Source organism: Anguilla anguilla, chromosome 9 (assembly GCF_013347855.1).
Source record: "Anguilla anguilla isolate fAngAng1 chromosome 9, fAngAng1.pri, whole genome shotgun sequence".
In the NCBI taxonomy this organism is placed as follows: Eukaryota; Metazoa; Chordata; class Actinopteri; order Anguilliformes; family Anguillidae; genus Anguilla; species Anguilla anguilla.
Window position 1 is genome coordinate 3,897,105 of NC_049209.1, and position 144,179 is coordinate 4,041,283.

At 44.7% G+C, this 144,179-nt stretch overlaps 3 protein-coding genes across 11 annotated transcripts in view; all 3 read left to right on the plus strand.

The window, feature by feature from the left end:
* The first annotated feature begins 7,355 nt into the window (after positions 1 to 7,355).
* Positions 7,356 to 32,814, plus strand: gabra6b (gamma-aminobutyric acid type A receptor subunit alpha6b). Its single transcript, XM_035433766.1, has 10 exons — positions 7,356 to 8,103; positions 8,333 to 8,451; positions 8,881 to 8,948; positions 9,762 to 9,982; positions 10,360 to 10,442; positions 10,538 to 10,681; positions 11,100 to 11,252; positions 18,234 to 18,490; positions 21,774 to 22,039; positions 32,684 to 32,814. The coding sequence occupies exons 1-10, from the start codon at positions 7,937 to 7,939 to the stop codon at positions 32,694 to 32,696; spliced, it is 1,491 nt and encodes a 496-aa protein (XP_035289657.1). The 5' UTR covers positions 7,356 to 7,936; the 3' UTR covers positions 32,697 to 32,814.
* A 21,150-nt stretch (positions 32,815 to 53,964) lies between these two features.
* Positions 53,965 to 86,329, plus strand: gabra1 (gamma-aminobutyric acid type A receptor subunit alpha1). 6 transcript variants are annotated; one of them, XM_035431685.1, is made up of 10 exons: positions 53,965 to 53,983; positions 61,184 to 61,284; positions 64,866 to 64,978; positions 67,530 to 67,597; positions 69,296 to 69,516; positions 71,122 to 71,204; positions 72,322 to 72,465; positions 73,713 to 73,865; positions 83,397 to 83,599; positions 84,424 to 86,329. In XM_035431685.1, exons 2-10 carry the CDS (start codon positions 61,208 to 61,210, stop codon positions 84,739 to 84,741), a joined length of 1,380 nt encoding a protein of 459 aa, XP_035287576.1. In that variant the 5' UTR covers positions 53,965 to 53,983; positions 61,184 to 61,207; the 3' UTR covers positions 84,742 to 86,329. The 6 variants fall into 6 exon arrangements, with proteins under 6 accessions (XP_035287576.1, XP_035287574.1, XP_035287571.1 ...); XM_035431683.1 differs by lacking the exon at positions 53,965 to 53,983 and adding an exon at positions 58,133 to 58,312; XM_035431680.1 differs by lacking the exon at positions 53,965 to 53,983 and adding an exon at positions 58,319 to 59,434.
* Positions 86,330 to 138,344: 52,015 nt separating this feature from the next.
* The window catches only part of gabrg2 (gamma-aminobutyric acid type A receptor subunit gamma2), a 43,007-nt gene continuing 37,172 nt past the window's right edge, over positions 138,345 to 144,179 (plus strand). For 2 of the 4 annotated variants that reach the window (XM_035434833.1, XM_035434835.1), the window contains exon 1: positions 138,346 to 139,111. In XM_035434833.1, the coding sequence (XP_035290724.1) occupies positions 139,005 to 139,111 (107 nt within the window). In that variant the 5' untranslated portion in view covers positions 138,346 to 139,004. Of the gene's footprint in view, positions 139,112 to 144,179 lie in introns of all 4 variants that reach the window. The other 2 variants (XM_035434834.1, XM_035434832.1) reach the window with 2 other exon arrangements.

Genomic DNA, 144,179 nt, shown 5'->3' on the forward strand with positions numbered 1-144,179 from the left:
AACAGCTGATCTGATTACCAAAGCACTTTGTACGATTTTGATATCATACCACAGTGTAACTATGTTTTTTTTTTTTTTCCTGAGATATCATTTCTAACCAGAAATAATTCCCTTTAATTTGATCATAGCCTGCAGTTACAAACTTGTACTTATTCCCTTACAGATTGAATGGACAATAATTAAATGTATATTTTATATCACTGTGTGGCTGTCCATGGTGCTGAAATTGGCAAACGCCCAATCACAGTTTAGCACCTGACTTATCATTATAATATTCTTTGTCCATTAAGGAGGGCACATGCTTATACTAGCATGTATATTAAATCTCTCCCTCACGGGGCGACACAATCACCAATTATACCCAGGGGATTATGGGCATAATTACCACTGGCCTGCTATACTGTTTGGACATTTTTTATGGTGTGTGTGAGTTTGTGTATGTGCGTGTGTATGTGTGTGTGTGTGTGCGTGCGTGTGTATGCCTGTGTGTGTGTGTGTGTGAGTGTGTGTGTGTGTGTGTGTGCGTGGTAAACTGTTTGAAAGTGAGATTATAGGTTGCCTCTATGAAGTGAAATATTTCTGAAATTAATTACATTGTAGGGATATTGACTGTTCCTTCAGTGATGAAAAATTTTTCTGCTGAATTTCCTTTGTTTAAAGGTAATCCAGACAGCTTCACTGCAAACAGAGTGAAAGAAAATAAAGACACGCGTGGCGCTTTCCTAATGAGATTAAAGTTGACAGAGGCAAACAAATGAAACCACCTCTTTTCCCTTAGCTGACTCTTCTTTGCATTGAGGACTAAATCCATCTGTTGGCAATTCTGTTGGTTATTTACACCAAAGCACAATGTATCAATCAGCAAAAGGCAGGGATGTATGTGTGTTTGAACAGGAGGTCCTTCGGAGAGCCAAAATGGCTATCCTGAAAGCCTCCAGATGCCTACTGAGGCTTACGGTGGGGTGTATTTAACTGCTTGTGCATAAGTAGCCATACGCGTTGGGCTACTGCACTATCGCAGTGTGATTTTTGCATTGCTTCCTCTAAAAAACACATCAACTAACTCCAACAATGCCTCTTTACTAACATCCATCCATCCATCCATTGTCTATACCTGCTTATCCTGCTCAGGGTCGCGGGGGTGCATGCATTAGGCAAGAGGGCGGAATTCACCCTGAACAGGTTGCCTATCTATCACAGACTAGCTTGCATGGTTCTTTCAATGAAATTACATTTTATTTGTATAGTGCTGTTTTACAGAGAGCTGTCATAATGATGCTTTACAGGGTAGCAAGGGAAGAGACAGGGCAAAAAGTGTAAACAGAGAAAACACCAGGCCTGAACCTCCAAATAGCAAGTACATGAGTTAAAAAAAAATAATAAAAAAAACTCTCCAATGAGAAGAAATCTCGAGAGGAACCTGTAATCTATGGGAATCTGTAACGGGGGAGGCCGTCCTCCATTGGCCAGCCTGGTGTAAAGCAGCAGTAGAATGGAATGTGGTGGAAATGCTACAGTGCTACATCTATCACAGTAAATGAAATGGGTTCGGCGGGTTGCAGCTGAGGTGAGTTGAGGTCACTCCCTTTTTAAGTTGTTACCTTTTTTTCCCTCATTAAGCACCCTTTTGATTCTCCTTTCTTCGGTGTTCAGTCAATACAAGGTGGATATGGATTCTGTTTGAACTTTACATACTCATTATAGTGACCCTCTTGGTCTCAGAGCCCAGCTAACACAAAGTGTTCTCACAATGTCACTACCATGTCGTGGCAATGTAATAACGTTGGCAAAACATTACAGTAACATTGTGAGAACATTTTTGTGTTGGCTGGTTGTATAATTTATCTGGTTGATTAACCTAGGGGCGACATAGCTCAGGAGGTAAGAGCGGTTGTCTGGCAGTCAGAGGGTTGCCAGTTCAATCCCCTGCCCTGCGGCGCGTTGAATTGTAAAGCGCTTTGGATAAAAGCGCTATATAAATGCAGTCCATTTACCATTTACCATTTAGTTGGTCTTAGTAGACAAGCTTTTCTGGGGGGTGTGATGTTTCACCTGAATGTAATAATTAGCCAGATATAAAAGAGAAACCTCATACTGCTGGCTACCTGCATGGCTACCTGTAACATGTGATAAGTACGTTACAATCGACTGTAATGAAAAATGCGGTTGGCATTCAGGCTTCTATCCATTATCATACTCTCTCTCTACTGCTAAAAGTTAAGTACTAGGCTCCAGTAAGTTTGAACCAATGGTTGTACAGTTACTGAACAATCAAGTATGCTTATTGGGTAATATATAAAATAATGTGTCTCTAATGAGTCGATAAGATGATTTTGCCTCTGTGAGCAAATCAAGGTACAGACCAATTAAACTGGTTCATCGGTGCATGAAAACCAAAAGGACACATGAATTTCCAGGACAGGAAATGAGCAAAAGTAGTTCACTCTGTCAGAAAAGTATGCATATGAGCTACCTTTAATGAAAACGAATAAAGAGCGTGCAAGCATAAAAAAAACAAAACAAATGTGTTTACCATTAATATTGCAGGGGTCATATCTACAGGCATTTAATGCCTCATTATTGAAGCATTATTCAAATGAGTTTGGTTTGCAATTCCAGGGAAGGAAAATTCTCACATCGCTGGGTTCATTTTCCAACAGTTTAGGTGAGCGTCTCCATTTTCGATGTAGAAACGAACCAAATCACTCATGATGCATTTGTGCACAAAGTGCCTGTTAAGTTTAGCTTTCCGGTTCAGCGGGCGGTGATGTGCACACCCCGGCACCAGAAGGTCATGGGGTCAATCCCGAGCCGAACCAATGCCTTTGAGACAACACCAGAGAATGTCAGCGACAGAACAACAGAAGCGGGGCGGGGTGGGAAGCCGTCGACTATAAAAAACAGATTGTCACAGCCAACCCGAAAAATGACCCACCTGCTGTTGATCTGAAGGTCACGTCCTGCTCCTCCCCTTCTGCCTGGCTCATTGTCATGGAAACAGTTCCGTGCCAAACGGACTGCCTCCTGGCCTGGAAGGCGTCATGGCCGCCGCTGCCAAAAAAAAAAAAAGAGGGCCTCGCAGGGTCCTGGCCGGTTGTCTCCAGGTGGAGAGGTACCTCCCTCCCGAAGCTCCTCGCCATCTGTCCGAGAGCACGGTTCATCCCCGCCGCGGAGAGCCGCCGTCACATCTGGCCCTGCGCTCGCCGTCATCCGCCTCCGTTTGGGGACTCAGGGGCGACGGGTTGCCAGATTGGAGACAGTGCACACTGGGGGGATATGGGTTGCCAGATTGGAGACAGTGCACACAGGGGAAACGGGTTGCCAGGTTGGAGACAGTGCGCATGCTTGGCATCCATCCTGGAACCCTCTATTCAATTCATGGATCGGCAGCCTCCCCAGATCCTGTCCACGGATGCTACAGTGGCCGGTGCTCCTAATTGGTCTTAATTGTGTGCTCTCCCTGTCCGCTTGGCAGCGTTCGGCGCCCAGGAGAAAGTCCAGTTCTCCGTGCCTGTCTCTGTAATTTTGGAACAACCCCCAGTACTTTCTGGTCTCTTACTTCCCTGCTCCTGAAAAAAGAGATGTTTGTTGTCTTAATGAACCCATCCTTCCTCAAAATCCCCTTTCCCAAAGCCTTCCCCCCCACTACGTGCATGTTGAAAGGCCACCAACATGCATGTGGTGTTCAAGCATGTTGGTGGCCTTTCCTAGTGTGGGCGCTCAACATTTTTTTTAAAAGTTACACTCACAGACCAGAAAAAAAGGTAATGATTTCTTTAATGCTTGGGCCCTGGTATTTCAGAAACAGATTCAGGTGATGAACTTTTGTCCTTATTACAGCATACCTCGAGCGGTGTCCAGCTGCGAAATCCAATTAAGCCCCGGCCTGCAGTGCAAGACAGCAGGTTTTAAACATGCCTTAGGTTAGATACATAATCCTGCATGTCTAATGATACTAATACTAACACTACTAATAAATTATTTGTTTAATTTGAAACCATTCTTAGTTAAAACAAGAGTTATGTCCAGGAACAGCAGGCTGTGAGATTTTTTTTTCCCAGTAATTTCCCTGTGGCTTAAAATTGGGCATGGAGCACGTCCGCGCAGCTCGATCTCAGACCATCTGTTTTGCCACAGTGCAGCGCTGGTGTTGTGTCAACAAGGCCCCCTAAACATCTGATATGGTGAAAAAAATGGCTGCCAAAAAGCCGTCGTTTGCACAGTGACTCTGTGGGGTGACGGCGAGAGCCAAGCGGAGGCAGTTTGAGAAGGCAATTAGGAAGAGGGTCAGGACAGATATTTTTGTCTTCGTGAAATGTCGATATGCCATACAGCTTCCATTTTTTTTTAACTTACATACGATCTAACCTTTGGCGATATACTGTACACAAAAATCATTTAATCTAGAATCCATCTTCAGATCTCATAAAGCTGCAAGCGAGGTGCTGAATGACCAAACAGCCTTTATTATCTAACTTTGGTGAATGAAGTTAAAAGCATTGCAAAGGTGTTAGGTCGCATCAAGACACATAATTCCTTCAGATTAACACAATATGGGACGAAGCCCAATTTTCATAAACCACAAACGACTTAAAGATAAGCACAGGCTTAGTGATGCAAATTTACATTGATATAAATAAATAGATGAAAGTAAACTGGTTTTCGCAGGATTTACGCATTACTCTCAGATACATTTTACAACAAGAGGATTGAACGAGGAGTGATGGAAATAGGTCCACGTCATACCACAGCGCCAAAACAACACGTAGCATAGCAGCAACACGTGGTACACATGCAGTTGACATACAAACTGGGGAGCAGACCTGGGTCAAATACGTATTTGTTTTGGATTAAAATACTTTTCTATTCTTTACTGATGTTGTCTTGTGCACTGAAACCAGTGAAATACTCTCAAAAAGTGCAAACCCCGCCTTCTGGTCATATTGGCGGGCTCAGTTACACCAGGCAAGATCAATAGAGCACAGAAAAGTATTTGAATCCAAAACAAACGTATTTGACCCAGGTCTGCCGGTGACTATCTGAGTAACAGGAAGTTACTACCGCAGATGTGAGGCTTCTGAGAGACACTTGCGGGGTGGATGCAAACACAGGGAGGACCCCAAATGGACTTGGCTTTTCCTGTCATTTTCTGATTGTGACAGGGAGTTTGCAGTAGACAGCCATAACTTGTTGGGGGGGGGTCGGTGGGTTGGGGTTTCCCTGGTTACCACCGCATTAGTTTCCCCAGTGATGCTCCAGGCACCCTCGGCCTGTCAGTTATGATCAGTTAGAGACGCACCTCTTCTCCAGTACGTACCAACTCGCTACCATAATACTGTGTGGTCTGTTGGGGTTATAAAAAGGCCATTGCTTGTCTTGTAAATCATTACTACACATGAGAGACTTGTGTGCTTTCCAGCTACAGTGCTTCTCATGCAGGTGTTGGTGGCATGGCGGCAATTTGAAAGTATAAGTGGCAATCCTAATTTTGGGAAATAATGGGGAAAAATAGGGAAGAAAATGTAAAAAAAAAAAAAAAACATATGTACAGTACATGGACATGCATTTCTCAATGAACAAGATAAACTACATTTCCCATGGGCACGTGGCTGTTTTCCAAATTGTAAACCATATTTGTACATTTACCAAAGATCTTGGACTATTAGGCCGGCCGTGCATCCCTCATTGATGGCAGCTGGTGGCCTGCAGTTACCTGATCATCAGCCAGGGGGCGCATGTGCAGCTGTAGCCCAGGAAGCGGTACCTGAGATTAACCCCATCCAATGCCGAAGGGATGAGGCTACAGTAACGCTGGTGCATTCCGCCCTGTCTCGGTCTTCTAAAGACATAAATTCAACCTAGCAGGGTCCAGATTATAGGGCTTAGCCCGCACTTAGGAGTGCCACTGTCTTTGATTACATTATGTTGAGTTGTAATCACCCAGTGGGTGATCTCATGCAGAGTATAGGAGCGCAGAACATCACTGTTACTCCCTGGAATACACTACCAAAATGCAACTGAATCAGTTACAAGTCCAGCTATCAGCATCATGAGAATGCAACAATATTTCAGCAAAACATTACAATGAAACAACACAGAGACTGAATACCACCGATCCTTTAATGAAGTCAGGTTGGGTCCTGCATGTACAATGTGATGCTAAATGCGAGATACCGGCCCATTGGGACAATTACTCAATTAAAGTAAAAACGGTAGAAGTAGTACATTAAAATTTTAAATGGAGAAAGCTATGAACAAATTGACACATGAATGGAGAAAAACGGTCAAAGGACGAATTATGTGAATTACCGCTAAAAAAATAAGGACCGTAATCTAAATAAAAAGCGTTGTATTGAAACACGTGAGTCACGCACTCTCAGAAGAAAGGGTTCTAGCAGGCGCCCCTGTGTCGCCGTCCAGGAACCCTGTCTGGTGCGAGTGTTCTTTATCGGGCAAAGTGGCTCAGTCTGGGAGCATTCACGCTTCTCACACCGAACATAGAGGGCCTAATAAAGAACGAGAAAGGGTTTCCCTGCTGAGACGAGCCAAAGCACGCTTTACATCAAGAGTGAGGACAGGACTTTTCTGGTGCTTGTACTGTGGATGTCTCAGAAACAACAGGTTGTAGTTCCTCTTTTCCATACCGTACTTACTGACTTACTATTTACTTACATATTTTACTGGCTAACTGTACTTTTACCAATTTACTAATTTGTCTTAAGTTCACTTACTTAGATACATACTTATGTGCTTACGTACTAACATACTTACAAGTATCAAACTGATGCACCGAGATGAGTAAAAGTTTCAAGATTTCAAAATAATGTAACCGACGCTGACATAACCAAATCACCATTGTTTGAATGACACTTATTTTATTTTTTTCCAATTATGAGAAGGAAACTTCAGTGTTCAACTTCCTTTGGTGTCAAGCTCATTAATACTGAAATAAAATGTTTTCATTTTTATATCCAATGCTCAGGGTGATGTTGAAAAAAGAGTTTTTTTGCATACTTGTGGGAATGGAATAATACAAAAAAGATACAAACACATATAATTTGAATTCAGTAATTAAGCAATGAGCCCCATTCGTTAAGCATGAATAAATTATTAAAAACGTTTTTTTTAATCATTTTAATTTGCTGCCAAGAATATCAGGGGCCTGGGCAAACATCTGCAATAAATTTAGTCTAACTGCATTTAATCATTTCCCCACACGTGTATGAATACCTGTGCAGTAGCCTACCAACCATACATTCAAAATAGGCAACACGTGCATGTCTGTCGTCGCATTTTCCCATGAGACGAAAAAAAAAACCTCCGTTTTTATGAGATTAAACACCACCGCCTATAAACCTAATCCACGCAGGTGTCTCAGGATGGGATGTTTTGGTGAAAAATACACATGGCTCCTCCTTCCTCTGCTTCGCATCTTTGTGACTTCTCTTTACAGTGTCAGTGTGGTTCGGTTGCTTTCTTTTTGAAAATACAAATTTAAAAACAAAATAGATAACAAAAATATGAAAACAAACTAGTGTAGACACAATCTGACTGTGAATGAAAAAGGGAAATCCCCGGCGGATATGCGCAAGGTCACTGCACAATATGGAGCTTTAGACTCTTTTGAACTTTATTATGAATTAACATCTGTAGAGTGCGCGCGCTCGCTCTCTCTCTCTCTCTCTTTCTCTCGGAGAAACTGAAACCATCTCTGGCGTAATCTCCGGCAGCGGGACATTTGAGTCTTCTCCAAATCTCCAAACGGGTCCTTGCTAATTCCCTGCCAAAACTATCCGTGGATTTCTTCCTTCTAATCTCCCATAATGCCCTATTCGATTATTGTCAATGCTGTCCGTCCCCGCGCTTCCGTCTCTTAAAACTCTTTAGTTTTTCTACTGAGCTGGTCAGATGAGGCACTGTCGCGCTAGGCAAGTCGATGAGGATAGCTTCAAATAGCTTCTCGATTTACGCAAGGACTTGGGATCTGAATTTTATCAGCACTGAAATATGGACTATGCAAATTATGACAGTTGACAAGGGCTTTTTGGCTGTAGACTGTTCGCCGGGCATGGCTTTCCTCTTCGCTTGCATTTTCCTGTCTTGGTGAGTAGCTAATGGTGTGCGTTTAACATATAGCAGCAGCCTCTTCCTTCACTTAATGCGTTTTTTTGAAGCAATGGATATTTGTTTTTATATCTTTGTTTATTCTTCACAGTAATTGACGGTTATGCCAGGCTTTGTGATTTGTACAGTAATTGAACAAGGTGTGAGACAGTTTTTTTGAGTTTGGAAAGAGCCAACAAAGACTACAAATAGTATGTTATTTTTGTAGTGCTGGCAATGTTTGGGGAAACCAGCGGACTGAAGCGAGTGTCTATTTGGATAACATCACGCGTGTGTTGGACAGGCTTCTAGATGGCTATGACAACAGACTTCGACCGGGATTTGGAGGTAAAGCACTTGCTTTGTGGTAACAGGTGAATAGTAATGGAGTTTAAGAGATCGAAACATTGAATGCAGAAAAAGTTTACTTTCAGTGAGTAGGTATTTTTGATAACCGCCATTTGTTTGACGTTGACTGGTGCTTAATGCTCAGCCATTTACATTTTACGCTGACAATTAAGTTTCACTCTAGACAAACGAAACATTAAAAAGCAGAAACATGAATTAATTCATCGATTGACGTTCTGAACAGTTGCCAGACTTATTGCAAAATGACAGCATTAAAATCACTGCATTTCAAGCAACCTGTTGTATCTTTAACGAGGCACACCGAGATATTGGATACTTAGTCATTTTTATTTATTTATTTTTTGCTTAGATAGATTCTTGGTAAAGGTTTATAAGAAATACCATTCCTTAACAATGCATTCTTTATAGGTCCTGTTACTGAAGTAAAAACTGACATCTTTGTCACAAGCTTTGGTCCCGTTTCAGATGTTGAAATGGTATGTTTATTTTTTAAATATTTTTTTTATGCATATGTATGTTCTTGCATGCAAAGTTGGCGGGAGAGAAATTTCCTGACAAGGGTTAATAATGCCCCAAACGCAAATTTATACGTTCATGTGTATGTTTGTGTTCCTGTGGACCAGCTAACAGAACTGCTGGACGCTCCATGCTCCAAAGCGTGTCCAGTGCCTCAAGTCATGTCCACCCTGTCTTCACCATTCTGGCCTTTGAGCAGAATGTCATTAGAGAAGATTAGGGATTTTAATCTGACAATCCCCTGTCAGTGGAGAGCTCTCGGTCGAGTGCTTCATTTCCAACGCGCTCTTTACTTTCACCACTGCATCTAAAGCCATTTCAGCCCCCATGTGATACTGCTGTATATCTTTAAGCAGTATATATACATGTATATATATATATACACACACACACACACACACACGCACATATATATACACATATGCAGACTTACTCAATTTCAGAGTCGGAAGTGATCTATATTTAACTGCCATTAACAGCATTCTGGATTTGAATCCATCACACGTCACATTTATGATGTTGCATGGATTTATTTATTTTAAAAAAAAGGCTTAGCCTTAATATCAGCTGCAAGATGCGCACAAGCGTTTCTGTATTTGCCATAAAAAAGTTTTTTGAGAGAGGCACAGTGTAATGCGTTTGAAAACAAACGCCATTTTGTAGAGTAATGTATGGACACATGGTGTTATTTAAATACGAGCATATGGACACGTTTATTGTTTTAGATAAGACGTAATCATAGTAACCACTGGTTGTGAACCGCCGCGTTGTAGGAGTACACGATAGACGTGTTCTTCCGGCAAACGTGGGTGGACGAGCGGTTGCGGTTCGAGGGCCCCATCGAGATCCTCCGGCTGAACAACCTCATGGTCAGCAAGATCTGGACGCCGGACACCTTCTTCCGGAACGGCAAGAGGTCCATCTCTCACAACATGACCACTCCCAACAAGCTGTTCCGCATCATGCAGAACGGAACTGTCCTGTACACCATGAGGTAGCGGAACGCGCGGTCCCCCCCCCTCCCCAACCCCTCCCGCTTTCCAAAATAGATCTGTCTCACGGTGAGGCCGTATGCTCTGTTCTTTAAAAGTCTGTCGCCAGGATTTCAGAGCACACGACAGCTTTCTGCTTTTTCCACAACGCCACCGATTAACTAGTTGTTCCTCCTCTTTCAGTGGAAATTGGTTGAGTCGATTATTTGCTGTCGTTTGCGCAAAAAACTTAGCAGAAACCCTATCATGCTCTCATTCGTTGCTGTGACATTTTAGTTGTGAATACGTAACGACCGGTAGAGTCTGTATAATGTCCTTTATCTCTTCAGAATACAATGGATTCGAATGTTTAAATTTTTATTTTTTACTTCGATTACAGACTAACTATTAATGCAGAATGCCCAATGAGGTTGATGAACTTTCCCATGGATGGACACGCCTGTCCCCTCAAGTTTGGTAGCTGTAAGTCACCTTTCATTGAGCAGAGAGAATCTTGATCAAGACAGTTGTGTTCCCAACCATGATTGTTGACCATGTCTTGTTTACTCAAAATGTAGACGCCTATCCCATCAGTGAAATCGTTTATACCTGGAAGAAAGGCCCCTTGTTATCAGTAGAGGTGCCAGAGGAGTCGTCGAGCTTGCTCCAGTATGATCTTATAGGGCAGACAGTGTCCACTGAGAGATTAAAATCCAACACAGGTAAGGAGCACCTGCATGCAATGAGCGGAATTATGTGTAGACCATTGCTAAAATACATTGGATTTAGCAGAAAAGTTCAAATCATTCTTACTACCATGCTCTATACCAGATCTTTACTCTAAGTTATTAGACATAGATATAACTAAGAAACACGTTTGTAGAATTAGTGTTCAGTGCTATTTCAGTGTTCTTTTATATGCCTTGCATTGGGTTTTTATTGCAGTGTACAGCCTGGTGCTTGCTGTGGTCAGTGCTCATGTTTACTGTTTACTTCAGAGTACAACCAGCTGTTACATAATTCAACATTTAAGTTGAAGTGCTGATAATATTTATTTTGTCATGTTTTTATTTTCATTTTTTTTTTTTTAACTCTACATGTCGAAATGCTACATGCCAAATTCCGTTTGTTTTCTGACAGGTGAATACATAATTATGACAGTTTACTTCCACCTCCAGAGGAAGATGGGCTTCTTCTTGATTCAGACATACATTCCGTGCATAATGACCGTAATACTTTCTCAGGTCTCATTTTGGATCAATAAGGAATCGGTTCCCGCTCGAACTGTGTTTGGTAGGCCCCCGAAATTAAATTTCTGTCCGAGGTCCGCCCGTGTGTCATGGTGCGTCACCGTCTCGTGTGTTGTGTTTACATCTAACAGGGTTACCCAGAATTCCTCAGGGTTCATTGCATTCAAAAAAAAAAACTTTGTAATATTTTCTGTTTAAAAAAGGGCCATTCAAAAGTTTGGTTTACTAAAACAGTTTATGTTTATTCCATAATTGTGATGTATTTATTATGATTATTATTATTATTATTATGATTATTATTATTATTATTATTTTCTTTTTGCATTTTTCTTGAACCAGACTTGAAGGATATGATCAGATTTGCACGTGCGATCATTGTAATTTCCTCTCTATTGGAAAAACAAGCTTCAGTAAAGGATTCCAATACTGAAGTAGGCTTGTTCAGAGAGAGAGAGCTTTGTTTACCAGCTAGCTTCTCTTGTTGGCGTTACATCATGCTAGATTGCGTCAGGTCCGACCTTAAAGTTTTCCTCTAAGTTTTCACTTCGGTCCTGTTCGATTTCTTTAGATTTTAATTTGCCGCATTAGAGCACGTCCGCTGGCCTTTGTAGATTTCGCCGGTCTTTGTGCCTTTTCTCTGTGGTTCGTCAGCAGTTCCACCGGGCCCCTCCACAGAAAGATACAAATCATTAGCATGGATTGAAGTTTACATCTGTTGGAATCCGTGAATCTACAGAAAACTCATTAACCGCAAGCGTCCTGCTGTGTATTTTTTTTTTTAGAAGAAGAAGAGAGATAACGCTGAGGTTTTATTTGAGGAGTTTTTTTTTACATTTTTATTTTTGTTATTTTATGTAGTTTGTCCTTCCATAACTCTATAAACCAAACAGGGCCTCTCCAAAAAGCAAGGATAATTGCTTTATTTACCTTTATTAATGTTTCCTTTGGCATTTGAAATTTGGGATAAATGCACCTTTGCAAGACAGTGGGAGTGACATTTCAAAATTCTGCAAATGTACTTAATTCATTAGAAGGCTGCTTTAGATAAAACACACAATGGATAATGGAGGACCCACGGAAGCCGTGGGTAGCGAGAGAGCACGCTGTTGTTGACTGGCGAGGGAGGAGTGTGGCAGGAGAGGGAGAAGTGCCTCATCAGGGCGCCGCACGCAGTGCATTGTGGTCGTGTGACGTCGCAGGACCCTTCCCTGAACTCGGCAGCACTACCGGCTTCCCTTAGCATCCGTCTAAGAGGCTTAGCTGAGTGAAGCTAATTTGTACCTTGCATTTTGCCTTCAAAAGCACACCGATGCCTCAAGCCTATTTAACCCCTCTGTGGCTTACTGACTTGTACACTCCAAGCTCTCTCTCTCTCTCTCTCTCTCTCTCTCTCTCTCTCTCTCTCTCCCTCTCCCCCCCTCACTCTTCATCTCCCTCTCTCTCTCTCTCTCTCTCTCTCTCTCTCTATCTCCCCCTCTCTCACTCTCTCCCTCACTCTGTCTCTCCCTCCTTCCCTCCCTCTCTCCCTTTCTCTCACACACACACACACACACACACACTCCCTCTGTATGTGGTTGCTTAACGAGGGCGATGGGGCTCTGCTGGGTAGCCCATGCATGAACTGTGTGGCGTGTTGTCAGCTTTCTGCACTGAAGCTAGGTTCAAACATCACTGTGCTGGTGTACTGGTGGTGTAGGTATTGTGGTTGAAGAACATTAGGTTGTAGGTTCTATGAAACTTGTCCCGAAATTCACCTGTTTTTTTTTTTTTAATGTACTTTAATATTTTAGACAATAGCAAGGTTGCATAAGACAAGAGGAATCACACTGAGACATTGTTTGAGTTTGGTCTGTTGTGCTCACAGGTTTTGGGATCTAGTTCCAGCTGTACCAATGTCTCAGTGATTATTAGGGTTCAGTATTTTCCCAAAAATGTTTTAACTACTAAGTAAATGTACTTTTTAAAGGAGTTTTGAGTTTTTTGGGGTTTTCCCAAATACGTTTAAAAATCAGTTGTGATATTAAACATGTAGCAAAGTGAACCATGCAATTTTGTAAGTTGAGTGGCTGTGCACCCAAGCCATTTAGAATAATTAATTGGCTTTCAAGTCTATAAGGCTAGCGAGCCATATGGCAACGTTTATAAGTTAGCATGTGCGCAGTTAGGCTACTGTTCGTCCAAAATATGAACTGATTATGAAGTCACGTTTCTGCCTTTGTGACATCATAGGAGGCCAGTTGTGGGGGTGTGGTCCTTTACAAGGATTAACCTAGAATGAACACTCTGGGCAACAGTAGCAACAGAAAACATGTCTCCTGTAGTCAGCTCGGGTGGGATTATTTCAGGTGATTTTGTAGGAGCGCTTTTTTTTTTGGTTCGTTTTTTGTTTGTGTCTTCCTCTGGGTTATTTCTGTTTCCTCTGGCTGTTGTTGTAAGACTTAATACACGGCGGCTTGTAAGCAGCCTGCGCAGTCTTTGTCTGGAGCCACCGGCACCCTCTGTTTCCCCAACGTAGCCAGTTCCTTTGTTGTCGGAAGTTAAGCGAGGAGTTGGGAGATATCCCAGAAACTTTGCGTTGGGGAAGGAACTTGTGGAAGACAATTAAATTTAAAATATGCATTTGGAAAAAAAAAAATGTTTTAAGTATTTTAGTTTTTCCACAGAATACAAGATGTCTTGGACCACAAAAATGTGTTGGCAGTGAATATATTTTCAAAAATCTTATTTATTTTCTTTTTATTGAACATCCTTTGTAGTGTAGGTTTCATCATAGTAGAATGAATGCTTCCTGAGAATAAGACCAGAAACTCATGTCCTCTGCAGGGGATAGAAATGAGTTGCCAGTTCATAGGTGGGCAGGCAGATATTGTGTTGATTGCAATGTAGCACAGCCTCGTATTTGCAAGCATGACCTCCCAGAGCAGTGGGGAGCAGAAGCTAAACAGACGCCCTATATCTGGGTAGGCTATTGAATGTGTCGAACCCTCATATAGCCGGTTCCCATTTTAGCATTTTATTTTGTCTCCCATCACTGATTTTGACGGACTGTGTATAAAGTCTTCTTCGTGCAGATACGTTTCCATCTAGTGTGCATCTAAGATGTCTTCAGTGTAACCGAACTGTACTTGCTGCTTAAAAGTCCAGTGTTGTTGTTCACATACTTTATTCCGTGCCCCATAACTGGTGGGTAGATTGTTATTCTGTAAGTAGTCTGTAATTTACTGCAGTGGGAGGTTTATTAGTATACAGTGAGGGAAGAGGAGGAACTGAGCTTCTGTGCCTGGCGGGGGTGTGTTTAGCCTTGGTTAGCTTTTAACAATTAAGCTTTCTTTCTTTCACCATACTGAAACGAGAGGGCTCTACTTCACTGTGAATCAGTAACTACAGCCAATCAGAGTCTCAGACGTGCAGTGTGAATTGGTAACGACAGCCAATCAGAGTCTCAGACGTGCAGTGTGAATTGGTAACGACAGCCAATCAGAGTCTCAGACGAGCAGAGTGAATTAGTAACGACAGCCAATCAGAGTCTCAGACAAGCAGAGTGAATTAGTAACGACAACCAATCAGAGTCTCAGACGAGCAGAGTGAATTAGTAACGACAGCCAATCAGAGCCTCAGACATGCAGTGCCAGATTTGAGACTAAGAATGGCAGTACATTGCTTATTCATGTATTTACTGATTGATTTTTGAATTCCTGCAGAAAGTCAAAGCTGAGGTTGGGTGGGGTGGGGGTGGGGGTGGTAACAGTCATGATACAAAGCAAGGCAATAGCACATTAAGTTTGTTAACTGATGTTAATAAATTTAACGTTTTAGCGTTTTTATTTGACCCTTCCCGTGAGCGTTATCAGAACCTTAGTTTGCAGAATACGAAATTACAGCCAGGATAAGGAGTTAGGATCTCATATTATTAATCATGAACTTGTTAATAAAATGGCGACGTAACTTTCCCGCTCCAGAATATTTTTCAGGCAGGGAAGTGCGTCGTAAAAGGTGTATTGAATTAGCCCGTGCTCTCCTGATGCCGTTATGCAGAGTAATGTCCTGTTGTTAATTTGTACAGCTCAAATCTCATCTGTATTCATTCCTGTACATTCCGCTGCAGCTACAGATTCTCTCTTGTGCATTAATGAGAGATGCTAACTTAAATGCAAAATAAAAATGAAAAAGTGATCTTGCTTAGGAGAAGGAACACGATCCTGTATCCTTCACTCATCTTGTCCCCAGTATTAATAGTATAAAATCAGTGAAAATAACAGTTAATTGGAGTATTAAATAGTAGCCCAGCTATATCAAGCATCCCAGAACCAAATATTTGGAACCTACTTTGATGATAATATTTTCCTATTAATTTAGCTACTTTTGGTTAGTATGGGAAACCTGTTTCATGTAAGTCTCCATCTTTTCACCTGTGCTGATCCATGTCCTCTGTCTTCATCCTGTCTTCATTTCAGGAGAGTACTCTGTGCAGGTCATCTATTTTTTCCTGGAAAGGAAAATAGGTTTCTATCTCATTCAGACATACATCCCCATGTTCATGACCGTTATGATGTCGCAAGTTGTGTTCTGGATAAACAAAGAGTCCATCCCCGCACGAACCATGGCTGGTAGGGTCCATCGTCCGTCACCGACGTCTATGTTCCTCTGTGTCTGGTTGTCTCGGTTACTTAAAAAAATAAGCCCGAGATTCTAAATGGATCGTGTCCAAAAGCTTCAAAGACCTTCTATTTTATAATGTCTTTTGAGCCTTTTCTGAGTTTGATGGTTTTGGCTTTGTCTTCAGGCTCAAGCTTGAAAGCGTCCCGTTGAGGACTCCCAGATTCTGATTCGTTTGTTTGGCTATAGCTGGAAATAAAGTTTGACGTACTCTAAAAATGAAAATAAAAAATCAGCCTACATTACATTTTTTGACTATGTAGTAAACTCAGCTTGAACAGCCTCTCAAATTGCAAGTAGAGCTCAGTACCTGATGAAGGTTTTGGACATTGGTGCATTTCTGAATTAAAGGCCTTAAAGCCCTTGATTTTCTGAAATCAAGGGCTCTTGTAGATTTAAAAAAAAAAAAAAAGTAAAAATGTATAAATTTGTAATATTAAAATATACCAGATGCCTTTTCAAGGGTGTTCTAAATTCAGCATGACCTGTTGACAGCTCTTTAGCTGAACCACAATTGTCAAGTGGTTATAAAGTGAAGGAGAAGTTCTGGGTGGAGCTATTATGTGTTTTTCACAAATCAAAGTGACAGCAAAGCCTTAGATGTGAGTTAACCTTTCGGAACAACGCGGTTTGAATCCGTCATAATGTTGGACCGCTGTCACGCAGCGTTCCCTAATATCGGATTCCTCTGAGCAGGAGGTCTTGGATTGATCTGTGTAAGTAGCACATCGTAGCTCCACCAATTATCTGGTTCAGGAAGCATCGCTCTGTCTTAACTACTGTTGAAAGTTTGTGAATGAGGCATTTGTCTTCTCCCGCTAGGATTTTAATAGTGGAACTCAGGGGTTATATGGGGCTGGGTGATATAAGATCTCTCTGCCATCATTATTAGTGGAAATGTTTTTATTTATTTATTTATTTATTTATTTATTTATTTTAAGTTAATGTAATGCATGCATTACATGCATTTGACTTGTTAAGTCTAGTGCTTTACGAAAATAGGAAGTTTTTTTTCATGGTGGAAGAGGAGCCACAACACTCATCTGATTTTGCTTTCCCATAGCTTACATTGAGCCTCATTCACAAAACCTTTACTTAAATTATTCTTAAAAATGTTCCCTGTGAGGGTATGGTCTTCACCACCCCTCCCGGTGAGGGTATGGTAAAAAAAAAAACAAAAAAAAAACAATCAATATTTCAGAATGTTTAATATAGACCAGGCACAAGCCTTGTAACAGTTGCAGCAGTTAGAATTATTAGACAATGTAATATTCATGTAACATTTACATTATATTTATCAGTAACAATTTGTGTATTTTAGTTCATTGTTATTGCAAGTTCACCTACTTTAGAATATTTTGGATTTTCCTTTGTTGTGGATGAGCAGTGAGAATTAACTGCTTGTGGGATGTTAATAATTCCCTGCCATACCCTAAAATTGTATATATTACAAGCTAATTATGGCACAACAATAACCATGTGGCAGGAGTTAAAACCACACCAAAAACCCCAAACCCCATATAACCCATAAATTTCATTATACTTTCAGTTCACATTCAGCGAAACATGATTGTGAAAATGATTGTGTGATTGTAATGATTTGATGAATTTAATTTATGCCCTGAAAGTCCCCTTTGAAACCCGTGCCAGTTCGAGTCCTGTCGCACTGTGGAATGCTCCTGCACATGCAGGGATTATCTTTATCTTATGGAAGGGGGACTGGCCTGAACCGACAGTGAATTGCTTCCCCTTAATCCGTTCCTCTGCACGCAAGTTCATGTGTGTTCAGATTACGGGCTGTGCGGTAGCGCTGACGCGGGCTTCAATGGCGGCTTTCTGTGGGGAGTTATCGCCTCTGACAGCCAGTAAGCGAGGAAATGATGGGTCAGTTATTCCACTGCGACTGTTAGGGGAGGAGGGAGGAGGGAGGAGGTCACTGTAATCACCGCGTAGCTCTGTGCTTAACTTTGAGCAACACTTTGTTCAGCAACGTCAACACCTTAGTTGAGTCATGCTGAAAAAATGAGTAAATGAGTAAAAAAAAAGAAACCAGCCCATGGTTGTTTGTACCCTGTTAACTGGTGTACGATCACAAATATGTGATTAGAATGTTCTTCCCTGAACATTCCTAGCTGAACATTCTAATGCTGATGTCACAATCGCTGCTGGTAACTGAGAGCAGTGGAGTTCTAGAACACTGACTTGGAATTTTGGAAAAAAATAAAAAAAAAACTCCAAAAAAGCTGTTCTTCAAAGGGTTAAGGACACTGTTCCGTGTGGATTAGAGTGAAAGCCTTCCCTTGGTCCCTGATGCCCTTTTCCACACCACTCTCCGTGCCTAAACTACCCCTCTCTGGCATTTTCCCAGGTATCACTACGGTCCTCACCATGACTACCCTTAGCATAAGTGCCAGGCACTCGCTGCCCAAGGTCTCCTACGCCACGGCCATGGACTGGTTCATCGCCGTCTGCTTCGCCTTCGTCTTCTCCGCCCTCATCGAGTTCGCCGCCGTCAACTACTTCTCCACGCTGCAGGCCAACCGGGCGCTGCGCAAGGCCGCCGCCCAGAAAGCCGCCGCGATGGAGGCCGCCGCCGCTGCCAACGAGGAGGAGCAGGTCGTCACGGTAACGCTCCCCGAACCCCATAACCCCACACCCACCGTTACCGTACAGGTGTTCAGCAGACGCTCTTATCCAGAGCGATTTAAACGGAGCATTTGCATTTTTACATATTCATTTATACAGCTGGGTAATGCAATGCAGTCAATAATGTTTGGGACACAACGTTTTGTTTTTCTTGATTTGGCTCTGTACTCGACGGCTGTAGACTTGTAAGCAGACAGTTCACGTGGTTCGAGTGCAGATTCTAAGCTTGTATTTAAAGATAATTTTTAATACATTTTAGTTTCACCATGTAGAAAATTACAGAACTTTTTATGCACTATTTCTGGGCACCTTATGGTTATGCATACTGAAGCAATTTAGTCTAAGTACCTTTACTGAAGTGTACAAAGGCATTGTTCTACCTGGGAATCGAGCCTGCAACCTTTAGGCCCAGTTCCCTAACCCATTGTGCTACACTTCCGCCCAACTTCCGCTCCCTCCGATAACTGGATTGACATGTCAGACGAGGGCGGACAGGCAGTGGTTTTGCCGAGCGGCGTTGCGCTAACGTTTTCGCAGCGCGCCAGTGGCGGATTATATAACGGAGGGAATTTAAATAAACCGGGCAGTTTGGCGGGGGGGGGGGGGGGGGGGGGGGGGGTCAGGCGGGCTGTGGGGGAGGTCAGGCGGGCCGTGTGAGGGATGCGGTTACGTGCAGGAGCAGCGGGTTAGGAGACAAAGGGAAGGAGCGAGAGAACAACTGGAGAAGAAGAAACACTAATTTATATTACAGCCCCTCGGTCACGTGTTTTGTGAAGAGCGGGAAGTGACTGGGAGATATGAATAATGTAAGCGCATCACGACAAGGTAACAAAAAAAAAAAGAGGCAGTGTATTACGTAAAAGGAACAATTTGCATCGTTTACCATCTTTTCTTCCCGTGTGTCAGAGAGCTGTGCTTTTAACGCAACCCTGTTTTATGCAGCCCGCAAACGGGTGAGTTACGTAACCGAGGCGGGAGTTGCTTGGAGACAAAAAATATAAAATTACCCTGCGAATGCTAAAGGCTAAAACACAGACCTCTTTCTTAACGGTCCCTTTTTCATGCATCACTCACCTGTTCGGATTCCACGAGACAAACGTTCTTCACACGTTTCTGTGTGTTCGCTAGGGGAGAGATCAGCGGGGCCTGCTAGTGGAACCCAACGTATTTCGCTCACGCAAATCCAGAAGGGACGGGGGGGGGGGGGTGGGGGGGGGGGGGGGCGGGGGGGGGGGGGGGGGGGGGGGGGGGGGGGGGGGGGCGGGGGGGGGGGGGGGGGCTGAGGCCTTTTTCTTTTCACCAAACAATCTCCCACTGCAGTCATGAATAAGAAGCAGCGCTGTACAGTTACTTCATTTCCATGGTAACAAGTTTCTCCTCCGTGCTGATGGCGGTAAAGAGTATGTTAGCGCGGCGCGGGGAGCGGAGTGCGTAGCTATGCGCAGAGCCTTCTGGGACGATTCCCACGTGAACCCGCGGCTGTTGTCATTTTAAAAATAGCAGCGGCGTGAAGGCGGAAAAAAAAACTGCGAGTTTTCACAGCGGAGTCTCACTCCGCAACGGGGGCTGGGGGGGTGGGGGTGGGGGGGTGCGCTGTGTTCAACAGCTAACATTACCAGCTTTAACCTGGTCTGTCATGGAAGTCATTCACCCCCCACCCACTCCCACCCCACAAAAAAAAGATAAAAAGAAAAAGAAAACCTATTCACATCACCTTTAACGGGGGAAGGAGATTGTCGTGACATTGATCTGATTGAATTGTTTAAATAAGACCGAAATGAGCAGCCATTAATTATAAATAACAATCTGCCTCGTGCTTATGTTAGCGTTGCCTTTGGACCGTGATTAATCGCAGTTCATTTTAAGTGGTAGTGCGTTCCAGAATAGCATTTTCCCCATTTCATGTGTATTAGGTAGCAGATAAAAAGGTACTGTAAATGCAGTAATGTGTCCCTTACTCGATTGTGTCCACATATAGTGTGCAAGAAAAAAACGAAATAAGCCCATAAATAATAATAGCAATAATGGGAATTTCAGAATTTCTTTCCCTGCCCTGCAAAAAAAATAATAATAATAATGATAAAAATATATATAAAAAAAAAAAAAAATAGGGGAAATGGCTTGGAATGCTTGTGTAAGCATCTCAAAAGTTGGACGCGGTTCCCTGGGGGACAGCGCTGGTCCATTCCCCCCCCAACCAACCCCCCCCTCGCCCGCGCACACGTACGGAACGGTGTCGGAAAAGGCGAAGTTTCTTCGCCGCGGACCGGACGTTCTCGCGGGAAAAAAAAAAAGCGAATCCTGCGGCGGTGTGAGCCGCTCGATGGCGGGGTTGGCGGGCGGGCGGGCGGACGGAGGAAAGCCTGGAGGAATCCTCTCTCCCCGGAGCCCGCGCTGGGCGTCAGTTTCTCTGGCGGTAAATAGCTAAAATAGTTATAATTTCGAATTCTTTTATTTCGTTATTTATTTATTTATTTTTATTATTTTATTTTTATTTTTTGGCAGGAAATGCCTTCTGGCGTGAGCTCGAGTTCTGCACGCTGGTGGGTTGAGCTCTGCATAAATTCTTTATTTTATATTTGATTTATTTATTTATTTATTTTTTACATTTTGGAGGCGGCCAACACTGGAGCCGTGCTTACTGCTAAACTAAAAATAAACGTTAACCATACGATAATGTTCTGGCTTCTTCGATTCCAGCGGGAAAACCGCAGCTCCTTCCGTCCGTCTCCATCTCTCCACCCACGACAGAAGCTGCTCGTTTGACACGGAGCGGAGTTTACTGAAGAAGAAAGGCCGCTCGCTGTTGAATGTAGTAAAATGTGGAAAGCCTTTTTTTTTTTTTTTTTTTAAAGGCTTCTCTGATAATAATTGTGAGCGGGTTTTAACGGCAGAAATAACAAGGCCTCCTACAGCGCAGAGGCTAGTTTATTAGCTCGCTCCCACGGCCAAACCTGGTAATCGAGCTTGTTAGATCACTGGGGGGGGGGAGGGGGGGGGGTGCGTTTTAGTACCCTTTCCACGTTCTGTCACAAAATACTGTGAATCACCGAGTCTCTAAAATGGAGTGCAGAGAAGTCTGTGTTTATTTGTTTGCCAACAGATCATGCAGATTAGCAGTAGCAGGAGAAAGAAGGGAAGAAAGGAAAGACAAAAAAAAAACAACAACAACTGCTCTGTGCCGTACACCCAAAATAATACGCGGACAAAAAAAACAAAAAGCGATAACGGAAAAATTAACGTGCCCGTCTGCTCCCCGTAGCCCCAATCGGACGCCAACAGCAACCTGAAGAAGAGGGCGAGCTCCGCGCCCGCGCCCGCGCCCGCGGACTCGCCCGCCGAGCAGTACCCGCCGCAGCAGGTGCCCGCGTTCCTCCTGCAGGGCTCGGCGGTGCCCGCCAACAACCTGCTGACGGGCACCAGCATCATCGACAAGTACGCCCGCATCCTGTTCCCCCTGTCCTTCGGCGCCTTCAACCTGGTCTACTGGATCGTCTACCTCACCAAGGACACCATGGAGCTCTCCAGGTAGGCCGGCCCCGTGCGTGTGTGTGTGTGTGTGTGTGCTCAAAGGAACGACATACCTGTGGGACGTACCTGTACCTGTGGGACGTACCTGTACATGTGGGACGTACCTGTACATGTGGATGTACCAGTATGTGTAGGATGTACCTGTACCTGTGGGAAGTACCTGTACATGTGGGACGTACCTGTATGTGCGGGACATACCTGTACCCGTGGGACGTACCTGTACCTGCGGGACGTACCTGTACCTGCGGGATGTACCTGTACATGTGGGACGTACCTGTACATGTGGATGTACCAGTATGTGTAGGATGTACCTGTACCTGTGGGAAGTACCTGTACCTGTGGGACATCCCTGTATCTGTGGGACATACCTGTTCCTGCGGGACGTACCTGTACGTGCGGGACGTACCTGTACCTGCGGGACATACCTGTATGTGCGGGACGTACCTGTACCTGTGGGACGTACCTGTACCTGTGGGACATACCTGTATGTGCGGGACGTGCCTGTGTGTCGATCAGGGGTGTCCGGTCTTATCCGGAAAGGGAGTGGGTGGTGGTTTTTGTTTTAGCCCAGCGCTATGGACGCCTGGTTCTACTAATTAGCTAATCAATCATGGTCTTCAGTCAAGACCTTGAGAAGTAGAATCAGGTGTTCAGCTAAAACAAAAATCCTACACCCACTCTGGCCCTTTTTGGATAAGGTCACCTGGCTTAGATTGTCAGAACAGCTGTACCTGCGTCCGTTCTTCACACACCAAGTGATACCTATTCGCCTCATTGTCGAGATTCACCTCCCTTAAGTGTGTTGTTGTAATGCTTTTTTGTAATCAAGTTCACTTTCCTTTTTTAACATGACTTGCATCGCTTACAGTTTACATGCAATCACCGTGTGTTGCGCGTTTACCCAAGCGGTTCACTTTGAGTGCCTTCCTCAAGGGTCCAGCAGGAGAGAGATTAGAACCTGCAACCCCTGGTTCACACCCCATGAATCCAGTTCATTAAACACAGTGCCACACAGCCCCAGTCCCACGCCAAAGCACGCAGCAAAGACTGTGTGATTAAATGAAAAGAAGTCATTGTGATGCTGGGTAGCAGCAGTCGAGGAGAAAGATCCCAGATTACGCTCATTAAATTTGATTAAAGAGGCGCAGTGTGCAGCAGTGAGAAAGAGCAGTCCTGGTGATTTCAGGTAACGTGAGTTTACCTTTTTTTTGTTGTCGCTGGGACCGTGACTGCCAATTTTTATCGAGAGTGCTTCTGTGAAATATTAGACTTGTTTACCTCAATTATTATGTGAGGTTTTTTTTATGTTAGTACAAAAAGTATATTAAAATATTATTGACTAACGTTAAAACGTTTTTAATAAAAAGTGGTTTGCATGTTCAAGATTTATAAATGTTTGAAGGGAAATTATTTTTGAGTACATTCTCATTGCAGTCATCTGATCTGTAAAAGAGTAAAGGTGGGGCTAACATGGTCAAAACGCCACTGGCAGTTTGAGTGTTAATGCTGGGAATGAGTGGGATGTGATGGGAACACTGAAGAACAATAAAAAGAAAACCACGATTATGTTCTTATGTTATGTTGACATCGGTCTTGGACCGTCTTCAAACTGCACAGAGAAAGTAAGTTTCGTGATTTCGTGATCCATTATCCATTATACTCGCCTCTTCATGGTTAGGGTCGCGAGAGGTGCTGGAGCCTATCCCAGCATGCATTGGGCGAGAGGAAGGAATACACTCTGGACTGTCCGCCAGTCCATCGCAGGGTACGCACACTATTACTCACACACTCATACATAGGGGCAATTTAGTCTCTAATTTAGACCAGTTAAACTGGCCTGCATGTCTTTGGACTGTGGGAGGAAACCCACACGGACACAAGGAGAACATGCAAACTCCACGCAGGAAGGCCCCAGGATTTGAACCAAGGACCTTCTTGCCGTGAGGCAACAGTGCTAACCAATACACCACCGCACCACCGTGATTGGCAACTTTTTTGGTTTAAAAAGAAAAAGTTGGTTTTACGTTGGAGAACAGATTATAGAGTTTGAGCCAATCGCTTTAGCCCTCTTGTAGGACGGCACTCGAGACGCGTTGCTCGAGAAGATGTCGCACATCAGGAGCCCTTCTGACCTCATTAATATCACCGTGCTCTTCCTGACTGCAGCTCAGTTAGGAAAGCACATACTGGTTCTTGGGCAGCTAATGAAGAACTGTTGAAACATGACCCAAAGACAGCGATTGTTTGATCCTTTATTTGAGTTTAAATTGAAAATATACATATTATTTTTTTAGCCTAGAAATGTTTTTTTTTTCTTTGTTTTTATGCCAAGGGTTTGTTCACATACACACACACACACACTCACAGACTCACGCAGACTCACAGCGAAACACACACACAGGACACACACACACACACACACACACACGCACCTCCATCTCATTAGCACTGGGTAGCTGAAGCATTCGGATAGCCCAGCGTGATCATGTAGCATTCTTGCAATTCCAGGTGAGGTGTGATCTCACAGGAAGAGCAGCCTGCCCTGTTAGCCTCCTGCAATGCAGTGATTTCACCCCCCCCCCCCCCCCCCCCCCCCTTATAAGAATGCATCCCCAGCCCACAGAACACTGCGTGTGCTAGCATTCTAATGCATGACAGGGCCAAAGCGCGCGTAACCCAACGATGCTTTTAGCTCACTTCCCCTCTGGCCTCTGACGCCATTGATCTCCAGCACGCCGCCGCTGACAGGGAAAGCTGGGGCTCTCTCTCTCCCTCTCTCCCTCTCTCTCTCTCTCTTCCTCTCTCTCCCTCTTTTCCTCTCTCTCTCTCCCTCTCTCTCTCTCTCTCTTCCTCTCTCTCCCTCTTTTCCTCTCTCTCTCTCTCTCTTCCTCTCTCTCCCTCTCTCTCTCTCTTCTTCTCTTTCTCTCTCTTTCTCCCTCTCTCTCTCTCCCCCTCTTTCTCCCTCTCTCTCTCTCTCTCCCCCTCCTCTCTCTCCCTCTCTCCCTCTCTCTCTCTCTCTTCCTCTCTCTCCCTCTTTTCCTCTCTCTCTCTCCCCCTGTCTCTCCCTCTCTTTCTCCCTCTCTCTCCCTCTCTCTCCATCTCTCTCACACACACACACACAATCTCTTTCTCTCACTCACCCAGTCAACAAAGCATTAAAGGAACTGAGAAAGGATAATGAAGAGAAAGGACTTCTCACGTGGTGTGAGATGAATTGATGAATGGGGCGGGGCAGACGGAAATAAGTCAAACCCATGTAAATTTCTTCATCAATGTCCAAGGGAATTGTGGGAATTGTAGGATTGCGGACCTCTGGCATTTAGTGTGGCTGAATAGTGTACAAGCAGATACTGTGTCTGTGTGTGTGTGTGTGTGAGTGTGTGCGTGTTGGCATGATTAAATTTGAAAAGCAGATTAATTTGTCTTCAATTCTTCATTTATCAGTCTTCTTCACCATTCTGCCAGTCGTGCTGATTATTATTATTATTATTATTATTATTATTATTATTATATATTTTAAATGGAAACAGGAATACAAATTCTCTAAGTTTCCAACTAGAAAAGTTTTCCTTATGAATAAACTTACTGTTCCAGGAAGTTGCTTGCTTGCTGTTTATTTATTTATTTTTTCCAAAGGCAGCAACTTCTTAGTGTTGAACCAGAATCAGTCCTTAAAGATAGATGAGGGAAAAATCCTGCCTCTAGGATTGGTGCAGTGTATCATTGATCGTTACAAGGTAGCCAGGCATCGATTTCAATTGTTAGCTAAACGATGTTACACCACAAAATCACATGAGCAATGATTCAGTAAAATTCAATTTTATTTGTATAGCGCTTTTTTCACAGGGAACTGTCACAAAGACGCTTTGTAGCGAGGCAAGAGACAGAGCAAACAGAGCAAACACCAGGCCTGACCCAAATAGCAAGTACATGAGATGAAAAAAAAAAAACTCCCAGTGGGGATAAAACCCTCAAAAGGTGGCGAGAAAAAATTCACCAGTGGGAAGAACTCTCGAGAGGAACCCAGCTATAGAGGACTTGAACAAGAGCAACCATGCCTTGAGCGTACAATAATGACCGAATGAATGGACCTTACGTTTCTACACCCCTTCAGGCCTCAAATGACTTCGTGATGACAATGACAGAGGCGATCTCACGTTCATCGCAAGCCTGGGGGATATCTCAGCCATCGCCAAACTTCGACGCACACTTTTGTCTCACATTCGGTAACCTTCTCTGTATTCAGGTCAAATTATTAAAATGGTACTTCTGATTCAGCAGTAAAAAAAAAAAAAAAGCTGTTTAATCATCATAAAAAATAACATTTTATCTTGAAGTGATAAATAGGTCCAGTAACAACCCATGCTTTGAACGGCGCATGCAAGAATAGGTACCGGAGAAAAGCTTAATTCACAAAATATATTTATTTTCATCAGCAATGAGAATCTCCAGACTAAATGCTGTGCACATACCTTATGTTGCCCAAATTACCTTGTTCCAGACACTGAGAATGAGCACTTCTGAAAAATCAAACAGGCTGGAGACAAAAGGTTGAAGGCAGGCAGCTTATATTTTTAAAATTAACAATCAAAATAGATTATTTTGCAGGGAATTGAGAGTAGATTTCTTTGGCTGGTATATGTGCTCAAAATTCACAAATTACGTGTCTTGTTTCTTCCTAGTAATGAATGCTCTGTAAAAGAAACTAGAAGAGATAATCACAGACAAGTTACATTAGTACACAGTGTACCTCTGAACGATTGCTGGCAGACATGAAAATTGTTGCAATGTTCAGACAGATGTATACCTGAAACATGGCCTCCCATTATGTGAATGAGCAACTGCCCTCCAAATTAAAAACCCCAAATAGAATTCTGTTGTTAACTATCGGGTTAGTTTCTATATTTCTTTGATGCAATGATTCTGAGATGTGCTATATAAATAATAATAATTATTTTTTTTATTATTATTACTACGATGTTGTACATTCTGATGAATATCTAATTGCACTGAAAGGTAAATGCGATGGCCTGTGAGTTTTGATAATTAATCATAATTAATAATTAATAATGAATGAGTCTGCTTTAGTGGAGTCTTGCTTTTTTCCTTCCTCTTGCGGAATGAGTTTTTGTTTTTCATTATCTCTTAATTAAAACATCGTTTTTGGTTTGTGTGTGTGCGTGCGCGCGTGCGTACGTGTGCTTGCGTGCGTGTGCGTGTGTGTGCGCGTGCAAAAAGAATTATCCAGGAAAGCTTCTCGTCTCTCTCTTAAGCCGTTGCAAGTGTCTAGACACAAGGCATTAACCCACGTGCGGCCCCCGTTCCGCTGATAAGTTGCGTTTCGCTCGCGGAGCCTAAACGCAACAGCCTCTGGGTCCCGAAAGAGAAATCAAATTACATTAGAGTGATGCGCGCTGTCAAGCGGGCAGCGCACCTCCGACATTCCGCTAACCGTTGCTATTAATTAGCGCAGACCGTAGCCAACCGAGTCGCCGCAGACGTGGCGAAGTGCACCCGGGGGCGGAAACACAATGGAGATTATAAATAAATTAATAAATAAATAAGTAAATAAATAAAGAACGCGTTTAGGGATCGCTGCTGGTAGGTGGGGGAAAAAAAAACGTGGACTCTCTCAGGCTGTGCAGTATATTAGTGCAGAGCTGGTGTCTTGCCTCTCTTTTGCACTGAGGCTAGGTCTGATAAACCGCTTTGTGAAACTCTCTGAAATGTGTCCTTATGATGTCAGTGATGCTATGGTAGTCATGTATTGTGTTTTTTTGTCCCCATAAACTGGCCTGATTGTATTTCGACTGTTACTTTTGTTTTGGAAAGTATTGGCTTTCGGTTTGTTTTCTGAATTGTTTTTTGTGTGTGTGTGTGTGTGTGTGATTAGCAGCACGTAAGATGATGTTATACAGGTATATGCAGCATCCGTTCATCCGGGAAAGCGGATTGGTCTCGGCCCCAAACTGTGGACAGGAACACACCTTTAAGCACCTGGGCTGATTAGTTAACACAACCCAGGTGCGTGTGCTCTCTCCACCAGCCGGCACAACCGAGACCAGTCCACCTCTCCGGCAGACCGAATGATAGAGTATAGTTCCTGAATTATGATGGTTTTTCCCTCATTTATATGTTTATGATTTATGTACTGTTTACAGTGCAGTCCATAAGTATTTGGACAGTGATGCAATTTTTTTGTTGTTTTGGCTCTGTACTGCAGCAAATTGGATTGGAAATGAAACACAGAATATGTTAGAGTTAGAGTTCAAACTGTTGGATTTAATTTGAGGGTGTTTCCATCAATATCAGGTGAACTTCGTAGTAATTACAGTCCTTTGTATACATGATTTCCCTATTTTAGGGGACCAAAAGTAATTGGACCATTGGCTGCTCAGCTGTCTCTTGGCCAGCTGTGTGTTGTAGCGGCATTAGTTCATGCACAAGAAAGCTAAGCTAACAACTAGAGTTAGAGTTGTCTATAGTTGATTCTAGAGTTGGGTGTGGAATTTGCATTTGGACTCTTTGCTGCAGTTGTCTCTCAACATTAGGACCAAGAAAGTGTCATGACGCTGAAGAATCTGAATGAATCAATCGGAGGCATAGCCAAAATCAACAGTGTGGTATGCTGTTAAATTGTGATATTGATATATTGGTAAAGTGGTATATTGTCAAGAAGCAGGAATCCCCTGGTGAGCTCTGTGGGGATCACTGGCCTCGCAAAAAAATTGTATTCTGATCAACAAATAAATAACAGGGGTCAGGGCAAGATATTTATTGATATTTATTGACTGTTTTACCAATGACCACCACTGTAGTCTGCTCTTCATCATTAATCATGTCTTTTTTTGGAGCCATTTTACTCCATGGAAACCACTTTCTGTGGATATTACTATTTCAGCTGAACCCCCCCCCCCTCCCCACACACACACACACACACACACACACATACAAACCATGTGGGTTTATTGTTAATTTATGGAAAAATTAATATGTTTGGAAGGCACATAACCGATAGCACTAAATATGTATATTATTAGCATCTCGCTCCCCAAAAGATTTCTACATTTCTTTCAACTTGCCACCGAAGGGATTCAGACAAAGCCTGTCCTCGGACATGACCACGGGGGCAGAAACTGCACAAACAGGGCTCCTCTGCCGGCTATGTGTGTGTGTCAGAGGAAGTGATGTCGGCCACAACCTGCCCAGTGGTGGCTTTTTAATGAATAGATCTTTCCGGGACGTACATTAAGAAAGCACATTTGCTAGAAAGGCTTTTGAAGACTGAGTTCCCCGCCCCCCCCCGCCCCCGCCCCCCGGGCCCCCCGGGCGTCTCTGGGACCTTCCTGTGGGCGATAAGCTTGGTCTTTATTGCCTGCTGAAGTGCGGCCATTCGAGAAACTGTTTTCCGCGTCGCTCGTAAATCAAAACCAGTAGACGTCATATTGGATTCTTCTGCCTCCGTTTTGGGCATTCCCCGTGTCTCCGGTATAATGATCTTTCAATTACTGCCGCACAACCAGAAAATAGAGGAGTACACTGTAACTGGAGAAGAAGAAGAAGAAGAAGAAGAAGAAAAAAAGAAAAGAAATCCTAAATGTATCATGTTTCTCCGTGCAGCTCCACGCATAAATCGGTGTTTTGACAGAGCCCCTTCTGAGACGATTAGTCCGTGTCTTAATATATCCCGTGCTCTCCTATATAATCAAGGAGAATGTATAATTTCCATATTTTTTGTGGGAGTCAGGAAGGATACATTTGTGGCAGATTCAGCAATGTTAAAAAAAAAAAAAACGTAACACATTGTCCTCATTATATGTGGCAACGGGAATTAAGTGAGTCACCGGCGTGTATTGTTAAACTCTTTTTTTCAGAGTAGTTTGAGGTACATTAGAAAGTTTGGTTCACAGCCACAAGGAAATAATGAGGAGTCTCACTTCAGGAAAGGAAAGAAGGTGATACACTTGGCTTGTCAAATATTAACGATGCTTCATAAATTAGACTTATCTTTCTTAGCGCTGTCTAACGGATGGTAAAATAAACATTTATCAGATAGGATGTCTTTTTGCGGCGAATGGTTTGACGAGAGTAACACTCTGACTACAGCGCACTGCTTTACAGCACTCAGTCTGCGGTGGAAAAGGGGGAGAGTGAAGGGGAAGAGTAAAGTCGGTGGAAGAGTAAAGGGGGAGAGTAAAAGGGGGAGAGTAAAGTCGGTGGAAGAGTAAAAGGGAGAGAGTAAAGGGGGAGAGTAGAGTCGGTGGAAGAGTAAAGGGGGAGAGTAAAGTCGGTGGAAGAGTAAAGGGGAAGAGTGAAGGGGGAGAGTAAAGTCGGTGGAAGAGTAAAGGGGAAGAGTGAAGGGGGAGAGTAAAGTCGGTGGAAGAGTAAAGGGGAAGAGTGAAGGGGGAGAGTAAAGTCGGTGGAAGAGTGAAGGGGGAGAGTGAAGGGGGAGAGTAAAGTCGGTGGAAGAGTAAAGGGGGAGAGTAGAGTCGGTGGAAGAGTAAAGGGGGAGAGTAAAGGGGAAGAGTAAAGGGGGAGAGTAGAGTCGGAGTCAGAGACTGAGGAGCGTCGTTTGGTCCTCGGGGAGATCGGGGAGATCATCACCCCCCCCCCCCCCAACCCCATTTTTAATGCAAAAGGATGACTGCGTCACTCAAGATGGCGGCGGCCTTGCTCCCGCTATCATTACAAAAACCCCGGAGGCACCTAAAAAAATGTACGCCCTCAGGCCGCTGGGACCAAAAGCAATAAACCAGCGCGTGCGGGAATTTAATATTTAATCTGCTGTGATTTAAGTAATCCATTTAGCCACACGTATGCATTTGGTTTTGCGGTTCTGCAAGCAGATATCCAGTAAACAGATTTTATTTTATTTTTCTGTGTAGCTGGTAAAGAGGTGAACAGACAAGACTGTTTCTGCCTTAAAAGGGGGGGGGGGGGGGAACTATCGGGAGCCATATTCTCATAACTGTCCTTGCCGTAAATATAGAGGGCGATATGAGTGTGCAGGGCTGTGTGTAAGGCCCCCCCCCGTAGCAGAGCCGGTCGGGGAGCCATTTGGGCGGCGCGCGAGAGTGCTGCCGCAGCAGAATCGGCACGCGCACCACTTTGGGTAACGGCGAAAATGTGCATCCGCGCTAACGCTAACCGCCGTCGCGGCTACCGTCCCGCGCGGTCCGTCGTCCCGGAAACCCCCCACCCGCGGAACGTTAGCCGCAGGTGTGAAAGAGCCGTGGATGGATGGATGGATGAATAAATAAACGAGCACGTAAACAGACAGACGGGAGCGCTTCCGCGAGGTCTTTTTCGGAAGCGCGGGAGCTGGGGGCCGGCTGGCATAGACGGGCCCGCGCGTCGAGGCTCGGGGGAAATGAAATCAGAACACCTCCGGCGTTGCCGTTTCGCACCGTTCCCGCCGTTCCCGCCGTTCCCGCCGGCCCGTTCGTGTGCTGATGCGAGCCCCTCCCGCCGCACGCTCGCGGTGCGGAAGGCTTCGCTTTCCTTTGTTTGCTGAGTCACCGCCGCGGCTTCCCAAACAGCCTCCCCCCCCTCCTCCCGCCCCCGACCCCCCCCCCCCCCCCCCCACGCCACGCCTGTGCGAATTCAGTGTGTTGTGAGGTCTACTTATAACCTCTGTTTAGTCTTGTTTAGTCTGTGTCTGTGTGCCTTTATTGGGGTGTGGGGTCTGTGTCTGTGTGACTGTATTGGGGTGTGGGGTCTGTGTCTGTGTGACTTTATTGGGGTGTGAGGTCTGTGTCTGTGTGACTGTATTGGGGTGTGAGGTCTGTGTCTGTGTGACTGTATTGGGGTGTGAGGTCTGTGTCTGTGTGACTGTATTGGGGTGTGAGGTCTGTGTCTGTGTGACTGTATTGGGGTGTGAGGTCTGTTTCTGTGTGACTGTATTGGGGTGTGAGGTCTGTGTCTGTGTGACTGTATTGGGGTGTGAGGTCTGTGTCTGTGTGACTGTATTGGGGTGTGAGGTCTGTGTCTGTGTAACTTTATTGGGGTGTGAGGTCTGTGTCTGTGTGACTGTATTGGGGTGTGAGGTCTGTGTCTGTGTGACTGTATTGGGGTGTGAGGTCTGTGTCTGTGTGACTGTATTGGGGTGTGAGGTCTGTTTCTGTGTGACTGTATTGGGGTGTGAGGTCTGTGTGACTGTATTGGGGTGTGAGGTCTGTGTCTGTGTTACTGTATTGGGGGGTGAGGTCTGTGTCTGTGTGACTGTATTGGGGTGTGAGGTCTGTGTCTGTGTGACTGTATTGGGGTGTGAGGTCTGTGTCTGTGTGCCTTTATTGGGGTGTGAGGTCTGTGTCTGTGTGACTGTATTGGGGTGTGAGGTCTGTGTCTGTGTGACTGTATTGGGGTGTGAGGTCTGTGTCTGTGTGCCTTTATTGGGGTGTGAGGTCTGTGTCTGTGTGACTGTATTGGGGTGTGAGGTCTGTGTCTGTGTGACTGTATTGGGGTGTGAGGTCTGTGTCTGTGTGACTGTATTGGGGTGTGAGGTCTGTGTCTGTATGACTGTATTGGGGTGTGAGGTCTGTGTCTGTGTGACTGTATTGGGGTGTGAGGTCTGTTTCTGTGTGACTGTATTGGGGTGTGATGTCTGCCCGTAGCTCATGTTTTGTTTTCTGTGTGTTTCAGGGATAAGGAGTGAGCCCCCCGTCCCGGTTTCCCGCCTGTGGAAGGACGTTCTCAGGCCAACAGGGGGCGACAGTGAAGCGCAGCGGGGGGGTTCTCCTCCTTTGGTTTTTTTATTTTCTGGATTTGGGGGGTGGGGGGGCTTTACCATTGGAGACTCAAAGCCTCACCACCCCATTACCCCCCCCCCCCCCCCCTACACACACACACACACACGCATGCAAGCACACACACATGCACACACAGGATACACTCACACTCATGCATGCACACACACACACGCACACAAAGAGCACGTAGTGCTTCTGTTCCTCTCTTTCAGGCCCATTCCCACACGCTCCTCTTTGTTTGAATGAAGGCCTTTTCCTTAGTAGCGGCGAAGCATCTAATGCAAACCCTCAGGCTGCCTCCTCTCGGCCCCGCGTGATTGGACAGCCCTCCTACCGGCACGCGTGATTGGACAGCCCTCCTCTCGGCCCACATGATTGGACAACCCTCCTCTTGGCCCGCGTGATTGGACAGCCACGCCCGAGGGGAACCCCAAGTGAGGAGGAGGAACTCACCGTTGCCTCTGAGGGGTTCTTCGTCTCATCTTCCTCTTCCCCTCTTCTTCCTCATCTCAGCTTCAGGATGGTCCGTTTTTGACGGGCACACGGCGATGCAGCCATTTTTTAAAATGGAGAAAAAAGGCCGACTGTTACTGCAAGGTTCGTACAGTCTATTTCAGCACATCAGCATACATAAATACACCCACACAAGCAAATTGAGCCTTGCATTAAACACCATACTCTAAAACTTTACCAGACGCTTTTATATCATATATGGAATTTATGTTATTTTCATTTACATGTTCCTGTGATGTACCTATAATTCACTGGTTTGAGTGCTTTAGTGTCTGTAATGCACTCAAGTAACACTCTTAAGAGCATTTGTGCTGTGCCAGGCAGCCTACACCACTCTGTTCTGCCATTTTAATACACGGCGTTTTTTTTTTTTTTTGAGATGATTATCTTGCTTTTAGGCGCTCTGCTGTTCAACGTTCAATTAAATTCAATTCAGTTTTATTTGTATAGCACTTTCTGCAGAGACACTGTCACAAAGACACTTTACGGAAGAGAATGGAAAGGAAGTTTGAGCAAAAACCAGGCCTGGATTACCAAGCAGTGAGCAAGTGAGGTTAAAAAATAAAATAAAATAAAATAAAAAAACTCCCCAGTGGGAGGAAAAACACTCAAATGGTGGCAAGAGAAGCTCCCGTACGGAAGGACATCTCAGGAGGAACCTGGCTATTGAGTGGGAGCCCATCCTCCACTGGCCAGCCCAGTGCAATAAGTAAGACAGAATGAATGGTAATGGAAATTATGGCTCTCAGTGAAAATGGGTTGGGCAGGTTACAGTCTGAGGTGTTAGCTGGTAAAATAGACAGTTGAAGTGAGTACATATGCATTACTGTGTAGGTGGGTGATGCATCTCTGACTCCAGGTTGTGTCATGGTGTGGGCTTTAACCAGGAGAGAGACGAAGCTGGAGGGGTTGTGAACTTTGGTTGGGGCGGTTTGGGCGGGGGGGGGGGGGGGGGGGGGGGGGGGGGGACAGGGGGAGGGGGGGGGGGGGGCTGGTTTTGTGGAAGAAGCACTTGGGAAGAAAACGGAGATGGAGAAGTTTAGGCACTGTGTCATTTCGAGACGAACTGTCGCATGCGTAATGGCCTAAGTGTACCATGCCATGCAATGGCTACACATCTAAAGGGTGACAGTTACACCCACGAGAGTTACCTTGACCTGCCAGCACTCCGACATGACACAGAGCAGCAAGCCAGAACGTTCCACATGCAGTAGGCCGGGCGCCAGAACAGTCAGCCCAGCAGCACAGATCAGCCCACAAAACACCTCAGCTACCCAGAGATATGTTGAACATTTTGTTACGTACAGTTTGTCCTTAACCCTTTGACGAGTGGGTTTTCCAGAATTTTTATTATTATTTCTTTGTCCTTGAAAAATTCCACACCAGTGTTGAAGAACTCCATTCCTTCCAGTTGCCAGGAGTGATTGTGACATCAGCTTTGGAATGTTCGGTTAAGAACATTCCGATCATGCGCTTGTGATCTCACACCTTAAAGGGTTAACAGCAATCTCTCGTATTCTGGAGCTTGGCCTTTGTTAGCGTCTGTGCGATGCGCGCCCTCGGCCTGTACGCGTTGCCCGTGGCCTCTGTGGGAGCCGGGGGCGTCCGCAGTGGGTTTGCATTTACACAGAAAGCCTGTCGGAGGAAAGGGTAGTGTGAAATTCATCAATTCTGAATCAATTTGGACTGCAGAGGCAGATAATCTGTTTACTGTTACTTTTATAAAACTGTATGTGATGCAAATTGGCTTATGCGGGGTGACTTACATTGCCTGTGTTTTGATTTATCCCCCCACCCCCCCACCCCACCCCCACCCCGCATCTACATGTATTTACTAGGCACAGATATAGGGCTTGAAAAGGCAATATTCATGTAAGTCAGGTTCCTAGGCCACTGCACCGTTCTGCTGCCCTACGTGTTTAGGTATTAAGAGAACGATGTTCTCCAAATCTCATCTAGTGATCCGCGTTCAGTTAGATCCTCAAACGGTTTCCGTAATCTCAGAATAGCCTCCTAACCAGGGAGCTGACTGGTGACACCGTTTCACTGAATTAAAAAAAAAAATATATATATATTTATAGAATTAAAAAAAAAGAAAAATAAAAAAAACGTAACAAAACCGGTCAACCCGGAGTCAACATTAACAGAAGACTATAAACAAAACACAGAGCACAAAAGACCACGACACTGAGCGTCGTGGTTACCGAGGTAGAACTGAGACGTGAAGAAAAGCATATCAACATGTCCTGTGCAAAAAAAAACACACAAAAGGCAAGAACAGACGACTCTGGCAGCAGCCCCTCTATGCATTAAATGTGAAGTGTCAAAGGCCTTTATTTTTGGGGCTTGCGGAAAGCCCCTTAGACGAAACCCCCGATCTGAATCGCGAAGCCTTTTTTGCCCTGGACCTCCTCGCTGAGCCTGGCTCAGCCATTACAGTCTGGCACGGTTTCCAAGCAACAGAGCGCCACTGAAGAAATATGTATTTCTGTAATGATTGCTTCTTTGCACCCTGTTTTTTTTTTTTTTTCTTGTTTGTATTTGCTTTTGTTATTTTTTTAAAAACTTATTTATTTTTTTTGTAATTACCGCTGTCTGGTTTTGAGTGAAAACAGTGTAACAATGTTAGTGTAATTATTCAGTAAACTTGACAGCTATTGACACCACATAAAACACCTCACGTACACACAGTGCATCGGTCATTCATCTGTTAATAATCCTAACACTGTATTTGCATACCATTATTTTCCAGCTCCGATCGAATGAGGAGACATAAATGATTTAATTATCAGAAGCTTTCCGTTAATATCCTGATATATACATAGCACCATAATTTATCTGTTGCCAGTCAGGAAATGCACAATCCAACAACACCCACGCAAATATGCAGATATGCAGCACACAGTTCATCCTTATTGTTATGATTGTTGTTATTATCATTATTAATATTACCAGGGTGACCTGCATGGTTTACATTATTTTTTTACAAGTTCTCTATTAATACAGTTGGATATTGTTTTTTACAAGTTCTGTATTTATACAGTTGGATATTTACTGGAGTTATTCAGGTTAATGCACCTCTTGCCAGAGGCTTCAACAGCAGAAACCCTGTTGTTTTGAACTCAAAGCCTTCTGGTTTCAGGACTTGTCCATTAAAACGTTCTCCTATGCCATTCCGTGCTCCCTTTTGTGAGGCGTCGACTCTAATCTCGTGTTTTCTCCTGACCCACCTTAGCTGTAGTTCAGCTCCTCCTCGGGCGTTGCCATAGAAATCTGACCCGAGCAGGCCACACAGGTATGTTGGACAATAGCAGGTTGACCCAGAGCCCGAGTGAGCGGAAATGAGTGAGCGTGTTTGTTATGTGTTGAAGAAGGTCATTTGCTTTCCTTTTCCCCTCTTTGTAGGATACAGTGGCACGGTCCTGTTTTCATGTCCTCAATAGTGGGACGCAGGGACCCCACCAGGGACTTGGGGCCCCATGAAAAGGTCTCACATTGGCCCCCACCAACGCATAAAATTCTATTTTCCAATATTTTTTTTGAGGACCCCTCCCTGTCAGTCAGAGCTTTTGGAATCATCCTGACCCCCCCCCCCCCCCCACCTCCCCTACCCCTTACGGCACCTGTGGTGGGGCATTAAGGGGTTTTTAAAAAAAAAGAACTTTGCTTCGCGCACTATGCATCAGAACAGCCTTTAATCAGCATCATTCACGGCAGTCCTTGTTGCCATGGTTTCTCCAAAGCAGGAAATAACAGCACGGGTCTTAGCAGACAATCTTGTTCATTTGCGTGTGCAGACGTGATGGAATATGTGGCAGTTGAATGGTGTTCAGAAAAGGCCAGCCGGGTTAACAGCCCTGTTGCCGTGGGTGAGAATGCAAATGCAAACCCCCCCCCCCCCCCCCCACTCCACCCCCCCACAACATTATCTTGAATTAGTCCAACATACGCAACAGCTAAGGATGGTCAGCTGAAACCAAACCTTGAACAGTATCCAAAGGTTGAACATGCAAATGTTTCTGCTGTTGTGCAGTAATGTTTAATGTAAAAAAATAAATAAATACGTACATACCAAGGAGATGCACAGGGACCATTTTTGTAAATCTGTATTTTCTATGCACTTGTAGTGTAGTGGGAGTAACATAGCAGCTGCAGGTTGTTTATTTTAGTTGCAGAAATGATAACCACTCCAAAAGTGTTTCTTCGCTTTTAAGACCTTTCAGGAGAACATCTGGTTCATAAAATGTAAACTGCAACAGAGTTGTCATGACGAAATTGGCCAGTGTGTATAAATTGTATTTCTCCCAACCTTATATATACATTTAACAAATGTGTGCAGTTGGGGAATTGCGTTTTTTTCTCTCTCCTACTGGTTGATGAGTATGTGACATGTGCAAACTGATCTGACCTTATTGAGTGTCTTAATGTTAATATTTGTATCAATCAGGTAATGTGTATTTACAGCTGTAGATTTTTTGATGCATATGTTGGGCATGATGTTTTTTTTCTAGCATTCCAAAACATTTGATTTTACCTTGTATATTGTGATGCTTGTGTTTCTTTGTTTCTTTTTAAACCCTAGATTATTCCCTCTTGATGCTCGGTTTGATGAAAGAAAAATATTTTACTATTCGGATTTGCTTTTATTACATATTGTATTTATACAAGTTTGATGAATGTAATGTCACATCCTTATATTGCTTGTCCCCATTCATTTTTATGAATGTTTAGTTACGCTGAATAAATATATCTTGCATATTTATGTGATTGCTTCCTACCCACTGAAATAAAGTTTATCTACAATCGTTCTTTAGAATAAATTGTACTAATTACTTCAGGGTTGCAACCAGACATTTTCCTGTTTATCTGACTGCTTTGTTAATGGGAGTCCACACTTCAGCTTCATCGCTGGCAGTGCAAGCTTAAATATCCTGTGTACAGTCCAACCCCGTGGCATTAAGCTTCATGTCTACAGTTGCATAATGCCATATTACTTATTTCTGTCCCCATGGATTGATTTTTTAATAATGTAAAACCCCAAACAGGAGAGCACTGCTGCTGCTGCTGCTGGAAGTGGGACTTAATTTGAGTTACGCCGCTGTGTAGGCTTCAGGAAGCACATTTAGGCCGAGCGACGGGACTGGCTCGCGATGGCGGCTCTATTAGTGGGGTTGCCAGATTTGGAGGTTTCCCCTGAAATAAAAGTGGGGAAAAAATTTTAATTCATGCGGGAATTTAAGGGAGGAAAATGTCAATGTACATCATGGGGTTTCAAAAGGAGGTACAGGTAAAATGTATTGAAGAGGAAGGGCGTTCTGAGAAACTTTTTTTTGCACTTCAGTCAGTATTGGGGAAAAACAAACAGATCTTTCTCTTTCCTACAACTTCTTGTCATCTTTCGTTTGCATTGAAAATTTCAGATGGCAGAGCCTAAATAAATAAATAAATAAATGAATAAATAAAATGTTCATAGCCCCACCGAAATTCTTCCAATTCCATCAGACAGTCATACATTTAAGTGCTTTCTATTCAATAAACAAATTACGGCTCAAGCACTTGCAGAAAATTACACACCAAGGAAAGCTTAGGAGCAGAAATAGCCCCATTAAGAACACTCAGACAATGAGAGTGACAATGGCCAATTTTACACAGGTGGGCATTGGAAGTTTCTACAGCGCGCGCCTTAAAATAAGTATCCGTTGGTATATCTGAGGACAGTAACAGACTGTGCTGTGTGTTCTTATGCACGCCTCCAGCTCCCACTGCTTGGCACCTTGGGCTTCTGAATTTGGCGGAAGCTTTTATCATGGGTGTGTCGGTGCAGTTTACCTTCGTAAATACAATCCGTTTTTCAGGTGGGTATTTATTGAAGTAGTTCGGGTTAAGTACCTTTCCCCTTAGGGTGCAACAGTAATGCACCACCTGGGAATAAAGCCTGTAACCTTGAGCTCCAAATCTGTTGCGCTGCACTACCGCGTCGATTTTAACATCTTAAAAGACTCTGAAAGTTGGTGAGATAATAATGTGGTGTATCACAAATATTTGCAGAACATGTTCTTCGTCACTTATCTCTCAGGCCAAAAAGAAAATGGGATTGGTTTCCAGTAAAACCTAAAATAATTAACAGCCAAATCCTAACTACAGTAGTGTACATGTGTACAAATTCCCATGCATGCTTGTAATTGTTTGTGTGAAGAGACCAATATGGATCCAACAACATTAAAACAAACTCAATAATGGTGAAAGAAAAAAATAATCAATGGCTAGGATTGTTTTAAAGGAAACTGGTAAGAATTAAAATTCAGAAGTGCAGAATTGTATTATAAGAACAGGAGCGCTGAGCGACTGTTTGGCTTTATGGCCATATGCTCCCAGCATGCATCTGTGGAATGGGCAAGTTTACTGAGTCAACACCGTTAAGTATCGGCATACATACAGCATCTAACCGTCTATGATATTACCATTACAGTCACATCCAGGATAAGATCGGACAGGGCACTGGCGTGGCAACGGTGGCAAGGCAGTCTGGGTTCCAGTGTCAACCCTCTGCAGAATGGGAACCTGTCTTAACATAGGGTGTCCATCTTGAAATGAGACTTTTTTTCTCTCCCAAGTAGAAAATATTAGCTTGTTTATTAAGTTACTTAGTGCTTGACAAAGGAAATTTTCTCTTGCACCGACCGGCAAATACTGAACTGAGTCAAACTCTCTCACCTCACTGCCAATCTTTTTGTGTTATTCAGCCAAAAAAAAGTAACTGAAATCAGATTTTAAGTGTAAAATACTTGTTAAGATGAATTTATTCATTCATTTATTTATTTTATTTTTGTTTGTTTTGTTTTTGCAGTGCCCTAGCGCTGAGGTCTGAGAGCGGAGAGCGTTAGCCTAGTCCCGAGTGCTTAGCTGGCACTGTGCCTCTAATGCTCCCAAATGCCTCTGGTCACCTTCTCCCCAGTCAAAAAGGGTAGAGCGCCACCTATTGGTGCACAGCTCGCAACTCTCCTCCTCCTCCTCCTCCTCCTCCTCCTCCCCCTCCTCCTCTGTACCTCCTCCGTAGCTCCATTACTCCTCGCCTGAACAGCTACCAGCTCACGCTCACTGGCAATCGGTGGCGCGTCACAGCTCTGGTTATGTCTGTTTTTTTATTTTTTGGGTTGTTTTTTTTTTTTTTTTGTGAGAGCACACAAGCTGTTGTCTTTAATGTGTTTGACATGTGTGTCAGACCAGAGCAGGAGTGTGCCAAAGGAGGGAGAGAGAGTGTAAGCAGCGCCCCTGTCTCCCCCTCCCTCTGCCCCCCATCCACCCCCCCCCCACCCCCCGACGGTGTTTTTCCTGTGAGGATGAGTGCAGGGATGAAGAGGACAGCTGTGCCTCAGCTTTGTCAGGCTGAAGTTCCTGATGTTTCTCTGGACCCGTCAGAACCCCCCGCACCCTCCCCCCCCCCCCCTCCATTTTGGAAACATTCATTTTGCTCAATCTGTCACATGCATCCCGATTCATCAGTTTTCCTGACACAGAGAGAGAGGGGGGAGGGGGGGGGGAGAGAGAGAGAGAGAGAGAGAGAGAGAGAGAGAGAGAGGAGGGGAGGAGGAAGAAAGACTGAATAAATAAACGAATCACGGAAGCAGAACCGCTCCGTCTTTCCAAAATGCCAAGCCGGTTTTTCAACAAAAAAAAAGAAAGAAAAAAAGAAAAGAAGAAAGTGCGGTTGTGAACTTGCTAAATCTAGCGGTGTCGAGAGTCACACACCCGGTCTCACTCTCACGTGGCACTGCAGCGTTTCTGCAGGGAGGAAAGAAGAGCTAAATAAACCACACAGGATGAGTATAGAAGCATCTGTGATGGTACCACTGAGGGGGGGGGGGGGGGGGGGCACCATAGTGCTGTGTTGATTTTCCTCTCTAAGAAGGGAAGACAATCAGTGGGGGGGGGGGGGGGGATCATGATTGAATGACACTGAGCACACAGGTATCTGCGTCTAGAGCTGTTCAGGGTTAAATACCAGTACCACCATCGTTTCACTTGGAGGGGTATCAATGGGGGGCATCGGGTTGGCATCACCCCCATTGTGGTCCAGGGTAGGGCGGGGGGTGGGGGTAGGGAGGGAGGGAGGGGGGGGGGATTTAGAGGAGAACTGAGATCAAGGACCAATGTTGTTGGTTTGCAATTATAGCCCGGGGCGGGGGGGGGGCGGGGGGTCATGGTCTCTGCTTTCAGCCACCATGTGGTCGATGACCCCCCCCTCACCCTAGCCCAACTTTAGTTTTCACCTGTGAGCACCACCGGCTCCTCAGCTCTGACCCCCCACGGCCCAGTTCTGGGTCTTTTGGGGCAAACCTGTCTGGGACGTGCAGACGAATTGCATTTGTCAGGAAGCAAATAGGGCTACTCCTGCTTTTTATCTTTTCTTTATAGATCGCCCCAAAGCACCACTCCTCCTCAACAGGCCGGTTTATTTATCTGAGCTTCCTTGGGCCAGGATTTGTCCCTCTTTCTGTGTGTCTGCTGCAAAAATGGTGATCTCTGTCCCCGTCACGGGCACTGCCTGTTCACATGCAGGGTTGCTGCGCCTCAAGGAATTTTCCTGTCGACCAATCACGTTTTTTTTTCTCACCTGCAGTGATGTGCTGCCTGTCGTGTAGGCCGAAGGAATCTTAACCATTTATTACCGCCCAAACGCAGGAGGCATTGGTGTCTTTTGGGGAAAAAAAAGGCAAATGAAAACCTTTCTCCGTCTTTCTACTGAATCCAATGTAAATTTGGATTGTTGCATCTACTGTTGTGTGCTCAGTCTGTATCTATTAAAGGGAATCATTCTTGTTTAATTTGATAGGGAACAGCGTGTTCTAATTAAAATCCCTCAAGCGGGATTGGTTAAAAATAACTCAAAAATCACTGACAAGTGACCTCTTTCGATTCGCTCTCTCACTCCTGAGCTTCCTCGACACCGTCGGGTGCCTGGGAAAAAAAAAGCATATTTAATTAGGGATTAAAAGGGAACCCCTCCCAGTTCTGACTCGAACGCTCTCGTCTGCGTTCAGGATGTTGCCTTCCTCCTCGCGGTCTCTCCTCGAGGTCGAAAACCGAGAGGATGTAGGAAACAGAAATCCCGAGGTGGCGGTATAGAATTCCTATTCCCGGTCCTGGCGCCCTGACCCCGGCTCGACGAAGCCCGTACACATCGCGAGAAAATTGACATAAATTATCTCGCGAGTCAATCGCGCTCGTTATGCGGGCGAACGTGCGCGGGCACGCATACATATTCAACGGGAGATTACAGGAAGTCGGATTGACGTTCGCCACGTGAATTTTCGTCTCTCTCGATCGGTGGCGTCGTTGGGCCCTGTGCCTAAAGAGGGTTTCTGAGTCTTTGGAACGGGGGCAAGGTTAAGATCCCGCAGAACTTTAAAAAAAAAAAAATGTCTATATGATTAATCGAAACATTTAGTAATAAATACATGGGGGGTGGGGGGGGGGGTAGCTGACTGGTTGACTGATGACTAATGCGGAAGTTTGACTGCAGGGGTCCTAATCAGAAGGGTACATACTGGCTAAGGAATCCCTGTTGTTTTGCGTTTATATCAAATATCTCACAATTACCAGAACCCACTTTTTTTTAATTCTCATTCTAAATTATTGCACATTGTGCTTAAATCCGTGGCTCAGAATGAAATCGTGTTTCTCTCCTTCCTCCAATCCAATTACTGAGGAACTAATAAATCTCCATTAGTCAGCAATTAATGCTTTGCACGTCCCCGATAGTTTTTTTTTGTGTTTTTCACCCCCCCCCCCCCCCCCATGTTACGTGTTTCCTCACCGGGGGGTGTGGAGTGTGGCCCGTGGTGTGACGCCGCACCGTTCCGTACCGAGCCGGTGGAAGGAAACGGGCCGACCCGGAAAAGGGCCCTCTGGCTCGCAACCGAAACCCTCCTGACGCCATGGCAACATGGTTTTGCCGGGAAGCCGAGTGATAAATATAAAATAAACAGCGACGCGTTAACAAGCGGCGTGTTTATGATGTGCTGGGGGAGTTTAATGCATTTGCCACCCCCCACCCCCCTGGTCTCCTGATGCACGTGCGTTGGGATGAGCGTGTTTTTAAATGACCACTACCGCTTAATAGGTTCTGAGTGCAGAGGAACAGGGCGCATGATTTGCTGTCGAGGCGAGTGCAGCAGAAACAGGGCGTGTGATTCGCAGTCCAGACGAGCGCAGCAGGAACAGGGCGTGTGATTCGCAGTCCAGACGAGCGCAGCAGGAACAGGGCGTGTGATTCGCAGTCCAGACGAGCGCAGCAGGAACAGGGCGTGTGATTCGCTGTCCAGACGAGCGCAGCAGGAACAGGGCGTGTGATTCGCTGTCTAGACGAGCACAGCAGGAACAGGGCGTGTGATTCGCGGTCCAGACGAGCGTGGCAGGAACAGGGCGTGTGATTCGCTGTCCAGACGAGCGTGGCAGGAATAGGGCGTGTGATTTGCTGTCCAGACGAGCATGGCAGGAACAGGGCATGTGATTCGCAGTCGAGGCGAGTGCGCTGGCTCCAGGCCTCCCGGGCGAGCTCAGCTGGACGGCATTCTGCTGCAGGGCGTTCTCATTAAAGCCCGATCAGCGTATCGATTCCCACGCGCGCACTCTCCCCTGCGGGAGGAAACGTTCCAGGAGCTTCTCGTGCCCGGGGGGGGGGCCCGCGTCTGACCGTGTCCGACAACGGCGAGCGAGCGAGCGACCGTCATCTCTAGCCGGATCACCGTGTTTGCTTACCGTGAGAAATTCACCTCGGTAAGGCACTTTGACCAAAAAAAAACACCTGCCAAATGATGAAATTGGAAACCGGAAATCAGAAATTTTAATTGGAGAGCGGTATTGCTCTGATGAAGATGTTCTGCTGTGTTCTTTGGAGCTGGTGAAGGAGGCCTTAATGTAGATGGTGCTACAAGCGTTACACAGAGTGACAGCACCCATTCAAACTGTCCCAGGGGCTGGAGACAGCACTTTGGACTAAAAGCTCCCAAATTAGAGCTGTGTTGTCAGAGTCTGCTATCATAGAACAGCTCTAAACACATTTTTTTGGGGGGAAAGAGACAACCTTTTTCAACGATATGTGACATTCTTACACGTGTCAGCAGGTACTGCTATTTTTTCTTATTTCTATGTTTAACGTCAATGATTTTTCCATCTATACTGGTATCCATCAAACCTTTTTAAAGGTCAGTAGGCTGGTCCAGGAGAGCTGCAGGGTCTGCTGGTTTCCATTGTCAGTTGGCACTCAATCTTAACCGTGTAATCAACTGAGTTATTACACAGTTATGATTACATTATGACCAACATTGATCGATATTGTGGATCCTTAATCAATGTTACTTATAACTTGAAATAGCGACAATAGCTGTAATCATCATTGTGATCAGCGTCGCCATTGTCATAATAAATATAAAGTGAATTCAAAAATGTGAAATTCACAGTTTGCTAAGTATTCAAACACGTCTCTAGTCAATGTCTATATTACTGAAATCTCTATTATGGTTTTGACATTTCAGCAACTGGCATGCATAATTTAGCATTAGGACCATGGCCTGTCAGTTCAGAAAATGGGAGAAAAGCCATCATTTAAGCATAAAAAGTGTCATTTTAGCTCAGTTTTTGTATAAATTTCTGCATATCGAACTGATCACTGAATATGCAAACGGCACGCTTGATACAGAGTAGTTTTTTTACAGGAATGTTTGAGTCATCGGAATTTTTGACAGGGTGTTGTGGTTGTCATTCAAATGTAACGATATTCATTCGCCAACTTGTCATCAACTGGAAGAGGAGGGACAGACCTGTGCGTCAGGAATGTGGGTCGGTATCCCGGCTCATGCAAAGAAGTGCTCGATTCATCTACATTCTCACGCGCATTTATTAGATCCATCTGAAGTTCCTTTCATAAATCAGCCATCTATATGGTGACAGGACGCGAGCTCCGCGGCACGTACTTGAATTCAGCTCGCTCGCCGATAACCTGGCGGTCTATAGCGAGAGCTCTAACGACACAGTCGCAGTTAAACACTCCGGCGTCATGACCGAATGCCCCCAGCTGGACGGACGTCCGTAAAATGGCCGTAACCTTGAGCGATGGGCGCCGCCGCGTTCTGCGGTCTTACGCTACTCGGCGAAAAGGTCAGTGATTTCACTTTGGGAGATAAATGGAACACCGGAGCAAAAAAAAAAAAAAAAAAAGAGGTCAAGTAATGACAAGCCCCGTGACTTTTTCCAATATGGCAAAGTAAGCGGCTTACTGCTATACGCGCGTTTAAGCTAAATGAGCTACGCTGGAAATGTTCCCGTATGGAGCTTCTTCTTTAATGTATAATCGGGCCATGGATATGATTCTGCCACTGAAATTAAAAGCGAGATAAAAGTGCTGGACTCCCGCGCGTCTCTCGGGAGAAAGTTCGGGACAGCGCGCCGCCTCACTGCACCAGGAGGGAGTGGGACACGAGGCCCAAGACCGGAGAGGGCCTCCCAAGATGGCAAACAGAGGACTTTTTTTTTTTTTTTGGCATTGGAAGCGTCCACTTGACTCTTTTTTTTTAAATTATTTTTTTTCTCTCTCCCTCCCTCACCTGCCTGCGATGTTTGCATACCTTAAGCCGAAGATCGATGAGTGTGCGAGCGGGCACGGGAACGGAGGCTATGCTAAGGAGCGCTACGCTAACGAGCGCTATGCTAACGAGCGCGGACGAGCCTCTCCAGGGCTTTCGGCCTGGCGTTCAGATGCGAGGGCCGAGAGAAGAGAAACTCCGATCTGCCCGTGAGAGAGAGAGAGAGAGCGCGCGGGCTGGAAGGAGGCGGCGGGGGCTTGGGGGGGGGGGAGGTTTGGGGAGGGGGCGGGAGCAGCGATCCACATATATAAGGTCAGCTCTGCATAACCATGGAAACAAAAAAAAAAAACGCAATACACTAGCAATCCCTGACAGGTAACTGGAGTTGGAATTCACGCCGGTGAAGAAATAATGTTCCAGCTGTTTGCTCGCCCGATTCTCTCTCTCTCTCTCTCTCTCTCTGCCTCTCTCTCATTATCTCTCCGACTGTATTTCCGTATTTTAAAATGACCAGTAATTGCAGTGTTCTTTTTTCTGTCCTTTTTTTTCCCCCCTTCCACCTTTTCTTCCAAGGGAAAGAGAGGTTGAACAGCGGGCTGAGAGCCGTGCGAGAGAACAGGACCGGAGACTCGGTTGCGTAACAACTCTTGCCAGAGCGCTCGGAGTCTATGTGCCAAACGAATGTTTTTCTGGGCAATTTCTTCCAGCGAAACCGCCCATATACCAGCGCCAGTGGACTGATGCTAATGGAGAGCTTACATAAAGACCTCCGCGTCTCGCTGCCATGGCGTCCGTGGAGGTTCAGCGAAGCGCGCGGATGGATTGACCGCACGCGGCGAACCTCGACCGAGGGGAAAGCGAGCTCGCGCAAAACCCCCCCCCCCCCCCCCCCCCCCCCCCCCCCCGCCACCCCACCGCCACCCCCCCCCCCCCCCCCCGCTCCGCGGTTAACAAAATCAATTCCCCATTCCACGCTGCCATTAAGAAGTATTTAGCCATCCACTATCATTCCTCCCTGACATTTTGTGTTCGGATCGTTTGTGAAAACAAAGGGGGGACATCATAAACAGTCATAACATTGATAATGCGCCCGCGATCGCTCGGAGATGGATGTCCCACAAAGAAGAAAACCCCTCGAAATCCCACCCCCCCCCCCCCCCCCCAGCAGGAGGGTCTTCTCACGCATGCCACCTGAGCGGAGCTAACAGCGAACACTGGAACCCCCCCCCCCCCCCCCGCGCGCGTACAGTATGTCTCCAGACACGGCTTTACACACATCAGACCAACGCCGGCCCTGTCCATTCGCTGCGGGGTCGTTCCGAGCCCAAGAGCGCTGAATGAACTCTCCCTGCAGCACAACGTGATGATATTACATTTTGTGAGGGCGTGTCGCTGAGCCTGTTGGCTTCTAAAGCTTCAACATTCAAAACGTCTGAATGTGGTATTGACACTGATGATACTGATATTGATATTGATTTTGATGTGATGCTTTGTGGAAACATGGAATGCATTCAAATCAGACCCAAAATGAGCTATATTCCATATCAACAGGCTAGCAAACAAAAAAGTAGCATTTCCACTCAAAGGTTTGCATCACAACTACTATGTTACAGAGCAGGAATCAACTGGTGTGTTTTGCGTGACTTGGCCACCTCTGCGTGTTTTTTTCTTCTTCTTCTTTCCAGTGAGTGAAGATAAACAGATCTCTGCTCTGCATCCCACATAATAGTGACCAAATGTACATCTAATGTGGGTAGCTAAGCAACTGTGAAATGAACCCCTAAGGAAACCACAAATGAATCACATGCAACATTTATTTTTATTTTTTATTTTTTGCTTTAATACATTATTTTGGGCCTACCAAGGGAACCCTCCCCGTTTCAATAATAACTGCTTTAAAAACAAATGCCAGATCAATCACAATGCATGCCAAGTACAATTTGTTACTCAGTGGAATACATATCTATAAATGCAGTCGTATGAATATGCATTAATAAGGAATGTATTTCATTAACTGTTGAGGTCTGAATATGATCATGCATCATACGTGGATTTCACATTGATTAGAATGATAAATAAGAGCTTTAAAGAGCAAGGAATCATGGGTATAGAATCCTAGCATACCAATTTCTCAGTGTGTTACTGGCCAGCATACCTGATAATGGTAATAATTTAAAAACAGTTGCATAATACTGAAATAGAGAAATACGTAGCTACATAGTACATATATAGACAGGATGCAGTCTGCATGTGACAGGGTGCAGTCTGCATGTGACAGGGTGCAGTCTGCATGTGACAGGGTGTGGTCTGCATGTGACAGGGTGTAGTCTGCATGTGACAGGGTGCAGTCTGCATGTGACAGAGTGCAGTCTGGGTGCTGGCCACTCGCCTCGCACGACACTCCTGTCCTGAATGAGCACAGCGCTCACTAGAGGGCATGCTGCTGTTTCTGAGGCCAGGGGAGGGGGCGTGGGGGAGGGGGAGGTGGGGAGGAGGGGTAGTGAGTGGCAAGCGTGTCCTCACCACTCTCATCTCCTCTCCGCTCCCTCTCCTCACGCTGGGGGCCAACCTGACCCTCGTCCCGCTTGCGTTACCCCTCCCCCACAGGCTCTCGAGCCGGCAGGGGGAGCACGCGCACATTTCACCAGAGGCGTGGTCATGCTTGCCATTCATCATGTTAAGCCTTCAAGGCGTGACATCACAAATGCACGATTAGAATGTTCTTAACTGAACATTCAAATGCTGATGTAACAGTGAGTGCCGGTATCTGACAGCAGTGAGTTCTAGAACACTGAATTGTGAAAAAAGAAAACATTCCAAAAAAAGCCTGCTGTTCTAAGGTGTGTAGGGGGGGTGGGGGGGCATGAAGGAGCTGGATGCCCGCGGGACCGGGCAAAGAGGTTCCGCTGGTCCACGGCCAGGTGGCTAAGATCGGGCACCGCAAGGTCAGGCAGGCGTGATGATGATGGATATCAGTACGATATGGAGCAGACGCAATGACACGTGTGATGGATCTGACTGTCTGGATGAGGTATTTTTAGTGGACATTTACTCTAAAGACACTATTAACCTAAAAAACATGGAATTAGTCTGAGACTTGGTTCTATTGTTAGACTGATTATGATGGTGCCATTTATTATTATTATTATTATTATTATTATTATTATTAACAGCAATGGAAAGAAGAACGCTGTTATTTTGTATTTGTTTTGATATTTATTCAAAGTGATAATAGTGGTTTTTGTCCATTTTGTTCAGCAGCAGCTCTGTCATTGCATATGAAAGGATCGTCTGCTCTTTCACGATTTGGTTGATTTGCCTCTGACATGTTGATCAAAACGCACAACTTTGCACTTCAAAAAGATGAATCAATCGCTGTCTGCTGTGAACAATCGGCTCAAGCACTCGATGCATTCAGACTGTTGGGTTCACTGGCACAGAAACAGTGGATATCTCAAAGCAAGCCTATGAGCTGTAATACAGGCGAAATAAAAGGAAAAAAAGATAAACAATAAATGAATAATTCATCAGGAACGTAACAGCATGTTTTTGGTGCCATTATCATTGATAGATCGGTGCTTTACTTTACACCCAAAAAAAAAAAAAAAATCAAATGTTCGTTTTACATCACAAAAGGGGTGGTTTGTTAGCTTGCTTGCTCGGGGGTGGGGGGTGGGGGGGGAGGTAAACGGAAGACAATATAGGTGCCGAGAGATGCAACAAATGTCCCACTTAACTCCCCAGGCTACAACCGGTCTGAGTTTCTCTCCCGCATTGAAAAGCTGCCCAGGTCATGCCGAGAGATACAAGGCTTCAGACTTCAGCACCACGGACAGCTCCACGGCCCGCTGAGGCAGCTGCCACGTTTGACCAGGGAGATGCTGGGCTTCGGTTTTTCAGCACCATGGACAGTCCCCCCCCCCCACATCTGCACATCTCACAGAGGGGGCTCGAGCTGAATTACCCAAATTACATCCAATCCGCGCTGGCAGTGAAACGGGCACAGCCCAGAAGACCGCGAGTCCTCAGCGTATGTAGCATTTAGCATTTAGCGGCCGCCAGTCAGTTATCCATCACGCTGGGGTGATTTTTGAGAAAGAGCTGGACTCAGTTCAACAAATCCTTCTGTGGAATCCTTCTGACTCACAGTTAGGACTGGGACACTGTGTGTGTGTGTGTGTGTGTGTGTGTGTGTGTGTGTGTGTGTGTGCATGCCTGCCTGTGTGCATGCCGTAGGTGTGTGTGTGTGTGTGTGTGTGCATGCCTGCCTGTGTGCATGCCTGTAGGTGTGTGTGTATATGCGTGTATGTGTGTGTGTGTGTGTGCTTGTGCACAGGTGCCTGTGTGTGTGCATGTTTGTGTATGTACTTGTGCACATGTGCCTGTGTGTGTTGTGTATGTGTGTGTGCGCGTGCATGCAGGCGTGTGCGTCTGTGTGTGTGTATGTTTGTGTGTGTGTGTGTATGTGTGTGTGTGTGTGTGTGCATGCCTGCCTGTGTGCATGCCTGTAGGTGAGTGTGTATGTGTGTGTGTGTGTGTGTGCGTGTGTGTGTGTGTGTGTGTGCATGCCTGCCTGTGTGCATGCCTGTAGGTGAGTGTGTGTGTGTGTGTGTGTGTGTGTGTGTGTGTGTGTGTGTGCGCGTGTGTGTGTGTGTGTGTGTGCGTGTGTGTGTGTGTATGTGCATGTGTGTGTGTGTGTGCGTGTGTGTGTTGTGTTGTGTTGTGTGTGTGTGTCTGAATGTACTCCTGCACGGGTGCCTGTGTGTGCTCTGAATCTAAGTACGCTGGGCATCCTGCTGTGCGTCAGCCATGGAGGCTAGACTAGAGCGTTCTGCTTCCTTATTGCACACATTAGTCCCGCTCGCTGTTTTACCAGCAGTCTCTTAATAAAGAGGTTGCTTGGCTATCTCTCTCATGGATGAAGTCACTTATCTTCACCTACACCCATTAATCAATCCCTATCGTTCAGTGAAAAAGCCATAATAAAGGTAAAATTACAACTGGCTACTGTGCCTGGTCAGAAAAAATATGAAGCGTTATACGGCCAAAGATACTCTGTACTTTATAGCAACGCCAAGACAGGAAGTAGGAAGCAGCAGCTGTAACCCGTGTGTGTCTCGGTCTGCCAATGTGTATCTCTGTATCTCTGTCTGCCATGTGTGTCTCGTGTCTGGGAGAGACTATATAAACAGAGAGCCAGTGCTTCTTTCTGCTGGGCTGTCACAGTCTTGTCGTGTTCTGTGATTTATTTTTAATGCAATCACCAATTCAAACCACACACAGACACAAGATTAACTATCTCTCTCTCTCTCCCTCTCTCCATCTCTCTCTCTGCTGTGTGTGTGTATGTGTGACAGAGAGAGGCAGAGAGAGAGAGAGAGAGAGAGAGAGAGTTATAGGACTTGGGTGAATGCAGCTCGGTCATATATGATGTCTCTGACATTAAGCACATCGTACATAAGAGGCACGTTATGACATCTACTGAATGTTTGTGAAGGCAATGCACATGATGTTTGCATAAATCTTCATCTAGGCACTTTGTCACTGCTGTCGATGAACCGCACAGTTTCTCAAAGGAAGGGAGCAAAACACGCACCATCATATGACGCTAGAGCTTTATATTCATAAGGAAACCCACCAATGCAAGGCCACGTTATTAATGTGTTTCATAAAGTACTTATTAGTGTCTATCATGGAGTGTGAAGCGCATGGTTTGGTGTTAAGTTTTCTACTCTAACATGACAGGAATAAAAAGGAGTTCATAACAGTTTTGTTATCTTGAAAATAAAATGTCAAACTATAAATAAAAAAATAAATTATTATTGTTACAAATATTCTGTCAAAAAAAAGTTTTTTAGAGTGTATTTTGTGCTCTTTTCCACTGATATTGATACTGATAATGTTCCAAAAACATTTTGGAAGCATTTTCCTCTTTACAATGATTCATTTGAATGTCAATATCCTCTTTATGGTTGTCAATACCTGTTCACCGAGTGCAGAACTTTACTGACAGAACTTCCACTGAAATCACATCAAAAGCATGGATTGCATGACATGCACCGATCCATCACTGGCGTCCTCATTGTGACGTATGTCGAGAAGTGAATGAAGTGGATCTTGCCCGACGCCAGTAACCTTCCAGAATGTCCTTTTACTGGAGAGAGAGAGAGAGAGAGAGAGAGAGAGCAAGACATAAAGCAAGACGCTGCAGCCGCAGTAATTTCCGCTCTGCTTTCTGTAATTCCGCAGGCTTGCGCTACTGATCTATATCCACGCGGGCACGTGTTGCTTGCGTACATTTTCAAACGTTTCATTGGCTGTCGTCACCTCAAAAATTCATAGTAATATTAGATTGCTGCTAAATGTAATTAATTACACACACACGCACACACCACAAGAACAGATGCCCTTCCCACTTCAACTACAAACAAACAAGCATAGTTTGTTTCATTTACAATGCAGTGCACGCCATGCATGCAGAACAACACATACATCCATGTTGCCCACTAACGTAGGCTACATATTGCTCAACCTTCGGTCCAGAATATGCACTTAGCAGTGATAGTTCCATCGAGTACATAAACGATCATTTTGAATCGGCAGTATTACCGTTGAACCAAAAAGTTCATCCGATGTATAACTGGAAAGCGGATAAAACGGATGAACTATATACTCATTAATTGATTAGATAATTACATTTACCCTTTGTCTTCCGCAGCAAAAATAATAAATTAATTAATTACATAAAATACTGCGCAGAAATGTCAGCGTTATGCGTTTCCTTGGGTTGGAAGTTGGTGGCGAAGTGACTGTGGTGGTCAACGTTACAACAAATGCGTTGGGGAGAAGGAAACGCTGCGGATGAACAGATGGCCAGAGAGGGTTTAATACGAGAGCCGAACTGTTGCATTTTCGTCATTCTCGGGTTTATAATCAGTGTTATGTAAACTGCGGATTCGGAGCACGGAGTCGCCTGCCGGTATGACGCACTGTAGCCTGCAATGATTCGCTCCCGCATCGCTCATATTTACAGGCTTGTGGAAAATACTGTAACCCATCAGCACGTCATATTTAATTTATTGTTGCCGGTTTTTAAATTTGTTTATTTAATGTTTTTGCATTTAATCACTAATTAATAATCATTTATACAAATGTAAGGTTGTGCAATCAATTACGGAAATTGAATTACAACCATCTCTTATGGGGTTGTTTGAAACTTTCCTCTCGCAGTTTGAATTTTGTAAAGAATTTCACGTATCTCCGTGGACGTAGACATTTGATTCGGTCAACGTATTTAACATGAATGGTATCCTACAGGCCAAATCCTTACTACACACATTCTGACAGTGGGATTATCGGCTACATTGAACCTGCAGACACAGCGGCAGAGAAATTGATGAAATTCGGTGACAACAATAACGTCAAAACGGAAGGACCCCGCGCAAAAAGGTCAACTGAAATAACCACATACGGTGGTTGCCCAGGTATTAACAATCAAACCACTGAACACATAGTTTTTTAAACTATTGAAGCCGACACTGACTAAACTGTATTTAACGCTGGATATGAAGAAATAACACGTCAATTCCAGTATAAATGCAGGCCCTCTATGACAATGCACTGTTAAAATAAATAAATATAATTTTTATGCAATTGTCCTGTAAACTCACCCAATGAAATCTCGTTCCAAAGAATGACTTAATTGCCAACACACCGGCTAGCACCATGAGTAATGCCTGCAGTGAATGAGGGGGAAAAGTATCGACACACATAGACCGGTAATTAAAGGTTAGCCGGTGTATTTATCTCAATATGACGTGGCTGACTGGGCTGCGGATGCTGCTATGAACTTTGCATTCATAATCCGCGTCTGCAGCCAGCGCGTGAAGGCAAATGCAACGCTGCAGATGTGCATGAGGGGCGAGGGACCGGAGACGCCTTCCTGTCCGCGCAGCCCCGTCGTTTAAAGGAGAAGGCGTGGACGCGCAATTCGGGAATGCGGTCGGGAGGCACTGAGAGCGGAGAGAAGTCAAGGATCCCGCGTTTCCTGCAAACATTGGCGTGTCGTAACTTACAAGGATGACGGTGGAACAAAGGTGAGCGGCTTTCTCAGACTCAAGCTTATCCGTCTACCGTCTGTGATGTTTCGCATGAAGTAGACTACACTAAAAGAGTTAAAAACCTAACCTATATTCGTGCGGCCGCAACGCTTTTGGAGATTTATTCTGTACTTTGTACTGTATTTTAACTAGTCGTGTGTTGTGTGTTTTCAGTCTGTTCACACCAAAATGTTTAGCATTCCACTAAATGTAACAAATAGCTAACCCCATCACCACCATTTATATTTTGAATATTTCAAGAAACAAGTGGTGGTTCACACATTTTAGGCCAGCTCTGATTGAACATCCACTGCGTACACATTGAATTGTCCAGAGTTAAATCGTCTCTTACGCAGTCCACATGGGCCCTATTGGACTCATTTGTACTCTGTTGGAGTTTAAGTAACTCCGGACGTTTTACAGTGCAGTTATTTTTCCTGTATAATTTCCTGGCTATCTGTGGATTCAAGCTCAAAACGTGGGAAAAGGCAACACTTGGAATGGTGTCTACACATGGACCTCATATACAATAATAGAGGCCCATGTTATATTGAGCAGGTCTCTTCATAGTAACACGGGTTAATACTATGAACTGGCTATTCATCCGATCCAGGTTCACCATGTTTATTGACATACAAATAATATCCAGGACCCTGGCTTCCGGTATCCTAAGAGTTTGTATGTCTGTAGCGAATCCTGGAAACTATTCCAAATAGGGGATGGACAAAATAATATAAACCCTGCATTAAAGGGGTGTTTAACTGTAACTTTGAAGTCACTAAATCACAATAGAGAAGACAGCCACATAGGTGAATCATTAAGTTAATTGCCAATTTGCAGTGTGCCAGCTATCAAAGTTAGCATGATATTTGAGGTTCCAGAGCAGCAAGAGGTGACTCACAGCATTCCAAAGAGACCAAATATTCAGTGCCCAAATAGTCAATTGTTCAGTCCGTCAAGGCGTGACATCACATATATGTGATTAGAATGTTTGTGACCGAACTTCTAATACTGATGTAACAATCATAACTGAAAACAATGGGGTTCTAGAACACTGGCTCAGAATGTTCAAAACACATTCCAAAACACCCACTCTTCAAAATGGTTAATCCATGAAGTGAAACGGTATTGACAAACACAAAATAAACTGCATCGGAAAGATGATCACAGGTGGAAGTTCACCAACAAGGCTGGATGGGCACTTAGCAGGACCGTTACCCAGAACTACGGCCTCAAAAATCTCCAGAAAACTATCAACTCCACACTTTTCTGACCCAACCTCAACAAAAACTGCAGGTTGTAGGCCTCATAAAATTGGCATTTGTAGCAAGGCTGCCATTATGAAATTGTTTATGTCCAAGGCTAATGCACAGAGATGCACAGCCAAGTATAAGCAACACAGAACCGGGCCCCTGATCAACTAAAAAAAGCAAAATGGTCTCATTTTTCTTTCACTTGGATGAGTTTACATTTGCAGAAAGCCAAAGGAAAAGCCTTCAACCCACAATGTTTGTCACTGACTGCTAAACTCGGTGGTGGACCTGTACTGTATATGAGCGGCCATGATCTTATGGGAGAACATTGGGTCTGATGATTGCTCTACATCCAGGGTGCTCAATCCTATCCGGAAATGGTCTGGTATGGGTGCTGGTTTTGTGTTTTATCCCAGCATCAAGACACATGATTCTACATATTAAGGTTGCGATCGAAGACCATGATTAAATCAGATCTTGTAGCGCTGGAGTAAAACGAAAACCTACACCCGCTTCAACCCTTTTCGGATAAGATTAGACTCCCCTGCTCTGCACGGCTGTATTCGAGCCAAGGAACATGAAGCTATGAAACCTAATTTATAGTGTCCCATCCAAGGATTGAACCTGCAAACCCCCCCCCCCCCCCCATGTTAACAAGTCAGCTGAAGACTATGCCACACTGCTGTTTACCTACGGCTACATCCCCTAAGTAGTTCAGACATGTAGGCTCCACAGAGCCTGCTGGCGTTAGGCAGATTTTCTGAAAGCACTTTGGAGTAATTGCATCTGGAGTACAGTGAGCCCGCGTACACTTACGGTACCGCTAAGGCTTCACAAGCGAAACTCGCGAATTGCATTGCTCAGCTCGGGAAATGACTGATGTGAGCACAAAGCCGGGAGGGCGATGCCGCCCTTGTAAATCCTCTCTTTCCCTTTTTCTCTCTCGTTCCCATTCACAAAGGGTCCCCGCCATGTTCTGTGCCTCTTAATGACATAATAGTGCTTTTCTTCTCCGGGGACCAAAGAGGCTGCGTGAGCAAGGGGCACCTCACCGCGTTCTTTTTCAGCGTGCGCTACCTGCTGCCGTCACTTTTTAGTGCAAACCTGGCGTTTTACATGTGCACACACACACACAAACACACACACGCACACACTCACACAAACACACACAGGCACACACATGCAGGCAGTCATACACACACAGACACACATGCAGACACACACACACACAGCATGCATGCACACACATATATATACACACACACTCACACACAGACACACACATGCTGACACTCACACACACACACAACACACGCGCACGCACACACACTCACAGAGATGCACATAACACACACATACACACACACATAGACATTTTGAATACAATTATTTTTATTTTGTGTGGTGAAAAGGACATTGCTTTGTTTCACAAGATTTTTGTGATATTCGGCTAAGTGCTCCTGAAACTGTAAGATGTATTTTCCATGTTTCACATGTAACATCACACAAACAAATCTGCTGCTAAAAAGTCCCTCTGGTTCCATTATATATATAATATATATATATATATATATATAATTTTAAAATGCTGATACGCAGCATTACACGACATAAAGTGCCCTAGGTCTTTAGCTGCTATGAGTACACGCTTAAAATCGTGTAGGTAACAGAGGACGTAAAAGGACACTAGGACAATTACTAAAGTTTTCAATGTGAATTATTTTCAAAGTTACCCCCCAGAAAAAACTCCAAGTGCTTGTCAAACGAGATTACTTATACCAGCGTCTCACTGTATCCCCAACCTCGCCAGCGCATATATAGCGACAAGCTACTGCACGCGCTAACAGACTGATTTTAACTTAGCCGGGCTTCTTCCGGGAGACGGGCCGTGGGTGATGCAATCCGTCAAGCCATTAGGATTCTTAATGGTGATCGCTTTCAGTATGTTGCATTCCATATCGTTGTAGTTCTGTGTCCAAGTTGTCTGCGGCATTGTTTAATTTGCTTCAAGTCAAAGCGACGGGAAACATTTTATTTCAGCGCCAGCTGGTTTGGAACTATCCGAAGTTCTGAAACATCTTCACCTTATGTCTGCAAAAACTTTGCTGTCACTATTGTGACACCATTGAACACAATCTGGTGCGGTGACTCACAATGATGAGACTCGATTTAACTTCTGCCGGAACTGAGTCAGGGTTAGACTCCTGCTATAACAACCAAACATTCCTGAATGCAAAATAAACGTCTCTTAATCGCATCTGTGAAGAAATAGGCTATATTGCGAGATCATAATCATGACTTCATTTTCGTGACTTCTCACATTTTGACTAAAAATGAGCATTTATTTAACGCTAAATGTGTTAATTATTGGTATACTGTCGCCTAAACTCTAATTTTGTGTATTAGTGAGAGTTGGCGCATCTGCTGTTGTAGCCAACAATCAAGTCTATGACCTAAAGTGTAATAATAATAATAATTTTTACATTTATATATTTTATAATTCCTCTGAATCCCATTTCACTCAGTGAAAACACCTGTTTACGTCTGGAGAACTGATACCAAAAGAAAAAAAACAGCTCTCTCTTTAACTTTATAAAGTACAGAAGTCTGATTATACTAACAACAAACGTACGCGCGCGCGCGCACGCAAGCACACCTTAGAAAGCGTATGCTTTCAAGCTTTCAGTATGCGTTAAACCAACAACTGATTGGGTATGATTGACATATGACACATTTAAATCTGTTCAGTTTCTAGGCGCACTTAAAATACACAGTCGGCATCAGTTTTTAAGGTCATAACAGTTCGACTATCATTTCTAGTGTTAGACAACACTACCAATCACAACCCTTTTAAATAGCCTATGCATTTACCCGCGCAACACTACCCAGTATCAATGCCCCTGATCTCGTTCCAAACGCAGGACAAGAAGCAAGCTGCCGCGAGCGCAGTAAACTAATAAATAAATAAACCATTTAGTCTATTTGCCATGTGAAGGGTGATGATTTGCCTCTGAAGGACGTGTGGATTTCAGTCGTCTGTGGCAAATGCGTTTTGAAGCAATTATTGAGATCGGTGGGTGTTCTGCCTCGAAGAAGTTATGTAGATAGGGAGCGACATTGCTCCCGATTCCTGACATATTTAAACGATCGTCTGGCTCGTAGTTTTAACTTAATTTTAAAACGTTAATGACAACGAAATCTACGCTTAGTTTCACCGAGCGGCTTCGCGGAGGCATAGCACAGCACAGCCCGTGGAAGCTACAGTATTTGCTCACTCGCATGCTACGATAAATAGCAACGTGACATTATGCTGTGGACACAGATGCAGTGGTGATGTTTAGAGCAGAATCCAGGTCTTTGAGAGCAGTCTACAGCGAGTAATTTAAGGTGATATTCGGAGTTCGGAGTCACATTAGCTCGTTGAGTGTGAAGAACACAGTGTGGATTTCTTAGAATTGGGAAGAATGTCTCCTTGAGAAGAGATTCCGTTTCTTAAAAATTGCATGAGGCATATTCATAAACAGGCTGCTTTGACTATTAAATATTTGATGAAAGATCTTCCTTTTCGTATCAGCGGAATCCCGTGCCGCTTAATATATGTATTCTAGATAATGTAAAACTGTGTTTTTTCGATTGCAAAACATCAGAGATCAGTCCAGCGCGGGGAAAAGGAGGGTAAAAAAAACAAGAGATCCGGGTTGAAAATGTAAGAGGATTTGATTTTGCAGCCACTGAAAAGAGATTAAGTCGACAGCAGTGGAAGTTAAATTGTGCTGCATATAAAAAATGGGCGGATTGGTCTTTAGATGAGAGATTGGTACCACCTTCCATTCTAAAAGAAAATCGCCCTGGCATGAAGTCACAGCCTATTTCACATCCGGTTTACCCAGGGACATATTACTATTGTCTTGGTAAAGAACGGCTTTATTTGGCCGCGATCTCTGAATTTAGAGTAGATTTTGTAGTTAGATTACCAATTTGCGGGGACTGGGAAGAGTCTAACTCCCCACACGAAGGAATAGCGCGCGAGACCTGCGCAGGCTCAGCATCGTCAGCAGCCGCTTCTCGAGCCTCTAGCTAAAATTCGGCAGATCAGAGATCTATGAGGATTTTTTCGCAACGTATCCGTCTAGAAAAAAGGTATCCGTAAAAAGTTGAAGGATACGACACAGTTGAATATCACTGGCATATCGATGTAAGTGGTTTCATATTTTTTCATGTTGTTGGGCTTTTACCAGTTGAAAATTCGGGAGGGGGGGGTGGGGGGAGTGGGGGGGGGGGATTGGGGAGGGGGGGAGGGGGGCTGTTGGGGGTCGACAATAGCAGTTGGAACTGCATTGAGTTCTGATTTAGCTACATAGTCAGGGTGGCTGTGGAAAAAAGAATCATAAAAGGAGTTTCGTGGAAAGTGTGAAATGATAAGTTTGAGGTAGGAACGGAGGTGCCATGATTGAATATTGATATTCTTTTAACTGTCTGCTATTTTGTGAAGGCTGACTTGTACGGAGCCTGCACAGCGGTTATAATGTAAGCGCATACAGTTACTTAATTGCTTAACGTGTTGGAATTAAAATACTGAGCATGTTTAGAAGCGAGCCGCGTGCATGCCAGGTGTATATTAAATTGATCTACCAACTTTAGATTATATTTAAAGGACGTCCATCTGTGATTAGTTCCAAAGTCTGGTAGTGTGTGGTAGAATCGGACTTAATCTGCATTATCCCTGCTTCATCAAATCCTTGTCGAGTGAAGGAATTTTAACATATTATCGGAGATCCATGGCATTGTATGTTTTCAGCACATCCCAGGTTGTCTTGGTGGAATTAAACCAGAATAGGATTCGCAGTTAGTATAGTGCACGTTTCAATAACACGTTCATCATATTTATTGCCAGTCGCCTGTGGCATAATGGTTTTTATATTGATTAGAGCGTCTTTCTCCGGGAAATTAATTGCTTTAGGATCTCGGGAGTATTTTGTATTGCTTTGAAAATTAAACCGACTGAGCGTGAATTCTGTCAAATGTCATTTTCAGCAAATCATCGTACGGTTCCCTTTTGTTTAACGCGTTAACCTGTTAGTTTTCGGCACTGAAATGTAATGTGTAGATGGACGGAGGTACGAACGACAGCGTATAAGAAGATTTGGTTGGTGCTGGCTGTCTGGTATTTTCAACTATATTCGCGGATTATGCGCACAAGTGCCATGGTTACAAACGATGTGACATTTTAAATAGGTTTTTTGTCAGATGTAATTGACGCTGGAGCACGGTTCCTTGCATTGTGCTCGTGTTGTCTGCCTTGTGTTTATACGGAATCTATCGTTCACCCTCGTGCATTTACCCTTTCGAAGGCTGCAGTCATGAGAAGCCGTTCCTCCGTGTGCGCCGCTGCCCCAAAACCTTGCTGTTTTTTGTAAACCACGGCGAGACTATTTATAATGTGAAATCCAAAAATCGTGAACAGCTTCTAAAGGGTGAAGCATCGTACGCCGCAACAGCACACCGGGCTAGCAGCGAACAATTGGACTCGTTTGTGACACCGTTTACACCAAACGATAACATATTTGGATTCAGATCGTGTTTATGTAAGTGGCACATGGTTCGGTGATAGCGCGTGTTCTTTGAAATGTCACCATGACTGCGTTTAAAATGTATAGACATGCTAGATTCTGTTGACATCTGGCGATTAAGAGACACCGATAACGTTTTACGAAAATAACGAGGCATCTGTTGTCAAACAGAGACCACGATAGACTGCACTGTTCTAGAAAGGTGGTTTTCAAATGAAAGTTACTGGTGTAAATCTTGTGGTCTTTGGCACTGTCTCCCGGGTCTGAAGTGAAAGTATATCATTGTTAATCTACTAGCTTCTTCTTCGTACCCTCTGTGTCTGACGAATGGAACTGTCTTCTAATGTATTTGTTTGTTTTTCCTTCACCTGTAGATAAATTTCCCTCAGTGAAAAACAATGTTGGGACGAACGGGATCAGCAGTGCTGTGTATATGGGCCTGCGTGTCGGTGGGAAACGTCTACGGTGGAAAAAGGTAAAGATGCTGTTTTCCGTGTTAGATGTGAACAAACTGGCGTGTTGCACAGAGCTGGCACAGTAAACAGAAACACTGTGCATTCTGCTCTAACCACAACGATGATATTAATTAGTCTAAATCATAGATGGAACAAAATTAAAATTCATTTAATGAATGGCAAAAAAATCATGTTTTTATAAAGTTCATTCTGTTGTTGCCAAACTGGTGAACAAACTGATCATTAGTAAGCCAGAGAAAACGTGATAGTAATTATTATGTTTCTGTAGCTTCCCCTATTTGCCCCTTATATATGGTTATCAGGGTGCTTTGTAATTAGGATCTTGCTCCAGGATGCTCTGCTGTGAACTGTAATAATTTCACGAGTTACACTGTGTGTACTGACGGTCTATCATAGCCTGCTCAACCAAAACAATTTTTTTTGTGACATCACAGTCGTTACATGATTGAGCAGGCGTCGTTTTTGAAGAGGGGTGTAATGGACTAACAGTTTATGTCATACACACTCTGCAACTCGTGTAAATGGCTGGGAGTTTTAGGGGTCAGAACAATTTGTCCAAGAACTCAACAGCGGCAGCCTATGCCAAAGTTTTGCTCGTCTTGGTGGTCTTGAGGAGCATGTCTACACCTCCACTACAACCCATAACAGCAATATCAACAGCAGTATTATGTTTGTAATACTGCCAACTTTCTGAGCTGTTATTATGGTACTTAAACCTGAAAAAAATAGATAAATAAATAATAAAAAAAATAACACTGCAACGCAAGGCTTAAAAGGGGGTCCATATTTTGGTCAGTTTCAGATGGTTCCAGGTTGAAAATTTATGTTCAGCAAAATGTGTCAGATTTTGATGTGATTTCGACACGAGGAGGCTGTGAAACTCCGAATTCTAGAGCTACGAAGCAGCGTGTGTTTAATTGGGTGCAGTTTGTTTCACATAAATCTAGCCAAGACAAACCCAGAATATTAATGTACGGACATCATAGGAAGTGTTTGTCATGTTGCAAAGATGCTGAATTTGACTAAATGTGAATTATTAAGGTATTAGAGGCCTCAACATTTAACTTAAGCTGCCAGCTTTATGTCTATCAAAACTTAAGAAAAATGGCTCATTCATTGAGTTTTTTATTTCCTTGTTTTTTTCAGAGGGCACATCTATGCCAACCCTTTGTTGTCATGGCTTTGATACGCTTTTCCCTAAACGGATGATGCACGTCTTTAGTGACAGTGTCAATGTCAGTGCGAATATCGGGCTGTAAACGCTGGAAAGCACTCTTTAACCCTTTGAAGAGCAATTAAAAAAAAGAAAAGTCAGTGTTCTAGAACTCCATTAGTTTCAGTTACCAGTAGTGACTGTTGCATCAGCATTAGAATGTTCTGTTGGGACCATTGCAATCACATATATTTGTGATCTCGCACCTTACAGGGTTAAAAGTGTTTTAAAAATAGCCGGGGGGCAGTGTATTCTCTCTGGTGCCTTAGGTGAGTGACGTGGTGTCAGCACAAATATGAAGGCCTGCTCGAGCTTCTAAAAAAAAAAAAACACGCTGAACATTTTAGAAAGATAGTCTCCATGATAATTCTGCATACTGGTTGCCCAGATGCTGCGATGCATTCGATCCGTTTCATATTCGCCTCTGTGTTCTGTTTCGGGTTCGAGTGAAACAGCCGACCTGCGCAGTCTCGCTGGGTGTGAAACGGTTGGGGGGGGGGGGGGGGTGTAAAAAAAGCACAGAGACGTTTTTTTAGCCGTAATTTGCCGTGCGTACGTCCAGACCCAAGCCCAGCCTGCAGTCTGCCGAGAGAACTCCTGTTAATGTTCATATGACCTGTAGATGGGGATGGTGTACAATGTTTTATAAGGAAGTGGCCCCAGCCCATAACATGTGTGCAGCTCAGGCCTTATCCACAATCACCCCCCCCCCCCACCCCCACCCACCCCCCTAACGCCTTCCCCTCCCCCAAAACATATATATTCTTTCAAATTCGTTTTAATTATTCACACTCTGAAGTGCGCACTCGTAGGCACACTCGCTCACGCGCCGTTCCAGCGGCCGTTAGCGTTAGCATCTGCTGAACAGTAATTCCACAGCACATCAAAAGGCCTGGAGGCTGTGTGTCACTTCAGCACACATGTGTAGACAGGCATCCTTAATTTGGAGGTGAGCAGGGGGGGAGAGGGATGGGGAGGGGGTGGGGGACGGGGTGGGGGGTGGGTTAATGTGCTGAGTAAAATAGACTCCCCCTGACTTTGGACGTCCGGTGGATTGATATATTTTTTTTATTATCTTGTCTTTTGGTTCACTGAGAAATGACTCGCGTCTTAATTTTAATCTCGGAGTGAATGTCAGGGGTTGAGAAGTAAGCTGTTTCGCTGCTTTGTTTTGTATTAAAAGGTTCCCCTGGTTTACCTGGAGCTAAATTGCAGGTGACATTACACGCCTGTGAAAGCGAGATCATGAATTCTTTGTTGCATTCTTTGCATAAATGTTGTCATTTTTGATATTACCCCGGAATTTTTTTGTTCAGGGTAGCAAGTGCATTCCCTAGTTAATATTATTTTAATTTGGTACTGTTCTGAAATCTTGTACAATTTTTAGGAAGTGTGGTGATAGAATCTGGAAAATGAGTGGCCTGGAACTTAATAATAGCAGCAATTAAGCCATTTTCTGTGTAGTTCATGACACAAGGCTGAAAGAAGTTTTGATTTTATTTAGCAACATGCATGAACCCCCCCCCCCCCCCCCCCCCACTCCTTCCAAAAGTCCACGACTACCTTTCTGTGCTTTCATCCGTTCTTTCTGCCTTCTGTTTATTTCAAATCCACCGCCCCCCCCCCTTTTGCAAGTCTGTGTTAACTAATCTCGATGACCTCCTTCTCTCCTTGGAGGAGATTCAGCGTGGAGTTTGTTTTAGAACAGGGGATATGTACTCAGCATGCAATCAAACCTGCGTGGTCTGTTATCAGAAAAGAGGGGGGGAAAAAATGTGATTTGCATTCAGCAGCAGATTATCAATGTGGATAGATTTTATTTTTTTGCAATGATCATTTTGTGAGAGCAGAAATTGTCCTTCGCAGATAGAAATGCCATGTTCACCTACAGTACCTTTATGAAACCGATCGTAATGTTCCAAATCGTCACTTGTGGGAGGCTCGCACGCCTGTTTTAGTCAAATTGTAATTTGAAAGAGATGCTTTCTGGCTGCTATATTCATGTTTTTGAATTTGCTAAAAATGTGAATGCATGCAGGTTCATTGATGTAAAAAGACTATTAAAACATTAATAATGCACCATGACATTCATAAATATTGTGTTCCCCGGGGACAGGACATAAGAGCGCATTAGCTTTTCCGCCCCCCTAACATATTCACAGGCAATTCCGTGTTTTCAAAGTACCTGATTTCAGATGTACAAAAGGATGTGGAACACACACCCATCACCCCTACCCACACACACACACACACACACACACACTCCCCACACGCACACACACACCCCATGCACACACACACGCCCCACACACACACACACACACACTCTCCAGTGTTATTCACGTATCTCCCTGCCGTTTTTTCCAGCTCCAATCAGAACAGCGTCTCTGACGAGCAGAAGGACAACACCACAGTGTTCACCAGAATCCTGGACAGCTTGCTGGACGGCTATGACAATCGTCTCAGGCCTGGCCTTGGAGGTACAGCTTCCCAGCTCATGGCATCGCCACTTACAAGCCATCCGTTATCACGTGCCATCCATTATCATTTATGCTGGCCAAAATGGACACCCTTGCAGATTAGCCAGGCACCCAGAGTTACCCAGGGATGAGTTTGGTCCGTCTTTTTGGACACCGTCTGCTTTACTGGTTGAGGTGTGCACTCTGTGTGTTTGTGTGTGTACGTGTGTGTGTGTGTGCGCGTGCATGTGTGCGTGTGCTTCTGTGTATGTGTATGTGTATGAGAGAGACGGAGGGAGAGAGAGAGAGAGAGTTATGTTCATAACAGTTTTGAAGGCCCCTGCTTCAGTTGTTTAATGGAGCTTGCCTGTTGCTCGCTCCTTGGCCCAACTTTATAGCAGACGGGGGGGGGGGGGGGGGGGGGCTGGATGTAAACGGGACCGTATTGAGCACCGCGCCCGGGACGACTGCGGGACCGAAGGGCGCGGGGGTGATCGCTCAGCGCCAGCGTGCTCTCAGAACACTGATTATATGGATATTGCGCCCTGTTTGTGCCCGGGACAAGGGCAGCGCAAAGGGACAGGACTTCATTAAGCACTTTGTAAGAGAGAGGTTCAGCAAGGCGTGGACAATTACTCCCCCGAGTGCACAGGGGGACGTGTGGAGGTTTGAGTGACCCACACCTGCGCGTTTATGGGTACACTGCAGCAGGGTTTTATTTTTATTTTAAGCGTTCCAAAAATATTTTAGAAAAAAATATATTGCCACACGACGTGGGGCTTTACGTGCCCAGTTCCCACCCTAATTTGGAATGTCCGACTGTCGACCCCACTGTTGATTCCGGAGAGTGCGGACGCCCGCAGTTCCCCTCCGAAGCACACGGTGTTGCCAGCCTGCTTCTGTACACACCGTGGCCCAAGGCTAAGCTCGCACAGATTAGAGTCGGAGGAAGACCTTTCTTATGCAGCTTTATTAAAAAGGATAAGCTCTGTTCCGTTCTGGGTGCTCGTTGGTCAGTATAGCGTTTCAGGTGTGCTGTAATACCCCCCAAAAACAACCACGGGAACATTTGCACATCGTGTTGATATCAGTAATATCAGTTAGGGAGTTTTTTCTGACCATTTTAAATATTGTAATATTATTGGATCCAACAGTAAGAGCAAAGTTCTGGAAATGGAAGCATTTAGCATGTCGTTTGGCTGCTTTGGGTTAATGACTTTTGATGAGTTAGCGTTACTTCCGTAACTTCACCTTGACTGGCGGTGTCCAAATTACCACATACAAATAAGGAAAAGCGATATTTTATAATGATAGCTAGCTAATTTTCAATTACTTAGTTTAAGAGCTAACACTAGCTAGTTTGTATGTAGTCAGATAAGTAGGTCCAAACAAAGAATTGTTGCTTAGTAACTGAATTCTTTAAACGGATGGACACAATCTATTAAAAAAATTACTTTTAAGGTTGTTGTCTTTCCTTGGTGATATGGCACTCGAACCCATGGTATATCATGAGCATTGGCACGGCTTGGAGGTGCAGTTAGGCACGAGGTGAAGCAGACCACTGGTTCTCGTGCCTTATCACTTTGTTGCCTCTGAGTTTGCAGGCACCCGATCGACTAGCGAGGATGACACATGGACGCCTAACCAACAGAACGCTTCCTTAGCCTGGGTGACACAATCACCAATTGTTCATCAGCATTTATAGAGTTACTGACCACATTCACAAAGCGTAGGGGGGTTCCACGGTGTCCTGGCTAAAATCCCGACCTGGCTGTCTCAGCTTGCCTCCTAATCATCCCCTGATTATAATTGGATAAAAAAATTGCACTCTCCCTCTCCACCTCCACCTCAGCTGATGTGTGGTGAGCGTTCTGGCGCAAAATGGCTGCCGTGCCATTGTGAGATCACCCAGTGTGGGTGCTACACATTGGTGGCAGTTGAGGCATCACTGTAAAGCGCTTCGAGTTGCCAGCCAATGAGAAATGCGCTAGATAGATGCAATGAATAATAATAATAATAATAACACTGGAACAATTCGAGACCATGAGGCACATAGAGTGACATCATGAATACATCATTACAGGGTGCCACACCACCCCCCAATAAAACACACACACACACACACACACACACACACACACACACTCAGGCACAGAAAAGCACACACACACACACACACACACACACACGCAGGCACAGAAAAGCACACACACACACACACACACACACACACACGCAGGCACAGAAAAGCACACACACACACACACACACACACACGCAGGCACAGAAAAGCACACACAGCCACACACACACACACACACACACGCACACGCAAATACTGTCTATAAATTATTTGTTAATTTATTGCCCTGTTATGACCCTGAAACAAAACCAGTGGCTCTTGAAATGGGAATTTCGGAAAAATAAGAGTAGACAGTTGAGCATGGGTGCCTGGTGACAGTTTGGGAACGATTATATCAACAGCGAGACGCACCCTTCAGGAGTAAGAGGTAGTTAGGGCTAATGAGGACTACTGATTGACACTTTCTCTCCTAATTTCTTGCTTCAACAGAGCGTGTAACCGAAGTCAAGACTGACATTTTCGTGACGAGCATTGGACCCGTCTCGGACCACGACATGGTACGCCCCCTCCTCAACCTCCTTTGAATGCCACCGCCCCTCTCCACATCTGGCTCGCCTCGCCTCGCCCCCCCAAACCCCCCTCGCTACGATGCGAGACTGAAGGGAGGGTTTCCACGGGCCTGTTCCCTTCATTTCCCCGGAAAAGGGGGGACAGTGATTGATTTGTGGCCCTCGGGGAAATAACACCAGGGTGTTTAAAAAAAAAAAATAAATAAAGAATGCAGTGAAATCATTAGCTGTTTATTTTAACCCGCATATTGAAATGCCTTCGTCTTGGTTAACTGAGGCAGGTCGTTTTAAAAATAGCATTACTGCTTCCTTCCCTGGGTTTTTTTACACGCAGCGGAAGAATAAGACAAGGCAATGCCTTAATTCAGTGGTGTCTTGTGAGCTTCCCTTCATCTTCTGTGGAAACCTGTAGGTTTATGTAAGCATTAGTTTAATATTCATCGAATGCAAAATGATCAAGTTTTTTTTTTCAAACAGCTATTGGGAGATTGACATAGCCCCAATTGAATTTGGACTAATGGCAGACTTCGGATATTTTGACCTCGTTCCAGTCAGAATTGTACAATAGGTGCTCGTTTCCACTGAAAGCTCTTCTCTCTTGCTAAACCAGAGAGAGCGAATCTCTGGCATTTTTTTTTTTTTTGGAATGTTTCTTTTTTTTTTTTTTTTTCAAAATTCCAAGTCAGTGTTCTAGAACTCCGCTGCTTTCAGTTACCAGCAGCGATTGTGACATCAGCATCAGAATGTCAAGAACGTCCCAATCATGTAATTTGTGCTCTTGCACCTTAAAGCAGGCGTATTTCCTGAAAGTAATATAAAGAGCTCTCGCATTCAAACCCGTCACAGCGCTGAAACAGAATTATTAATGCTGGCGCTGCCACAGTTGAACACAGTGTCATATTTCGGGACAGGCCGTTGTTTCGTCGGGGAGAAAGATGATTTTATGGTCTGGTGCGCAGAAGGGAGACTTCCCTCCACATCCGTCTTGCGTTATTATCCCCCCTTTGTCGTGTCATAATATTTGTGAAGCTGTAGCGTTCTTCTCTTCTGCCGTGTGTTTTTGACATGATGCCAGATAATTGCTTTCCCTGACATATGGGCCCCTATTTTCTGCGCAGTTCAGTCACCGAATCTGCTGCTGCACCCAGGAGCTAACCTGGTTTTTTTTTTTTTTTCTTCTTCCTCTCGCTTATTTTTTCTTTCCATTTGCACAACCCATCAGCTCGGTTACCTGCCAGAATAATTAACCTGCTTTTTAACGAGAAAAAGGCATTTTGTGATTTGGCTGAGTCTGTCGGGAAAAGTGAGTGAATTAAAGAGAAGCTTGGCCATCAAGGTTCGCCATTACTTAGTGTCTCATTCAGAGCCTGAAAAGGTGCACTTTGGTCAGGAAAGCTGCGTGCCGTACTTAGGTATTGTAACTTTTATGAAAGCCTCTACATATCGAGCATAAAAATCCCCCATTAGGTTTAAAAAAAAAAAAAAAAAAACTGTCCGTCACAGATTAGAGGAAGTGAAATGACATGAAAGGGAAGAGGGGTTATCAGAATGCTCTGGTTTCAGCTCTTGGGCGTAGACGACGCTCTTAGACGTGAAATAGCCTGGAGAGAAGGCTGGAATCGTGGGAGTTGTCATGGAGTTAACGGATTTCCCCCCCCCCCCCCCCCCGTTTCCCCCGTTTGGCAGGAGTACACCATAGACGTCTTCTTCCGACAAAGCTGGAAGGACGAAAGGTTAAAGTTCAAAGGGCCAATGGCGGTGCTGCGCCTGAACAACCTGATGGCCAGTAAGATCTGGACCCCGGACACGTTCTTCCACAACGGGAAGAAGTCGGTGGCGCACAACATGACCATGCCCAACAAGCTGCTCCGCATCACGGAGGAAGGGACCCTGCTGTACACTATGAGGTACGGCACATGAATAAGTAAATAACAGAGAGCGCTGGATTACGATATGATACGATGAGCCGGGGGACGGAACATTTTGCTTCTTCGCCGCTTCGTCGTTTGACTTTCAAAGGCGCACGTGGTTCGTCGTCTGGCCTTTTGTCTTCCGTCATTGATTCTCAGTTTGGCCTCTTGCCTTCCAGTGTTGATCGTTTGTTTGATGCCCGTTGAAGGTGAGACGTTGGGCCTCGTTGACAAAGCGTTTCTTAAATGATTCTTACTTTTGTCTTTGAAAATGTTCCTGAGAAAAGCCAATGTGGGATTCGCGACACGTGTTGCAGGCCTTTTGTTTTTGTGCGTATCCCAGGCGTGTGAGACGATGACGGCTGACTGTTTGCAAATTTTATGCACAATCCTGTTCGTGTGATTAGCGTAGGGAAACAGCCGTGAGAAAATACAGATAAGGCGGAAAAATGACGAACGCCGAAATCTTTGCGGAAACGTTCTTAAGCACAGTTTTACGATCGGACGCGATCGTACGCATATTTCGCGAACGAGGCCCGTTGTGCGGGACCTCACTCGTGTCCCGGTGTTTGGAAAGCACAGATCGACCGCTAGCTTCGTTAGCCGCTTGTGAAGGTGGAGGCTCCAGGGGGAACGCAAAGGGGAGGAGCTTGTCAGAAACGCGAGCGTGCGCGTACGGGGCCGAAGGATCTATAAATTGAAGCGGCACGCAGTCCTCTCTTACGCGGCCCTGGAAAGCGCACTAATGTCTGGGTCACGGGGGGACCCCATAAACCATCCTGTAACGTGTTTATTAGGAGATTAGGGCCCGGCGTGAGTACATATTTATGTCGGGGCGGATGACGAATTGGAGACGTATCCCCGTTATATCGGCATTCCTTCACACGGGCTGTCAGAAAGAGGCCGGGGGGCTCTCAGGGTGTATGTCTGATTCAGTTTCAGGGGCGCGCTTCATTCTGCCGGTTGTACTGTAGAGAATACAGCTGTGCTCAAAAGCCGAAGAAAGCATGGTGTGGTATGAATAGCTGTATTGAAAACCTGGAGGCAGCAAGGTGTGGTATGAATATTGATTCGCCACTCTCTCTTTCTCCTTCCTGTTCTCTGACTCTATTACTGGATCTCTCTCCCCTCTCTCTCTCTATCTCTCTTTGTCACTGTCTCTCTTTGTTTCTCTCTCTCCCCCTCTCCCTGTACCCCTCACTTTCTCTCTCCATCTCTTAATCTCTCTCTCCCTCTCCCTCTCTCCCTCCATCTCTCTCCCCCTCACTCTCCCTCTGTCACCCCTCTCCCTCTCTCTTTATCTTTCTCTCTCTCATCTCTTTCTTGCTGTCTCTCTCTCCCTCCATCTCTGTCTCTCTCCCTCTCTCTCTCCCTCCATCTCTGTCTCTCTCCCTCTCCCTCTCCCTCTCTTTCTCTTCCTCTCTCTCCCTCTCCGTCTTCCTCTCCCTCGCACCCCCTCCCTCTCTCTCTCCCTCCCTCTCTCTCTCTCCATCTCCCTCTCTCTCCCTCGCTCTCCCCTCTCTCTCTGTCCATCTCCCTCTCTCTCCCTCGCTCTCCCCTATCTCCCTCTCCCTCTCCCCCGCCCCTCCCCTCCCCCCTCAGGTTGACGGTCAGGGCAGAGTGCCCTATGCATCTGGAGGACTTCCCCATGGATGCCCACGCCTGCCCGCTGAAGTTTGGCAGCTGTGAGTGCCTCCCGTTTCTGCCCCCTCTCCTCAGATCTAGGCGTACGCGATTCCGCGCGGAGAACAACGGCCCCCCAGCGAACCGAACCCTGAAAATGGGTCCTCTGGCTGTGTGTCAGCCAGTCGCCGTCGTCACGGCGACCCGCCAGAGCCGTCGACCCGACATCATCCTCACAGACGGCGAGAGAGAGAGAGAGCGTGTGCAGACAGCGGCCAGCCGTACAGAAATGACGGCGCGGCGTGATTTTAAACATTTTTATTTAAAAGCATCCTTTAAACATTTAAACCCGGTCGCTCTTCAAATATTTCATCGACGCCTCTTTCCTGCAGTAGAAGTCATTTTTGCTAGCGGAGAAGAAACCCAACTCTGCGGCACTGACCTGCTCGAATTTTTTTGGGGACGACGTGGAGATTTTTTTTTTTTTTTCGACTTTTACGTTCTCACCTTTGGAAACCGTCACGATCAGAGTCGCCCTCTTCCACAAACCCAGTCCGCCGAATCGATAGAAGCTGTTCTCCTACACCTCCTCGTGTAGCTGTTCTTATATTCCCTTTTTTGTTATCGTATCCCTGTTTGGAATGACAAACACCAACACAGCTGGATTTCGTCTGTGAAGTAGTTTGAGTTAAGGGCCCTTCTGACTCCTTCAGCCGCGGGACCACACCTGGCTGAGGGTCGGCTGCTTTTGATGTGGCCCTCCTTAGCAAACAGATTGGAGATTAACCTTGTGAGGCCTGGCAGAAGAGACCTTTTAAGTATTTGGATTTTGCTATTTTTTTGACATAATACAAGTGTCTTGGATGACAAACATGTTGCAGTGAAAATATAAATATTTTAAAAATGTATTCATTTATTTATTTGAACTTGAATTAAATTTTTTAAAATTCAATGTCCCATGCGAGTTTCAGCATGGTAGAATATATAGTTCTTATTGATTAAGACCAGAGACTGAAAGATTAAGACCGGGACAAAAATGAATTCCCGGGTCGTATGGGGTTATAGGAAGGCATTAGGGATAATTACTGAGGCCTATGTGTACTTGTGTCTCCAGATAAACGGTATAAGCGTCAGGCATTCCTATTTTTTTTACGTGTTCTGGCCCCTTTGCTTCTGCAGACGCCTACACGCGTGCAGAGGTGGTGTACGTCTGGACGAGGGGGGCGGCACAGTCTGTGGTCGTGGCCGAAGACGGGTCGCGGCTCAACCAGTACGACTTGATGGGACAGACGGTGGACTCCGGCGTGGTCCAGTCCAGCACAGGTCAGTTTTGGGGTTTTTGGGGTTGGACCGCAACAGCGGGGCCAGCCGTACAAGCGCGCATGTCTGTGACTGAGTGAGTGACTGAGTGACTGAGTGATGAAGTTACACCATTGGTCGGCCGAGTTATGAAGTCACACCATTGGTCGGCCGAGTTATGAAGTCGCACCATTGGTCGTCTGGTCCAATGGGTTTAACCTGGTCTTGTTTACACAGTGGAACGATGGTAGACTGGAGTGAATCCTTTTCGCGATGCGGTAATCCGTTGGTAGGCCTGGTGAGGCATAGCGTGACTCATGACAAACATTTCATTTCTTCGGCGCTTAGCACGCTCGAAGGTTTTTTTTTTTCGCGGTTTTTTAAATATTTTTTTTTTTTTTTGTCCCGCTGACGCCGGCACAATGAACGCCCGCGCTAAGAGAAAGGCCATTTTAAATCGCGCTTTGAACAAAACGACAAGTTAATACTGCGGAGACAGCCCACTCAACGCCTCCTCTGCCGGCCATTGTTTAAAGTGTCACCGCCGATCGGCTCGCTAGTGAGCGTGGTGTTAATTCCACGCTCGGTGATTGACTAGAGCGGGCTCGGTTAGTTCTGTACGGCTACTGCTGAACCACCTAGCGATTCTCCCACGTTGCACGTGTCACCATAGGAAGTGCATAGCCGGTGTATCGCGACCTGATGGATGCCCATATTAAAACCGATTACTTGCCATGGGTTGCCAACGTGGCGGCGCGTTTGGTTCATAAACGCAAACGCTTACTTAATTACAGGGACGCTGATTACGCCTGCGAGAATTTCGATAAATCCATCCTCCCGCGAAACGCGACCCGCGATAAGAAACGCCGTTTTATTGACTGACGCGCGGGCGAGCGAGCGAGCGAGCAGCCCGCAGGCAGACGCGCCCCCTCCCGCTTTGGCTGTAACCGTGGGAACACGCCGCGCTCCGAGGCGGATATGAACGATGTTATCGGCGCTGCGGGGATCAGTAGGTCGCCGCGTTCCGCCTGTTCTCGGGGGTAGTCGTCGGCTTCTCCCTGACACGGTGCGCCGGGGGAGGGGCGTAAGAGCCGACGGGGGGGCTCATCTGGCGACCCCCTGGCTCTCTCCGCGCTCCCGCTCACGCTCGACGTGACGCTTTTATTTATTTTTTTAAACCCCCATTTTTGCGTCGTCTCGTAAGATCGCGTCTAACGTGTCTGCGTTTGTTTGTTTATTTATTTATATGTTTTTCTCCCTTCCCCTCGCAGGAGAGTACGTTGTCATGACAACGCACTTCCACTTGAAGAGGAAGATCGGCTACTTCGTCATCCAGACGTACCTGCCCTGCATAATGACGGTGATTCTGTCGCAGGTGTCGTTCTGGCTCAACAGGGAGTCCGTCCCCGCCAGGACTGTGTTCGGTGAGTGCGGCGCGCTTCGCTCGTTCGTCTGCGCTACGCTCGCGTTGATCGAAAGATCGGGGGGGGGGGGGGGACGTGTCGCGGCAGCGCAAGACACACGCGCACTGGCACGCACGCTAGAGCTGGTGAGCTAACGCACCCTGGCGAGGCTGTGAAGGACCTTCCAAAAACAGAGAGGGGCAAATACCGATAGGGTTCGACAGAAGATTCCGTGCCGCGAGGCGAGGCACTGTCCACAGAGGGAGGTTTTTAAAAACTGTCAAGTAAAGGCATTTGTTTTTTTGTTTTTTTGGGGGGTTGTTGTTGTTGTTGTTGTTAATTTTAAAGAGAACTGCAACTCCTCTTGTTAAGTGTGAAATTAGGCTGTTCCGGAGGAAAAAAAGGAGCGCTTGGCTGTTTTAGCTCTCGGTTACTGCCGTGTTTTATTCGAACGATCGCTAATTACAGCTGTGCAGCGTGTGGCCCCGTTCAGCAGGATGTGCGTTCGTTCCCACCGTCTCCTTTTATACCCATTAACCCTGTAAGGGCGTCAGATCGCGAAACGCGCGACCGGAATGTTCTGGACTGAACATTCCAACACTGATGTCACAATCGCCGCTGGTGACTGAGAGCAGTGGGAGTTCTAGAACACTGACTCGGAATTTAAAAATAAAGAAGGATACCGGAAAAAAAAAAAAACTGCTATTTAAATGGTTTAAGGCGCAGACTCGACCCCGCTTCTCCTCGAAGACGCTTCGCGCGCCCCCTCTGAGCTCCGGAACGGAACGCACGGCCGCCTTATTTCCGGGGGGGGGGATTGCGCACGCGGACGGGTTGAGTCAAGGGCTCCTTAAATCCCCGAGCAGACAGAACTGCGGCGGCGGCGTCCTGCCGTAAGGATCGCAGGGGAAGCCGGTGACTTATGTAAGAGAACTTGTTGAAAGGATTTTTTTTTTTTTTTTGCTTCTCCACTGCGGGCTCGGTGGCTCGGCGTCCTTGCTCGACCTTACTCACGCTGTTTAGGACAGCGAGAGAGCGAGCGAGCGAGCGCTCCTCTGGTTGAATATTTTAAAGTTGCGCCCTGCAGTACTCAGAGAGGGAGAGCCTAGTGTGGTTTATTTATTTATCCCCCCCCCCTCCCCCTCCACCAACCCCCCATCAGCCTGAGATTAGATGCCCTTCCACAATGCGGCCTTCCTCTGCTGCTCCCGCAATCCAGGCCAAGATGTATTTTTTTGTTCTCGCCACGCTGGCCATATGCTTCCCGTGTGTAGTGTCATATCTTTTGTCCTTCTGTCCTCTCCTCCCCTCTTCAGATAACCCGCACTGTGTATTGATATTTATATGCCGTACACAATGTTTTTTTTCTGGGGCAACTGGAACACATACTCAAGAGGAAAAAAAGCCCCCCCCCCCCACCCCCCCAAGGGTGTTTCACTAACTGGAGATAATGGCTGTATTAGATACTCAAGCCCAAGGGCGTATGAAAAAAATACTGACCAGGACCTGGGTGTAAAATAACAAATCTTGCTAATCCGATGCGATTTATAATGCCTTAAAATTATAGGGGTGGGGATGAGGGGAGGAAGGGGAGGGGGGGGGGGTAGTTATATTTTTAGCACCGTCTTATATCACCAGACACCAGCAGCCCCTTTCTATTCTAACAGAGCCCCCACAGGCGTCTTTAAGGAAGCTAGCGCATGCGTCCCGGGCGCTAGGCTACACCCGGTCTCCACGGGGACCCCTCCTATATATCTTAAAGCCGCGCTAAAAAAAGAGCCCTCCTTAAAAATGTTCCCTTCTGCTGAGGGGCTGGGGGGGGGGTGGGGGGAGTGGGGTTGAGGGGTGGGGGGAGTGGGGTTGAGGGGGGGGGGGCTGGTGAAGAGATGTACAGCCAGTCACGGTCTCTCCGCGCTCCTGCCACGAAATTAATAGGCTGTTGTCTCCGTACTGTAAGCTCAGCTGAGGGGGGGGGGCGGGGGGGGACCTGGCGATTGAGCCTCTCGTGCCAGAATAACGCGCCGCGCGTCTCGTTTTAAATCTGGCCCCCCCGCCCGCCAGGCCCGGCTCCTGTCCGCGGCAGCCCGGGCAATCAGGGAACGCACCGAAGGCGAAGTCTGCCTTTTAGATAAATAGGCAATTTGAAAAACCCAGCGGTGGGGCCCGGACGTCTATTTGTCACCGTGCCGATTAAAGCCCGCTGATATATACGGGGGACCCCGGGCAAATAAATAAATAAATTAATAGATAGATAGATAAATAAATAAACCGCCTTTCAATTGGTTTATTTATCACAGAAATGAAAACCCAGACAATGGGGCACTAATATCAAAGGCAAATGGAATTATGTTCCATTATTCTTTGTTTTTACTGCGTACCCCCCCCCCCCCCCCAGTCCATCACGCCTATGTCAGTCAGCGCCATCAGCACTGCATTGAAAAGGTTAATGTCCCTCCCTTCACTCCCTCCATCCCTCGCTCGCTCCATCCCTCTCTGCCTTCACTCTCTTCCTCCCTCGCTCCCTCCCTCCCTCCCTCTCTCCCTTCACTCCCTTCCTCCCTCCCTCTCTCCATCCCACCCTCTGTTGCTCCCTCCCTCTCTCACTTCACTCCCTCCCTCCCTCCCTCTCTCCATCCCACCCTCTGTCGCTCCCTCCCTCTCTCCCTTCACTCCCTCCCTCATCCCTCCCTCCCTCCCTCCCTCGCTCTCTGCTCCTGAAGCGATTCACGGTCGTATTTACCGGCTGCATTGAGCTGCCGTTTTGATGTAGCTAACTGACTGATTTTGGCGGGAAACCCGAAGCCGCTATCTCGCGCCGTGCCGCGTCGCGTCCGCCGTTTCCGTCGGCGACCGACCGCGGAGCGCCCGTCCTGGCGCGGCCGGTCCGACGCGTCCGCCCAGACAAACGCTCTCGTTGCGTTCAGTTAGGAGGAGTCTGCCTCGTCGCGTGATGAAGACGAATGGCGGCTCGTGGCGCTACACAGGCTGCACTGATTAGAGCGGGCGTGATGATTGGCTGGGGGTGGGTGTGTGTTCTACTGCACGCAATATGGTTCATTCAAACCAATGCTGAGTAATAACATTTTGTCATATTCATTTATTTATTTATTTATTTATTTATTTTTTTGGCGGTTGGCTATATAGTGTGTAGCACTGGAGTTTGAGATTTAGCCGGGTCAAAGGATGGGGCCCAATTCTTTGGACTGGGATCTGTTTCGTTCTACATTTGGGGTTCTGAACATCCAGTCCAGACCTGAAGGAACCCCCTCTATCGCCTCCCATCTCAGCCATTCATCACCGGAGGGTGCTAATGTTGTTTCCTGCGCCTGTGGTCCCTGTGCCATTCCTCTTAATCTCCTATAATTCCTCTCTGCCCCTGCGGTGTGTGTGTGGAGGCAAACCTTGTTAAAAGACACACCTCATCTGCATCAAGTGTCATAGTTTCCGCACGTGGAATTAAACCGACTGAGGGAGCCTCGGTAATTGAGTTAGCGCTCGATTAATTGGCTTAAAAACTTTTCGATATGAGCGGGCGGGTTCGTTTGGGGTCCGCGAACGCTTCCCCAGCTCATTAGTCCAAGTCAGAGCTGTCAGAGGGAATCTGAGACAATCGCTGAAAAAACCCATTTCCATTAACGACTCCCCTCTGCTGCGTACAGGTGGGGAGGGGGTTGGGGGCAGGGTGCGAGGTAGGGTAGGGTGGGGTGGGGTTGTGGGTAAGGATCAGAACACTAGAAGCAAGCGGGTTGGAAACTTGCGTCCCGTCTGCTGAAGCGCAGTACGTGCCCTTCGTCACGTTTTGGAGGAGACCCCTCCGTGGGCCGCTCCGTGGGCCGCTCTGTGTGGCGCTCGAGCGCCCAGACGCTCCCTGGCACCGACATTCCGGGCAGCGGCGCAAGGTAGACGGAAGTTTTCCACCCGCCAAGTAGTTTCCATGGCAACGCAGCTTTGTGCCTTTTTTTTTCGTTTTTTTTACGTGTTGTGTAAGATGGTGGATCCTTTCTGACTACCTAAGGAGGGGAAGAACGGGGGGGGGGGGGGGTGTCGGAGGCACTATGCAGCCTGGCTTCCGAACGCCGAACACTCACCCCCCCCCCCATCCATCAACCCCCCCCCCCTCCCCTCCCGCCCTTCTCTGGATGCACAGTGTAGCTTTTCGGCACTTGCCCCGTCTCCCCAGGGGCGAGGCTGTGGCTGCCAGCTGGTATGTTTCTTGGATTGGGGTGGGGGGGAAGGGGGGGGCACACGGGGGCACACGTCCACGCTCGCGGCGCAGACCTTCGCCGAGCTGTTCGCCGCGTTAAAGGGGAACTCCTGTGAGAGGGTTTTATTTACACGTGCAGTACCTCACCTGCCAAACGTTCACCCGACAGCCTCACACTGCGTTCGGTGGTTTCACTGGCGGTAAATTTCCTCACGGTGTTAGTGGGATATGAACCTTTCATATTTAGATTAGCAGTATTTCACATCTTTTTTTCCAACGTGTTCACCATCAAAGGTAGATGCAAAATAAAAAATGACCTAACCAATGCTAGTTTCAAATTCTGTCGCTGGGTTTCCATCTGGAAATCTATTGCGGTAAAACAAACGAACAGCTTTTTGGAAAAGGAGAACGTGGATGCCTCTGTTTGACGACCTTTCTGTCTGTCGTGATGTTTGCTCTGGCTCACTGTGTGAACATCGGAAGAAAAATTCAACCATGCGTTTAAATCTTGCATTAGATTTCCGATCTGATTTTACTCCTGCCTCGGGTGTTGGAGATAGTGGCAAGCGTGTATCCACTCCAGTCTAAACGCAATCTGTTTACTCCCAGCTTGCGTTGGTGTCTTTCAAATAAGCGTGCCGTGGCACACTGGTGTGCTGTCAGAGTTTCCAGGTGCGCCGTGGAGAATTGTTCAAATTCCACCCCGTTCGACCAAACGTTTGATGTTCTGCGAAGGCGTTGTGGTCGATGGGAAAGCTGTGTGCCATGGAAATGGTTTGATAATAAAAAAAAGCGTGCGGTCGCAGAAAAAACCGATTAGGAAACGCCGCCTGGCATCTCGAGGAAATTTTTCGGCTACGGAAACTATGAAATGAAGTCCTGCATTGCACCAATGGCTACCTAGCACAGGATTAGTGGGTGAGGAGTAGGCTATCAAATTTGAATATTTTACCATTTTTAGCTCTCCTTGAAGGTTTAAAAAAAAAAAATAGAAGGGGAATATTTGCATTAATTTTTCAGGCGTGGATGGAGGGTCACCTCCACATGAATGCTGGGAAATGGCTTGGGGAGCCTCAGAGATCGAAACGGACGTCGTTTTTACGAGCGGACGAGGCTGCAGAACACTAGGAGTTCAGAGCGTGTGTGTGTGCGTGTGTTTGAGTGAGTGTGTGTGAGCGTGTGTGTGAGTGTGTGCACATGTGGGTGGGTGAGTGTGTGTGCGTGTATGTGTTTGAGTGTTATGTGTGTGTGTGTGTGTGTGTGTGTGCGTGTGTGTGTGCACGTGTGGGTTGGTGAGTGTGATGTGTGCGTGTGTGTGTGAGTGTGTGTACGTGTGGGTGGGTGAGTGTGTGTGTGTGTGCGTGTGTGTGTGTGCGTGTGTGTGTGTGTATGTGTGTGTGTGCATGTGTGTGTGTGAGCGTGTGTGTGTGAGTGTGTGTACGTGTTGGTGGGTGTGTATGTGTGTGTGTGCGTGTGCGTGTGTGTGTGTGCACGTGTGTGTGAGCGTGTGTGTGTGTTCTCAGTCTTCAGAGACGAGGCTTTGCTGATCCTGGCTAATCCACAGCGGGTAGTTCAGAGCCAGCCTGATAGAGATGCTCTGTGCTGGAGCACGAGGGAATATCCAAAAACTCTCCAGAGGCAGGGAGATGCCAGATGCCTGGATTTTTTGACTGGATTGTTCGGCTTTCAAATTAATTGTACAGGTTCTTCTCGTGGTCCCGACCGGACATTATAAAGTACCGGTCTGAGTAAGCGACTGAAAGAATGTAACTGTGAGTTTGTAATTAATTTGCATCTGACCTGTCCTAGGTCCGTGATCCGTTTCAATATTCCCCCCACAATAGAACCAATACCCCCCCCCCCTCCTCCCTCCCCCACCATCCAGCATTGGTTCCAACTCCGCCAACCCCGCACCCCCCCCCCCCCCCATCAGCTCTGACAGCTCCCAGCTGGTTCGCGATTAAGCTTCCAGCTGTGCATGTTATCCGGTCTTCACTGGCTTTCACAAAAATGTAAATCTGGCATCCCTGCCCTCTGAGGAAGCAGCTGTCTGAGGAAGGCATGGGTCCTCAAAGGTGTAGGGGGCCTGCGATCTGGGGTCTCAACCCCCCCCTCCCCCCGGTCCATGATTGCAATATAGCCCCCTCTCCTGATCCTGATGATTTCAGTCCGCCTAGCCCACCTCCCAAAGATCGCAATTCCCACACAACCCCCTCCCCCCCCATCCCCCCGGTACTGCGATCACGGTCTCTACCCCAACCCACTGCTTTGGGGAAACAACCGTACTCCCAAAACGGACGGGGCTTAAACCCCCCCGAAACTAACTCAGACGGGGCCTGAAAATGTTTAATTTTATTTTCTGAGAGCGTGTCACCCTTCAGCTGGAATCGCTCGGGGGTTCGGTTTCGCCACCGACGGTCGCCAGGTTTTATCTCGTTTCCCCGCTCTCCGTCCCGCCGGAAGGGAAATGATGCCGGGGCGCCTTCTAGAATCCCGCGGCTGCCAACCGCCGCGACATTATTAAAACGCTACCGCGGGCGGCGCCCAAGGTCGGACACCAGCGCGCAGAACCGAAGTCATAATCCAACATGCGCTGTGCGGTGATTTCTCGCGTGTCCCGAAACGTAGTGCGTTTCTGTCTCATCCTTTTTAACCCCTTCGCGCAGATGCCAGATCGTTTAGGGGGGGCGGGGGGGGGGGGGGGGGGGGGTGTGCCGTTTAAAGCTGTGAGGCTTTATACCACCAGATGTGAGCATCACAGAGAGACTTGGAAAAATGGAGCCAGACACTTTCACACTTGCACCATTTATAACCCTAACTTAGATTTATATTCATAATTTTGAAGGAAGGGTAATTACACAAATGCAATCTTGGAAAAAGTGCACAAATTAAGTTGTTCTTCTTTAATTAAATGCAATTACTTTAAATAAATATTGAGAGATCACATACTGACGGGCGATAAATTCAAGGAAAACCCATGATAAATGAGAAGAAGAAACATGACGACTGCAGATGCTTCCATACAGGTGTACTGCATGATACAATTAAGCAATTGACATCCTATCATGCTCTGTAGCATGTATAAAAAATTCTGAGCAGGCCCAGCTGACCAGATGTCAAGATGCCAAGAGGAAAAGATCTAAGTGACTTTGAAAGAGGGTTAATTATTGGGGAATGAACTGGAATGAGCCACAATGACGTAATCAGCATGTGTGGTTTTAGGCACAGCTTTCTCAGAAGGCATACAACCATTGCAAATGAGTGTATATTTCACAAATGAATCATCCAAGACAGTAAATGACCACTGAGTCATTAAAGCTACGTCTCTACATGTAAAACTAATGGCAGGATTGTGTACTTATTCTGTATTTAGTCACAGATATTGATAGTAAAATGATGGTGGTATAATTACCCAAGAATTCCTCCTTATTTATTTTGCTATTCAGTGAGCAGCATTTTTCACCGCTGTATTGGCATACCTTCGGGCTGCTGTTGGCTTGTTAGTGTAATGGAATACAAATTTTGGATTATGAAAGAATATTTTTATGAACTCCCAGATAGAAGCTATTGCCGAGTGTGTCATGCTTGGGGGGTATAGTTGCAGATGAGACTGCAGGGAGGGGGGGGTGCTTTCTCAAATGGAAGACCTACACGACAGTGGTGACTCTTAGAAACTCTGTATTTTGCATAGTTGTCGTGTATCTTCTGCTAATAAAGCTGAGAACAGGAGAGTTTGTTGTTTCCACGTGTACTTTTTGTTTGCAGGGAGCACCGAATGTCTGTGTTGAGCGATCTCAGCTTGGGGGGCTTGGGTTAATAGGCACGTTTTTTACCAGACCAGCAGATCGCAGGCAGTAAGAAGGCGAGCTGGAACATCTCGCTGAGAGACAGACAGTCGTGCTGGCCTGACAGTCTGCGTTTTTTTCCGGAAGGGTGCGAGGGTAGCTGAAGTATGTTTTTAACGAGAGTCCTCTCCGGGCTTATTTATTATTTTTATCTCCAAAAGCCTCTGAAAATAGCCACCCTGGAAGAAGGGACGGGGGGGGGGGGGGGTTGATCGAAATACTGATAAACGTGTCAAGTGCCTCCTCGTCCCTGTCTGGTTGCCCCCCCCCCCATGTCCGTGCACTCGTTTTACCTTCCTGCCAGACTGATGTACCGAGTAGGAACTTCTTGTTTGTTCTGTTCTGTTCTTCCCTATCGTTCTTTTTCTCCGACCACAGTTCCACAGCTCGTTCCTGCTTTCTGTATGTGCGTACACAATCGCTTGCGGTGTCATGAAGAGCAAAGTAGTGTAGCGTGCGGCTTTGGGCCCATTAAAAATGGATTGTGCTCCCGTGCGCCCGCATGTTTAAATGCACACCCTGTACGGGCCGGCCCTGGCATTGTTCACGCCATGCAGGAAGAGGGGAAATCTAGGATGCTCTTTAAAAATTGGCAAGCCTTGCGCTGGCTAATCAAAATTTAATGCTTAAAGCTGCCAACTTAATGGTTGCTTATGCTTCATCCATTTAAGCAATTTCGGTGTAACCAAGTACGCTGATGCAGATTCAGGTTTTATGATTTTACATATGTCACCCCGCAGCATGTGGTTTTTGCTGTTGTTGCCGCCGTTGTTGCGGTGTTGGTTTTTAATAAATGGTGCTTCGAGAACCTGCATGCAAGATAGGGCACGACTTAAGCTATTTTCATAAATTCTGTTTAGGTTAAGTTCCACTTCTGCTCTACTGATGAGAGAAGAACCTAAACGCAATTTCTATCCAGCTGTATGGATGTAAAATACCAGAAAATATCATGGAAGTTGCATCTTATAATCTTTATAATATTATTATTATTGTTGTTGTTGTTATTATCGCTTACCCCCTTGCCCCCTTGGATTTCCTCCTGGTACATTTGCAGGTTTGGCTAATTGGAGGCTCTACATTGCCCATAGGAGTGAGTTTGTGAGTGAATGGCAGTTAGGCCCAGTGGTGGATTGGGGACCTGTCCTGTATCCCCTAATGCATGCTGCCCCCATGTTCCTGACCAGGGGTTAGAGGTTTCGAAATGGATGGATTATTGTAGGTTTCTTTACAACTTTGTAAGTGTGAACAGACAGGAAATTTTCTTTGGGTTTTTCTTTTTTTTTTTTTTTCTGGGTTATGGGGGGCGGCACTGACAGTACCACCCAATACAGCATGATGATATTAGCATTTGATGGGGAGGGGGCATTTGATGTTTTCAAAAAATTGAGGTTGGGGGGGGGGGGGTCATGTCTCCCCTGTCCTCCCCCGGGGAGATCTACTGTCCACGATGGTCTACCGTGTGCAGTCTGACTGCATCCTTGCCCCCTTGTCCCTTCTCTGCAGGAGTGACCACCGTCCTCACCATGACGACCCTCAGTATCAGCGCTAGGAACTCCCTCCCGAAGGTGGCCTACGCCACGGCCATGGACTGGTTCATCGCCGTCTGCTACGCCTTCGTGTTCTCCGCCCTCATTGAGTTCGCCACGGTCAACTACTTCACCAAGAGGGGCTACGCCTGGGACGGCAAAAGCGTGGTGCCCGAAAAGGTGGGTCTTCACTACGAGCTCTCCGGTGCAGAATGATCTCTTTTTAGGGCGTGCAGAAGGATGTGTGTCCCAATATATTTCGAAAATGCAGGGCAAACTTGCTATTAGTTTTAATCATTGCACGTAAAGCTAGTGGTCCATCCATTCTGTCTTAAAAAAAAAAACATTTTCAGAGTAATGAGAATGGCTAGAGTGTTGAAAATAAATTACTGTGACTGAGCCTTTTCATTATGTCACAGATATATTCAGCAGTAGTCGCTGGAATCGTAGCCTAAACCAGATGTCAGCCATTAAGGAAGTTCCATTTGGAGCTTTAATGTAATTGTTCTTGGGTTGCGAAGTCGGCCGGTCACATATAATCCATCTGTCTCCGCATCAGCTGGATTTATGGGGTATGACAACACCGCTAATGGGTGATGGTTCCGTCAGCGTCACGTCCCCTGCCGCTTGTCATGTTCAACCAGGTGATCAGTACAACACGATATAAAGCTCCCAACGGGAAGCACTTAAAGCAGAAAACTGTTCCGTACTCTTAGGTTAATAACGCAGAATCTTCTTTTTGAAATGGTACTTATTTATACCAGAGGACATCTCACAGTACCAAGCTTTTGTGCAATATATATATATATATATATATATATATATATAGTTTTTCGGGGGTGTAATTAGTGTGATTTCGTGTTGCCAGTTTTGCTGACGATGCAGGTTTTTTTTTCTCCTGTTCCGCTTTCTTTAATTCGCTATTCGTCCATATATCGTCGACTTGTTTGTGCCCCGCATACCCACGCTCGCGTTCACGCAAAGATCCGTTTCTTCTCGCACAGCAAAAGAAGAAGAAAGAGTCCATGCTGAAGAAGAACAACACGTACACCGCAGCCACGGCGACCGCTTTCGCCCCGAACATCGCCAGGGACCCTGGCCTGGCGACCATCGCCAAGAGCGCCCCCCCGCCCCCCACCGAGCCGAAAGAGGAGCCCAAGCCAAAACCGCCGGAGGCGAAGAAGACCTTCAACAGCGTGAGCAAGATCGACCGGATCGCCAGAATAGCTTTTCCCCTGCTGTTCGGAACCTTCAACCTGGTCTACTGGGCAACCTACCTGAACAAAAAGCCCAAGATTCAGGGCATGCTTCAACCACACTAATCTCAATTTTAGCTTTTTTTTTTTTCTCTCTCTCTTTGTCCAAATGTTCTGTTTGAGGAAAAAAAAGAAAAAAAAAAGAAAAAAAGGTGTCTGAAGTGGTCCAGTTCCCAGTTGCTACATTGCTTCTGTGTCACACGAAAATATTATACCTTCAAGATTTAAAAAAAAAAAAGAAAAAAACATCTCTTAGTATCTGGGCAATGTGGTAAAAAATTAATGGAAACCGTTTGGGGGGGGATTGTGCTACTCTATTAAAAAAATATGCTACAGTAAAGTATACGCAAGAGAATGCTATTCTACAAATGCACATAGCCTATTGTTCAAGATCTATTTTTTTTATTTATTTTTGTTTTCTAATATTTTGTTGTGCATTACACCATCAATACGTAAAAACACAGTTATATGGAAAAATGTAATATTTGCATGGGCTGGTTTTATTTATCTCTTTTTTTAAGGACCAGTCAGCATCTGATGAATGGCCAGTGGGTTTTTTTTCTTCGTCTTTTTAGTCACAAAATGCTACCTTGAATGAAAGTCAGATATTCTTCCATACCTTGTAGTCGATCTTTTGGGTTTACGATTTCTAGTTTTGTTTTTTTTTTTCTTTTTTTTTAACGTCAAGATAGGGTTTCAGCAATAGCAATAAAAACATGTCTCAGTGGAAACAATTTAATTCCATTCATGGATTTAAAAAAAGAGAAAAATATCCTTTGATTATTACATGCTACATTAAGCATACTATTTATTTAGTTTTATTGTAAATAAAATCAAGTGTTAGAGATGTCAATATTAAGTTTAAGCTTTGCAAAATGTAACTGTAAGATATAAATAATCAAAACAAGGGAAAGAAAAAGTTTTTTTTTTTTGAAGATACGTGTATGAAACATTGAAAATAATTGGTGTAAAGAGAGTGTTTATTGGTTCACTTTTACCCGACTGTTTATTAACTAAGTTAGTGTTCCATTAAATGCTGGTTTAATTTGCCAGTCAATATTGCAGATATATAAATAAAATATATCCAAACTTATATATCTGTGTGTATGTACACACTTTAAAAAAATGTGTTTTAAGAATGGGATAGTCATGAGTAAGAATGTAACTGTAACCTAAATGTTGGAATGCGTTTTATATTTAGAACTGAGTCACTCTTCTTCTTTTGTTTCGGTTCCTAGTTTTTCTGGGATAGACACTTGTTAAATTTCTCTATGGCCTGGAGGACTCCTGGTAGGTTGTTTCGGTCGAGCTCTGCCAAAAGCAAAGGGAACAGGGCAAACGCAATTGAGAGCGAAGAGCAGTGCCTTTCTAGTTTTCAGGGTTGACTGATCGTGTGAAAGGCTGTTCCCACCACTTCTTGAGATTTCAACCCCAAACTTATTCTCTCCGTCTCCTTTTCCTGGGGACTTCTCTGTGCTTCTCTCGTTTATTTGCCCTTCACCTTTCAGACCACGTGCTCAGAAAGTACCAGCTACACTGCCTTCTATCTCAAATGCCCTTGGAAGATAAAGACAGTTTTTTGTTTGTTTGTTTTCCTTTTCCTAATACGCTTATAGCTGCTTGTCGAGAGAGAGAGTGAGAGAGAGACAGACAGGAAAAAAGAGAGCACCAGCCTTATAGGTTAGTGCTGTATCCTGGACACTATGATGTCTTCTATTACCATAATTAATGGTTAATGTTTTATTTTCGTAGCATGTTGTCAGTCCCTCCTCCACAGAACTTCGACAGAACCCAAACCAAGACAGAGATGGGGCAGGGGGGGAACGATTTTTGGTTTTAAATTTTCACTTTGATTGCAAATATGAAAAGCAGCTTTCCTTTAGGCTAAGATGCTTTCTGTTTTTGCATATCCTTCTTAAATTACGTTAATGTAGCAATATGTAATTAGTAAGGGCTTTTTCAACAACAAAAAAAAGAAATAAATGAATTCATCAGAGGTGATTTCCATGGTAGCTTTACGTTGACCTCATAGGAAAATAGAGTCTGGAGTGTACACAATGTTGAAAAAACCAACTTTTTGACCACATATTGAAAGGTAATGTTACATGTTTTTAATTTGTTTTTAATTTATTTGTTCCCTGGTCTTAAATGTATCGAAAATCTGATGTCACTTCTATCTGACTGCATCCTTGATCAGATCTAAATTTGAGGCGTGGGGAGGGCAGGGAAAGGGGGGTGGGTGGGTTTGGGAGGGGGGGCTTTAGTCTGTTGTGAGTTTTATGGTCTTTAAAAAAAAAAAAAAAAGTTCTTCTGGGTTTAGAGCAGCAGCAAAACCAACAGTGGACCACCAGGGTTGTGTCAGGGTATCCGAATTCGGGCCACAGAGAGAGGACGTTCTGGGTACTGGCCCGCGTGGGACAGTGGCAGGGGTGGGCTTGGTTTTGAGGGGGTGGGACTGTTCCTACCACAGCAGGATTTATGCAAGCGCACAGTTACTGAGTCCATTTGAACCTATAGGGGTGAAGACCCTTGAGATATGATGTATAAATGTATAGATATTTTGATTCAAATCTATTGTATGGATGTTTATTATCATGCCTAAAGTGTGTGTGTATATATATATATATATATATATATATATATATATATATATGTATATATATATACACGCAGTATATTTAATAATACTAATAGTAATAATGATAATAAATATTGTTTGTATCGACCTATTGGTATGCATTTTGCACATTAGACGCATAATTTACATTTAAGTAGTCGGCTTTGTGCTATGCAAGAACAGCTTTGAACCACTTTAATTAGTTTTCCTTATCATTGTATTTAAAAAGAACCAGATATTGTATACAGCTTAAGTCTTTACTAGAGACAACGTGTCCTGTTTAGCTTCTTTTTTTCCCATTGTTTAGCTCTGCATTTCTGGCCAAAAAAATAAAAAAAGTATTCCTTTCAAGATGTATTAAAATGGAGAGGTTGGAGTGTCATTCAAGGCTGATTTGGAAATGACATTGAATGTTGAATTAAACATCTATTCAGAGACATGGCAATAAAAATAAAAATAATTCTTATTTCTAATATCATATTTCCTGAAGGAAACGTATGATTAATCCACTAAATTCTCATATTTCAAGCACTGCTGTGAAAAATCGGTTGAGAAGATTTAAGGACATTACCTCAGAACGTGTCAGATACTATGAAGAACCATGTTGCTGTGTTCGCCCTGTACGATTTGGTCTATAGATTATGCCACTTTCAGATTCAGTATCGAAATAACAAATTTAAACAAAAGCTTGTTTTTCTTTTTTATTAGTTTTTTCAATGCACAATAGTTTGCTTTGGTCTCTGCAGTTGTAAAATGTACTACACCGATCATTGGAGAAAAAAAAAATGTAACACTTGCTTATATTTGTTGTTTATAATTTGCAGTTGCTCTGTGACCCAAAAGTTTCATTTATTTTATTTTCTTTCTGAATAAAATCTTTATTTAAGTGCATTTCCTGCTTTTCAGAGTGGACAAGTGGCCATAGTTATATGGACACCCAAATTTGGAATTAATATTAATAGATATAATGTTAGCGCACATTTTTAAAGGCGGCACTAAGGTGGTAAAACACTGGAGTCCTTTGTGCTCAGAGTTAACATGCTATACTTCCCTGTATTCTCTCAAATGGATTCTAGAATGCGTGGACTGTGAGGGTAACTGTACGAATCACAGCCCCCTCAATTAGCATGAACCCCTCAGATTTTTAATGTTCCATTTCTTCGTATGGTTTTTAGAATATCGCTATGTTTTCCAAACTTGGGTGTCCGCTAACATGGACGTCTCCGTTGTGTTTTTGTTTTTATTTTATTTTATTTATTTTTTTAAAAATTCTGGTTGTCATCTGTGTTGTTAAAATAAGCATAAGGTCTGGTGGAGACTTGCAGCCAAGTTCTTAAGAAAGCACAAATGCTAGAGAAATGCTTGAGAGACAGAGAGAGAGAGAGAGAGAGAGAGAGAGTGAGCGCAGTGATAGAATGAAGAAGTCTCTGCGCTTCTGGGTCCAGGCTGAACGTGGAAAATGGCGAACGGAGATCGGGGCCTAGTTACGCTGCGGTGAAAGCAGTTATGTCGGCCTCCTTGTCATGGAGAAAAGTCCAGCCCTTAGTGGGTAATGAAATTAGGGTCATTCCAACAGCTTTTAAGGCACATATCTTGAATTATTAATTGTGATGGAGGCGGTTGCTGGGGGGTGGGGGTGGGCGGTGGGGGGTGGGGGGCTTTGGGGAGGGTGCGGTGTCACGCATTCTGTAATGTTTGGTTTTGTTATGGTATGGCCCTGTAGAATCAGAACCTCTGCATTAGACTTCAAATAAACGAGGAAAAAAAAAATGATGTTGAAATTTTTATTAATGTTTAATAAATTCCAAAAGAGGCCATCGGATGTTTTACATGTGTATCTTGCTTTGGTTTTGAGCCTAAATCACAGAGCAGTGTCGGCATTTTTGTCTTATGTTAAGCTTTGTAAATACATTTAGCTAACGGTAGTCTAATGATCAGGTGGTAACATTATTAGTCACACCATTACACGTGTCCATTGTCCATTAAAACATGAATATTACAACTTGTAACCAAGTCTACGCTAAGGAGCAAGCTTGCATTGTGGTATAGTTTATCCTCATTTAAGATATAGAGATCTGTAAAGCCATCTTATTTTTGGAATAGTTTTATATTGGAAACAATAGTAAAAAATTGTATCACACAACATGCGTTTTTGTGTATGAGTTTTTCAGCCAATCGGATGAGTTGGCCTTTTATGACTGGTAAGGTTTGGAGTCTGAAACTGACCTCACCGGCAGTGACAGTTGCTCTTCCTGTCTGCGGTAAGACAGAACAAAGATAACGTTTGCTAGATCCACAGGCATCTTAAAATAAAACGTAATTGTTAGAATATAAAGTGGGTTCCGTATTTGTGTGGATTCTGTGTGTGTGTGTGTGTGTGTGTGTGTGGGCGTGCTTGTGTAACTGCATGAGTCCACTCTGTGTGTATGTGTTTGCGTGTGGGTTGGTTCCACGGTAGCAACAGAAGCGCTACTGAGCACACACAGGAGCGAAGTGCTTTCTGCCGAAGTTAATTTGTGCATTCCAGCAAAAGACATTTTCACGTGTTAAACTCTGATTCATCAACCTGATTCAGATTCTTTTCTTTTTTCTTCCACCAATGATCAGAAAAGCGTGCCCACTCCTACCGCACACACACTCTGTACGTAGTCCTGTATGGTAAAATTCTAAGTCAAGAAAACAATTTATTAATGAATTTCACTTGCAGTTGGTTATTCCTTAAATCGTAAATTGGCACATTACAGGAGTGGGTGCATTGTAACTACCATTCATCCACACTTGAATAACTTGTGTAATTACTAGGGCAGCCAAAGCTGACAGTAATTCAATATGTTTAATGCATCGTTAAAAAAAAAAAAAAAAAGCAATCAACACACTTTCCCATAATTCCAACATTCACACCAGGATTCTATGATTTTAAGTAGATACCTCAGATGTCTGCTGTGAGGGATTTTGATGGAAACAGGTGTTCAGCAGAGGTCTTCGAATGGACAGAGTCGTTCTGCATGTTCGTGCTTTGTCTATAGGTCAGGTAATTTTAATAACAAGTCATGTGCCGAAGCAAGGGTGCACAAATCATGAATCCAATTTAGTCATCTTCTGGGCTAAATAAGGTAATCAATAAGATGAATCAGATTTAGTTGACAACAAACTATTTCCCTTTGTCTAGAAAGTGACAATTGGGCTATAAGTTGGACAATAGTTTGAAGGTTGCCATTTTATCCGGTTGGTCAGGATAAGATTGTTTAATATTGAATGGCACCTTCCTGAATGGGACCATTGTGAGGAACCACAGAACACGTCAGAGAGAATGTCACTGATGTGGAATCGAACCAATGATCCTCGGTCCTGCGCAAAATCGGCCTGTTCCGCCCATGTGATGTCATCACCATGTGATGCCATCTTCTCAATCTTCCTTACAGCAGCACGACCGGGTCACGTCACTGAATTTGCAAAGTTTCGCCTGAATTTAACCGGATGACTGTGATTGCCACGGGAAATATTTAATAATAAAGGTACAGAGGATGAGAACAATATGTAACCGTGGAGACCATTGCCAAATAACCGAAGAGTTATCAGCGGACACAGGCTGGCTGAGACGGGTGCGCCTCCTACGTTTGACAGCGTGCTGGGGAACGAACGACTCTCCTCTCCTCCGCCAAGCAGCGGAATTAGCGGATGAGCTGGCCGCCGTTCTGTCCTCTGTCTGTAATCCAAGCGTGGAGCCAGTGAGTCATTCCTGCAGGTTACGCTGTTCTCTCCAAAAAGCTGCTGCTGCTACTGCTGCTGCTGCTGCTGCTAATAATAATAATAATAATAATAATAATAAAGATGAATACAAGAAAATTGATGTAGAAGTCAAAGATATTAGTGAGAGAGAGAGAGAGAGAAATGCCTATATTTCTGAGTTATACATGTGACAGCCTAGCACGGGGGTGGCCAGTTCAAGTCCTGGAGGGCCAGTGAGTGTGCAATGAGCTCATTGCCTATACACACCAGCATTGGTTCACTCGTAGATTAGATCACCGTAAACCGTTTCATACAGGGAAACAAGAACAGTCTTTGGCATGAGAGTTTGCATGAAATAATTTGGAATGAAAACCAGAAACTGATACAGCCCTCGTTGCCCTCCACTGGCATAGCTAGCACCAGATTCAATTCTGTTTCATTTTGTGGAGGTGTGTGTGTGTGTGTGTGTTTTTTTGCCACACTCTGTGACATAACATACATATTTTAAAATGTGTGCAATAAAAAAAATAAATACATTTTGTTGTTTTACATTTCAAATTGTTTTCCTTTGTGCACATACACCACGATGAACAGAGACAATAATAAAGTTTGATAAGCAATAAAAAAAAATATTTTTATCCATTATTTTTTATTCATATTAACTGAGAGTGCCAACGGTTCTGGGAGGCACGACGTCTATAAATACACGGAGGGCTTTGGTTATATCATTTTCAGATCAAACAGTGTCTGGTCCCATATTCAGTAAGAGGCTGTAATTCAGAAATACACGACTGAAACAATCTAATTACAATGCAGTTCACACATGGTAATTTATTGTGTTAAATGATGGTGATTTGGTGGAAGTCTGCAGCAAGGAGCAGAGACGATGGTGTCTGCGAATGGGTGCGAGGCTATAAAACAGTTCTTCAGTGCACTGTGCGCAATATTTGAAGATGAGAATGCCTCTGTTTGATGCTAAATCCCATGACGTACATTCCTGCGATAATGCTTTGTTGAAGAGGCTCCGCTTGCCTGTGAGGTCTATTAAAATAAACAAGTAACGACATGGTGGCAACAACTGCACAAACAGGGGAAAAAAAATGTAAAATAGGCTGGTTATTATTCAGGATGATTCTCCCTTCACCTTGTCCCAAAATGACAAAAGAACACAACGACACTGGCTCTGCGAGCATCCAGAACAGGCCAGCCAGCTCCTTCCTTCTAGACTTTTCTTCAGCGAATGGGTGCCAGAGAGTAATTAGAAAAAAATTAAAAGGCCGCTTTTTGAAACTGCCTTTTCAGAACTTGTCTCAGCAGTTATTTTTGAATAACTGACATTAAATGTGTCAGTGTGATACAGAATGAATTCAAGATGATGTTCAAGTTTCATGAAAACCATCGTGGTAGAGTCTGTAGGGCAGCCAATTCTTGAGATGTTTGTGAATCTTGGGTGGTGGGGGGGCGCAGGGTATGGGTTGGCCACCTGCCATTGCACCTTCTCAGCTGTAGTCCATCTCTGGGTTTCTTCATGCCCAAAGAAAATGTAAAATAAATGTACAAAAGGAGGACAGACTGTCCTGTTCTCATTCTTCCAGGAAAGAAGGAAAAATTAACAGCTGCATATGGCAATTTTTAGTAGTTTTTTCTCTCCACTCCAGCACACTAGATTTGAAACAAAAATGCACATGAGGACAAAGTGCAGCCTGTCAGCTTTAATTTGAGGGTGCTTGCATCCGTTTGGCACACGCTTTCGGGTCAAGGTCACCTTGGCATGAACACTAAGAGCGTCTTTTCAATTCCTTAAGTCAGGATGAAAAGCCCAGCTTCTCCTCAGAAAAATATTTTTCTTTTTAGAAGTCGGCTTCAGTTCAGAACGTTTAAGCTGAAGCTGCCCGCTGGGCCGTTCCCCACACAGACACAACGAGGAGCAACACATAATCGATATCGCTCCAAAAAAAAAAAAAACTATTCTTCACATCTGCGGGAAACGGGAAAATACAGTCCTCATGAAGACGGCTTATTGCCTTTAGCCCACGGTGTGTCACTCAACGCAATTACGCAGAAACCGCACTCGTGCGGTCGGCGCCGAAACTCGTTTTTTTTGTTTTTTTAAGTTTGGATTTGTGGTAATAACAGCAATGCTCCGGCCTGTTATGCGTAAAGTAAGCAATGGCGTGCGGCTAAAATGGAGGAGTTTCGCTCTTCCGCTGTCGGCTGTAATGGTCTTCCTTAATGCAACTGCACACAAATGTGCAATCGTAAACCTGGTGGGTGAGGGGAGGGGAGGGGAGCGGAGGGGGTGGGGGCTCGGGGCTGTTGGATCCAAGTTTTCCCAAAAAAAAAAAGCGTATTCTTACATTGTGAATGTTAGCCGCGGAGATGAGAGGAAACGGCGAGCGTGGCGCTGGAGAGTTTTTATTCGCGCTCGCTCCCTCGCCGTCCTGACAGGCTCTGCTTTTCATCCGCGCTGCGCTGCCGAAACCTGTCACGCAGGGAGGAATTAGACGGAAGCAGAGAGGGCCGTCACGCGCCCCCCCCCCCCTTTCCCCCGCTCCCTGCGCTGCCGGAAGTGCCATTTTTTTTTTACCTCTCCGAAAATCCCCCGCGGGGCCTTCCGAGACCTCGGACCCTGACAGCCTCGCCCACAGACGCCCGCAAACGAGGCCCGAGCGGCAATTATCTCCGGAGACGGCGGCCTGTCTTCGCCAGCCCCGCTGATGAAAGGCAGAACTTACTGCGGGAGCTTTGACAGGATCCAGGGTTCGCGCTGAGACTGTGTGGCATGGCTCCCGTTCCACACACACACACACACACACACACACACACACATCCTCAATGTTTGCGACTCGTCCTCACTGATTTAGTGAACAGAATACCACCTATTTTGCTCCTACCGTGTATAAGTTGTTAGATGCCAAAGATGTGATTACAAAGTTCTGTGATTACAGGACATTCTAATGCTGATGTCACAATCACCACTGGTAACTGAAAGCAATGTAGTTCTAGAACACTGACTTAGAATTTTATTATTTTTTTAAACTGACATTCCAAAAAGTCTACTTTTTGAAGGCATAAGTAAGCCCTGGTTTTCTGAGTTTTTTGCAGTTTCATTTTTTATTTATTTTATTTTTTTAAGAATCCCCAGAGGGGGGAATAAATTGCCGGCTGCCATCTTAACCGTTATCTCCGTGTCCGTGTATTACACAGCCATGACATCACCACCTGTCCCCATGTCAAAAAAGTACATCAGAACAGCAGGACAGCAATGCCACCCAATTTCTGTTATATTACTGGACTGCAGTTGACTTTTTTGGGGGGGGTGGGTGGGGTGGGGGGTGGCGGGGGCAAGATCATCACTTGGCTTCCACAGACTTATTTTAAAAATCAATGAAATAAAAATAAAAATGCGGAATACACTGTCCTCGCTCGCTGACAGGCGTCCTTGTGTCCTCATTATCTTCCCGACAGTGTGCGGTCCCCACTGATTAAATAGGACAGTACACCTCGGGAATGATCTATCAAGGACTGAGAATGAGCTGAAAGACCAGGCTCGCCATATAACGTATAGACTGTTCCCCAAAAAAATGTTGACAGTAGGATTTTTTTATTTTTTTTGATAATTGGGAAAAGTACGGAACACAGGTAACAGCAATTATGATGAGGGATGGTGCACCTGCCAGGTTATTCTGAAACATATAGAGGTTATTTTGGGGTAAGATTTATTTTTCTATCCACCTCGCTAGCCTGCTAATGTTAACATGCTGACTAGCTGCATATATGTTTAGTTACCCTCATCATTACTTGTAGATATACTGTAAGAATAGACTATGACCTGCTTTGGCCATGCAATCGGCTATTACAAATTATTTCTTGAATAGGATTATCTTATCATATTTTAAGCTCACAATTTCAGAATTAAGATCATATACTGAACCAGAATTTACCATACTTGTCATAAATAATTATTTCCCAATTACTCAATGTGTACTCAATTTAAAACTGAAATTTTTTAAAGTATGCTTTTTGAAGTGGTTACATCGCGTCTAAACCTGCTAGACAGTATTGCTAGCTCACAAGATTTTAAAGTATGTTCAAATTTTGGTCAAAATGATCAAACTTCTTAAGTATGAGAGTTAGTTAATACTTAGCTATTACATTTTTTATGAGCATAAGAGTGCCAACTCGATAGAAATAATTGATGGCATCTGATAAAGGTTTATACCTATATGTGAGGTGTAAGACTTATGTGTAAATACTTGTAAAAATACTTTCAGTGTTGACAAATGGGATCAAATATACTTAAACATAATTGCCACAATGACCTTACATAATGTTTCACATCATATAGCATTGCATCAATATTTTACAGTGAGATGCTTCAATTATTCAGCTCTATGATCATGTGACAGCATTCTGATTGGCCAACCCCCTGCTAGGCTTTCCAGTTTTTTTTAATCTTCCAGAATATCCCACTGTTTTACCTAGGAACATTAACTTGAGTGTTAGAAACTCAAAACTCAGAGAACCAATGCACGTTTAATGGCATCACTGATGAGCAACAGCAACAACGACAAAAAAATCCCAGAAAACAAAATCCCCTCCAGGTTTTCATGTGGATTTAGGACTCTGTACTCAGTTTTTTTGTGTTTTTTATTTTTTTGAAGTGAGCAGTTCTTGTGCATTTCTGATTTCTGACATAGTACCCCCCCCCCCCCAGAAGGTGACACCGAACATCTCACTAATGGAAGAACAACTCTTGGAGAATCCAACAGCAATGGCAGTGGAGACGGTTCGCAGAGAACCGAAAACATCTCTGACCATGAAAACCTCACTTAAATGTGTTTGGACTATAATTGCAAATGTCCTTGGGACTTTATGGTTTGCGAGAGCGAAAGAGAGCGCAGAAAGCAGAGACATTGCTCAGCGTGAATTATGTATCAAAGCCAGAAGAGCAGAATATAAGGAAGAGCTCTTGCAACGGGACGCATTAGAGATAATGCGAATTGCCCGGGCCCTTGAATCCACTGTGACAGGTTTCTGCTAAATGGGTTTTCCATTACCTGCTAAACTTCAGAGCAACTCAAGATCCGCTAATGAGGCTAAGGGTTGCTAACGGCGAAAGTTGCCCTTCCCCGGGAGTGCGAGACCAAGCTATGAAGCGTTAATGATGTCATCAGCCAAATGCACGTCCTGGCACTGCTCATTAAAAGCCTGGAGTGGTGGCTCCTGGTTGTCACGGGAGTTTTCACGCGGGTGACGTGACCGGGCCGTATCGATCGTCCACTCGAACGCCTCATCTGTATCTACCTTATCCCTTTTTATGGCGTGAAATCGCAAATATGTGGTCAGAATGTTCTTAGCTGAACATTCTAAAGATGATGTAACAGTTCCTACTGATAACTGAAAGCAGTGGAGTTCTAGAACACCGTCCAAGATTTAATGGGTTAATAAGTGACTTGTGTTTCTCGTGCAAGTGAAACACAAGTGGAACAGGGGTCACAAAAAAAGAGATGTACTCGTGCTGCTCCTCCACAATGAGATGGCATTCATTTGGGCTGCCTTTAGCTGCGTAGAGTACACATCAGTGAGCGACAATGTTGTGCACTCGCCGCTGAAATTCCTAAAGTTGCGTGTGTGCGTTTCCACGTGTGCATATTGCGTTTGCATGCATGTTTCCGTGCGCTAAATTTCGGCATAACCAAACACCCCCACCCCCCCCCCCCCCCCCCCACCCCCCGTATCACTCCCCATTCAGTTTCATGTTTCCGCGATGATTTTTAAAAAAAGAAAAATGGCTCTCTCACCGCGATGTCAGATTTATGTAATTCTCCTTCTGTGAATATTCTGACAGAAGCAGGACAGAGCAGGGGGAGATCTCCGTTCGAGTCGGCTGTCAGGGGGGAAGACAGGATGCCTGAGGAAAAAGACGGGCACAGACCCTGGCACCACACTGTTCGCCCGTCCCGTCTGAGCTTCCTGCTCGGTGTCAGAGGCATCTGTACCCGGGGAGGGACGCGACGCGTTTCGCCGCGGAGGCTGCGCTTCGACGCCGCTCACGTGATTTAATAAGGAGAGCGGAAATCAGTCACCTTGGTGCTGCTGCTGGACTCGTCCTCTTTCATAACATCATTGTCTTCCTTCCTGTTCCCTCGCTCTCTCTCTCTCTCTCTCCCTCTCTCTTTTCCGTCCCTCGCCAAGTCGTTCTGTGGCTCTGAAAAGAAATTTCATAAATGAAGCAACACCTACATGTTTTTTTTTTTTTTTTTTTTTTTTGCACACCACACTTACGTAACATGCATTATGTAATACAATTTGAACTCCCTGTCTTTTCTTTGCATTGTATTCCATTTTCATTTCTTTCGACGCACGTGTAACTCTGGGCATCGTCATCCCTCATTTTGACTGTGTTTATGTTTTGTCAGCAGGCCTGTAGTTAGGGTTTTCCGAACAGCAATCCCCAGTACTTTTTTTTTAAAAACAAGACACAATAGCTTTAATGTAATACATCACACACTTACCGATAATAAGTTTTGTAAAGATTACGTGCTCATGTGCTTCTCAGAAAAACATGGAATGATGGAACCATTTCAGACAGTAACAGTGTGGGTAAATAGAAGCTTTTTGACAAAACTACCTCAAATCAAGGTAAAGACTAATTGTCTTTTTTTACACAATCTCTCACATCTTATGTACGTAAGCTATGAAAGCCAGCTTTGAAATTCTACTGTTGTGACACCAGCCCAGAAGAATTTCCACTGAGGTAATCCAGGTGACTCACCCCGAGGCCTTAATCCTTGAGGATTCAACCTTGCATTACAATGGGCCGTTCTTTCACCCGCAGTGGCACACATTACGCTACGTAACATTACATTACGATCATTTGGCCGACGCTTCCGTCCTGAGCCTTCTCCTCTCCCCTGCCGCAGATGCTTGTAGTCGGGGGGGGGATGGTGCACAAAGGGGCTGCTGTCACTAAGATTCCCAGGTCTGGTAAACACAGCGCTCCCTCAGGATAGCGGGCTTTGACCTGCCTGGCTGCGAGCGTTCATTAGAGGAGACAATCACCTGCCCCACACATCTGTCCAGTTGTGAAGGTGGGCTAGTACGCTAGGCTAACCCGCAAGCTAGCATGCTAGGCTAGTCCGCTAAGCTAGTACGCTAGGCTAGTACGTAAGGCTAGTCTGATAGGCTAATACAGCAGGTTAGTACGCTAGGCTAGTTCGCTAAGCTAATACGCTAGACTAATACGCTAGCGAAGCTCGTTAAGCAATGCTTTCCCTCTGAGCCCCCTCCAGCATGAATCACAGGCTGAGCTGTGGGCCTAGCGCCACTCATCCGTACACCACAAACACGCCAAAGAGCTCTTTTCTGCGGGGTGACATTTATAATCATCGCTCTTCTCAAAGAACAAATACTGTACGCGTTCCAAAAAAATGTTTTCACACCTACCTACACAGGAATCTTAACAAAGTCCAGTTTTATGTTGTGCCAAAACAAAGAAAAAAACAAATCATGTAAAGCCATCCATTTACCCGTCGTTTTTATTATTTATTTAAAAATGAAAAAGGAATGAGCTGTTTGTGGCAGAAGGCAGCAGAAAGTGTTTGTTTTTTGGTTGGACTTCTACTGTGAACAATATTTCTACAGAGTTGTTTTTTTTTTGTTTTTTTGTTTTTTTTTGTAACTGTTTGGCCGCAGTGCCTCTCCTTGCAAGGCGACAGATTTACGCCCGTTGTGAGTGCCTTGATTCACACGGCCAATTGATACAGTTATAAACCCCCCTACCCCCCCTCCCCCCCTTCCGAACTCGGCCACAAAAACAGTCAAGGACAGACCCCATGCGCCGAAGATGCCGCCATAAAATATTCAGACAGCGCGTGCTGGGGAAAAGATGTCAGTAATTATGAGATATGAGGAATGTCAGCTCGGTGCATGATCCTGTGCTACCGCGCACAAGTTTTCAGAGAGAAAGACTCAATTCTCCCTCTCCGGGCCTTCAGCGTGGAAGTGTTTGTGTGGAAGTCTGAGTGCGGTCTGCATAAATATCAGCACCGCTAACAAGGGCCACACAAAGGAAACGAGGGGCAGCTTTGGGCTTTTAACGGCACCGAGAGTCTAACACAGAGCTCTGAAGCAACACACATATTAACTTCACTGCTTATCAACCTGGGCACTCATGCAAAAATAAATATATATATATATCAGTGACCCATTACATTACATTATAGGGATTTAACAGACGTTCTTATCCAGAGTGACTTACACAACTTTTCGCATAGCATTTTTTTTTTACATAGTATTTACATTGCATCCAATTATTCAGCTGGATATATACTGAAGCAAGGCAGGTTAAGTACCTTGCTCAAGGGTACAATGGCCGTGTCCTACCTTTAGGTTACAGGACCAGCTCCTTACTCATTATACTACACTGCCGCCCCCCCCCCCCCACCTATGACCACATGGGCTTGGTTTACGTTGAGTTGAACCGAATGTCAACAGGAACAGAAACATGACGCCGACGGTGGCGTTTCTGGTTTTTGTCCCACCTGAGCTTTTATCGCAGGAGTTTGATGGATGATTGAAAGCCTGAGGCTGGATATTCTGAATGATGAAACGCTGAGCGTGGCTCCAGCAGCAGGGTCACCTGCATTCATTAAACCTGATTAAGCAAAATTAATATCCAGTTATGCAGTTATGGGTTTGGGATGAAGAAGAAAAAAACTGGACCATCTCTGGGACTCCAGGACCAGATTGCCTACTCCTGTTCCAAATAGCTCCAGAGAAAACACCCTTCTCAGAATCGAGTCCGTTTTCAAATCGTTTAATTACTAGTTTATTTAGTGAACACTCTTTAGTGCCCAACTTATCTCTTGATATTTGTTTAGGTCTACTGTAAGTGTTGATTCAGTGCTGAGTCAGATGGCCTGCTGCATATCTGGCACTTGCTCAGCCATGAATCCAAACCCATTATAAGACTTGCATGGCATGAGTGGTTCAAATCATGGAGATTGAAGTGCCCTGTACAGTCGATCCAAAACAGATGTTCACCACCATTTTACAGAAGAAAAGAACATCTTAATACTTCATGTTCATGTCCCACATCTGCCTTTCTGTCTCGCATGATTAGTTTTTATATAATACAGCACACTGTGCCTTTTAGTCTGTCTGTGCTTCATAAATTTAGTTTATATCCAAGAAATGCATTTTCTTTTTGCAGTTTAATTCAATGAGATCAAAAACAACAACCCTGCTTTATAGATCAATGCTGTTTAAAACAAACAACTTGCAATAGCTGTTTAATATAAAACAACTCGAAATAAATCACAACTGGTGGTTCAGAGCATGTTTTTTTTTCGAGTATAAAATGATGAAATATTGAGAAGCCGAGTTTAAAGCCGTCTTATTCATGGACTGTGGCCCAGGCTCAGTGTGGCGTGCTGGCTTTGTGTCCGAGGACTCTGGGAATAGAATGCATTTTCTTTCTACGCGGTGTGCTGCTACATTATTTGAACACTGCTTCCCCCCCCCCCAACCCCCCCACCCATTATCTGAGGACCCTAATGGTGTGTGACGTGCACGCATTGTGAGGGGGGGGGGGGGGGGGGGGTCCTTTGATTTTCTCAAGGTCATGGCGCGGATGGTGAATTAAACGCCTCGCATCATGCTCCACTGTACCCCCCCCGCGGCACCTCCCCCACCGTCCAGCCAGACTCCGAGGAGCACGCGCATCCACTTTGGCGGTTATTCTCCCTCCGTCGAAGACTCCGAGGGGCTTTTTTGTTTCGTCTGACCCGCGGGGGACCTGGTAGGGGGCGGGGGGCGCGGGGGGGGGGGGTGGGGGGGGCACTCCCGCCCTCGCCATCGCCAACCACACCACGACCGAGAGGGGCGGAATCGGAATCCGCGAGTCTTTATCGCGAGAGAGAGAGAGAGAGAGAGAGAGAGAAAGAGAGAGAGAGAAAAGGGAACGCGGTTTTGGTTTCGGGCGTCCTCTGGCTCTGTACGTGCCCCTGCCGACGCGACGCGCATACAGATGGCCGACTTTGAGCGCCGCGGCCGTCCCGCTTCTGCTCGCAACGATTACAGCCAACAGGCGCCCGTCAAACGCCCATCGCAGGCGAGCTCTCAAAAACAACAAAAAACAGCCTCTCTCCTCAGACCCCAGGTCTGCAGCTTCCTCTTTCCTCAGACCTCAGGTCTGCAGCTTCCTCTTTACCTCAGACCCCAGGTCTGCAGCTTCCTCTCTCCTCAGACCCTAGGTCTGCAGCTTCCTCTTTACCTCAGACCCCAGGTCTGCAGCTTCCTCTCTCCTCAGACCCCAGGTCTGCAGCTTCCTCTCTCCTCAGACCCCAGCTCTGCAGCTTCCTCTTTACCTCAGACCCCAGGTCTGCAGCTTCCTCTTTACCTCAGACCCCAGGTCTGCAGCTTCCTCTTTACCTCAGACCTCAGGTCTGCAGCTTCCTCTTTACCTCAGACCCCAGGTCTGCAGCTTCCTCTTTACCTCAGACCCCAGGTCTGCAGCTTCCTCTTTACCTCAGACCCCAGGTCTGCAGCTTCCTCTTTACCTCAGACCCCAGGTCTGCAGCTTCCTCTTTACCTCAGACCCCAGGTCTGCAGCTTCCTCTTTACCTCAGACCCCAGGTCTGCAGCTTCCTCTTTACCTCAGACCCCAGGTCTGCAGCTTCCTCTTTACCTCAGACCTCAGGTCTGCAGCTTCCTCTCTCCTCAGACCCCAGGTCTGCAGCTTCCTCTTTACCTCAGACCCCAGGTCTGCAGCTTCCTCTTTACCTCAGACCTCAGGTCTGCAGCTTCCTCTTTACCTCAGACCCCAGGTCTGCAGCTTCCTCTTTACCTCAGACCCCAGGTCTGCAGCTTCCTCTTTACCTCAGACCCCAGGTCTGCAGCTTCCTCTTTACCTCAGACCCCAGGTCTGCAGCTTCCTCTTTACTTCAGACCACAGGTCTGCAGCTTCCTCTTTTCCTGCAGGTGCTGTTCTGTCTGAGGTGGAGAGTCAGGCTCTAACTGGCCATTCATATTGCATTAGAGGCCTGGATGTCTTGGGGTTTTTTATTTATTTTTTGCATGCCGTAGTCTCAATGTGCTATTCAAACTACACACACACAGCCACACACTCAAACACACACACACCCACACAAACACGCACAGCCACATACACACACACACACACACAAACTCACACACACACGCACATACAGCACAGATGGGTGCAGCATGCTTTCCATAATTCCTCAGCTCACTCCACTGCAGTCGGTCCAGCAGAGGGAGACCTTGCAGAGCTTCGCTCAGGAGGCTGCTGAACAGAGATATCGAGACTCGCGTTTCCTCACCCAGCAGGACTGCCTCGGTCTTCTTTCGTCTGTTTGTTATTGTTTCGTTTTTTTTTTCTTCTTCCACCTCTGACAGTGAAGTTTACCCAAACCGGTGTCCTGCCACTGCCACTGCCGTTGCCACGGCTGCGGTGGTGAGGAGGATTCCGGAACGTTCTTGTGGCATTTTTCTTTTTTATAGTTTTTCTTTTTTTTTTTTTTTGGCGGCTGTAAGGAGTGGTCTAACTCCGAAAGAGAGAGCGAGAGAGAGCGAGAGAGAGAGAGAGAGAGAGAGAGAGAGGCGGCAAGGGAAAGGGCGACACGCTTTGGTGAGCTTTGACAATCAATAAGATGACACATGGACCCTTGTCTCTGCCCCTCCCCCCCCCCCCCCCACCGCTCTGACTGACAAACAGGCTGCAGTGCTGTGCTGCTCGCCCTGCTTCAGCTAAAGATGATCTGAGTCCCTGTGAATTCTCCCGACCCCCCAATAAAATCCACAGGACCACACACCTTTAATTGACACGAAATCTGACAAATGTACCCCGATTTGCCACCCATATCTCCTCGTATAACCCCTCTAACAGGCATGGACTCCCATGCATTTTTACAGCAAAACTTCCCCTTTGAATTAAAAAAAAAATATTATTATTAACTACATTTAGGGGTAAATTCCCCAGTCTGGCAACCCCGTTGTTGAGTTGATATTTGCGAGCTGATGCAGTGATGCATTTTGTGTGGGCGTGTTTCAAAGTGAAGCATTGACACAGGACCGGTTGCCATGTTTACTGTGAGGCAGGCATCACTCAGCATTATCAATTGCATGGAGAAGCCTTCGTTTGTATATTCACTTCGCTTTGCATAATTCATAGCATTCCCCAAGAGGCACATTTTAGCATTATGTAAAATGAACTGCTGTACTTCGGCATTATTATTATTATTATTTTTACTTTTTCATCACCACAGGGTAGCTCATGTGAAACGAAATAAAACAACACAATATTCATTTTGTGTGAACCACCCACCAACAGCCCCTCCCCCAAAAAAAACAAAACAAACAAACACAAAAACAAAACAAAAACAATTCATAATAGAGGAACATAATCTGCATTAGCACTTCCTCATCTGAAAAGCAATGTAATGTCAAGATCACTCTCATAAACCACCATATTTCATTTGAACGGAGAACAAAGCCATCAACACATTTAAAATGTATCATTATTCTTTTACATCTTTTATTTCATTACCTCAGGGATGCTGGGACGGGTAGGGCTGGGTTTTCGGGGGGGTGGGGGGGGGGGGGGGGGGGTGGGGGGGGGTTGGGGAGTAATCCACTGGGATCAGGAGGACCATTATCTCATGGCTTCCTTTCCCTGGTGCGTTGACCCTCCCCACCCCCCCGGCGTTGCCAACAAAAACAAAAAACTAAAAAAAAAAAAAGAGAAAACAATCCAATCCGGATTTGAACCCTCTCCAGAAAATACATTAAAAGTTCCCGGCTAAATCTATTACGCGCCACTGAGACAGTTACCATTTTCCAAATTGAATCATGGGTCGGGTAATTGGTCCCATTTAAGCAGAATGCGCCTTAGTGGGACGGGACACAGGAGGAATGGGGGGGGGGATGCGTTCGGGGGCGGGGATGCGTGCATCAATTAGGACGAGTGCAATGCAACGTTAAACTCAGCATCAAACACCACACTGTTAACACTCTGCCATGATTGTTAATCAGGTCGCCATAAATATTTGATCAGCTCAATTTCCTCCATAGGATTCAAATCAAAAGTTAATATTATGTTGCAGTGCGGGGGTTCATAATTTCAGTATTCTTGCAAAATCGGGATTAAATAATGTACCACTGCAAATGGGGTTATCACCACACTGGTATTTCATTGGTTGGGCCAGGGCTTTGTCTAGTTTTGATCCACTTCCCAGAATGTTTGGAAGTAAGCTGATATTTCGACAATACAGTATCTCTACTCTGACTCTGATTATTCTGTATAGTTTATCATGTCAAGAATGTGACCACAAGGAATCTTGTTTATAGCTGGCATTTTGCATATTACTCATGTTAAACTTTTATTTTGACTTAGTCCCATCCAATCCAGGCATCTCAATGATGGCCAGACTGAAAAACATTATTTAACAAGTGATGTGAAAAAACTGTAGACTTCATTATACTACGGATGAACAAGTATTTAGCTCACCCGTAATAAAAAGAACGGACATTTTTTACTTGATCAGTTCCAAGTCCATTTGTCTTCACAAAAAATGTTATAACCATTTAATCTCAAAAATTCACCCCAAAACAAATCGGCAGACAGTTACCCAAATACCCAAAACATAGGACATGTAATGTCCTGCTGGAAAAGACTGTGCTCCTAAAATCCATACCTTTTTTGCTCATTTTGCTCATCCATACGATTGCTCATCCCACATAAAGATGATTTGAGGATGAAGAACTCTGCTTTTCTTTGAAAGTTTTTGCACATTTACCCTGAATGATGTTCAGCCTCTTGTTGGCTCTTCATCATTTGTACAACTTTGAAACCAATCGTCCGTGTACGTGTTGGCACTTGTTTTGCCAAGTTGGGCTATTCACACATAGATGCAGTGTTCCAATCTTTTAAACTTTATTTTGGAAGTTACTGTGAGCAGCAGCTTTTGTGTTTCCCTTGCCTCCAGCTCCCATAGTTCATTGCAGCGTTTTTTGTCTGTGATGTCTAGGAGACAGTGCTTCTGGGAACTGTGCTGCAATGCTAAATTGGAAGACCAGCTTTGCAAAGAATGACTTTTTGATAAATATGTGTTGTGTAACCGAACACAATTGAATCAAGCTGTATTTGGTATAGATTACTATCACAATGGCTTGCTGGTTTACTTTGTTTTTTCTTTAAGCCAATATTTTTTCAGGGTTGATATTTTTTGGTACAAGCAGAAGTGTCTCTTAAATACCGTTTTCAGAATGCAAGCTCATACCTACATCATCAGTCCCAATGGCTACCTAACCAGGAAGATGTCTGTGATAAAACCTACAGGCAATCTCAGCCAGACATTTTATGCACAGAATCTCAGCAACGGGCACCAGTAGAAAAGTGAGAAGGCCTTTTTCGTAAGGAGGTCAGGAATATAGACAAGACTTTGTGAAATTAGAATCACGCACTGTCTGGTTTGGGCTGCGGGGGGGGGGGGGGGGGGGGGTGGTGGTGGTGGTGGTGGGGGGGGGGGACGCTTGTTCCCCACTCATTTGTGGTCCTCTGAGTTCGTCACTCGCCTGTGTCCACATCGCTCACGTCACCACGGGCAATTTCCAAAATTAACCGTAAACAAACTCCCCGCGTATGGTGAAAAGGTCAAACCCCAAACGGGAGGGGGGGGAGCACAGTGTACCTGTAAAATGTCTCAGAAGATCACCGAGACACGCCGCAATGCACCTGCCTCGTTTGTGGTCAGAGCTGAAGCTAAAGGCTCCTCCTCCACCGTGCTCTTCCCATACACTTGGACACATAGCCTAACCCTAACCCCTAACCCACACCCTAAACCTAACCCCTAACCATAACCCTAAACCTAACCCTAAACCTGACCCTAAACCTAACCCTAACCCACACCCTAAACCTAACCCCTAACCATAACCCTAAACCTAACCCAACCCCTGACCCTAAACTTAACCCTTACCTTAACCCTTACCCTAAGCCTAGCCCTAAACCTGACCCTGAACCTAAACCACATTCAGCACCCTCTATTACGGACTCCATTCAACACTATGCATTGCACACTGAGATTACACACCTCATCGCTGTGGTTACGCATTATCGGCATTTGAGTTTATTATCAAACGTCTTGATTTCTGCTGAATCATCTGTGTGGTCTCCCTTCTTTGTGTTTCACCTCTGGGCCCTGTCATAACAATGCGGAAAGTCGTTTATGGTTACAGAGAGCCGGCTGCTGGCATATACGGTCTATACAGTTGTTTAGGGCCACAACCACGAATGGGCCACACACATTTCAGGTTTTAACTGTCTTTTTTTATTATTATTTGTGGAAAGCCATTTTAATTGTGTGGTATTCAGAGGGTGAAATAGCTTTTTCGATACAATGGTTTTTTGTGCCAATTCCCCAGTCTGCAATAACCAACAAACCCCCCCCTCTCTGCCACCGGTCCAAGACTGCTTCTGCCACGTCCCACACCACCCCCCGGCCCGTGATTGGTTGCCCCCGGTTACTTCTTGTTGATGGCCACCGAAATCCATAGAGCCAGCTCTGGCCCCAAACATTTCCTAGCAATAACTTGAGAGAAGGGGGAATGGGTGTGTGTGTGTGTGTGTGTGTGTGTGTGTATGTGTGTGTGTGTGCGTGCGGGTGACAGGGGAAGGGGGGTCAGGGGGGTTGCCACATATCCAAAACGATATTCCGGTAACTCCCCCTTCCAGCTTGACCCTGCCGGTCCGCAGCGAGGGTAGCTGACTGAGTCATAGAGGGGGATTGGGGTGCCCCCCGGCAAGGTCTTGGAGGGGGGGGCTTATACAGCACGCCCTTTCTAGTAATTTCCACCAAGGTCCGCCGGGTCGGCATTCCCACAGCGGCGGGCCTGGGCCTGCCCCCCATCCCCCCCCCCCCCCGCCCCCCCCACCCCCCCCCCCCCCCCCCCTCGCCCCTTTGGCCCTCCAGGAGGCCGTGGCACAGCTGATTGATGACGGCGACAGTGGCGGGGGGGCTCCGCCGCGTATTTCACGTCCGCATTAAATATTCATCCGCGCTCGGGAGGGCGCACAAAAAATATGCATTGACCTATCCAATTAGTCTTACGTTCCTTCCGCTCTGTAGGGAAGATTACAGGGAACATTCAGTCATTGCGAGAAATAAAAATAAATAAACAAATTAATAAATAAATACATTTAACAAACTCATTAAAATGGAATTTGCCCGGTGCAGTAGAACAGGGTCCGTACACTTTAGAGTAAAATGCCTTGCTGTACACTACGGTTTAGCACGAGTGAGCGATTGTGGCAGACTGCTAAACAAGAACAGTGGGACTTCCATGGGCCCTGAAGTACACTTGAAAGTAGAGATGCATTAAGAAAACAAGTTTTATTTGTTTATTCGGGACGTACGTGTCACTCAATTGCGTCCGTAAAACTTTCGGAGAGAGTGCTTTGGCGGAGTGGTAAATCTGTCTCTTGGAAGGGACGCTCCACTCCGTGCCCTCCCAGATGCAATCAATCGACTGTCACAGTGCTCCACGGAGACAGGGATATTAGGCACACAATTATGTGTTGTCTGTTAGCAGAGTCTTTATGGCTGTCAGGGCAGGCCCGGGAATAATAAAATCTCATTCGCCGTTTGATTTAGGCCGGTGCGGCAGGTCGGGGGGAGAGTGGCACCCCAAAGGCGCACCGCTTTCATTACCTCAAACCAAATTATTTGGAATTAGACTCTGACATTCTGAGGAATTAGAAACATTCCCCCTGCCCTTTTGCATCTCATTGCCCAAATAAAATCTGCATGAAAGAAAGAAAAAAAAGAAGAAAAAAAAACAGCCATTTTAGGAGAACACCTGAACTGAAGTAGACTTATTTGCAATTCTGCCAGTGCAATTTATGGCTAGCAGCTCTGAGCCAGTGTTATACATCCTCCTAAGACCCCGCAATTCATTTATGTCCCCTGTAGGGAACATGAGGTGTCTGGCCTTAATCTTAAGAACCGTATATTCTACTATGCTGAAACCTGCGCTACAAGGGACATTCAATAAAAAATGAAATCAATTATGTTTTTGAAAAGTATTTTCACGGCAACATGTTTTTGTCATCCGAAGAAAGTAATTAGGTCAGAAAATAAAATACTTTTTCTGCCAGGTTTCGGTAGAATATCGTGGTATATGACAGCTAACGACGCTACCTCCATGTGGGTGACAACGTTATAACATTGAGAAGACATTCCAGTAGCACCGCGAGGACATTTTGTGTCAACTGGGTTTGAGTTTAGCCTAGAATCAGCCGTGAATGAACTCAAGTGGCTGGATGGCATGGGCAGGGAGTTTCAGCGGTCCAGCTGGAATGGAGGAAGAGTCACGAGAATCAAAACATTCCAGTGGCATTGTCTGTGAGGACATTTTAGTGTCAGCTCACTAACCACCACCACGCTGTATATTTCACTCTAAATCCCCCCCCCCCTTTTTTCATGACACTTGTTACATGTTGCCCCATCCCAGCACTTTTTGGTAATTTGTATTTGTCCTAATACTGTAGCTTATTCTTCTGCCTAGTTGGCTTTGCAGAGGTTAGGTCTGAATAGCGTTCACTGCGTGAACTAAACTGTGTTCTTGGCTAGAAATAGCTGTACAAAATAAGCATTGTACCTTACTGAACCTGTGTTTAGCAGTTGTCTATGACCATGAAATGCACTTTTTGTACGTCGCTTTGGATGAAAGCATCTGCAAAATAAATGTAACGTAATGTAATGTAAAGCTGGGTTTGAGTTTAGCCTAGCATCAGTGGTAAATGAGCACTTCAGTGGCCCAGCTGGAATGGAGGAAGAGTCGGCACAAGAAACAAAACATTCCAGTGGCATTGCTTGTGAGGGCATTTTGTGTCGGCTGGGTTCGAGTTTAGCCTAGCATCAGTGTGTAAACGAGCCCGATGGCACTCCAGTGGCCCAGCTGGGACGGAGGAAGAGTCGGCACGGGGAGCTGTAAAAAGATTAGGGGAGATGATGATAAATGGGCAGATTATTGTAACGCAGCCGAGGACAAGCTGATGCCGCTTTGAGGGCTGAGGGGGAAATCTGCGTGGAACCACAGCGCCAGCAATCGGGCGACTCCGAGAGCTCGGCCACAGATGAGGGCTCGGCTGGCACACACGGGGAGCTGGTCCATCCCGGGGAGAGAGGAGCCAACAAACGAGCAGGACGACATGTGCCGCGTACGTTCACACGGAACTCGGCAACGAGGAAACGATAAAAAAAAAACGAGGGACTTGGGTTCGTCTTTGTTCGCGCTTTCTTCCCACGACATTCAAACGTTGTGCTGCACGCTACAGAAAACTTTCTTAAGAAGGCGCTGAAAGAGCGATTGTGCTCGGGTCCGGGATTCGTCGTGAACAACAAGCCGGCGCAGACATTGTCCGCGAAAGCGCCGTTTCCAGTTAACCTCGTTTTTTTTTAAAGTTTTTCTTTTTATGACCGAACCACGGCTACAGTAGCCATGGGAACACAGACGGTGTTTTTCAAGAATGCGCCGTTATGTAAACTGGAGTATTCTCTCCTGGGTCTCGGAGTGTTCTCCTTCACAAAGTTCCCCCCCCCCCCCCCCCCCAAAAACATCATCATTTACTGCGCGAAACAATCCATTCGAGGCTAATGCATAAACAGCAACTGTTGTGTATTCATGCGTCGGAAGATATATTTGGCGATTCACTCCACTGCATAACTAATGGCACAGTGACACGGGCCTGTGGATGCAGAATGAACTGCTGCTGATACCTCTGCCTTGAGAAAATGCCTGCGATTGCTTAAATAAAAATCCAGCTGCATTAATTAGCGACCTAATTTGTATGATGTACACGTTCAATTTGACCTAGAACTGACCGATTGTTCAGCCAGGGGGTTGTTCTCAAGCCCAATACTGCCCCCAACCCCCCACCCCCATGCTGGTTTTCATTCTAGGCACAGTTGCATCTCCCCCGCATTTTAGCACTGATTGCTGACGACGATTGTTCTATATTAGGTTATTTTACCCATTAACCATTTGAAGGGTACGTGTTTTTGGAATGTTTTTTTGAACATTCAAAGTCAGCACCAGTGTTCTAGAACTCCAGTGTTTTCAGTTACCGGCAGTGATTGTTACACCAGTATTAGAATGTTCACTTAAGAACATTCCAGACACATATTTTGATCTTACACCTTGAAAGGTTAAAGCCGTTGACTGCAGCATGAAATATTCAGTGTAGCCAAATATAATGTGAACTGCACGTGGGAAATGAAAACACGAGGCAGGATTACTTTATGGGAGGAACGAAATTGGAATGTGCTTAATTTGAAAAAGACTTGGAAGTTATGGTTGATCAAAGCCTTTCAGGTTCTAGACACTGTGCTGTAGCCGTAAAAAAAAAAAAAAAAAAAACCAACAGGATGCTGGGATAAATAGCCAAAAGTATTGAGTAGAAATCCAAAGAAGTTCAACTTATCTTACACAATGTTTTTGTTAGGCAAATGTAAGGTGAATTCCATACAGACTTTATGAATTGTTTCTCAAAGACAGTAGTCAATGTGTGGAATAACCTGCCACTTCACATAGTAGAGGCAGATTTTCAAGACTGGGTTTGATACGGTGTGAGATACTATCTAGTCTGTAGGTAATAAGAGTACTAATTTAGTCAGGAAAATGGTGAGCATTGTTAGGCTGAATGGCCTGTTCTTGTCATTATGTTATGTTATGTTATGTTATGGAGTGACATAGTAGTGATCTCACACATTAAATGTTTAATGGATCATCTTAAAGCCAGGTTACATCAGAAGTGGTAACACGTTTAAAAAATAAACATACATATTTACCTCCCAGGATGTTTAATCAGGCAAATCAACTAATGTTTACATTTAATGGCTGATATGGAGCATAATTTGCCCCTAAATGATTGGGGTCCTCTTCAATGAAAGTGGAAACACCTGGTCACAGTCACTGAACCATTTGTGGAAAATAAAGCATTCAAAGTAACCGGCAAAGAACGAAATTGCACCATTAATGCACTTAAGCACATGTTTTCAACAACCTTAATTTATGAAGCAATTAGCACCAAAAAGAAGTAGCATACACTGGGGTCCGAGAACAGAGTTCGAGAACTTAAGCAAAGCAGTCGAAATGATTTGCTATTTCAAGGAAAAGACTACATCTGGCATTGCCCCGCTGTCAAACAAAAACCTTTTAGTTTTTACCATAATCTTTCTTCACAATATCGACTGTATGACCAGGCATTAATACTACAAGATTGGTGCTTTTTATTAATCCCCATTGAAATGACATCTCAGATTTTTTTCACTGGCTCTAAGGTCATCTGGGAAGATGTTTCATAAAAATTTAAAAGGATGAGAGCAACCCACAAAGTTTGAGGTTTTTTTTGCAGCAGTAGCAGCAGTAGGTCGACTATAGTGTTGAATGGAATATTTGAGAAGAATTTTGGGAATATTAACAATAATGTTTTCTGCAAGGTGTGGAACTGAAATTGTAGATCTTCCATTCCATGTTACCATAATAAGAATTTAATGCCATTTTTTAAACATGGAATTAAACTCTATTAAACTTTTAAAGATTTTAACTATTCATTATAGTTCTCCTGGAAATGAAGAGGGGGTCTTCTCTACTTTTGAGCCAAGCCAACAATATGTGTGACTGGGCAGACAAAAAAAAAAAATCGTATTTTCATTTCATTTTTTTAAAAATTTTTTTTTTACATAATGCCTTGGATAACAAAACACTTTGCAGTAAAAATATTTATTTTTATTGAGTGTCTCTTGTAGCGCAGGTTTCGGTATAATAGAATACATGGTCCTTGAGATTAAAACCAGACACTCGTGTGCCCCACAGGGAACAAAAATGAATTGCCGGGGTCTTAGGAAGATCCGACAATAATCCCATTGTATCTCGCCGGCTAAATCATTTCTTTTCCATTGCAAAATGTTTTTTTTTTTAACGTTTAAAAATTGACATTGTGCTTCGGTCAGTCTGGCTGTCCCAGGTGAGTGACCGGCTGCTCATTGGTGCATACTATCGCAGGCCATGAGCCCAAAATCTACAGGTAAATTCAGCACATCCCTGAAAATAACTGACTCGCTGAAGGTCAGAAAGTTTCTATGGTTACACTGGCCTGGATTCAATCAACACCTCTCATTGACATTAACTCACAATTAAATGCAAATTTTTATTTATTGATTTCTTTTTGTAAAAAATTATTTTTTTAAAATCTTGCAAAATTCTTACGGTCAATTTAAAAATAACCAACTTCAACTTTACTTTGTAGATCAACAACAAGGGCAAGCAAATGATGAAACCCCAGCCTCGTTTGAATACATGAATGTATTTGAATATATCTGAATATGTATTTGAATATTTAAATCCGCGTATACCCCGAGTGCCCCTCGTGGTGCATTCCGGCGCATGTAGTACATGTTTTATCTGCCTGTTTTTCTTTGCGGTGAAAAAAAAGTTTTAAAAAGCACAACAAAGCGCGTGCCAGGGCAGCGCCGGCAGAATTGACCCGTTACATCCGCTCTTATCTGGAGCTAACAGTCATGGGCTGATTGCCACGACCTTTACGGAAATGATGAATTGTGCTTTCGGGGAACTCTCTCCCTCTCTCTCTCTCTCTCTCGGTGTGTGAAAGCTAATGCGCGAGTTCACAAATTCAGGAGAGACTGCTGACCCCGCCGGTGTGAACCGCAGTCCCCGCCGGGTGGGGTATAATTGGGCCCGTTGTGTCTCCCAGGGAGGGAGGGGAAACTTTCGCACAGAACAGCTGGTGGACTCCTTGGGGCGGGGGGGGGGGGGGGGGGGGGGGGGTTCTACAGGAAGTGCAGGTTTTGCAAGTTTGGACCTCTTGGATAGATGAAGGATCTCGCAAGTCACGGGACAGGGCGACAAATATGATCAGACATTCCAAATTTGACCTTTGCATTCCATTTATTTGGCCAGACGCTATTATCCAAAGTGCCTTACACTAAGCGCATACCGAAGGTCCTTAGAACACCTACAAAACGCAGGTCTGATAAGGTACAATGCTCATTGTGTAACAGTTATTCATAGCAATGAACTCATTAAGTTCTGTTCACACCGTAAGCATAGGCTAGATCAGAAAGTTATGGTAAGTCAAACTAGGAGGCACGACAACAAGCTGTAACATTAAGATAACGATACCAGTGCAATATAAGTGCTGGATAGAGGTACATGTGTGACATGAAAGTGCTACAGGAACAAATTAGAAGGCTACAAGTGATAAGAGTGATCCTAGATTGGGTGTGTCCCGCAGAGTGGTGATAGTTAGTCCAGGTACAGTCTGAAGAGATACGTCTTCAGACCACGGCAGACAATGGGCAATGACTGAGTGGTTCGTAGAGAAACTGGGAGTTTGTTCCACCACCCCTGGGGAGCAACGGTGGAGAAGCTCCGTGGTAGGGACGAGCGAGAATCATTCACCCGGATGGCAGGGAGTGCGAGTCGCCCTGCTGCAGCAGAGCGGAGTGGTCGAGCTGGTGTGTAGGACTGAATCCTGTCCTGTAAGTAGGTGGAGGCAGTCCTGTTGGCTGCAGTGTAGGCAATGGTCAGGACTTTGAACCTGATCCTGGCAGCAACCAGCAGCCAGTGGAGTGACTTCAGCAGGGGAGTGACGTGTCTTTAAAACTTTAAAAGTAAATAAATAAATAAATAAATAAATAGTGCTTTCAGGAATTTTAAGCAAAGTCTTTGGCAACTCCGTCAAGGACAACAAAGAGAATTTATATAGTTTATAATCATAAAAAATTAAAAAGCTTTCACTTTGAGAACACTGGCTTAAATCAGTCATAAATAATATCAATCTTTTACAAAGAAAGGAGCCAGTTGATTAGAAGTGGTGAGGGGGACATATATTCAAACGTATAAAATATTAATTTTTCAATGATTTTGAAATGAAACGTATCGGCCAGGCAGTGTTTTCGAGGCTGTGATCAGCTCGGTACCTCAGCCCAAAGTTCTCTGTGACTTATTCACTTTTCCGAATGCACCACAAAGGCCAGGACAATGGGGGAGAAAATGTGCTAACGTTCGCTAACTCATTCAAACGTATTAATCAGTTTAACCTTCAGGGTCCAAGTTGAACTATGCGGTTGTTCTCTGCACTTGGACCGGTACTTCTCTCTAGGGTTTTCGACACACTTGTTCCTGGTTATGGTTATACACTTCGTTGTACGTCGCTCTGGATAAGAGCGTCTGTCAAATGCCTGTAATGTAATGTATGTATGTAATGTATTCCAACTTTTTTCTGTTCGCCATAAACATTAGCTAACGTCACCTAACGGTCTGAAAGGGTAGTGCGCTGCGAACAGAAATGACTGCAGACAGGAAAGACGCCGAGATAACAAAGGTTGCCCGTTTCATCCTGAAATGTGAGCGAAAAGGAAAATCATCGTATCGATGGATGACTTCCTCGGCATGTTGCTCTGCAGACCTCCTCATTAGTTGCGCTACACGACAAAACAGAGTGTACTCGTATAATATCTATCATGTCAAGACCACTGTCCGTGAAGGCCTCTAATATATTGCGGAAACCACAGCAAAAACGACCCTTCGTTCATAAGTCGCATCGATTTTTTATTAAAAACGCGTCGGTGACAAACTAAATGGAATGTTCAATTAAAATCGTTCAACAGTAACTGTTTGTAGTAAAATTAGTTCGGCACAAACGTTCGTCATCTTGAACGTACGTCTGGATAAAGCCTGTGTTATTGTAATTCATGATTTTTAATAAAGCCACCGCTATTACGTTTGATTAAAGCCACAGATATAAACATAGGGTGCCGCCCCTATTCAGTCTTAGGGCCAATCAATTTAATCGAATTAATAATCGTTTTTTTTGTAACTCAGAAAATACAATGAAGCCTAATATGTCCTTTGCTCAAAGTGAAGGATGATGCACACTTAGGATGGACAGTGCTCAGAGCAGAAGCTTAGAAATTCTTATTTTAATTTCCATTCTTTATAACAATGTCCACGGTTGTTGTCCCCAACACCCCCCCCCCCCCCCCCCCCCCCCCCAGACAGTGGGCCTGCCCTGCAGTGGCATAGGACCAAAACACTGTCATAGCAACGGAAGGGTTACTGTGACACATCAATTTTTTTTCCATTTCTTTTTTTTTTTTTGGTTGCATAGCAGGTCTTAGCTCATGGGGCAAGCGTTTGTTTGGCGATGTGTGTGTGTAGGGGGACGTGCGTGTGTGTGTTCATGCGTGCGTGTGTGTGTGAGGGCGGGCGGGCATGCGTGCGTGCGTGCGTGCGTGTGTGTGTGTGAGGGCGGGCGGGCATGCGTGCGTGCGCACGACAAGCTTGCAACTCCACGGTTCCATCTGGCATTGCAAATACACAAACATTCATGTTTAGTTTTTTTTGTTTTTTTTTAAGAGCATGGAGACACGAGTTTGGACAATTCAGCGCACACCGGTCCCCAGGGAGGACTTTCAAAGGGCTTCTTCAGACTGGTTTAGCATCTCCCCAGACCCCCCCGGGCCGTCTTCCAAACTCTGCACCCACTCGACCAGCCTGCTGCACAGATAACAGCGTATTACTTCAGCGCTGCGCCGCGCCCGTGTGCAGTCCTAACGCCTGGTGAAAGCACAAACGCTCGAAGGGCTCTGGCGTAAGTGAACTGCTGTTACTGTAGTTACCGGAAGCCACTTGAGGATACGTACTGGATAGCGCAGGAGAGAAAAGCAGTTCTGTTTCTTTGATATTTGTTGCTCTGTCTGTCGAGGGGTCATGACATTTTTATTATTTTATTTTTTTAACCAGCATTACTCAAGAGAAGACAGCTGTGCCACAAGGAAAGGGTACCGTCTCTCCCTCTCTCTCTCTCCCTCTCTCACTCACACTCTCTCTCTCTAACTCACTCTCTATCTCTTACGCCCTCTCTTTCTCTCTCTCTCACTTGTTCTCTCTCCCTCTCTCTCCCCCTTTCTCTCTCTCTCTCTCTCCCCTCTCTCCCGTTGAGGTTTCCAGCTGTTTATGTATTCCCGACTGTTGCTCAAAGAGCAGTTAATTCCGTCGCACTTACCTGAATCACCATCAGCGAGTCAGTCAGGCTGTCGGTTAAATCAATTTGAGGCCTGTTTCTTTCAGGCTTTGCCCAAACTGCTGAGCTGTTTCCTACAACTTCAGCCGTAAACTGCAAGGGCGTAACCCGCAAAAAAACAAAATGTCGATTTGTGCCCTCGACTGCACTCTCACCGAAGTACGTTCCCAGCCAAAACAGCGCCGGGCTGAGACATCTTTGTTTACGGCATTAAGAGAACGGTGCATTCTGGGAATCGAATGTGCGGGCTCTCCTGCGGAGCGTTTGGCTGCGATGGGACGAGTGCCTCATCGTTCCTAAATGAGAGACGCGCGCACACGTTCGGGTCCCCGCGAATTGAATTCCCCACTGCTTCCTCGATGACTTTGAAGGCGCGTCCCGTCCTGCGAGAGAGATACGGATCCTAATGACACTTTTCGGGGCAAATGGCTTTGTGATTGTCTCTCTTGCGGTCCGTAGCCTGCGCTGCGCTTCATTTTTCATTAAGCCCGAGCGAGCGCAGAGGCCGGGGGAAGAAGGCGTCCTAAAATGTCCCCTGGCTGAGGATATCATCACGTAAAGTAGCTTGGGGGGGTTATCCATCCATACTTCGACAAAAAAACGCAAGGAAAGATCAATGACTCATTACCACATGGGAAAAATGGAGGGCATTGGCCTATTTACCCATAGAAATTGACGGCTTTTTCGAAGGAAATGAAGGGCTTGTGGTTGCACTCTTGAAACACGGAATATTGAAGAATACGACTGAATGTCGACACAGTATTTTGAGTTTTTCTACTTTACATGAGATACTCAGGTCCATGCCTGAGAACAGTAGGTGTTGGACAATATTTGGTTTATACCTCTATAATGTACTTTTTCTATGTTAAGTCAGGAACTCACTTGCCACACAACAAGTACTTTATGAAAGACGTTAAATCAAAATGAAATCACTGCAAACAGGATCATAGACATGTGGACAAGATCAGAAAGATACCAGATGATAAATAGACCAGGTAGATGAATCTGTCAAATAAATGTGACACCCCGCTATCAGTTTCTCTAAAAAAATAAATAAAAATAAATAAAAATTTTTTAAAAAACAATAGGCAGATTGTATAAATTTAAAGTGTGAAATCTCCTCTCCTTTCTGGGTCAACACATTCGATTCCTTGGCGAAGCGAAACGAAACGTTGGACTGCATGCGGAGCTGAACAGCGAGTCGACGCCCACCACCTGCACTGGACCGCAGTGTGTTTTCTCACTCCCTTGGCTATTCCGGCAATGAGGCTCATATTTCATCTCTTAATACTGTACAAGACAATATGGTAATGAGAGAGGACTGCTACAGTTTAATCACCAAAAAGAAGACTGCCTTGAATGTATGAGAAAGAAAGACAGTAAAATTTAGCCACTTGAATTGTATCAGAAAGAAAGACAGAAGGAAAGAAAGAAATAAAGAGAGAAAGAACAAGAACTTGTGTTCTTCAAAGTAAGTGAAGATGAGGAGACTTTATGGAATATAAGACTGACTACATTTGCATGCAACACAGACATAAGTGGTGCAAAGAGTTTTTTTTTTCTATTTGCCAGTGTATATTTGGATCATAGCCTCAGTGCAATGCATAGCAATGAGGAAATGAAAGAACGCCCGTGAACAGGGCCAGGAATGCAAGAAGCTGCAATGCAGAGATGGCAGTGACTGGTAGTTCATCCATCCGTCCATTATTTATACACCCTTATCCTGGGCAGGGTTAGCGGGGGGTGCTGGAGCCTATCCCAGCGTGCATTGGGCAAGAGGCAGAAACAGTCTAACAGTCCCTACAAATCTGTAGCGACTTTTAGTTTCCTAACTTAAATATGAATGCGAAAAAAGATAGCGTTCGTTTTTAAAATCGCAATAAAAGAAATTTAAAAATCGTTAGGCGGCGCCAACCCAACATTGGAAACAGAAATAATAACGATGAAAAGCTAAGGATGGAAGTTACGGCAGGAAGACGAGAGCTGGCAACGGTTCAATGCTGAACCAGGGGAAGGAAGAAAAAAAAACAGAAAATAGCGGAATTGTGGTTCTGAGATCAATGGCTATAAATGGAAGGTCTCGACAGAAGAAGGACGGACCTGAGATATCACGGGGCGGGAGAAGTCGATCACACGAGAAGACACCGCTTTGGTAAACTCGACAGGAAGTTTATGAACTTATATCGCCAAGGGACCGAGGAAAAGCAATATGGAGCAATCCTGAAAGGACGCAAGAAGGAAGGAGTGAAACATTCCCATTTGTAAGGATGCTATTTCGGTTTCAACGTATGTTATTGATTGATCCAAACGGTTTTTGAAAACTGTTTGGCACATTTTACTTGCTTTAAAGCATAAGCTTGTCAAAGTACTTTAAACCAGCCATTGAAAAGCTAGCAGGTCCTCACAAACTTCTGAAAGTGTATAAAATATTTTTAATCATATTTTTTTTCACAAACTGTTTGCATCAATCAATAACACACATTGAAACTGAAATAACATTCTTACAAATGGGAGTGTATGGTATTGATTGATCCAAACTGTTTTTATATTGATTGATCCATACGGATTTTTTTTTTTTTATATGATGAAAAATATTTGACACACCTTTAGAAGTTTGTGAGGACCTGCCAGCTTTTTAATGGCTGGTTTAAATGCATTAAAGCAAGGAAAATGCACTCAGAGTAACTCTAAAACAACATTGCGCAGCGGTGGTTATTTTATACAGCGCTGGCACTTCTTCCCTTGAGTGGAGTGCTCTCGGGTTGCAAAGTGTCAGAGGAAATAGTTCCGACCCGAAAAATGAGATTAAGAGAATAATCGAGTAATAAAAAAAAAAATGAAAAACCTTCCGGAAGTGAACTGCCCTGAGTCAAAGACGCCCACGTCAGGGCCCACGTCCATAAATCTCCATCGGTAATATGGCGGCGTATTTTGGCGAAAGCGTTTCTCTTATGCCAGATTTAAAACGCCTGAGCGCTCCCTGCAGGCATGTACAGAACAGCATAAGAGGGTGTGAGGTCAGGAGACGGTCACCCAGCACTTCCACACTCATTAGATATCCAGAGAGCATCCGACACTCTGTTGAGCCTGCTCTTTAACCAGAAACACAGCCAGAAATATTCATATAGTTGGGCCTGCATAGAACTAGGGTGGGCCAGAACTGCCTAAGGGGGGCTATTCAGAATTGGGTTCGGTGGTTCAGCCAAGGTAAATGCAGGGACCAGGACGCTATTTGGGTGGTTGTTGTACACCCTGGTCCATCCTGCCCCCCCCCCCCCCCCATGCCTACACCAGTGTCTTGATTAACCCATTTTATTTGCTATCTGCTACTTCACACCAGGCTGCCCAGTGGAGGATGGGCTCCCCCTCTATAGCCGGGGTCCTCTCAAGATTTCTATCCTGTTGGACTGTTTTCTTCTCACTGCCGTTTGGGGGTTTTCTCCCCAATGGGGAGTACCCGCTATTTGTGGGTTCAGGCCTGGTGTTTACTCCTTTTACTCTGTTTCTTGCCTTGCTACTCTGTAAAGCATCTTTGTGACAGTTCTTCCTAAAAAGGGCTATACAAATAAAATTGAATTGACTGGAATCGATTTGATTACCCCCAGGATCTCCGCTTGTGATACAATACATGCCGTTGTGAGCTATTCCATACAGCAAATTCTGTGCATGTGTGATAAGCTGTGTCTGAGAAAGTTTCTTTGACACTTTGCACAAACAGTCAGAGAGTTTGTACGGTTGTCATCCACAAGATGGCTGGCAGACAGAGCGATGTCTGTGTGAGTCATCATCAGATCCTCTTCATGACAATAAAGAAAAAAATGGTATTGCTGCTATAGCCCAGAAAAGCACAGAAGGCCAAAGCGAACGGCCAGATTATGGATTGCTTCTCCACGGGTTTCACAAACATTACACAAAATGGCAGTGAGTAGTTCTAGCTGCAGTCGCAAGAATACAGATAGAGTGAGACAGAGTGAGAGAGAGAGAGAGCGAGCAAGAGAGAGAATAGAGACAGCGAGAGACAGTCACAGCGAGATAGAGAGAGAGAAAGAGGGAGATAGAAGATAGAGATAGAGAGCAAGAGAGAGAGAGAGAATAGAGACAGCGAGCGAGACAGACACAGTGAGATAGAAGAGAGAGATAGAGAGCAAGCGAGAGAGAGAAAGAAAGAGAGAGAGATGTCTGTCTGTGTGAGTCATCGACTGTTACACACCATGGGGAATAAATAACAAAATACATAATGGCAGAATGGGAAGAATGAACACCGAATAGGCAGTTGTACATATTGGCCAGACTGTAATAAATTGAATTGTAGAAGGGGCCAGAGGTTATGGTACTGGGCAGAGAGGTCAGGCAGCTCATTATTCATTACATCCCTGACTTCCCAGCACAATATTAAGCTAATGGTTTAAAAAATAGCTAGCGTGTCTGAGCTAAAGAACTCTGGAGCTTGTGAATGATGACTGGTCAACCCAGTCATAGCTGCTGATAAATTATGAGGCTCCAGGGCACACAAGGACACCCTTGTACATTATTGTACAGAAGATGGCGGACAGTTGTTGATTTAGATCATCGTAAAGGAAACAAACTAAAAGTAGATGTCTACCCAAGATGCTGGTGTGGATGAGAAAACATAGCAGGTAGAGGGAAGCTAGTTTCGGGCATGTATTTCTGCAAGTATGGATGTTTTCCAAGGATGTATATCGTAATTCGCCCAGGTAGAAGTAAACGCTCACAGGTACATATGAGCTGTGCTTATAACCCACACCCTCCACCCCCAGCCTGGCCTGGGGTAAGCACCAAGCACCAGGGCAACCAAATTCCCTGGATGACCGTGTATATAATACTATAAGAACCTACAAAAACGTTCATTACAGTCAGAAAGCCCATTGAAATATGGTATATGACTGAAGAAGAAGAAGAAGAAGAAGAAGCGAAGGACTGAAAAACTTGCTGGAAATAGAAGTGTTAAGAGTGATCAAAGTGTGTAAGTTCTGCAACAGCCATAACTCTGCAGTTAGCCCATTGTGAATTACAGTACCTGTCAGGATTCTGTGCTTAAAAAGTACAACTGCTCCTACCTTTTATTGCTGCATCAGAACTCATAACCGCACCAGAGAGAATTAGTTCTTCTTTGATTCTAAAAGCCATTTTTTTCTTTTCTTTTTAGTTTTGGCAACCCAGTAAGCTTTAAGAAACAATGCCACCAGTGCAATTCATTCATGCATTCGGTACAGACATATAAGTACTTTTTTTATCCCCCTTTTAAATGTCTTCTCCCATAAAAATAACCACACTTTTTATAGACCTGTGAATTAGCAGAGAGAATGAACACATTTTTTTTTTTTTTTTTTTTTTGTGTGCGCACGGAATTGAACTTGTGACGTTAAGCAGTTTTTTTCTTCCCCGTCAGAAGTTCTGTGGTTGGTCGAAGCAGCATCTCCAAACTGTTCACCGACACTTGCATCATCATCATCTTGCCGTGTTCGAAACCATAAATGCCGGTGTGCGTTCATATCCATTTTCACTAACGAGAAGGGCTGGAGACAACACAAGTGTGGTATTTATTTCGGGACATTTTATTTCTACATAAATATGCTTAAGTACTGCTGTAATGATGCAGTCATTAATTATGAATCAGCTCCCTATCAGCTGCATTAAAAATGAATTTAAATGCTTATTTACCAGCTCTGTATCGGATAAGTCACAAAACACTGCACATTTATTCCACCGCGAGATCATCTGTTCCCTTTAAATCTCTCTCAGGTATTGCACAGCATATATCACCCTTCAGCAAAAAATAAATAAATAAATAAATAAAAGTTCAGCTCTGGCGTTCAGGAGCTTCAGAAGATACCTGCAAATATTATTTAACCTGGGACTTAAACTGGACACGATCTGCCTTTTGGGAGTCGAGATTATACCTGCTTAACATGGGCTGCCAAGATACCGAGAGAGAGAGCAATTACAGCAGTCTGTTGACTTTGCTCAGGGTCCAAGGGAAGGGAAGAGGAGGTTGCTGCAACAAAAGGCAACATCTATTCAGCAACTACAGGTGGGGGGTGGTGGGGGGGGGGGGGGGGGCAGGGATTGAGAACTGATGCGCTGATGCTATATTTGCTTAAATAGCTTTTTTTTATGCCGCGCACATTTAAACCGCTGGGGGTGTGTGTGAATTCAGAACGAGGTAAAGCTCCTCGCTACGGTGCTCTGAGAACCCACCTGGGATTTGAACTCGCAGCTGCTGAGCTGCAGCACCTGCTCAATTTCCAGATCGCTGTGTCACACTCCTGCCCTGGCAAAGCTAAGAAATATTTTAAGTAAGAAAGTTTTCTATAATCCCTCTGAGACATGGCAGGACAAAAAAAAAAAGTTTAAAGACTTTATATTTTTAACATAATACAGATGTCTTGGATGACAAAAACATGTTGCAGCGAAACAGTTTTTTGTAAATTTATTCATTTTATTTTTATCGTATGTCCCTTGTAGTGTAGGTTTCATCATAGTAGAATTGGCCTATGTGGATCTTGAGATAAAGGCCAGAGACTCGTAGGGGACAAACATGAATGTCCATGTCTCAGAAGTACATACTGATGTATATATATTGCATCAGAAAAATAAAATAACAATATACATGAACGTTCATGGTCATTCTGTGCAACACAATAAAAAGCTGTACTTCTGCTTTCCGAGAGATTGTTGCATCCCAATGCCAAACGTTGGGAGTGGTTACTGTAAAAGGTAAGCCTATTCTTGTAGACAGGAAACCTTGTAGAAAAAACAAAAACTGATTGCCTTTTAATGATTACAAATTAAGATATTCCCATTTTGTGATCTCATGATCAGGAATCAGGAATAATCATTTTCTTTCAGCCCTCCCACTATTCCAATCCCGGTCAAAGATAGTCTATTGCAGTGAAAGGACCAAGAGTGTTAAGGCACTCTCTGCTGTGACCTTTCATTAGGCTTAGCTTACTGTGGATGTTCATTGTTCACCCCATGCATGTTTTATTGACCTTAATGCAAATCCCATCAGTCATTTCTCTTGTTCATGTATGGTGCTCACGCACACACACACACAGATACACAAACATGCAAACACACACACACACGTGTGCTCACGTACGCACACACACAAAGACACACACACACACACACGCACACACACATACACACACACACACAGATTCACAAACATGCAAACACACACACACACGCACATGTGCTCACACACGCTCAGACACACACACAGATACACAAACATGCAAACACACACACACAGAAACACACATGCACACACACACACAGAAACACATTTATATGCATTTATAGATGCATTTATAAAATACATCATAAGGGCCCAAATATATTTCAGTTACTGTCTGATGTCCACACACACACACACGCACAGTCACACACACACACACACACACACAGTCACACACACACACACACACACACACACACACACACACACAGTCACACACACACAGTCACACACACACACACGCACACACACACAGTCACACACACGCACACACACACAGTCACACACACACACACACACACACGCACAGTCACACACACACACACGCACAGTCACACACACACACACACACACACACACACACACACACCTCCCTCTGGGACCGCATCGGTGGCCGCAGACTGAGGATCCCAGTGCTCATGACACCGCCATCTGGACCAATCATCCGCTGGACAGGAGGGGCCCCGCCCCCACACATCAACCACGTCCCGGTGGGGCATGGGCACCTCCGCTGATGATGATCCTGTCTGGAGTATCCCCTGACATCACAAGGACTTCAAAGTCATCGTTGTGGCCTTATCGATCGATTAACTGGTGTTCATTCCGAAAAATAAGTACAGTGTGTGTGTGTGTATATATATATATATATATATATATATAATGTAATAGCTGCCATAAAGGCCTCTGATTTGAACCGGCTGCTGGGGATTCAACTGCATGCTCAGTGGGGGTAGATTGGATTGGATTGTGCCTTTCATCCAGGGACCTGTGAGCTCTCCAGCCGAGGGATTAGCACTTCTTATCCTGTGTCAGTGTCAGCCCCACCAACTAGGGCAGTGGCACACGGACCGCTCAGGGGTACGAGAGTCCGCACGGGAGGGGGTGGGGGGGGCGGGGAGGGGGTGCGCCGGGCGGGAGGCACATTACATGACAGGTATTTAGCAGGCGCTCTTATCCAGAGCGACTTACACAACGTTTTTTACACAGCATTTACATTGCATCCATTTATACAGCTGGATACTGTATATACTGAAGCAATGCAGGTTAAGCACCTTGCTCAAGGCTGCAACGGCAGTGTCCCACCCGGGAATCGAACAATCGACCTACGCTGCCACACCAGGAGGGAAATCGGGTAGGAGGGAAACCCAATTTCAGCTGTGATAAGAGAGCAAAGCTGTTCCTCTGCTGTGAGGAAGAGGAGGAGGATGGTGAGATCCTGGTTTCTTCCTCTTTTGAAGATGAAGAGCTCCAGCTTCGTCTCCGCGGCGCGTACGCCGCATACGTTTCCGTTTTTTCTCGTGGTTTAGCAAAGTTTAGCATAAAACCCGAAAGCGAGTGAGTCACCGCTGGGGGGGGGGGGGGGGGGATTGTGACACCTCATGAGGAGACTAAAGGGGGGGTGGGGGTATGATGACAGGAAAAAAGGAAGAAAAAAAAAGTTTTGGAGGCATCGCATGAGGGGGTGAGATGCTGTTTCCATTTTGAGACATATCACTGCAGCTCAGCTAACATGAAAAGACAAGCATCGCGCAGACGCTTTTGAGCAAAGTCAGGAAACTAGATTGGAGTCTTTTGCCAGGGCCCCGAGATAAATCCTGTACAATGCTACTTATTCTGACACGAGACGGCAGTTTGCTGCAGCTGCTAATGAACGGGCCTTTTAATCACAGCAATGAAGGGTCTCGTCCCCTGGAGCGTACAGTAGAGTATCCTGCTGTACTAGCCGGATAAATTCGCGAAAGGTAAATCACGGCATCGTCAGCCGAAATAAATAACAATTACGATAAATAATTTTACCGTCCTCGCTAACGCCGCCCCTCGTACGGCACCGATTATTCTGGGTAAACCGTGTAATATCGCCGTGGCAATTTATTTCCTTTATTAACGCTTCCCCCCCTTTCCCGTGCGCGCTACATTTGTTCTGTCGCCAGCGCTCTCCTCCGAGATTAACCGCGATGGAGAGAAAACAGACTGCGCAATGGGGGCCAGCCCTGTACTTGTAAATACACAAAATTAGAAACGGAATTAACGCCTGTAGTTATGTAGGCCTCGCTATTCCTGAATTCAAAAGAATTCTTATTGACTCATGAATAAGTGAAGAGACAACGAAGACCTGGACTATGAAAAAAAAAAAAAAAACTCAAATGTAATTCAGTACTATTAAATGCAGACCCAAACTGGTTTTGTATTTATTTATGAACAAATAATGTTACTTGTTTGCTTTGCTTATACTTTTTTTTGTGCATTACTTTCAAAGACAGTGGAACCGAACTCTACATTGTGTGTAATATATGGAATAAAGAATACTTGTTTCCAAAAAATGAAAAAAGGGCCACTTGTGTTGCTTTAAAAAACAAAAACAGCAAAAAAAAACCCAACTTTTTTTGTAAAATGACACCAGGAGTGTTCCATTCATTACGTTAAAATAAGTACTTTTTTGCTCTGAAGCCATTTGTCCCCGATTCTTCAGAGATTTAGAGATAAATGCTCTCTGACAGGCAATATGTTACTAAGTGTCTTTAATGGCCCAGCAAGCCCCATGCAAGTGAATCCTCTTCCTGGAGAAAAAATAAGAACGTCCACGTTCTCCTGCAATCAGCTCATCATCTGACAAACCACTGCACTAAGCCCCAGAAGTGTACATATTTAAATACAGACAGGTATATTTTACCTTGTAAATAATGTGTGAGCGTGAATGTGTGTGTGTGTGTGCGTGTGTGTGTGTGTGGGCATGTATTACTATCTTTGTGAGAACCAAATGTCCCCACAAGGATAGGAAGATGAGGAAAATTAGGTGAAACAAGGTGGCGACCTTTTGCTGGTCCCCACAAGTTCAAGAGGCTGTTTTAAGGTTAGGACTTAGGGTTAGGGTTACAATTAGGTTAAGGTTAGGGTTAAGGTTAGGCATGTAGTGGTTGGGGTTAGGGTTAGGGTTAGGGTTAGAGGTTACGGAATGAACGTAAGTCAATGGAAAGTCCTCACAAGTATAGCAATACGAACATGTGTGTGTGTGTGTGTGAATATGTGCGTGTGTCTGTGTGCATTTGTATGCTTGTGTTTGTTTGCGTATGTGCGCACGCTTGTGTGTGTGAAGAAACAGCCTACATGTATTATAAGAGAGAAAAGACTGGTAAGCTCACAGACTCCATCACTCAACTTAAAACCAGGGCATGTGCAGCACCTGCCAATCACAAAACCCTGCAATGAGCTGATTATAAAAAAGCAGTGATTAGACTAACATGCTGATTACATCTGTGCTGCCGAACAACTAAGACAAGCACAACAACTTAGCTAGCTACTACCTGCTCAGAGTACTTCTGTAAACTATAGACGGCGGTTATTTGGGCATTACTGAATACCTGTATTTATTAAATAAAACGTGACTCTAGTTTCTTTTCAGGAAAATGATCTCGCTCTCATGGATACACCAGTCTGTCATTACCAAAATATCTCACGGCAAAGACATCTCACAGAGAAAAAGTACGTCAATCAAATAAGCTGTTTTTAACTTACCAATTACCCTTCATTTACAACTCTTGAAAATGTGTTTCAATGAACATGCAGTATCTTTCCTTATGCACAAACTTAAATTGCCTTCAAACAATGGGATCCAAGCATGCATTTTAAATAAACACAAATGGCGGGTTTGGTATGTCTTATGCCGTTTCATAGCAAACAGTTCCCTTTCTTCCTTATAAATAAAATTATGCTAAACAAGAAGGAATGGGGTTGAGATGGGCTAGCTGTTGTCTCCAAACTGAGAAGAAAAAAGTGGGTAATTTCTTTTTTTTTCTAGCTAATGTTTTTGTAATGTAATTTAGCTAGGAGAAACAAGACACACAAATTGACTCACAAAAACAAAACACATTTATTGATAAACACACACTTCAGTGGGATTGGCAATTACCAAAAACGAATGTCTACAGCGAATCTGGCTTAGCCAAAACGTAAACATTTTTCCCAGCACTTGCTGGAAGCTCCAACACCCTGATCAATCGGTAGCAGTGCGTTTGTATTTCATCTAATATTTTAAATATATATATGTATATATATATATATATATATATATATATATATATATATATATATATATATATATATATATATATATATATATATATATATATATATATATATATATATATATATATATATAAGGTGGCTATTATTCTAGTCATCATTAAAATGATTGTTAAGGTAAATTCGTGAATAGCTTGTATGTGGTTATTATGGTATGTATTAAGCAATAGCAACAGAACAAGAAATCAATTTGCATATAATATTGACGTATATCTGCCTAAACAATTCAATCTTTTCCTATGTGGGAATTAAATGGGTGGAGTTCTATTTATTACTGGGCTCTGAAGTATGTGGTCTAGGTCCTGCATGATGTCATAAAGGACCTGGCGTAATGGCCAATGCATGATTCATTGCATAACTCGTCCCATAGTATACTGGTAAATAAAAGTCCTGCTAAAACAGCCACATTGAGTCTGAGCAAAACACAAGAGAATTGTTGTTTGCATTATCAACAGAGATTTGTAATAGCTAGCTGTAGTTATTTTTCTATTTTTCCACTCTTAATCACTCCACCAACCCTGACCTCAACCCCATCCAACACCTTCGGGATCAATTGGAAAGCCAAATGCAAGCCAAGCCCAATCGCCCAATCAGTGCCCGACCTCACCAATGCTCTCCTTGCTGAATGGAAGCAAATCCAACATGGCGGCAATGTTCCAACATCTAGTACAAAGCCTTCGCTGGCGAGTGGAGGTTGGACCAACGAAGGGTGTAGCAAAGGGTGGACCAACTCCATATTAATGCTCATAATTATGGATAAGATCTTGGATGTCCACATATTTTTTCCATGTAGTGTAGATGTAGTCATACTAGACATATGTGTTTGTTTACTTGTGGGTGGTATGTTTTGGGAAGAGTTGAGTACCGACCATGGCCATACAATCCTAAGAGTTTTTTTTTTTTCAATAAAAAAATATTATGTCCGATTTGAAATGTGTGTTATTATAGTTATCGACATTACTTTGAATAGATATTTGGTGGATGTGTAGAGGATGCATGCTTATGCTATAATTTATGATCATTTAAACTATTTTCAGCCCATTTACAGTTAATTTAAACATAAAGCTCCAACCGGTTTTATTAAATCTGTGAAAAGTAAATCAGTTTTGCTTAAAGCAGTTCTTCTGATGAAGATGTTCAGTATGAGGATACTTTGGTATGAGATGGGAGCTGAATTGGATGGCTGCACAAAAAAAAAATGATTCCCCTTCAGTTAATATTACAGAATTTCCCCTTGATGTTTGACAGCATCCTAAAATAGACCCCACATGCTTCCGCGGAAGTCACCCGCCCGAGCGTTACAGTCTTATTTAGAGGCTAGGTGGACGGATTTAGACTCGGGATTCAAAATCGCCAGATGGCTTTTGGGGTTTTATTTATTTATTTATTTATTTCGGGCCTGATCTACAGCAGTGATTTACAGGTTCTTTCAGCACCTTGTCTTATGAATTATGGGGACTGCTTAATGCTTTTCTGTTGGAGGTGTTTTAAATGAGCTCAATTTATTTCTTAATAAATTTATCATTGGGCGTACACCACTGTAAAACTGGGAAAAAAATACAAACACATAAATTTGTATGATTGATGGTGGAATTTAATTTTAAAGTCCTTATGTGTGTGTGGCCTGCACACAGAATGCGGGAGCCCCAGACACAACCAAAATTAGTTATAGCTACAATTTCAGTCCACTGCCAAAGTTTGCTGTTTCCCCGTCGAAAATAAACCCCTTTAGTGCTGGCAGGGAGAGGAAGGCCATTTTCTGGGCTGTGTTTATGAAAATCGCCTGCCGAAGTACTAGGTTCGATCGACCATTTCTTCCTGACGCAAACAAATTTTCTCCGTGCCCAACAAAACCGGCTCTTAATGATAATGCAGTGGCCTCCATGCTTCCAACCATTAGTATTTATTCGTATTTTGGTTTGGGAAACAGAGAGGAGAGAAAATTGTAAACTGTTGACTCCAAAGCAGGTGTGATTAATATTCAGGTTGCTGTTGACTAAACTGTTGACTGCACTTGACTGCGCTGTTAATATTCACAGCATACATGGCATACATATGCAGCTGGATATGAGTATGAATCACGCTGGCTGCATTTGCAATAGCTGGCTTCTCCTAGGGAACATGCCCCAGTTATCTAATTAGAATGATCAGATTGTTCAGGGCCACTGAAAAAATGGACAACCTGATTGGTCATTATGTCGTCATGTGACACCCTCGCCACGACCGCAGGCAGAATATGTTATGACAGACCCTTTTAACCCCTTAAGCTGTAAGATCACAATTATGTGATTAGAATGTTAACTGAACATTCTAATGCTGATGTCACAATCACTACTGGTAACTGAAAGCAGTGGAGGTCTAGAACAAAGACTTAGAATTTTGAATAATTAAATAAATAAATAAACATTCCAAGAAACCTAACCAATTCAAGGGTTAATATGGGGGGGGGGGGGGGGGGGAGTAACTGATGAACCATTGCATTTGCGTTGTCAAAGAAGCTCTTAGGATGTCCCTGCAATATTAACAAGTCACATATTATAATGACATTCGTCAATAATGAATGTGTTAGGTTGTTTAAAATGGTTAATCATGTGATTCTTGTGATGATCATCCGGAAAGTTCTCACAGCACCAGAAGTAAGACAAATCATCAAAGTCGCATCATACTGGATGCGACCAGTTTCTGTTATCATGAAAACCTTTTCAGAACTTAATCAATTTAATTCACGTGACATATCACATAAACTTGACAAATAAGACTCCCTAGCCTCCAGCATTTAAAAAATAAAAAAAGGCAAGGCCACCAGGTGAGAAAACAGATAGCTATGCGGAATAATGCCACACCTGGGTCCAATTATGTTGCTTCCGGCTTTTTTTATGGAGTTGCATAAAGTAGGTAATGGACAGTCGTTTATGCGTAATGATTCCCGGTGTCTGCGCGTCCTTGTGCAGCCTATCATGGCCATCTGGGTCTTATGAGGTGCCACTGCAGAGCGGCGAGCTTCTGTTTCCTTCCTTCGCTTATCCTTCCCGATGCCGTACATCATTTAGCTTCCTGTCGTACCTCACAGCCTGTCCCAGGTAATCTCCTCCTCCTCCTACTGGGCTACCTTATTATGTCAACAAAACAAATTGGTCCGTCTTTCTGGAACGTTCATCGCGCTCATTACCAAAGAAACGCCACGCCATTAGCACAGAAACATCCTCTCCAGGAGTTAATTGCCAAAATAAATAAATAAATAAATAAATAAATAAATAAAATAAATCACACAGATTTCAAGGTCAGACGGATTTCGCAGTGGTATCATAAAATTCGCCTCACGCGCAATAATCAGGATGATGATGATGATGATGATGATGACGACCATCACCGTTTGAGTCTTTCGAGTTTTTCGTTCACAGCATTAACTTTGAAGAGAACCTCTGAGATTAATTACGCATAAAAGAACTGAGACCAGGTGTGAGCCGACGCCTTCTCAGGCCAGGTGTGAGCCGACGCCTTCTCAGGCCAGGTGTGAGCCGACGCCTTCTCAGGCCAGGTGTGAGCGACGCCTTCTCAGGCCAGGTGTGAGCCGACGCCTTCTCAGGCCAGGTGTGAGCCGAGACCTTCTCAGGCCAGGTGTGAGCCGACGCCTTCTCAGGCCAGGTGTGAGCCTTCTCAGGCCAGGTGTGAGCCGACGCCTTCTCAGGCCAGGTGTGAGCCGACGCCTTCTCAGGCCAGGTGTGAGCCCCGACGCCTTCTCAGGCCAGGTGTGAGCCCCGACGCCTTCTCAGGCCAGGTGTGAGCCGACGCCTTCTCAGGCCAGGTGTGAGCCCCGACGCCTTCTCAGGCCAGGTGTGAGCCGACGCCTTCTCAGTGTCCAGGTGTGAGCCGACGCCTTCTCAGGCCAGGTGTGAGCCGAAACCTTCTCAGGCCAGGTGTGAGCCCCGACGCCTTCTCAGGCCAGGTGTGAGCCGACGCCTTCTCAGGCCAGGTGTGAGCCCCGACGCCTTCTCAGGCCAGGTGTGAGCCGACGCCTTCTCAGGCCAGGTGTGAGCCGACGCCTTCTCAGGCCAGGTGTGAGCCGACGCCTTCTCAGGCCAGGTGTGAGCCGACGCCTTCTCAGGCCAGGTGTGAGCCGACGCCTTCTCAGTGTCCAGGTGTGAGCCGACGCCTTCTCAGGCCAGGTGTGAGCCGACGCCTTCTCAGGCCAGGTGGCCCCGGCACGCCAGCGGTGGTGCTCGGCACTGAGGGGGGAGAGCGGAGGCTGGAATTCTGTGGCTCCTCTTCGCTCTCTTCCCAGAGTAAATTCCCGAGTGTGCTGGTCAAGAACAGGGGCGGTGTGCAGAGAAGTGGAGCAGAGCCGGTGGGCGCGGAAGGGAAGCTGTCCGCATCACGCTCTTTGGTTCTGACCCGCCAGTGAACCGGCGTCTTCCACGCCGTGGTGTGCCAGTTACTTACAGATAAAGGCAAGTGTGCTTCAAATGGGAGTGTCCATTAGTGCCACGTGAAGATACTTATACATTATGGACATCTACATAAATATATATCTTTTTTTTTTTTAAACATATATAATTATATAGTGCAAGCTAAATACATATACAAGCTAATACATTTAAAGTAATGTTTTTGCACGTGTGAACTGAAATGTTTACTTGCATATTTTATGTTTAAAGACTCAAACAATCATCATACATTAACTAAATTATACACTCACACATTGATACACATTTATACTCACACTTCCCAAGTTCAATTTCAGAAATTTTATATATATGCAGACAAGAGTTTGGCGATTGTGCTTTTACAGAAATACAGAGAGTACATCTGCTCTGTACTGTATGTGTAACTTGACTTTTTTTGTGTTGAAAGCATTTTTTGTTGCTGGGATGAAAGAAAACTCTACTGAGGACAACTGTGATGAACATGACGCCGTGTCAGAAAAGCTGTCATGGTTTTGGGTGGCTTAGCATTCTGCTCTATTCCTTTCCACTACTGCTTCTCTAATTAGAGTTTGTCACCTCGTTTGGGTTAATGGTCTGTAGGCATGCAGAATTCACTCTGCCTACAGACCCCTTCTGCGCTAATTTGGTTCAGAGCTCGGCAGGCGTGTTGATTGCGTTAGCTGCTGCACCTGGCTAACGTTACTTAAGGTGTGGGTTCACAGAAAGACGGCGCTTTAGTGTCATCTACACACCAGAGCCGGTACTGGTAACCAAACAGTGCTTTTCAGCGCGTCGTACCTTACATAAATTTCATGTCCAAGAATTATGCCCATAGGCGTTAATAATCTCTTGCGTGAAAATTATATAAGGGAGGTATCTGGTTTAGCATGTCCGTGACTCCTTTAGTCAGGATTGTCACAGGATAGAGAGTTAGGAGGCGATCAGTTCTGCGAGTTGTGCAGTTAGTCCTCTCTCTCTGAGCTGCAGAGATTTTTGAGTGCAGTGCCCAGAGGTTGGGTCTGCATCAGCTCGCTCCGTTGGGCTATTGTTTATTTTATTTTCGTTCTGAGTTTGAGAACCCATCTACTCCTCCCCCTTGGTTTGGAGTCCTCTTTTTGAGGTTCCCTTATTTAGTTGGGATATTCCCGTGGAGTAGTAGTCGTTTCTGTTCCTATATCCTTACCCTTCCTCGATCTCGGAAGAGATATTGTGGCGTGCTCAGCTTCAGTGAGACGCTTTATTAAGATCCCTGTTCGGTTGCGCTTGGTCTCCGTCTCCCAACCCTTACAAAAGCAAGGCAAAGCCCCAGTACTACAGGCTGATTTCAGAGTGCGACTCACCAACCTCCTTTCCATGCGGACACAGAAGTGTCTTAACGGCGTTTCCCCTTTCTCTTGATTTGACAGTGATTTCTCCTGAACTATCCACTTTAGGTTTTTTTGATAATAATAATAAAAAAAGGTTAGAGTCACTGTACGGATGAAAAGAAAAGCAGGTAACACTTTACAATAAGGTCACAAGAACTGGCATTAACTAATGTAGTTGTGAACATGAATTAATGATGTAAAAATACATTAATTTCTGTAAGCGTGAAATTAACTTTTCATTAGTCAGTAGTTTGCAACTACATTAACTAATGTGCTAGTTACATCATTATTTGTACATTAGCAAAAAAGAGAATAAAGCTTATAATTTGTCAAACATTAACAAATACATTAACTCTTTTTTTTTTATTCTTCCAATTGGAATCGGAATTAACTAATGTAGTTTACAGGACATGATGTACAAATACATTAACAACGCTGTACAGATTAATTTTCAGCAGTTAGTAGTTAACAACTACATTAGTTAATGCCAATTTGTGTGACCTTATTGTAAAGTGTTACCGAAAAGCAAATGCATTTGAGAAGTCCAGTGACTTACGTGAACAGACACTGCGGATAGTTTGTCTTGTGCAGTATAATGAGTTTACTCTGGGCTCCCGTCTGATAAATGACGCAGCAAACGCCAAACTGCACACAGCACAGCACCAAATGGCCCTGAAGTCCCTTGTAAACCTCCAAAGATAGACTCCCAGCGATTGGCCACACCGTTCCTGGGGCCCACTTGGTCTATCATGCTAACCTGAGCATGGATAATTGGAGAGCTGCACCATTTATACAACGCTGAGGTGGATGAAAAGAAATCCCATTAATCTTCGGACGAGGATTAATAAAAACCCCTCAAACTGAGGCCATTTAATCTACCTTTCTCTGAACTTTGAACGCCGTATATACCGTCATTTATTGTACGCTGTTTCAACAGACACAGATTGCCTTGGTGCCAAGTGCCAAAGGTTTTAGAGCATGTATTGAGCAAAAGAGCTATGAGTTGTTTTCATGGCAGTCTATATTTTCCAAAGTGAGAACAGGCTCCAAAAGTACCTGGAGGACAAAATAAAACAACACGGTAATGATTCTCTTAAAAAGGTCATCATCATTATCTATTAGTAAACATTAAGCTTGCCCGAAAGAAAATCATTTAATTTGACTACACTTGCTTTCCTACAATGTTCCAGGTCGACAGGACCTAAACATTGTTCAGTTATTTAGAAAAAAAAAAAAATGTTGGAACGCAATGCTTTATTGTGCATTTATTTTCCATTACTGCTGGTGTTACAGAGATGCAACAAGTCTTAAAGCCTTTGTGCTGAAAGCCTTACGTGCAGGCACACTGTTTGTAAAAACCATGTGATTATATGTGTGGTGAGTTTTCTGGTGCAAAATGGCTGCTGTGCATCACCCAGGTGGGTGCTACACCTTGGTGATGGGTGAGGTGAGTTCTCCTTCATCACTGTAAATCACTTGGAGCGTTTAGAAGTTTGGAAAAGTGCTATATAAATGCAACGAATTAATTATAGCAGTACTTTCACAATTTGAGCCTGGTATCTCGAAGCATTGATCATATTTTTGGATTTTTTTTTTTTCTTCCATTGAAGAATTATAAAGATTGCATGATAGCAGCAACAAAACCAGTCTCAACTACTGTTAGACTATTTTGTGTGTGTGTGTGTGTGTGTGTGTGTTCCTTTACATTTTAAAAGACAAAACTGTCTAAACTGTACAGCATGCCAGCAAAATATCTCAATGAAGTATAAAACCCGAAATATTCTACTTCCATGAGTATTCAGGGCCAGTGCGTATCTGGTGGAAGCAAGTGTCGCCCAGCTTTGCACACACGGTGCAGTGGAGTGACGATTTTTACCCGCTCCTGTAGATTCCCCGTCACTGGTATACGCAGAAACCGTGCACCGTTTGCACGCGAGACACACTACTCTCAAATTAGTCTCGTGTGGCCACAGAACCTTTCGTCTGCACGTTAGCCGGATCAGTCTTGCGCTTCCCTGCTCGCTCCAGGTGGCCTTAGAGGTGGGTTTTTTAAGCAGGTAATGGCTTCTCTCAGGCCTCTCTCTCTCTCTCTCTCTCTCTCTCCAGGCTCCTGGCATCGCTCCAGATGTTATCGACCGATTCATATTTTCTCCAGCACACTGGATTCCTTCCCGTAGCTATTCACCCCCTCGGCTGGGAGGGAGGGAGGGCGGGGGCCGGTTCTGGGAGCAGACGGGCGGGGGCCAGTTCTGGGCGGTGACGGGCGGGTGCAACGCGGTTTTCGACTTCCTGCTTATTCAGCCAAAACAGAGGGCTATCCCACAGGGATGGACCTGGATCTGAATAGCGTATTTGAAATATAGATCTAAAATGCGTTGTACACGGATGTCTTCTCTTCCCACAACTGACCTATGGTATGCAGAGGGTAATCTCAAAATGAGATCAGTGGGGAAAGTAAGTGTTGAATTGAATAAATGAGGCAACAGTCATTTATTTTACAGTAAGAAATGACTGCATTTTAATGCATTTCTCAGTGAACAGATGAACAACCTCCCCCACCCCTTACACCCCATCCCTAATAAATATGCAAAGATAAATTTTAAATTGGGGGCTATGCATAAAAAGTGCTGTAATTTCTACATGGTGAAAGCACAATGTCCTTCAATAAAAGCAGAAAATCTGTATTTTAAGCACCTGTGGATTGTTTGATTACAGAGTACAGAGCCGAGTCAAGAAAAAGAGTCTTTGTCCCAAACATTATGGAGCTCACTGTATAAACACACGCACACACACATCATTTTATTTAATGTGCTTAAAATAAACCTGCTCTTTGTGCCCTTTGGTTAAATTCGTGCATGCATGTGTGTTTTAGGGGATTTTGGCAAGGGTCAGAACTAACGAGACATTTCCTTTACACATGCAAATCCTCTACTCGGTTTGTTGTACGATGATTAAGTAATCCTGACACTGTTCATAAAGCATCCATTTTCCCTTTTGTAAACAAAGATATTCTTTCAAATTATAGGCTACAAAGCTTATTAGACTGAATGGATGATCAAACCACTTAAATTTATGCTGAGAGAATGCATTCAAGGGCAGTGGCGACCGTAGTAACTGTCAGTGATTTGCAACGGTAAAAACGGTATGTGGCACAGTAATTCTGGACACGACTGTGGACTATGTTAATTTCAAAAGCTCTGGGAAAGCACGAGCATGTTAATATCCATCGACCAGATTTAAACAAATTATCCTACTGAGCACAACTACAAAAAGGGACATAAATCATAAATAAAGTGACAAGCATTTGAAAACGTACCGCTTCGAATGAATATTAAACCAGGGGCGAATGGAGACGTGATTACCTCCGAGCTTGCGTCGTCCCAGAGCACATTGCGACGAGCAGCGTTGCTGAGCACATGTGACGCGTGGGATGACGTCATCGCCATTCAGACAGCCTTAAAGCATGAATGATTATAATCCGTTTTCTATTTTCTCTCTCCCGTTGGCGAATTTTGAGGCGCCAACGATGCGCGCATTGTCATAACATGTTAGCATGACTCAGACTACACCAGACAATTTGTTAGACAAATTGTATCAGTTAAGATAGCGTTTTGCAGTTACTCAATGCACACTCAGAAACACTTCAAATAAGCAAGTACATGTGCAACTAGTTTGTTGAACTTAAAGACAAATACCAAAAACAATTGTATATATTTGATCTTTATTCACTTCATTTAAAAAAAAAAAATTATAATTTTTATTTTTTTAACTTTTGTGTGTGAAGTAGCCTATCATGCGAGTGTCCGTACATAATCACAAGAACATGGAATACTTACCTGTGGAAAATGTTTCAAATAAATGGTTGCTCACAAAAATAAAAATGTATATGTGCTTTCATTATCTATTAAAGGATTGCTTTTGTGTACATTTCGGCTTGTGGTTGATATGCTGACCTATACGGCCTCATATTTTACACGTCATGGAGATTCACAGAGAACTTGGACGATGCGCATGCTTGGCGTCCGGGGCGGCCAGATTAAATTCCCGGGCAAAATTATATTATTAAATTATTCCTGGGCCGGGGACAATAATAACACAGACCACTGCCACCATCTCCCCCGTCCCACGGCCCGGGACAACGTGTCCGTTTGTACCCCCCCCCCCCCCCCCCCCCCCCCCCCCCCCCCCCCCCCCCCCCCCCCCCCCCTTACAGTGGCCCTGCCGGCTTGGCTCGTTCGGTAGGGAAAGCTGGTGGAGCTATCCATGGTGCTTAAAAACTGCGGGATTTGTAAATATGGGACAGTTAAAGAGAGCAGCGTTCCTATTGGTGATGAGTTTTTAAAAAAAAATTTTATGGCGTGTGTAGTATCTGAAGTACTTAGCAGGGGGTAAAGTATAATGGCACGCAAAGTAGTCTGTGGATGAAAGATCTTGAATAACACTTGCTAGACTTGTGCTTAAAGTGCTACAAATTGGTAACGTCAAAGTGTCGCTTCATAAAAAGTCAACCTCGACACAATCGTCTATCCTTAAGTGCCAAAAGAACTGTAAGATAAATTCCTGACTGGAAATTGTGCTGTTTATGTCGCGGGTATATTTGCACGCTTCGGGCTTGACCGGCACTTAATGCTATTCCAGATGTCTCATAATATAAATTATAGGCGATGTAAGGCCTGTTCATTTCATGTTTTTCCATTGCTCATATTTACGTTTAATTAATAAAATGGTCATTTGTTTTATGTAATTATCGAAATAGTTGAGCAACTTAAAATAGCCTATTCTGGAGTCACATTTATTTATTTATTTATTTATTTTGGCCAAAATATAAATTGTTGCTAACCCGATGTGTTAAAATAAAGACACGCTATTTACCACTGACAGGTTTGTAATGAGAGTTATGCACTCAACACATAATGGCATAATTGGTATTTTTCCAAACACTATACATCCCCACTGTTATTTTCTTAGCTGACATTACAACGCAAACCTCGCTGGATGATGAGTTTTCTGTACATTGATTGCTTTGGACTTTTTATGGACATCCCCATACCTCTCGTATAGCAGCACGTACTGCCCCGATCGTGTGTGGTGTAATTTCCTACGCTTCCCGTAGCCAAATCAGCACTTCCCTGGCGCCGTTTGTGTAGAGAACTCTATCTTCATCGAACGCTGTTCCTCCTACAAAGCCACGAGACAATAACAATGTCGAGCGGCCATTGAGAGCATTTTGCCGTTTCGTGTATATATGTTTGCAGCCGACGTATGCCTGGGGTTTTTTTATAAATAGAAAAAGAAGAGAACTGAGGTTTATTTATTTTTTTCTCTCTCTTTCTGGCTACGGTTCCGCGCGATGAAACCACGCATGTGTTGATCTGTGCTGCAGCAACGTGCATCAATTCCTCTTTGACCCCAGAGTTAATCTGCATTCAGAGAGAAGCTTCAATGCATTTTCCTATCTGCTGGATTTTAGGGTTTTCTGGGGCCGCTGCGTTTATGTAATTTTTTATTTTGGCATTTATTTCTTAAGATTTGGAAAGCTCGCCTTGCGCCTTTGGTCGGTTTTGTGGCCGCTTCCGCAACACCGCAACAGATCTGATCTCCAAACCTGAAAGCTAATGCAGCCTGCTATGTGCGTAATGTGTCACAGCGAAGATACACTGTAAATAAAGGGACACGTCCATCTGCAATTGAGAGAGGAGAAAAGAAGACGTTGATCATGGCTCCACCAAATTTAACGTTCAAATGCTCGGCTGCGATGGCGAAGCCTGCTTACTCTGTAAAAATAATTCTCTGGGTATTTCTAATCGCTAATCTTCCTACAAGGTAAGCTCAAAACGTCTAAAAGGGTTATTTACTTGTGTTAAATTCGTTCATTTGTAGATTTTTGAGGGATACTTTGGTTTCATTATCCTTGAATCGCCGTCTTAAGGTTTCTTGATATGGACTGAAATTGTGTCGCTATGTTGAGTATGGTCGGCTCAGCAAGAACATAGGCTACGCTTGTTTCAGTGCCTCCCTGATTATCTTCCAATGGAATGCATTTTACCTATCGGCTGGTTTGTTTAAGAAATAAAATAGGCTATGTAACTGAAAATAATCACCTGATTTACAGTAATACATCGCCAGGTTCCTCAAGACTTTCGAACGATGCTCTTGTCTGAGGCAACGATTCATAAAAAGGAAAACAAGGTTTGCCTGACGACAAGGCATGTAATCTCTAGGTGTTACAGTCGTTACGTGGATGGACTGAGACATTTTATATTTTCATACAATAAAACCGTTACAGCGAGTGCCCCGTTGCTATAAACAATATGTTCTTGTGAATAAATGGTTAAGGGAATAAAGAATCGATAAATGTAGCCGCAGGAAGTGGAGTAAACGTATCCTAATTTATTATTCCTACGGAATGTGTGACGGTATAAAATTAGCCATTTTTTGATGTCCGGAACAAAAGCTTTGTTTCTAAAACATATTAAAGAGTATTCACTTCCTGTTGAACTTCAATGAAATGCCGGTGTCTGCAGAGCCTCCCACTAGCCCATTATTATGGCAGTTTTCTAACATCCTATTCCGTTAAATAACTTACTCATTTAGAATAGGTATGAACAACAGCATGTGATTGTACATTTACGTGTTTCAGGGTATATTTTGGCGACGTGCCCGAGTGCATTTATCAGGTAAAGAAAGAGAACCACGATTTCCTTTGACATCCTATTTCTATGTAGCGCCTACGTTTGGAAATATCTGAGGAGTGAGATGTCAACTAGCTTACCATCAGAGAACAGCATCGTACGCCCTTTAGCCTTGTCGCGAATAAGGAGCCATTGCACCAAGAAAACATGAACATTTGCGAAGGAAGCGGATGCTTTAATAGTACTCCTTCGACAGGTCTGGTGTTGCCTTGAGGTTGAAAAATGGAGGGTGATAGATCGGCCTATTCCTTTTCCTTTATTCAGTCTAACGCGGTAAAATGCGGACAGAAGGCTACGTGGCCTAGATTGGATTTAACTGCAGTGACATTTTTATATAATTGTGGGGGAAAAAAAAAACATCATATTGTATTACTTTTGAATCAGATCCGACTCTCTTTAAAAAAAAAAAAAACGTTTACAGAAATCATCGTTTGATTCATATCAAATCAAACCCTCATTTGCATTGTACAGAAATGCAGGTAGTTGTTCAAACGGGACACAGTTTCTTGTGCTACCATTTCCATCCACGAGCTGTGATTTCATTTCCAGCCCATATAAGATGGTGTTTCCATCTTCTAATTTGCAAGATATAGGCTATGTGGCCTTTATGTTGTGTTGAGCCTGTGTAGATACACATGAACAGTGTTTATTGGGTGGCCGTGAGGGGTGGGGGAAACAGGCAGAATCAGCAATATTCAGAATATCACGCAATGTGTTCATTCTCGTGTAATTTCCACAGAAGGGCTTTCTCACAAAAAATTCTAATTTTTAAAACCTTTTCCAGAGTGGCATTTTCAGTCACCATAGCTGCAGACCTCAGTACTCAAAACCAAAACTACATGTTTACAAACAAATATCATTTCACGGTGGGCCCCCCCTCATACATAAATCCATTATTTGTGCAGATGCTAATGTGTTTCTAGAAGCCATTTCCATCCAGGTGGGAACCGTGGGAGTTCGTTGGCTTCCTAGGGAAAGCATGTGCTTTTTTTTTTGTTTTTTTTTTTTTACGTGTTCGCTCCATGCCATGTTTGTACACGGTGGAAATACAAAAAGCCTGAACAGCAGGGTGGTGGCTTATAATGAGTGAGTGCATGCTATTGGATTCCCCTCCTGTGGACATCAGCACAGCAGGAATCACTGGGGATATTGACATGGCCTTGCCTCCAAGTTGTTGTTGTTGTTGTTGTTATTATTATTATTGTTATTATTATTATTAATAATAATAATAATAATAATAATAATAATACAGATGTTTTTCTTTTAGGGATTATTACTGGGGATCATATCACTGTTTTGATTGGAAGTGTTCACATGCAACTTGCGCCAGTTTTTTTTTTCTTTTTTTTTGGTCATTTTTTTACTGTTTCACGGGATCGCTAGTGTATAACGTACAATAAAAGTCTATTCCTTCTAATGACATTAGCAGAGGTGAAGACGGCCGTTTTTTTCTGTGGTGCGTCCCCCGTTATTGGCGGTAAGACACTGAGTACACAAAAACCACATTTGAAAGTCTAATCGCGGGACCTACTTTCCCGCCCAGTTACGTAACGATTTTGGCGTCCGAGCCGCCGCTATGCGAGCCGCTAGCGGCACCGCCCCGACGGGTCCGACGTCTGAAGAGGCGGGCGGAGTAGTCCGACGGGCCGTCTCTTCTGCGAGGACATTACCTCGCTGTGCTGCCAGTCAGGGCTTTTGGAATTTCGGTCGGTACAGTTTCGGTTTGGCGTTCCGTGGAAGGGAAACCGTCGGGGGATAAAGCCCAGGACTCGAGCGTTAAATTAAAAAGCTGAATCGGTTTCTGTGGGAAGGGGTTGGGCTTTTTTTTGGTTTTTTGTTGGCTTTTGTGTTTTAGCTTTGCTTGATTTTCGCCTCTAAATCTGACGTCGAGCTTTCTTGAGCCCCATGTCTTAAGCCTGTCTCGCTCTTCCCATTTGTAGCCCCCCCTGTCATCGCTGATAACACGGTTTTGGTAGCCGGCCTGCGCGCACACAGACCCATCTGTTAGTGACAACAAACAATTAAGGCGCTCCGCAAAAGGTTGGCAAAGCCCGCTTCGGTCGGGTTCCTTTTTCCAAAAAGTGGATGAACGTGTCGTGCAAGAGCGTGCGTGCGTGTGTGTGGGTTAACCACTGCCAGGCGGGGCGCGGCAAAGGGAAACGGGGCTGTGTGTATTTTCGGAAAAAAGGAGATTAAGGTTTAATCTGCGCTCCCAGCCTAGAGGTCAGGTGACCTCTGTGGTCTGTTTCAGCCCGAGAGTCACCCAGCCTTCCTCTTCTGGAAGGCCGTGTCGCAGCCCAACTGCCACCTCTCGTTAGGCTCAGGATTAACGGAGTCGCCGGCCGCTACGATCCTCTCCCCGGTTAGCGCTCGCGAGTTTCGGTGGCCTTGTTTGTCATTTTTAAAAATGGCGGCTCGTTGACCCCTCGTCTTGGCAATTTTATTTCCCGTTAAGGGGAAACTAAGGGATGCTTGATGTCAAGAGTTTGGGAACATTTTAGTGATGGATCAGAGGGGATTTTTAGCCATCGTGGCTTTCAGATCTTCTTGTAAAAGCCCAGCTGTGGTCAGGGAGCCGAACCAGCCAGACCCTGAACGGCTGGGTTCATCTGCAGTTGAGAACTGTGGTTGAGAACTTCACTGTGGACATTACAGTGATTCCACTTCCTCATACATCATCCAGAGTGACTGAGGTGTCCTATACCCACTGACAAGAGGGTAGCGCTGTATGTTAATATCCAGGGTCAATAAATACGATTGATCAGGACATATGATCAGGTCACTCAGCTTCTTATACCTGCTATAATCAGGTTATTCTTTTGGGAAGAGGTTGATTAAGGCTTTGAACATTTAGATTCAATAAATATTAGGTACTGGAGATCAACTGGATAGTCCATAGGTTTGTGAAAATGGTTAGGATTAGGGATGTCCTTTAAAACATCATCCGCAAGAATAGGACACAGGAGCATCATAGAATATCTTCTTACTGTAAAATAAGAGTCTCTACAGGTCACTGATGGTGTACTGAGGACAATGAAATTTCTGGTTAATCTCTTTGTACCTTCAATTGGGATTTACATTGCATTTGATGTTTTATGTCTGAGGGCCGTATCGATGTGAAAGACATCTGTAAATTTAGAACAAATCAATTAAAATACAATGGGATGGCCCCCCCATTGCAAGTTTGAGCTGCTCTATCCGAAGTCTTGGCTGAATTTTTCTAAATTTTTTGGGTCTTGGACAAGTCTGGGACTCTGGGTCTTGGGTTAGCCCAATGTTTGCCTGTCTTAGCAAAGTAGGTTCAACATGACACTTGTGCTAGTATAGGAGCCAAAACGCAAATTAATTAGGGGATTTAGGGGTCAGGGGATGTTTGTCATTAGCCAGGACAGCGGTGCGATGTTGTGGTGGGGCATGGGGGACCTTCATCTTCAGCTCGCCGCACTAATGGAGTCTGCCTCAGCGAGGATAATGAACTGCAGAGGAGAGAGAGAGCGCACATTTTTTTTTTTTCCTCTCGGGGTTGTGGAGGAGTCCTCGTGTCAACTTCTGTTTGCCGTGCGCCAGAAACGGAATGAGAGAGAGGTCCCGCACTGGCCTACCTTCTCCCATCTGTGACAATCCTGCTTTTCTTTTTAACGGAATGAGAGAGAGGTCCCGCACTGGCCTACCTTCTCCCATCTGTGACAATCCTGCTTTTCTTTTAAACGGAATGAGAGAGAGGTCCCGCACTGGCCTACCTTCTCCCATCTGTGACAATCCTGCTTTTCTTTTTAACGGAATGAGAGAGAGGTCCCGCACTGGCCTACCTTCTCCCATCTGTGACAATCCTGCTTTTCTTTTTAACGGAATGAGAGAGAGGTCCCACGCTGGCCCACCTTCTCCCATCTGTGACAATCCTGTTTTTATTTTTACCTCGTGAAAAAAAGAGAGATGGAATGAATTTGTTGATTTTTTTTGGGGGGAGGCCTACAGAGATGCTACGTGTTTACTAGTGCCTTTGTGCTACTTATAGAACTCAGCAGCATTTGAGAAGCATATAATAAGAGCTTGCACTGGCTGGGTACAAAATCCCTACAGGGCTTCAGAGAGTCATGCCTAGATACCTGGCTTTTATTAGTTTTATGGAGAATAAAAAACCTGTTTTGTTATTTCATAATTTATTGGAAGCTTCTTCATTTGCATGAACCTGCTGTGTC

Bases quoted from the DNA above. Each gene is read 5' to 3' on its own strand.
- gabra1 (XM_035431685.1), top strand. From the start codon at position 61,208: ATGTTGGGACGAACGGGATCAGCAGTGCTGTGTATATGGGCCTGCGTG. The intron at 61,285-64,865 runs GTAAAGATGCTG...CGTTTTTTCCAG, and splicing joins AACGTCTACGGTGGAAAAAG to CTCCAATCAGAACAGCGTCT. The intron at 73,866-83,396 runs GTGAGTGCGGCG...CCTTCTCTGCAG, and splicing joins CCCCGCCAGGACTGTGTTCG to GAGTGACCACCGTCCTCACC.
- gabra6b (XM_035433766.1), top strand. From the start codon at position 7,937: ATGAGGATAGCTTCAAATAGCTTCTCGATTTACGCAAGGACTTGGGAT. The intron at 8,452-8,880 runs GTAAAGCACTTG...CATTCTTTATAG, and splicing joins ACTTCGACCGGGATTTGGAG to GTCCTGTTACTGAAGTAAAA. The intron at 9,983-10,359 runs GTAGCGGAACGC...CTTCGATTACAG, and splicing joins ACTGTCCTGTACACCATGAG to ACTAACTATTAATGCAGAAT.